The sequence below is a fragment of the Podarcis melisellensis genome (genome assembly GCF_964234715.1).
Source record: "Podarcis melisellensis genome assembly, chromosome: 6".
Taxonomy (NCBI): Eukaryota; Metazoa; Chordata; class Lepidosauria; order Squamata; family Lacertidae; genus Podarcis; species Podarcis melisellensis.
The window spans coordinates 42900077-43043697 of record NC_138538.1 but is presented as its reverse complement, the minus strand read 5'-3'; the positions used below and the strand labels follow the sequence as shown (position 1 = coordinate 43043697).

The window sequence follows — 143621 nt, the reverse complement described above, 5'->3', positions numbered from 1 at the left end:
TCCGAGTTGAATGGCTGATGGCAGAAGACTAAAACACAAAAAGTCCACATGAAGACAGACCCAGCTCTGTGCATATGCAACAGGTACAGAGTGTTCCTAACACCTCCACATTCTGGAGTCCTTCTCTGCACCAAGACAGTCAGATACTTGCATTAACAAAGGAGTGAAATTTTAAGACTCCTGCAAGACAGTATTGCTTCTGAAAGAAGCCAGTACACACTGGGTTGCCACACTGCCCATGAAAGAGAGAGATTACTCATATCTTCTCTAGAAGGAATAAGGAGGAAGAGAGCAGGGATCACTGAAGACAATTTGGGAAGACGTTCAGGCCACATGGTTTTAACCAAGCACCACTCACTCAGATTGTGATTGTCCTTCTTCTGGCGTTCCTTCGCCAATGCACGGTTCTCTGCATCTAGAGACAAAAGACCAAGCTGTCAAGCAAAGCAGTGGGTCAAGAGAAACAAGAGTGCTGTTGCACATGTGCATATATGCTCACGTGCACACATGAAAACAGACTTCCCAGTGACCTACACCCTGAGTCAAAACTGGGGCTGGATACAGCCCCCAACAAATCAACTCAAGCATGGATCCAAGGATCGTAAGCCCTGTCAAGTTACCCGTGAGCTCTCTCTTCTGCGTCAGATCTGCCGGGCAGGAACTGCTGGTCATGCCCACCACAGAGGGTGTCATCTGAAGATCGCTGCTATACACATTCATGTGGCTGCTGGACAATGGCAGCTGGAAAACAAAGGAAAGGAACAAAAAAAAATTGCATAGGAATAACATACAACAGAATGGAAGGGGCAAAGAAATAGGATTCCAGCCAGATACAAAGTATCATAGTAAAATCACAGTACTGTAGAGTTGGGAAAAACCACGAGGGTCATCTAGTCCAACCCCCTGCAGTGAAGGAATCATCTGCCCAACGTGGGGCTCAAACCCATGACCTTGAGATCAAGAGTTTCATGCTCTACTGACTGAGCTCCTGGTTACAAAGTGGGGGGTGCCCTCCAGATGTTGTCGGACCACAGCTATCATCACCATCCATGACTACTTTGGGATTTCTTGAAATATAAAGTGGTATACAGGTTAAATAAATAAATTGGCCACGCTGGCTGGGACCTGGGAGTCCAACAACTTCTAGAGGGCATTGTTCTGGGGGCTTCTGATTTAGAGACAGCCAGCTTCATCCCAGTGAGGTGAATGCAAGAAAACTATATTGACTGCCAGGGTTTAAAGAACATTAGAGACTCTACAGCCACTAATGTTGTAGCAGGGTATGTTGCTGTCCAAACTGGCATCCCAATAGGCCCACAGCATGGACACAGTGCAGCTTATTCCCACCCCCATTAGGATAGTTTTCATAGTTTGACCACTATTCATCCAGGAGATGATGATCTTGTAGCTTTCCTTCCTCCATCATTCCCTCCCTTTCTGACAACAAGAAGCAAAAAACCAGAGATACTCACAGTATTTGGCATATGAATTTCTGGATTAATGCACCCCACAGTAGTTGTCAGCTGCATTATGTCTTCAATGACGTCATCTATCTGGAAGGAAAAGTAGCCTTTGAGATATAAGAACCATTTCCTCTATCCTGTCAATACTGACTTTTTCACTAAAAATAAATAAATGCATCAATGTACTTGCTTCTTTCATGTGTTCCTACAGCACCTCCTACCAAAAAAAGAATGGAGATGAAAGTTCCCCAACAGTCACCATGTTCCTTTATTACAGTCCCTACAGTGATACAAAAACTTCCGTTTTGTCCCTTGTCTAAAACTTGAAGCTGCAAAACGTTTCTAAAACTTGAAGCTGCAAAACTAGGAGAAAACAACTATATAGGGCAACTATATAGTGGAACCTTCTCAATTCAGTTTGCAGAAAGGGGAGGTGGTTGCAGGCTTGAATTCTCCCCCACAACAAATGCCCCTACTTCCCATAATACTTCCTACTGTACAGTCCCAGGAAAAGTGCAACTGGATTCAGAATTATCTCCCAACCCTCCCAAAAGATCTGCCGTTCCCCAGGAATAGAAGCCACTCACTCACCTCCCTTTCTGGGTTGGAGCCAATGTTGAGCATTGCCATTGGGCTGTTGGGGGTACTGTTGCCGGCAGAGGAGGGCATGACATGGCTCGGCCTCACGCCAGGCGAGACAGAAGGAGGCGGCTTAGGAGACGGAGCGCTGAGCAGCGGAGCAAACTTGTTCCCATAGGTTTCAGACAGGAATTCTTGGACCTTCTTGTCTCGTGACCGTTGCAGGTGGTATGTGGTAGGGTTCTCCAGGAAGGACTGAACCTGAAAGCATCCAGGAAAAAGGAGAGGAAAGATGTAGAAGCAGAAGGCTGTCATATAAAAAGTAGCAGGAGATTTCAACTGAGCAGCTCTTCAGGAACAAATATGCTTTATTTTCTTATATAGTATTGACTCCACACAACTATGGCTTGCCCGAACCCCTCCGCCCTCATTTTGAATCGTAACCATACTCAAAACTGTGTGTAATTGCAATTGTTCACATTTTCCTCTACCTCTGTCTATCCTTTGTTGAACCCCTCACAATCTCTCTCTTTTTTTAACCACACTAAACAATTTGGCATCATCAGCAAACTTTATCTCACTGCTGAGCCCTAACTCTCTAGATCATCAGTGAACAAGTTCAACAGCACAGGTCCCAAAATACTGATTCTTTGGGACTCACTTTCTACAACTCTCCATTGGGAGATGTATTTCCACAGGCTGTGGCTCAACCAGGAGAAGCTCATCCTAAGATTTAAGCAGACAGGCTGGTCTGCATAGATTCAGGTCTTCTTGAATTGTTCAGGGCTTTATACATAACAGAATCTTAAAACTGGCCCAGTAGCAAATGGGCAGCCAGTGTTGATCTTTCAGCAGAGATTTTGCAGGACTGCAATAGGCTGCTCCCATTAGCAACCTAACAACCGCATTTTGTACAAGCTGCCCAACATAGAGCACACTACAATAGCCAAGTTACCTGCACGTGGATCACTATGGCCGAGCTATCCCTGTCCATTACTTGTTGATTTGCAAACACAAAACATCCATCTATGCAATTTCCATAACATAAATAGTGCCTCCATTTGGCTTCCCCGCTAGGCATTGTGTAATATACTCAGAGTCGCAAAGTGATTTCATGCTCTTTATTCAGCTCATAGTGGTGAGGAGGAATGAATGAATGTCCCCTCAAAGTATCTACTTTATATACATTATTCAAACAATGGGCTGCACATGATTGGCTAATTCCGGAATTCTACGGTAAGCCAATCAGGTTGTGGATTCACTTCTATCTGGAGCATGATTGGGTGGTTTCTGCCAACCAATCATACTTCTGCATTGTTCTAGGACCAATCAGACTGCTGCATTCTGAATCCTATTGTTCTAGGACCAATCAGATTGGATCCTATTCAACTCAGTACATAACACATTGCCAAGACTTTTATTTACTCGAGCTGTACCTTTAAGACTTCTCCCGGCACAGACGGTGGTGACTGGAAATGAACTGGTGTGTTGATGGCAGGGGTTGGAGCCATTGGCATCTGCTGCTGTTGCTGCATGTAATGCATCATTGCCTGCTGCTGCATGCGCTCCCGCTGCTCCTCTTGCTGGACTTGCTCTCGCATGAGCTGCATCCGCAAACCAATTCGCGATGCCATGGCGGGTATTTTGGATCTATCAGCGTTTCCCACGGGACACTTAAAAACCTGAGAAGGAAAGTGGAAGGATTTAGGCACAAGCATTCAGCATCAAAAGAAGGCTATAAAATGTGGCCTTTGCCCTCATAGAAGAAATATGGCTATGGACGAAATATGCATCTGAATTTTACCAAGACTGAAAGTTGCTTAGCATAAGTGATTCTAATAGGTACAGCAGCAGCAAAACTCTTGGCTCAACTGTGTTAATGGACTTGAGCTTAGTGTGGACACTCTATGACCCCACGGCTGCTTTATGTATCTTTTCTAACATCTTTTATTATTTTTGTGAAGCTGACCAGAACAAAATATGTAATTCTTTTTTCACTGAACTTCCCCAAATATCAAGTATAATGGCAATTAAAAGCTAGGCAAGATAAGTGTTGCATGAGCTGAACTGCTATGTCAATTCAGAGTTTCTTGCAGGAGCTCAGATCATGCCAAGATGTTTTTCTAGATCCTAGTTGCACATGAACTACAATCAGGAACTACAAAACGAGAGCAGAACAATAACATATTTTAAGTATAACAACATGAAGCACATTACTGTTTGTTTTGGGTTGTTTTTTTGTTTTGCTTTTTACATGCACATTTGAATGAATGCTTGTATTCTATAAGTATTCTAATTTTATGGATTTTAGATGTTGGGGGGGGATACATTCATAGACGCTTGGTCTAATTTCACAAGGGTAGGAAAGCTCATATGGACAGAAAAACACATTTAGGCCCTATATCAAACATAATTGCAAACAGTGACTATACAGTGGTACCTCAGGTTACATACGCTTCAGGTTACAGACTCTGCTAACCCATAAATAGTACCTCGGGTTAAGAACTTTGCTTCAGGATGAGAAGAGAAATCGGCATGGCAGCAGCAGGAGGTCCCATTAGCTAAAGTGGTGCTTCAGGTTAAGAACAGTTTCAGGTTAAGAACGGACCTCCAGAACGAATTAAGTACTTAAGCCGAGGTACCACTGTAATGTGTTTGTTCCATTAGATGAAGTGAACTTGCAAAGAGGAGCAGGTGGTCATGTTTCCTTGGCTGTACTGGTCTCTCTCCTCCCCTCAGTTTATATGATTCTTGGTGCCCCCCCTCCAAAAAACCCCCAAATATTTCTTATTTTCACAATAGTTCCTTTTGTTACAGTTGCATTTTTATGGATCTTCTCAGTAGGCACCCACGGCATGTCTACTCAGGAGGCTTGTCCACACTTCCACTTGTCCTAACCCCTTCCTCCTGGGGAAATCCACTCTTTATGCTGAATCAGAGCAAGCTGTGGGGCAAACAGAAAACTGCTTGGACCTGTGCTTTCTAGGCATGGGACAAGTGAAGTGTGTCGAGCCCAGAGTTAAGTCCAGTTGATTTCAATGGGACCTTCACCTAGCAAAAAGAATACAGCTTTGCAGTGCCGGTTCAATAACAGCCACATAATTGCTCTTTCAAGATGTGTGTTAACAACCTAAACAAGAAATCACAGGCACTCCTGAAGTCGGGAACAAACCAGTGCTTTTCAAAGACTGGACTTGGTTCTTTGATGGCAAGTTAAATGGTTTACTTTAACTACTTCTTCTTCTTCTTAAATTTATATAGCCATCTAACAATAAATAGCTTAAAAGCAAAACAATGCTAAAAACGAAACATCATATCATAATTAAAATCAACAACAAGAAAAACAGCACCAAAAAACTTTCATTAAAGCAGAGACAACGTAACATAGCCCTCATTTAAAATGTCTGAATGAGCTATAGCTATCGTTCATGAATTCTTGCTCTCCTTTCAAAAAACACAACCACAAAAACTGCTAACAAAATGGTGTTCCCAGGGTTGGCCTCCTCATTCACTCACTTAAAAAATAATAAGTTTAACATCAAAGTGAGTTAATGATCCCCTTTCCTTCTACATTAATCTTTGCCCTGTAATGACCCGGAAAATGGAAACCCACTGCCCTCATTCAGATTTCTTATCATCGCCGGTCAGGTGACAAGAAGTGTATATTAAACTTTGCTGAATGAAGGCAGAGGTGGTTCCCCGAGTCCCTGGACTCCAAACATGAGAGACAGATGGAATTCAAGAGAGATAAGGGCCTTGTTTGCTCTGGCATGAGGATGAAATATGGTTCAGAGTATTGCTACTTAGAGAACTGCAGTCCTGCCACTTCTTCCCATGTTAGGGATAATAGCCCAGCCTATGCCAGGATCACGAAAAGATGCTCAGGCTGCAAATAAAGAAAACACCATAGATAAAACTGTACTGATTAGATGCAACCAATTTGCTGGAATATTTTGCTAGAGAAGTAAGGGATTAAGCACATTTTGATCAGCTAATAAGAATAATAATACAAGCACTTAGGAGAGGGCAAACACTTGTTTGCTACTACCCAGAAGGCAGGACTAGATCTAAGAGGCTTAAGTTTATTGAGGATAGAGTTCAATTGAGCAGCAAGGGAATTTCAACAATGGAACCAATTACCTAGAGGGGTGGTAGCCTCCCTGTTGTCCACTGCCCCCCACCTGCCAAAAATTTCATCAATTTCCCATCCAGCAAACTTGTCTCCTATTCCAGTGGTCTCCAATATAGGTAGTAATTTTGACTGTCAAACCAGGACCATTTCAGGGGCAAATCAATTCTATCAAACAAAGCCCAGTGCGATGAAGTCCATAGTACAGGTAGGAAGCAGAGACGGGGAATCCATGGCTTGGCCAAGGTCCACAGCAAATTGATGACTGGGGTGACATTTGAATATCATTCTTAAATTGTGGCATCTAGAATTGGACACTATATTCCAGGTGTGGTCTGACCAATACTACACTGGAAAAAAATGTATCTTTGAGATTATTTCCTGGAATAAGCAGCTGGTTTATCAGGCATGCAGGGCGCTTTTGATGGGTAAAAAATAGCAACCATATGTAAGCTCTTATAGCGAATATGCTTTCAGAGCAATTTTGCATGGCCTCCTCAGCACTTCAGAGGAAGAATCCAGCTGCTTTTTCAGATTCCTAAATATGTAAGCAGGAGTTTACACCCTGCTGGTTAAGCTTTTGTCCTCAAAGCGCCTCAGCTCTTTTACTAGCTGCCTTCTTCAGTCAGGGAGTGTGAAGAGCTTACAGGTCCTATCTGGGCATAGATAAAGTGATCATATTCCTTCTTGCTGTCATAACACAGGCAGTACATAACAACTGGCACACGATGGTTAGCTTATTCATAGACTACAGGCACTCTGGCTCAGAAATCAACTTAACCTCAAACAAACTGAAACAAGAACATTCCTTACACCGTAGGAATATATGTTCCAACTTGTGCGATAAGTCTCCCAAATTCGTACTTGGGAAACTCTCCCAGGATCCTCCTTATGACCTCTCTAGCTTTTTCATTCTCTTCAGTATAGCACCCAGTATCTCTCGAAATACAGTGGACGCTCGGGTTGCGAACGTGATCAGTGTGGGATGCACATTTGCAACCCGCATCTGCGCATGCACGGGTTGTGATTCTGCACATGCTGAAACCCGGAAGTAACCCGTTCCTGTACTTCTGGGTTTCGGCAGTCCGCAACCCAAAAAAACGCAACCTGAAGCAGCTGTAACCCAAGGTATGACTGTAATTGGGACAGACAAATGAGCCGAACACCATCTGAAAGAGAACATCTCAACACATCTCAGCCTTAAAATTAATACAGAATGCACTGATTAACTTAGGTTGAACCTATCCTATGTTCTAGGCTTGGGGAAGATAACAACCATTTGCGTGTGTAAGATCTCAAGGTAAATATGCTTTCATCTCCAGCTTCAAGTCAATGCACAATGCATACGATTTTCTATGGTGCCACTTTTATGCATAAAACATGTAGATGACACATTATGCACATTCTGGTGCATAACCCCTGATCCCTCATACCCCTGCTTAACCACCAAGGCCATTGGGAGAGTCACTGTTTGTGGTCCTCCATGGCTTGAGCTCATATCCACAAGCAGCTGTGTGTTCAGTATTGTGGGCACAATGTTGTGCAACTCCTTTCCAGTTGAAGTACAAGAGGCACTTACTGAAGACTTAGTCTCCTGTACACTGCATAGAGACAGCTATGATGAAGCAGTATACAATTGCTAAAATGAATTGCTTTCAATAAATTAATAAACGCAAAACAAAGTGTTATTTCTCCTAAGTACTCCATGAGCGAATTCTAAGCACACAAGAGCTGCGGTCAGAGAAATGCAACCCCGTTCCACACTCCCTGTCAGAATTATGTGAGGTTGGTGTGTTGTGATAGGATGCTGAAATTATGGTATAGATTGCTGTTCTTCATGCGCTCTCCTGGTGAAGTGGCCTGAGAGATTATTGCTACAGGGGGAGGTGCCAGGTACTGACAGGTCTTCGAGGAGTGTGTGGCAAAGGCAGGGCAGTGATGATACAGGCAAAGGGGGCAGTGATTTATGGGGTTCTGTGCCACCCATGAGGCAGCAGCCAGGGCTGAAGGAAGGGAGAGAGTTTTAGTAGCTGGAGATGGGGGAGGAGGGGCAGGAAGTGTCAGAAGAAGAGGAAGAGACTGATCTTGAGAGAGGCGGGCTGGTAGAATCCCCTCTATCCCCTTCATCGCTGTCTCTAAGGTCCAGGAGAAAACCCCCTTTCTAACACTCAAGGCCTACCCAGAAAATAAAAAATAAGCATGCTTCTTGCTTCAAAATAATTGCTTTCATCCATATGCAAATCAACCAAAAGTCATATGACTGGTTGACTAAGATTTCTTCAAGCAGGTGACACGGGGCATTCTTTTGTTTTGAATATGATGCATCAGAACCGGCACTATCTTATAAGTGAAATTCCCTTATGTGTAGGAAGTGAATGAAGAATGAATTCCTGTTCTCAGTTGCTATTGCCTATGGTCATTTTAAGTGCTCGTATAAAAAGTAAATATTCCTTTTATTAAATCACTATCCATTGAATTGGGGGGAGCTTTTTAAATGCATCAAAAGATTATTAAAAATGATAAGTTTAATGGTTCATTAAATGTTAGAGCCCTAAGTGTTTCTTTCAGTTTTGAAATTCTTAACAATGTACAGCCTTCTAATTTGTTATTTGTTTTTTTATGTGTGTGTTTTAATGAGTGTATTTTTATTTGTTTCAAGAAGTTCTAACCTGGTATTCTTTATAGAGCACTTTCAAAGCAACTTGCAAAAAAGGACATGTGTGCATCACATTTTACGGGCACTGCATGCAATTTCTATACAGGGCTAGTGCTCTATTGCAGGTGCATCAATACAGTTCTATTGATGCTGTAGTAGTGCATTAGTGGTGGATTTATTCTGCTTTAGAACCTTCTGCAAAGATTCCTCCATGCCACCACATTATTGCTATCTGGATGGGCTGTAGCACAATGAAAGTGGGACATGAAAGGCCCAGAACACGTGTGGCATAAAAACCTACGGGATGTCAGCAGAAACCTATGGGATATGAAGAATCTGGTCCTCTGTCGTCCCTTTCTCCTTGTCCCCCTCCTCCTTATGCCTACTCTTTCAATAAAGAGTACTGAAAGCAGGATCACATGTGAAGGCTCCAGTAGCATCATGACCACAAATCATCATGTGTGCAATAAGAAGGACTGGTAAGTGAATTCCATTCAGCTTTGATGGACTTATTAACATTTAGTTTGCCAATTAATCTAAAACTGCATTCTTTGTGATCTCCATTTAGGACATTCCTGCTTTTCTGACTTGTTTGTAAGAGAGAGATGGGGGGGGGAGAGGCAGGCTTACCTGGTAATGGCAGCAGGAACGATAATTTGAGCACTGCTGTGCAGCTTAGTCTACCCACCATTTTAATTTCTCACAGCATCCTGGAGAAATGCCTAGCCTAGCACTGCTCAGATTACCAGGGGTTTTTTTACTCTTGTGTTAAACAGGTGTCAGCAACCTTTTTCAGCTGTGGGCCAGTCCACCATCCCTCAGACCATGTGGTGGGCCAGACTATATTTTGAAGGGAAAAAATGAATGAATTCCTATGCCCCACAAATAACCCAGAGATGCATTTTAAATAAAAGGACACATTCTACTCAAGTAAAAACATGCTGATTCCCAGACTGTCTGCAGGCCGGATTGAGAAGGCGATTGGGCCGCATCCGGCCCCCGGGCCTTAGGTTGCCTACCTCTGTGTTAAAGAGTAGCCCACACCAAGTGTCAGTGGGTTCTGCTGGAGTACTGGGCCCCTAGCAGTTGCCCAAAGGTGTTGTAGGACACAGCCTAAAAGGCTTCCAGAATTTGAACCCATTCTTTACTCTGATGTAGCTATACTGTGCATTCCAAACAAAATGACGATTGCATGGAGAAAGGGTTACAAAATAGTAGACAGACATAGTTACAAACTTCTATATGCAACTATGACATGTGCTAGTAATATACCACTATGCAGATCCAATTCTTAAATCTGCCCTCAATAATTGACCAGCAAACACCTCAATGACATGGAGTATGAATCAATCTGTTGCCTAGGTAAACTTTTCCCTTTACCCAGGATGCTTACCATGTCAGACCACTGGTCCATCTACATCAATACATCAATATAGTCTACACTAACTACATTGCAGCTGTCCGGGTTTTTAAGTGTTTACCAGCCCTACGACAAGGATTGAACTTGGAATCTCTGCAAATAATATCTACATTAGGGATCACTACAGCCCTTCCTCCCCACAACCACACATCCAGCTGGGCTTGAGTGCAGATGGAAGGAAGCTTCAACTGTGTCCATCACTGTTTGCTTAGGGCAGTGGTGGCCATACTTGGCCCTCCAGCTGTTTTGGGACTACAATACCCATCATCCCTGGCCACTGGTCCTGTTAGCTAGGGATGATGGGAGTTGTAGTCCAAAAACAGCTGGAAGGCCAAGTTTAGCCACCACCACCACTGGCTTAGGGAAATACCTTAATTTGCTTTATTTTTGAGGTAGCACATAAGGTTTCACGTACTACAGCTCAATTCATTAGGTACAAGAAGTATTATTCTCACCTGGGGGATTATATATCTGGGGTGAGGAGGAGAAATGCATGCGCACACAAAGTTTAGAGGGGAAAGTAAATGCAAACAGAGCAGCCGAAAGGCCACGGAATGCAGAGATACAGTCTGAGATTTCTATGCAAAACAACAGTGTATACAAGATAAGGACAGGATATCTTGTGTACATTTCAGTTTTGCATGGAGATGTTAGAGACTGTACATCTCAGTCTTTTGACCTTGACCTCTCTCTCAGTGTGTGTGTGTGTGTGTGTGTGTGTGTGTGTGTGTGCCAACTCAGTATAACACTTCATGTACTGGATGATAAAGTGGACTCTAGCTGGCCCATGGAAGTTTATGGCACAATCTTTCAGCCACCACAAGCCCTTTTGTGCATACAACTTGTATGTTTATTCTTCTGGAATTAAATTATTGTTATATTCTCATGGACCACCTGAAAGCATATCAGAAATTACACATGTAATAACCAGGTACAAGTAGAAAGGCAAGTCCCATGAGCATTGCCTCCCTCAAATCCCTAAATCCAGAGATCACCTGAAACCCTGTTACCTTCTCCAAATTTGGATGAATTAGCAATTTAGAATATACAGTATTCTTGGCTTCCTCAACCTTTCACTGGTTCTCAGCAATTTCTCTGCTTCCACTACTATGGGTCTCTTCCCCACTCTTTTTATCATAAACGAAGACTCACCAAGGTCACAAAGCAGAGAATTCTATGCAGGTTTTCCCCGAAGGAAATTCCAGCACTCATCACCTCAGAATGAGAACTTCATCTAGAGCAACAGGGCAAGGCGAGCCTAAGCCCTGCATAAAAGACAGGGAGAATTGGAAACCAATAGAGTTTTAAAATAGCCCTGGCTGGCTCTGCTTGGCTTCACCCTATGTAACGTTCATCAGCTTCTGCTTTCACTCTGACTCATTCACAGGATGGGCGGGGAAAGAGAACAGGACGTCTGAAGGAAGGAGAATGTAAACCAGCGGTGGAGCCACATGGAACACTAACAGAAACACCTTATGCATGTCTGCTTGGAAGAAAGTCTCGCTCACACTTCAGTGCTAGTAGGCATGTTTAGACTTTTAGCCTAAGGCTGCAGTCTTACGCTCTTAATGAATTGAGGAGGGATTACTTTCTGTACTGCACAAGCATTGGGGGTCGCAGTGCACAACAGTTCACAGGGTTAGCCTCTAGCCGAAGGGACATTTTGTAATGTATTCCACTTATAGAAGCAGGGCACAGGATTCTCAGAAATACCACTGGAGGAAATGTGCAGTCAGAATTATCCTACCCTTGAATTTAGATGGGCATAGAAGGGCAATCTTTCATTTAAGAAATTAAATAATAAAATGATTTTTTCCCCTCCACTGCCTTTAGATCGTTGGGGGGGGGGTGCAATTTCATACCATCAAAGCAAATTTACACAGTCCACCTAGAGTTACCTGTACATCATACAGAAACTTAGAGGGAAGGACAATTACAGTGGTACCTCCGGTTACAAACTTAATTTGTTCCGGAGGTCCGTTCTTAAGCCGAAACAGTTCTTAACATGAGGCGCGCTTTCGCTAATGGTGCCTCCTCCTGCTGCTGCGCCACCAATGCATGACTTCTGCTCGCATCCCAGGGCAAAGTTCGCAACCAGGAGCATCTACTTCCAGGATAGTGGAGCTGGATACCAGAAGCATTCGTAAGGAGGATGGTACGTAACATGAGGTTCCACTGTATTGTCAAAGCGTTACTTCAATAATTGTATGTATTTGTGCAACATTTCTCCAATGAAAATAGGGACATCCTACCATACCCTCCAACATTTCTCCATTGAAAGTAGGGACATCCTAAGCAAAACCAGGACATTCCAGGATCAAATCAGAAACCAGGACAGCTTCTCTAAATCAGGGATGTCCCTGGAAAATAGGGAAATTGGAGGGTCTGCAGTGGGTTCTCCCGGAGAAAACAATGGAACAAAAGAAAAACCTATCAGACCCATGCCTGAAAACCAAGAGACAAACAGAAGTGAGGATGAGCCCTCAGAGTTTGCTCTCCAAACCACATCTGGGCCTTGTGATTACTCACACAATTTACCAGGCCACAACAGCGTGCCATGAAAGAGCCTAAAGTGTGCCTTGAAAAATTAAGCTGCACAAGAAGAAAGGAATGGGTTAAAGTGACACCTGAACATACACCCACACACAAGGGAAGAAGGAGTGGGCATTTGCTAACAGAATGACAAACCTTCACATCCTGATGTGAATCACCACAGAAACAGCTAGTGAAATGCCAGAGTACCAAGTCATAAGCACAAGGCCAGGTTAAAGCATGGGCTATGTGGCCTGTGGCCGTGCGCCCGCAGTCTCGGGGGACCCACTAGAAATCTAGACCAACTTCCAAAATGTTGTGTCCATGGCTGTTCTTACAGCATAGTATTTGTTTCTGCTGTACAGTGGTACCTCAGGTTAAGAACTTAATTCGTTCTGGAGACCCGTTCTTAACCTGAAACTGTTCTTAACCTGAGACACCACTTTAGCTAATGGGGTCTCCCGCTGCCGCCGCGCGATTTCTGTTCTCATCCTGAAGCAAAGTTCTTAACCTGAGGTACTATTTCTGGGTTTAGTGGAGTCTGTAACCTGAAGCGTCTTTAAGGTGCCACTGTACCTTAATACATGCTCTCCTTTCTCATCCCTGAGTGTCCAAATGCATAAAACGTTTGAGAGAGAGAAAATGTCAGCATTTTCCACTCAGAGCCCACTGAGTAGCTGAGTAGCATTCAAGACTCTTTAAAATAAATTATTTTATATTTGGTTTATAAAAAAATTTGGGTTACGCGCACACACACATGTAGGCCTCCCCTATGCAGATGTCCCAAGTTCAATGTATGGACACCTGAGGGACCAGGTAAATTGTGTGACAATGGGTGGGTCCAGCAGTGTGACTCCATAGCCTCATGTACTATCCTGAGGAGACCCCTCCATGCAATAAACAGGTGAAGGGGGATTAAGAGTCATTTGCTTAAAGTGCAGAATATGATGATCCACTAATACTTGTAGTATTTCCCCACATTTGTGTATAACATAATTTGCTTTACTGGGCATATGTGCACATATCATGTGTTTTTGAGTTCAGAATAGGCCCAGCTTTCATGTTACGGTAATCCATGGTAAGCAATAAACCATGGTTTACTGTGAACAAGCAGCATGTTAGTGCATAGTGCTCAATTGCTCCTGCTTTGAATGACCCTGCCTGGGCCTGGAACTAGAAGAAACAAACCATGAGGTTTGGGCTTATTGTTACTTGCATGTGAACCAATGCTAGTGATTTGTTTGTTCCAAGCAAAATACGAGCAGTAAGGCAACAGCAAACCTTAGCTTCTCACTCATGGTTTGTTGGGAAGCAGCAAACCACAAGCACTGATTTGCGTGTAATGCCAAGCTTCATAGTTTGTTTCTTCCAGCTCCAGGAACAGTGGAGCAAAGTGGGAGCGATTGGGCAGCATGCACTAGTAAGTACTGCAGCTCATCATGTTAAGATACAAACCATGGTTTCCTCTAGAATGAAAACTAAGCCAAATGCTAAATGTATTTTTTCGCTCTGTAAGACGCACTTTTTCCCTCCTAAAAAGTAAGGGGAAATGTGTGTTCATCTTATGAAGCGAATGCAGGCTGCGCAGCTATCGCTGAAGCCAGAACAGCAAGAGGGAGAGCTGCGCAGCAATCCCTCTTGCTGTTCTGGCTTCAGAGATAGCCGTGCAAAGGCTCTTCCACAACATTTGATTTAGAATATTTTTTTTCTTGTTTTCCTCCTCTAAAAACTAGTTGCATCTTATGGTTGGGTGAGTCTTATAGAGCGAAAAATACGGTAACTAGTGTGTTGTTGAAATTGATCTTGTACTACTATTTACATCTCAGGAAGTGGAGCAGACTGACGATGCAAGTTCAAAACAAATAAATACTGTTTTTAGATTATCATTGATTTAAATTGCTTTTTGAATGTTTTAAATAGCAGTTTTGATTGCTAACTTTATCCGTGTATTCTTTTGTAAACTACTTTGTAGTTTGTTTGTTACAAATAAGTGGTACATAATTTTTATGAAATGAAATCAAAGGTTTGCATTCAAAAGAGGATGTGAAGTTTGCAAACTCCGATATTCTTCGGTAGACTCTAGCTTTTCCAGTTGGTGAGAGCCTCTTTAGTATCATGCAGAATTCAGTGCCTCAGCGCAATGCCTTGGAAAGTTTCAAAACAATTAGAAATGCCTGATGGGATGCCAGTCAACTATCCTGTTTAACATACCATTATTCATGAGCACGTAAAAATCAATACGACACCACAGAAGGTGCTTTGACGAAGCAGCATAATAATCCTTAAATCGCTCACTGGCTTCCTTAGAATACTTATACAGGCATAACAGAAGTATGTGACTTAACTGTGACATTTAATTGACTATTTATTTAGTGATTTGCATTCGAATATGAAGCTTTAAGCAATTACGACATTTTACTAGCAACTGCTCGCTCTTTCCCCCCTCATATATATCAAAAAACTAAACTGCTGGTAGTGGACTTGCCAGGATATTAAAAGGGTTTTACAGCCTATATTCCCACGCTTTCCCTGCTGGTTGCTTTTGTGACTTTTAAATTCTGCTGGGTGGGTCTCTCTTGCTGGAGAGTGTGTTTAGCCCTGAACTTTGGATCTAGGGATGCAGCCAATTATTTTGTTAATTTTGTTTATTTTTGCTAATTTCCTCCCACAAGTGATCTACAGTTGTACCTTGAAAGTCAAACGGAATCCATCCGAAAGTCTGTTCGACTTCCAGAACATTCGGAAACCAAAGTGTGGCTTCTGATTGGTTGCAGGAAGCTCTTGCAGCCAATTGGAAGCCGTGGAAGCCCTGTTGGATGTTCTGCTTCCCAAGAACGTTTGCAAACCAGAACACTCACTTCCGGGCTTGCAGTGTTCGGGAGCCAAAATGTCGAAGTACCAAGGCATTCGGGATCCAAGGTACGACTGTATATCTTTATCTATATCATCTATAGATATAGACATAGACATAGACATATTTATAGCTATATATATTTTCTCCCTGCAACTGCATGGATGGATGGACCATTCTATGACTACTGGAGCTGGAAGAACCTATGCAGTACTAATCTCCGCCTCAATTTCTGTGCCAATATCTGGCCACTGGCATCATATAGGGAGGCAGTAAGGATGTACTGTCCTGGGTCCTGTGCACGTCTGAGAAATACACATCATCTGAATGGCCTGAACTTCCCCACTGATAGCCACTTCAAAGTCCAATTCAATCAACAACAACAGAATTGGCATTGACTGGGATAACCACACTAATCATGGGTAAAGCTCTACTCATTTCCTAGATCTAACTAAGTTTGTGAATAGGTTGCCTGAATCTCATTGCAATCTGTGTTGGGGTCACAGAGGACTAGACAACAGAATCTAATACGCCTGTCCTTGCCCATTCAGTCTCAGACCCTCTTGTGCTGAGCAGAAAACGACAAAAGGAGGCTTTTACCCACACTGAACACACTAGAAGCCACTGCAGAATCAGGAGTCCTGGCAGAAGCCACCTTCAGACCTTCCTTTGCTCAATACAAGAAGGTCTGGAATACAGAAAGCAGTGCTGAGGTAGATGAGGACATGCACAGCCCTGTGTCCCCAACAGAGGTGGATATTTCCTGTTCGGACATAACACCTGAGCAGTGGTGCACAAAACATTCAGTTTGTGGTAAATGAAACAGAGCAGCCAAGTAGATATCAGTAAATGTGAAGATACCCAACCAATAGCTGGGCTGGGAACCAGAGGTGAATTTGCCCCAGGGACTTCAAGGTGAGAGAAACATGCCTTGCTTGTTCTGAACCCTTTGGGCTCCAAACTGCCTCATGTGATCCACATGCCTCATAGAATATTTACCATATTTAAAATACCAGTAGCAAAGGGGACAAAATGATTGCTGTCTGTTTTACTACAGGCACAAGCCACCTCACAAAAGGATGCTAACAATTTGCCAAAGGCAACATCAGAAAGGCATAGAGAATACCATGGATGGTGGAGGAGGAACTGTTGGTCATTGACCAACCTTCCTTCTTCCAGAGCTGCTGCTCTTTTTGTATGCTTTTCAGGTGCCTGATGCTACCCCACTAAGATAGCATTGCACTGTAATGGGCTCAATTAAGGAACTTAATGATTCAGGCTCCAGTCCTTTTCAGCAAAAACTACTGAGAAGGAAGAAAAAGAGGAGGAGGTATGATATACTTGGGATGCTGTCCTTGGAGTCTGACTCAGATGTTTGAAATTCAAATGTTGAATGGAGGCCCAAATACTTTTCTGGGTGAAAATCCTCCTATCTATAAAGTGGTCAGTATGCAACCATGCAGCAGGAGCAGAATTCTGCCCTCTTCCACTTTCTCATATTTCTTACTGAGCAGGAAGGAAACTTCTACTCACAATCACGACTAGCAATTACCCACTCCCTACATGTCCACAGTTATAAGTTACTGCTTGACAAATGGTCACCAAATATTCACCCAGTATGTCTTGACTTCATAACCCCTTTCTTGCCATTCCGTAATACAGGCTAATATCTACACACACACACACACACACACACACACCTCCCATCCCAAATAGAAAGGTATGGCTTATTGAATGATGATCACAGAAAGACTTGTGGCAAAAGCAGAGGCTAAAGCACAGCTGCCCCAAATGCCAACCCACTACCCAAATCACTCTCTCCTCTTTCCTTCCTTCCTGAGAACCTCATGCCCCAGAGCTATAGAAACTTTTGCAAACTCTTCTTGCTGTGGCTTAGACAGCACACCTGTTTTGGAGGAAACTGAGGCTGGGCCTCAACCCTCCTCCTAGCAAGAAAGGTTGTGATTACAATCAGGGCTTTATGACACCATGACCTCCAATGTTTGCCAGGAAAAAACTGGGTACACTTTATTTTACGCTGGCTAAAAAAGTGGCTCATTTAAAAAAAAAGAACTATCTACACCAGAACCCTCTTCTGTTGTAATTAAAGTCTTTAAAAGTAATAATAATAAAAGCTTAGTTTTTATTTGTCCCCCATGCTGCCCAATCAAGTCAGAAAAGAAGATAGCAGGAAGTTGGTACCATTGGCACTCCTTGAGGACGGCACAGAATACAAAACACAGATCTGCCCTTGATGAGTTGCTGAGCATCCTAGCCTTAGTAACTGGTGCTTCTGGCTAACAAAGAACTAGTGTGTGCCACACTGAGCTGCATACAAAAGGCAGCTTTGCAGAACTAGGCAAGGGTTAAGGCCAGGAATTTTGACAGCAGGGAAACCATTGCCCCTCCTCAGCTTTTAGCCAGTGTCAGCTATGCCAGAATGGGGATAAGCCAATTTGCATTGCCTTGGCCACTCGGACTAGTGTTGTAGTACAAGCCTCTGGCTTATTAGGCTTGTTTCATACCAAATGCCAAACTAGTCAAGAGTTACAATCCAGGCTCTCTTCTTTCCTAAATGCTGAGGATTTGGATCAGTTACATCAAATGCAGGAAAACTGTAGCACAACCCACATTTCCATTCTCCTTTTGAGCACCTGTTACCAGCCTTCAGACATTCATTTTCCACACACATCCTTCCACAGGAATCATTCCGAAAGTATTTCTGTGGAGGCAGACAGTATACGAAAACCAGCCCTAAAGTTATGGACACCTGATATTTTGCTTTTGATCCTCCATAGGCCGGAGAGATGATACTAAAAAGGGACCCGCCCACCCTGCTTTGTGTTTTCTGAAGGAACTATACCTCTGGCTGCCTAGTCTGGTTTTTTGAGGCGCTTTTGATTGCAAACACTTCTAGTTCCCGCTCCGGCGGGAAGGTAAATGGCGTTTCCGTGTGCTGCTCTGGTTTGCCAGAAGCGACTTAGTCATGCTGGCCACATGACCCAGAAGCTGTACGCCGGCTCCCTTGGCCAGTAAAGTGAGATGAGCGCCGCAACTCCAGAGTCGGTCATGACTGGACCTAATGGTCAGGGGTCCCTTTACCTTCTTCTTAAAGGAGCCCAGGACAGTACACAATGTGTTGAAAATATTACAACAATAAGAAAACATATAAAAAGATTCAAAACAGAAACAATACAAACACAGCAGCACAAACCTAGCACTGCTATATTGGAATTATTGAATTTATAGGCTTTGGACAAAATATGATGCCACAGTTAATCAAAAACAGAAGCAAACCCTTCTCAACACCTCATGGGTGTGTCGATGGAAGAGAGGGGAGCACATGAGCCTGGGGAGATGCTGGTTTCATTTTAAGCACACTAAACCATGACCTATCATGACATCTTAATATAAACAGCATTGGTCTAAAAAAAAAAGAGGCTTTCAATAAAAGGACGTTCTTGTCCCTTGCCTCAAAGAACCTGGAAGACAAAACGCACTCATTGGGAATGCCACAAAATATAAAGCTGGTTGTTACTCACCCAACTGTTAGATGGATGGGGCACCCACAATAGGGCCTCTTCCAATGACCTCAAGGATTGGGAAGGCACATATGGGATGGGAGGAAGCGTTTGTTCAGATGTCCCTTTGGTATGACTTTCTAGAATTCAAAAAATGGAGAAAAGCATGGGGAAAACCAAGATCAGTAACTGGCAGGAAATTGTATCATGTCTTCTTCTTTTTTTAAAAAAAAAAAGCATCTATCCCAGTCATGAAAGCCTAGGTAATGTAGAAGAGAAGCTATAGCATTGCAAATTCATCCCAGCACATTCATTCCTAATTCCACCTATTATCCAAATATTGTAATTTTTCAGGATTCATATCACCGGTCTTAGATGCAAGGTTTTAAAAAGTCAAGATCAATTGTTATAACATAATGCCAGGCAAAAAGCTGCTGGTCCCCATAGGGCACTTAGCTTTGCAACCATCACTGAGAATGAATTTGTTGGATAGGTAGTAAACACAAGCATGGTATGCTAGAGGAGATTTTGTGGTTAGGGGAAATCCAGCAAGAGCAAGCCATGTATTAAAAACCCACAAATGCCACCATAACAGTCTGCAATTCAAGAAGTCATGAGTTTGTGACACCTGACTTGAAAGTTCACTTCCCACACCGTCACCAGAGGGACTGGCTTCAGATGGCCAAATAAGGGAGCTGGCCTTTGATAAAACTGTCAAAAACATAGGAATTTGAGGTACATCAAGTCAGACCATTGGGTCCATCTGGCTCAGATCTGTCCATGCTAACTGGCAGCAAATCTCCAGGGTTCTAGAAAGGAGTCTTTCCCAGCCCTAGCTAGAGACACCAGGGACATTCTGAACGTAAAGAAAATGTTCTGCCCCTGACCTATTGCCCCTTCCCCTATCAGCTGTTTACCCATCTGCAGTTTCTCCTTTCTCTAAATTTCAGATGAGGGCATTTTAAAGCTGAACAAAAAGCTGCAATCATAGCCCAAGGAGAAACAGGATTGTTTCACAGTGCCACCCACAAGGAGGCTGAAACACCCAAACAGTTTTTGCACACTGAAGAGTCCTTCACAGCTGTTCAAAGAGGGCACAAAGCGCAGGCGGGTGAACATCACTGTAGGTGTAAGCAGAGAATTCATGCTGGGCAGCATGTTGCACCAGAGCAGATGACACCGCCAGTTGCAAAGTGAGGAAGATTCAACCTGGCAGTCCAGGCAGTGCCTTAGATATGAGGAGTCGTTTTCATTCACAGTTCATAAATCTAGCAGCAGACTGTATCTCCCATTACTTTAGCTCAGTTGTACGCTCAAGTTAACTGTTGTGCTTGCTCAGAGGAGTTAATGATTAATGCAGTCAAGAGCCATCCCTCCTCAATATTTAGTAAAAAGAAAAGGGGGGTCCTTTAGTCATTTATACAGGATAACAAGTACAGTACACATGTTCCTTTTTCCTATAGAGCATAGACTCCTAATTCCATCAGTTACTCCTATTTTGAACCTTTGGTGGGGGTGGGGGAAGGGGTGTCTGATGGCTGCAAAAAATATATTTACCAAGAGGGATAAAAACAAACTTCCAAGAGGCCAGCTACTATATATAGCACAGGCAAAACATCCAGGGGTAGGTTGGGTTACAGATCCCTCACCCTACTCAAGAAGGAGGTGTTGCCAGTCTCCTAAAATCATTCTTCCTTGGGAGGTGATAGGAGACGGATTCTATTTCTAGTTATTGGCTTGCCAGAAAATATATATATAATAAAAAACACAACATAACATCTACCTAAAATAAGGATTTGTACTTTAACTCTTCAAGAGACCTCAAAGAAATCCCCTCACCTCACATTATATACATTATGCCTATAAACACGCACAGAGAGACATCTTCAGGCCCAGCACTTTTTGTGTTATGACACAGGGCACCATAATATCTCGGATTATGCTGCCCATGACACCCATTTTATGCTGCTGCCTGCAACACTTTTACCAAAATGTGAATGTCAGCACCTCCTCATGTTTTTTTAAAAAACAAAAACCCACCACTGCTCAGGATTAGTGTGCAGACACTGTGGGAGCCCTGCAAGGCGGAGAACTTCTCTGTGCATATTATAGCCCTAACCCTGCAGAACGTAGACCCCGCAGAATGATCTTCACCGCTCACAAAACTCTACAAGCCATGGCCCTGAGCACGTGGCAGGCCTGCACTTCCCACCAGCTGCTGGGGGGGTTAGTAGTATGGGGCAACAGGCAACGTTAATTTAAGATTGTCAATCTCTTCCACAACCGCAAGGTCCTACCAGCTGAGCCAAGTAAAGGGGAATGCAGCTGTGCATTCTGCCCTACCTTCAAGCTGGCAACACTGCTTGGCTCAAAGTCGGTATTTAGCTCAGTGCTCAGCCAAGCTCCAAGTCAATCTGCAGAAGACAAACCCGCCTAGGATGCCGTTGGGGGACACTGCCACAGTGTCCCAAACAAGTGCTGTCCGTATAAGCTGCACTCCCCACTGGGACCAATGGATGCTCCCTGGTCACCATTGACCCATGACAGTGCCTTCCCAGTGGCAGTTCCCCCATTACTTGAATGCCCTCCCTGGTGAGGTACACCTGTCTTCCCCATTAGCAATATCCAGGAGGAATTGAAAAACATCATTCACCCAGGCATATGATGGCTGAAAAATACTTTTACAGAAAACCATGAAATTAGATGTGGTGGTGTGTGTATGTTTTTAATTTCCTGTTAAATGCTCTTAATTGCTTTCCATTTTTTAAATAGGTCTTTGTTTCTAACTGTATCACTTTACTACTGTGTTTGCTGCCCTGGGCTCCTTTGGGAAGAAGGACACGGCAGAAATTTAATAAATAAGAATAAGCAGCAGCAGCAACTGCAGGAAAACAAAACTCTGGGAAGGATTGCCCCAGGATGAAATACTAACCTGCCCCGAGTTCTCTTGTTCCCTAGTTCCATGGGAGCACCAGGAAAAGGGAAGTAGTACAGTGGGATATGCAGTATGAGCAGAGAGCCCATGTGTGTGGTTCCCTCTACCAGCCTCTTTCTGCCCTTACATTTCTAGGGAAAATAAATTGTCATCCACAGAGCTTCCAGACAGGGACGGGTCAATTCCCAGGAAGGAAGGAGCATTACTAGCCTTATTAATCCTAAGTGTTTCACAATGGCAAAATGAGGGCTTGTGGGGGTTTTCAGCAGTGCAATAGGCATTTTGATTTTTAAAAGAATGATAAAGTAATTTAAGGCCTTGAGCAAGAGTGGTAAAAGAAGTCTAGTGCAAAGTTTCTGTATTAACTTAAAACAACTCCATGATGTGATTTCTGTCCTAGGATACACTCAGCATTTACTGTGTGGATATCTTGAGAGAATGGGGTGCTCTCATTGGTCAGAAAGAGCCAAGAGCCACCCCCTCAAAACTGAGGTGCTATTGTCTCCTCCCACCACCATCACGGGATCCATACCCATCTTCCAGACCACTGGGAAGCTGACCATCCCCAGCGCCTGCTCCCAGGTAGACTGCTTTGGTTTTCACCCTGTTGGAGGTCTAGGATCAAAGTTGGTCAAAGTCAGGAATTCGCTATATTGGGGGGTGGGGCAGCAGATTGCAAGGGATTGGCTGGGGGTGCAAGGAGCACTGACTGGTCTGGGATCCCCAAGTCTAACAGTTAATTGGTCACCCCAGTTTCCCCCTTTTCTGAGGCTGTAAGTGACCTATAAAAAGAGGGTGGTGGCAAGAACTACCAGATAGGAAAGCAGTGCTGTGGGGCCAGGAAAGGGACAAGAGAGACTCTCTTGAGCATCCCAGCTTTTCTGTACCCATCTCCTCCAAAGTCTGCTGCAATAAATGGAAATAGGTTCCTTTCCTTTGGTCTTTTGGGCCACTAGAAACAAAAATGGGCAAGCTGTGCCCAGGTGAGGAGCCACTGGAAGTAGAGGTATGACAATAAGAAGCCACGCACTGAAATACAACAACATGCATGACAGACCACACACACACACACACACAATGTGGCTACAGATGCATAATAGGTTTTGGTTTTTTTTACTTATCAGATTTTAGGTGGTATGGGAAAATACAGATTAAATGTAAAAAAATAAAAAAGGGAGTGAATTCTGAGGAGGACATTGTGTGGAAAAACAGCAACTTGTGGCCGTGAGCAGCATTAACTCAGCAATGAACTCCTGTCTGGAAGAACCCGTGGGTCAATAAGAAAGTCAAACTTTTGCACCTCCACCCAAGCCCCAAAACAAAAGAAACTCTGCAGAGCAATTGCTTCATCTCAGAGCCATGTCCCTGCTCCCTCCAGTTCCTGTGCTTAACATTTGACAGTGATGTTTTATGAATGGAAAAATCAATTTCACCGTCGAGTCCATTTCAAAAAGAAAAAGAAAAAAATTGCCAGCACAAATGTCCGAGGAGGGACCCGGTAATTATTGAATGCTCCAGGAGAAAGGAGGTGGAGGGGAAAGTTTCACCTTTGCCCTTTGTTTTGTGAAACATCTTCAACACATACACAAGTCTTCAGAAAAGGAAATAGAGGACAAAGAAGTATAAACAATGGAGTGTAGCTCCCCCCGCAGCCCTCTCAGCAAGTCTTTCTTCTTGGGTTTTCTTTTCTAAGTGCCACTAAGAAGCAAGTGGAGAGCACTGCATCCTGGAGGGCAGCGTTCCCAAACTTTGGCCAAGACCAACACACAGAGAGAGAGGCTAGCTGTGGTACTTTCAAAGGCAGCCTGCACAAGCCCCACCAGTCCTGCTGCACAGACTCAATTTAAAAGTGTAAATATTCCAGCTTTCCAAAGCAAGAAGGATGCCCAGGCAGAGGCTTGTGTGAAAAAATACTAGGCATGCCAGCTAGGTTCACGAGTGCCTTTGGCAAAAGGATGGTCTTTTTTTCCTCTCCGGGCTTCCTCTGAAGGTGGCTTGGGATGCAGAAGTATATATTACTGCGAAAGTTTGCACTTTCTTGCAATAATGGCTTCCAGGCAATGAGGTATATGCACTCAGTTGTAGGATTACTTGTGCAGAACAAAAGTTTATATATTACGTATAAAGAGGCAGGTTTATTTTTTTTAAAAAAATGGAACAGTTCTCTTTTCTTTTACATGTGAAACTGTGGGCAGTCAAATGTTCAACTGTGACCTTGACTAAACTCAGTTGGGCTGCTAGACAACACCCTAATACTTGATATGCTGTGGACTTTATGGGTTACAGTTAAGAGTGAGGGGAAACTCTGATACAGTTGGGAGAACTGTGAGGCAAGGTCTTTTGACCAATCCCTCTCACTTTTATAACACCAGCCATTAACATCTGTTTAATAGTTTACGCTCAGCAGGTTCTTAGTCATTCTGAGGCATGTAGCTGGCAAACAGGAGTAAGTAGAGAGGATATTTTAGCAGTGGATTTTTAATATTTTTTGTTTTTATGACACAGTAAAAATAAACCCTGAAGCTTTGTAACAGTGCACGGCATAAAGTTTAAGTGACAACAATACTGCTTGATGAATGGTTATTCCATTCTCTAGCAGCAGTACTTCAGGGTAAAATGGAGCTATAAACACCATGGGAAACACAGCTAGCATATAAGCCAAGTCTGTGCCTCTCACATCTGGCCTGGCCAGGATACAGTTCCAAATCAATGGCTTTCCCAACTGTTGACTATCACAATCCAAGGCTCTTCTTACAGTTGCAAGTTTGAAGTAGGTACTCTTTTTCTTATTTGCACAAACACTCATGGGCATGTGAATTCAGCACTGGGCAATTCATGTGTAGAAGCTCATTGGACAACTCTAATGTGGCATAGTTTGTGGAAACAAAGAGCTTGCTTTGATCAGTTTGAAGAGCCAGACAAAACTACTCAAGCTTGCAATTTGAATTTAAGAATTTATTGAATTAAAATTAACACTCAAAATTTGAAATATAGCTTAGGTAAGGCATGCCTATCGTGCTGGCAAGCATGCCTGAAGTGCACGTGACTGACTTGTTTTCAACTGTGGCAGGGTCTCAACTCTCATGTTCTACTGTTCTCCTGAGTACATCGGACTAAACTAATTTAGGGCATTTTTAATTGGCACACATTCTCAACTTTCAAAAACAAGAGATTTAGCATCTTCCACACAGTCCAGAAAACAATACACGCACTCCCATCTCTTTTGCAAAGAAGAAGAGACCTTCATGGGAGCTCCTTGAGAGCAATCACACAACTAACTCATGCACCACCATCAAGCTTATCGACAGCAAATATGGAAGGGTGCCGCACTCCAAGCTGACCTCTAATTCCAAATGCAGATGCACAACACATTTGTGAATCCCAAAAGTTTTTACCTTAGTGATCAGTGCGCCAGGAAGAAGAGGGAAAGGAGGAGAGAATTTCACAGTTCCCAAAGAAAGAAGGTGACCGGCCACATCGCCTTGTAACCAAACAAGCTCTTTCTCTCCAGTTCTCACACAGCACCCGGCATTTCCTCATTTTTCAGGGTCTCGCTTTTAATTTAGTGCTCAGCAGCCGTGGGGAGAGGAAGTTGCAAAACTGCAAGGCTGCTTAGCTCATTCTTTTAAATGTGACCAAGACATCACTGGTGGGGCTAAACAAACAACCCAAACACCACGAGTTGGGAGCTGCCAGTGCCAGCAAGTCTACGCTGCACCTCCCACAGAGTCTCAACTCGGGGCACTCAATGAAAAGAGCCACATTTTCTCCTTCCCGTACTTGCGCCTACAACTTCAGCTGGGTTTGACATGCCTCCAGGAATAAGTAGAAGAACTTAAAAACTTTGCCATCACTCCCAAATGCTGCCAGTACAGAGATGTGTGGGTGATGCTACAGCAAACAGGAAGAGGAGGAGTAGGAAGAGGTCTTCCTGTTCCACTTCAATCACTCAAAGCACCTGGGGCAGTGGAAACTAATTGCCTGGTTTCTTTGCCCCAGATCTGAGGCACCTCCCATACCTTCAAACCTTGTACTGATTTGTCCAGGTGTTAGTATCAGCAGGGGAGGTTTTGCTGGCAGTGCCACCACTTTCTGTGGTTTAAGGGTTGGCAGCATGTGGGAAGGTCTTTGTCGTGGCCCCCACATTATGGAATGACTTCCCCTCTGAGGTGTACTTTGTATAGTGGTGCCTCGCAAGACGAAAATAATTCGTTCCGCGAGTCTCTTCGTCTAGCGGTTTTTCCGTCTTGCGAAGCAAGCCCATAGGGAAATTCGTCTTGCGAAGCACCTCAAAAAAAGGAAAACTCTTTCGTCTAGCGAGTTTTTCGTATTGCGAGGCATTCGTCTTGTGGGGCACCACTGTACCGTGTTTTGGGTTATTGATCTAGACTAGGGGTGTACTTTGCTGTTCCCTACCTGTTCATCTTTTGATCACATTATCATTACTCAAGCTTGGTCCACTGCAGTTCGTGGTTTGTTAAATAAACTCAGTATTGCGATTTGTGAAAATAATGTCATTGTTATAGAGGCATAACCACCTCTTATATAACGGATATCATGACGGCAGGCCTGCCACCTTATTTACTTAAGGTGGGAAATAAAACAAAAGATTTTAAATTCAGGTAGGTAGAAGTGTGAAGAAGTGTGCATGCACAAGAAAGCTTATACCAAGAACAAACTTAGTTTCTAAGTCTAAGCCTCTTATTCTCTAAGTCTGGTCTCTAAGGTGCTACTGGACAATTTTTTAATTTATTTCAAAAGATTTGAAGTCATTATCTTTGTGTGAATGACACAGATCATAAGCAAGACATCCCCAACGGAGAAACAACCATTGTAATTTCACAACAAATCCAATCATCTCCCTCACTTTCCCTTCCTACTTCCAAAGCTGTGAACAGCCACATGCAGAAGAAAACGTGGTAATCTGCAAAATGCAGAGAGAGCAACAGTATTTTTTAAAAAATGGGCCAATATTTTGGATTATGGCAGAGAGACTGGAGGATACCACACACACACACACACACACACACACAGAGAGAGAGAGAGAGAGAGAGAGAGAGAGAGAGAGAGAGAGAGAGAGAGTTTGCAAAGCTTGCTTTATTTACTTTTCCCTGGGGGAAATAATTTACTTTGGCTATTACTGTATAAAAAGGTAAAGGACCCCTGACAGTTAAGTCCAGTTGCAAACGACTCTGGGGTTGTGGCGCTCATCTCACTTTACTGGCCGAGGGAGCCGGCGTTCAGCTTCCGGGTCATGTGGCCAGCATGACTAAGCCGCTTCTGGTGAACCAGAGTAGCACACAGAAACCATTTACCTTCCTGCCGGAGTGGTACCTATTTATCTACTTGCACTTGACAAGCTTTCGAACTGCTAGGTTGGCAGGAGCTAGGACCGAACAACGGGAGCTCACCCCATCGCAGGGATTCGAACCACAGACCTTCTGATCAGCAAGCCCTAGGCTCTGTGGTTTAACCCACAGCACCACCCGCTAACAAGTTCAATTATTGCAAAGTTCTCCAACATCCCTAGTCAAGTCACACTCTTTATGCCCAGGCCTTTTGCTGAGTGGATGTCTTCCTTCCTCCTGCATTTCTGTACATTGCTGTTTTGTGCTGCTGCTTCCTTATTCTGATATCGGTTGTTTTTTGTGTGGTTTCATTTTATTATTTTACACAGTATTTCTTTTAATTGTGGCATTTTTTGTAACCCGCCCTGGGTCCATTTGGTGAAGGGACAGCTGTTAGTACAAAAAATAAACCAGCTGTGACTGAGAAACAGTCAGGATACATATGGAAATAACATTTTAAATCCACCACTACACATACAACTTTCCATTTTAGGATGTAAGCTGAGATTCTCATAGTTCAGTCAAAATTTCCCCTCACAACACCCCCCCCCCAGAGATGGTAGATCCAGAGGTTTGAGCCAGGTATGCAGCTACACTCAAACTAACCCCCTCTCACACAAGAAACTCCAACTTTTCTGCGTTAACAATTACAGCACTATACTCCCAGAGTTCCTAATGAGTTTGCATATAGCAAAGGCACTGCCATCTATGAACACATCCCTTGGAATGGAAATAGAACTTGGATTTTTTAAAAAAGAACCTCTGGTCTTTGGTACCTGCAAAGTTCATTTGTACAAATGAGGGCTACTTCATAGGATATTTTTGTGCGCACTCCTAAGACAAACTACAAAATGCACGTGTTGCGTATCAGTTCAAAGTAGTGGGCACAAAAATTATTAAAATAGGAGTATTGTCACCCCTTAAAATACACAGGAACCAGAATCTGACAGTTTCCCTTTCACAGTTCATGTGCATAATAAATGAAACAAGCAGTTTAATATGAATGAATGAATGAATGAGGGGACTCAGGGGTACGCATACCCCTAAACCTTTTGTGAATCTAAGTTTGGCCTCGTTGAGGGGCAGTATTTCAATATGAGTAGGAAAATGAGAGTACCCTAAACATTTTTTGGGGGGGGGCGGAAGCACCAAACGAAAAAATGAATATCACAAAAGGAAATCTTGTATGGACTGAAACTAAGACGCTTCCTTTGTGATAGCAGCAAGACTCGCTGTGGGATCTTCCACTGGGGGGAAATGGTTAAGCACCCTTCTCTTGCCTGTTGCTTCTTTCCTACAAATCACACTTGCCTGCTGCACTTTGCTTGAAGAAACAGCAACCAGGCTTCTCAGACACACAATGGCTGCCAAACAAGTATTTTTTTGTTTCCAAACAATTGAAATTCATGCACCTCTGGATTGAATTCTCATCCTCTAAGGTTTTCAAAGAAAACTGGACTGGCACCTGTCAGTGAAACTTTATTTATAGGACAAACTGAATTCCTTTTAACTCAGGGATGCTATGAACTACATAGGGAAGCTACTAACAATTGGTGGACATTTGCTCCCTTTCCCTCTGGAGCCAATCAAAATGTCACATTATTTTGCAACATTTTGCCCTAATAGGGAATTTAGGGGGTTTCTTATGGGCCATGGTGACTGATGAACAACACTAATAGTACAATCCTAAACATGTATACAGTACGCAGAAAAAACTCAATTTCTCTTTAATTTTGCACTGTTATATATTGTTATAAAAGCCCAGTGCCCACCCCTCTCTCTGCTAAGCAGTGGCAGGAGCGCGTAGGGCCACAGGCACACACACAGGGTCTATGTCCCTTTGGAGAATGGAAGACATGGCGGAGACTGTCAAGCTTTAAGAAATATGGGTTTATTCACATAATTACACCTTCAGTCTGCATGGAGGGGGTCCAGATCTTACAGCATGGCCCAAAGCACTGCAGACAGTCATTCTTTCTCCCCCTTTCTTCTTCCCAGAATCCCCTTGCCCTTCCCCAAAGCAGTTACCCTGGCAACCTTCCAAATCTGCAGTCTCTACTAGTCACACCTGGGGCTAGAAGTGCCATTGTCTTGTTCAGGACTCACAATGGCTCTCTTAAATTTTGGCTACCCAGAAATTAATTTGCATCTTACATTCTCCCTTCATATCACAAATAAACCCAAATCCTAGCATTTATTAATTTTAGTATTTAGGAGGATTCCCCCCAGAAGTTCTATAACAATATTTTACTGCTAGTTGGGCTCCCAGTGGTTTTGAGGCAAATATTGCCCCAGACACTCACATTTGCAAAATCACCACTGTCTGCTACAGTGCTCATAAACATACTGACTCACTTATACCCAGAAGTCTCACATTCGGGCATGGTGTGGGAGGGAGGCGACATTCTGGGGAGGCAAGAGACAGGGGGCTCCTGGCACTAACAGCTTATAAGTGCCAGGAGCCTTCGTGCTCACAACCAGAAATTCTAGGAAGCCCTGCTGCAAGAAGATAAGGCTCTTGTGTGAGAAGGCTTGCCCAGCTGGCTTCTAATGCCAGGGAGAAGCTCAGCACACACCCTCTCTTGTAAGCTATGAGCCACATCTTCCTCTTTGTGTTTGGGATTCAGAGAGAACCCCCAAGGCAGGCCTCCCTCTGTGACATGTTCCTAGGGCCAGCTGAGGAGCCTATCTTTAGCTCCTCACTTATCAGAGGCTTTAAATAACCATGAAAAACATAGAAGGCTTCAGTTACTAAACACAGAACACAGTTCTGTGCAAGGAGGCTTCCCTGAAACCACTGGATTTGAACAGACTGGAGTAGGCCACAGCTCCCATTGGTTTTTACCAGTGCAAGACAGACCATAGGTATCTTGCACAGCCAATTATTTGCTTATTTTAAAGAAAGGGTTTTTTATGTTGAAAGTGCAAGAGATACTGGCTATAAATCTACCAAGCCACACCTATACAGTGAGCCCTGGCTTTGCATATAATCTGCTCAATCAAGTTCTGCAAGATCCTCCAGGATCTGCCAGCCTGTGGTCAGGGTGCTGGCATTTCTTCAACCTGCTTTGACCCGAATGCATCCAAGAAGTGAGAAGTCCTCAGGCTAATACTGTACTAGCTCTAATGAAAGGCCAGGCAAGCACTCTCTTTCCATTCTCAAGTATGGCTATGACCCAAAGGCCCGGAACACCCAATTTTTGCATGGTGGTCCCTAAGGAAACAAACACAAAACAATACCCCCCAAGCCCTTGCTGAAAGGCAAAGCACCAAGTGGATTGCTAGTGACACTCAGGCTTTTCTCAGCCCTTGACAGGACTTGCTGAAAACTTCATCACAAGAAAGGAATTCCTCCATTTAGGATTTAGTCACAGCAGGCTGGTGCTCTCCTACGTGCTTAGCCAGACTAAATAGGCAGGGCAAGGAAAGAGGTGGGGACCAGCCTATTCCCTCCGTTCCAATTGTGACAGGTGCACACTTATGCAAAGAGCTATATTAGGTAAGGACTCTATGAGGCCAGGAAAGCTCTTGCAGAGAACATCGGGAAGAAAAACTGTGCAAATTGTACAGCACAAGTGTGAGACGTTGTACGCCTACAGACTCGTTACCAAGGAACTGTCAAAAGTAAGGTCACCATGAAACTCCATTAATTTCATTTTTAAAATTGCTCTGTCAGTGCACACAAACACCCCGCGAACAAATGGTACTTACCACAACACTATGCTACCTGACATGGTAAATGTCAACTCTCACCAAGCAGGATCACTTTCATAAGAAATATTATTTATTTACTTATTACAGTATTTCTTACCTGCCCACCATTCACCATTAAGTCCCAGGGCAAGTTGCATATAAAATGGTGGACATATATATGGCTTCGTTCATCTAAAAATATATGCGTGTGTGAGCGCAATGTCTTTTGCTTGGATGGTGGGACTTGTCCCCGCTCTCCTCACCCCTGCACACTCCGCACCACCCCCAAATCCAGGGGGGCGGGACTCCAGAACAGATTTAGGGTGCACAGAGGGGGAGAAGAGGGAAAGTCACATTGCACAGCAGAAGTCACCCACTCCACTGACAGTCCATTATCACCTCAAAAAATAATGTGCTCTGTGAAAGATGCACCTGGGGAAAAATCAGGTCTCAGTTAAGTTATCTATGGAAGAAATACTCCCAAGTCTGCCTATGGAGTGTCCAACTATAGAATGCCCTCCCTTCAGAGACACAGCTTGTGCTGACTCTTTTGTGTTTCCATTGACTGCTAAAGACCTGCTTGGGTGTGTGTAGCTTTTCAGTGCTTGTTTTTGTTTGTTGCTGTACTGGCTTGTTTCTTTTTCCATATTTATATTGTTTTATCTGCCCTTGTTTCATGGTTTCATATTGTGGCTTTAACCCCACACTATGCAACCTCAACTGGAACAGGTTACACATCTAATTCCTGAGCACAATAATCTCCTAACTAAAGGACCTCAATTGGGATTCAGCCTCAGCTGGTTGGCCCTCATCCATCCCACCATTGCATCCAGGCACTGGTCCAGAACCTGCACAGCTCGCTCAGCTTGAATAACATGGATCAATGGCTCTAAATCCCCTGATCACTATGTGCAAGTGTGTACACACATACTTTTTAGTATATAAAAAGGAATCAACCCTTGCAAATGGAAAAGATGCAGGAACTGTCCTTCATGGAGCCACAATCCTGACCCTACACATCTCCATGTTCCATGTAACATGCAAGCACTAAAGCTATAATCCTAAAACACATTTACTAGGGAGTAAGACCCATTGGAAAATGCCAAGTCTTATTCTTGAGTAAGCATATGTAAGTGTATGCTGGAAAATGGCCTGTGGTAGTCCTGCACAAACAAAAAGGGGATAATTAGGGGAAATTCACACTCCAAGGGGTGGTTGTGGTGAAATGCTTTATTGTCTTCACACTACTTTACCACTTAAGGCAGCAGGTGGGTGGGTGGAGAGGGAACTGCATGCCTGAATACTCCTCCCACGTTAAAAATGTCCTGCCTGTGAAAAGCTAGCACATCAGGAAGGAGACTAGTCTATTCTAGGCTACGGCCCTTCCCCAATGTGCTAGCATCCCCTAAGCAGAAAGTTCATTACCTAGGGCTGATGAGTATTCAGCTGTGGCCTGACATTCACCAGCATTCAGAACAGTGGTGGTGCTGGGGGGGGGGGAGAGATTGAGACGACCTAGGAAAGGGCAAAGAGCATCCGTGGGGATGGGGGCCTTTGCCCCACATTACATTTCTAAAATAGAAATAATGAAATATACACTTTAATTATCCCATCTTAAACATAATTCTATGGAGCAAGTCCTATTTATTGTGTGACAAAGTTAACTTTCAAGTAAGCATGCTTGAGGGGACACAGGTGGCGCTGTGGGTTAAAGCCTCAGCGCCTAGGACTTGCTGATCGAAAGGTCGGCGGTTCAAATCCCTGCTGCGGGGTGCGCTCCCGCTGCTCGGTCCCAGCGCCTGCCAACCTAGCAGTTCGAAAGCACCTCCGGGTGCAAGTAGATAAATAGGGACCGCTTACCAGCGGGAAGGTAAACGGCGTTTCCGTGTGCAGCTCTGGCTCGCCAGAGCAGCGATGTCACACTGGCCATGTGACCCGGAAGTGTCTCCGGACAGCGCTGGCCCCTGGCCTCTTAAGTGAGATGGGCGCACAACCCCAGAGTCTGGCAAGACTGGCCCGTACGGGCAGGGGTACCTTTACCTTTACCTTTACCTAAGCATGCTTAAGACTTCAGCCTTATTTTAATTTCTAAATGTATGGCTCTGCTAAAATTTCCTATAGGATATGCAGGGCTACTTGTCAGCAAGGGCACTGCCCCCCTCCCCCAGCACCACTTATCAGGTCTAGAGTTTGGTACCACTGGGTACCTGTTGAAGTCCACACCTGAACAAGGGGCCTGTTGCCAACCACCGTCCTTGTTGTTGTTGCCTGTTCAATTTCCCCCTCTAAGTGAACAGTCAGTGTCAGAAGCAAGGAGGAGGAGAAACATCCCCTGCTTTCTTAACCCCCTCCCTCTGAGTGGCTGGACAGTGTATGGATAGTGTCATGATGTAGTTCTGTCACCAGGTGGCACTGGACTTAGTTGTATCTGGGTTTAGTTAGGCACCTTCTGTTGCTCTTCTGCCTTAGAGCCGAAAGAGAGACAATTAAATTGTCTCAGTTCCCGGTTGGGGTGTCTTCTTAAGCTTTCATTGATATGGCATCAGAAGTCAACTTTTAAACTCACAAACTTCTAACAACACAACGAAAACGGCACAGTTCCCTGCACTAGTGTGAACTTCAGCTTAATAATCCTGAAGGGAAAGAAAGATCCGCTTGCTTTTGCCTAAACACAAAGCACCACATGGAGGAAGTTAAAGCTTACATTAATGCTTTGCACACTTCTCTTCACTTCAGAGGCTTCTTCAAACGCAGCTGCTCATGGAAATCCAGAACATCAAAAAGTCTTAAATTAAATCAGATCAGGATGGCCTAAGCATCTCAGCAATGCTTCTAAGTCGACTAGAAAGTACGTTGCTGCCTGTGCACAACTGAGTGAATTGGAAGGCCTCATAACAAAACAGAACTGTAACACTGAACCGCAATCTAGGAGGAAATAAATCTTCTTTATCACCGGGGAAATCAATATCTAACCAAATGCGACAAGCAAATCAAGCACACAGTATTGTGGTTGGTATTGGAAATCATAGAAAAAACAAAACCTTATCTTGTTAGTACTCCAGAAGAAATAAATCAAAACAATGGGAGGAACTTTTATCACACCCTTATCCGAAAGGCCTTGGAAAAAGCTAGCAGTCAACCTGTGTGAACGGGAAGGTTGACACTACAGTGGTACCTCGGGCTAAGTACTTAATTTGTTCCAGAGGTCCATTCTTAACCTGAAACTGTTCTTAACCTGAAGCACCACTTTAGCTAATGGGGCATCCCGCTACCACCGGAGCACAATTTCTGTTCTCATCCTGAAGCAAAGTTCTTGACCCAAGGTACTATTTCTGGGTTAGCAGAGTCTGTAACCTGAAGCGTATGTAACCTGAAGTGTATGTAACCTGAGGTACCACTGTATTTGGTTGTTGTAGACTACTATTCAAGGTGCATTGAGGTATGCTCTTTGCCTTGCAGTAACTGCCACAGCATTAGTGCACAACGGAAGAAAGACTTTTGTTCATTTTGGCCTTCCAGATGAACTTGCATTTGAAACTCCAGTTTGTAGTAGCAGAATTCCAGTCATTCCGGACGCCTTACAGCTTTTGCAGCGTTGCCACTAGCCATCACTATCCTCAAGGAAACAGTGAGCAGAGACAGCAGTACAGATGGCAAAGAATATCTTGAGACAGAATGACCTACATGTTGCTCTTTTAAGCTGCAGGTCAACACCACCACCAACAGCTTCTGGATGTAGCCCAGCAGAGCTGCTAATAGGAAGGCAGGACACCTATTCGAACCCTAGATCTTATTCCCAAGTGACCTGACCTGGAAAAAGTTGCTTCTTCATATTACAAAGCTATGAGAGGTTATGAGCCTTTATATAACCAGAGCAACTCATTATGAGAGCTACTTCATTTGGAGCCAGGAGAGAAAGTTTATATACAAACTGATGGAGAAGAGACCCGCCAAATGCCAGCTCCTATACAAGGGAGGTGGGATGAAACACCCAAATTATATTCTGCTGAGACTGAGCATGAATTACTTAACAGAAACAAACACCTTCTTCCTAACTCTGAGAAGTACAGTCACCAAATGCAGGGGCAGTCTGCCCCATTTCGCCACCTGAGGTGAAATGGGAAGTTGATGGACCCCAGCCAAAGGTGACACCCCCCCCCCCCACCGCTGAAGCCTCACTTCCTGGGTTCATGCGGCAGTGGCTTCCAGCAAGATGTTGCCGGAACTCAAGAGAAGAAACTGCTGCCGCTGCCATTGCTACACAACCCCAGCAGCTGCTTCAGACTGCCTTGTGTGTGGGCAAGTGCTGACCAAATGCCACAAGCAGCACCTCAAAACCCAAGTTCACCTCCTGAGATTCTCCATCAGCCACCTTGTACAACAGATAACAATACTGTGACTTGGAGCATCACTCGCTCTACTTGTGTCATTCAGAATGCTTCTCAAGATTTAGAAATGAGCGGCTGAATATTTCAACTAACCGAAGTTTCAGGCTCTTTAATTGTTTCTTTAAACAAAAGTCAGCGTTGTTGCATAGTTATATCACTAGGTAGCACTGAACTTAGTTGCATCTGGACAAAGTCAGGACTTTGGGGTGGTTGTTTCCCTCCCTGTTTTGCATCATTTAAGAGAGGGAATAAAGTTCTTGTCTAGCTTTCTGGTGGAGTATCCTCCCAGCTTTCCATGACTTAGCTGATTGGACTCAAAGGAAGACAGCATGCAGACAGATAGCAGCAACAGCACTAAGGAAGTTCACTGAAAGCATCTTGCCGAAAACGAGGAGCCAATACTATTTTAGGTCTGACTAATGTAGTTTAAAATACAGAATAAAAACCACCTTTATTCAACTTCAGAAACTCTTCTCCACGTTTACTTGCCTGCTGAGGATAAGGGGGAGTGTTTCAGGATGGGTGCTAAATTCATGTAAGAGACTGGTTGAGTCTCATAGTTGTATCACATGAACTGTGATCTGTGTGAAAGTGTGCCCTAGACCCACACTCAGTGTTCTCTTGTGACTACACATTGCACAAGAAGATTGGCAGCAACAGGCAAACTGTCTATCACGGACATTTGTCTGATGCTGCTGATCTTCTCACTGAAGTTTCCTCCCAGTGCAACAGAGTCAGGTAGCTCCTAATTTTTAAACATTTGTGAGCACAACAGCAAGCTGTGAAGTTCTGCCCTTTATGTTTTGACCAAGCTAATGGAGAGAAGATAGAGGCGACATCGAGGCCCTTAGTCTCTGTGACAAGGACACACAGGCTCAAAAAGGAGAAGCGGCCCATTAATAGGCACTGCAGCAGCTCCACAGCCTCTGCAGATTGGAGAAGCGTTGCAAATAAGGGCAGGAGTCTGAATGGTAAGGCCAATGAGCAACTGAATCACCAGGACTGTTTTAGCTGCGGCATTTCAGCAACGTAGGCTGCTGTGTTGTTAACAAGCAGTTGGGTCAGAGGCCAAATGTTTTCCTTTCCATGCTTGAAATACCATAGTCAGAAGCAGCTCAGATATTCAATACAGTGAAAACATTACCGCTCTGGGTGGGCGGCAGATCCTGAAAGATAAAGCCCCCAAAATGAAGTAGGAAGACCTACATGAGCAGCAGACCTCATTTTCCACCGTTGCATCTCCTAATGCCATGAAGTCAATAAAATCCCTGGCTACCTGAGACACAGACTCCTTGAAGCTTCTTCACCCCTTCCACACACAAACCTGTGATGTTTCAGGAGAATAAATGGTAAAAAAATACAATACACCAAGTACATTGAGCATGGCTTTTGTCTAGAAAACTGCTGTGCAGGTACCATCTAAGCCAGGGGGTTTCAGTTCTTCATGGAATCTGTTCCACATTGCCTTGTGCACTGAAGAACCTTGGCACATTATAGAGAACTCTAGTGCCTGTTTTTGGCTTAGGATTGCTGACAGACAGGATTGCCTACCTGGTCCAGCTGAGCCACTTGCCAGATCTGTGTGCAAAAAAAGTCAACCCTGTTTCCACTTAGCAGTCATGCTAAAAACTAATGCACATTAACATCTGTTCCACAGTCCCCAATTTGCACAAGGCATCCAAGATTGCCCAAGTCCTGTCACATATTAATCACTCACTGTCCCCTCCCCCAAAAGCCCAAATTTATGATCATGCTTAAAAACCAACAACAATTATAAGCATGCACTGCCAAGCCAAAATCTAAGTAAACAAACTATTTCTCCTCTGCCCTCCTGCTGCAATCAAATCCCTGTGACACAAGGATGCACACGTGAAGGGGTGCATCACTTATAACCCAAGAAGGGGGAGTTGCTCAGTGCTGCCACCAGCCAGGGAGAATTGGAGCAGTTGTCTGAGAGCAAGTGGTTTTCATTTTATTTTTTGCTGCAAGCAGATGAGCATGGCTCAGCTAGACATCTTTCCTGTTTTTCCTGCAGCCATGCCTTCTCCTCTGTGCAGGAAGAGGCTGTTGACTGCTGGAAAAGGTAAGCCAAGAAACGCAGACTAAGGCTGAAAGCCCCTGAATGGAGGTAACACAGCATGAGTGAGTGACAAGGCAGAGGTGGATTTGGGGACTCATAACCGGTTTGGTCACACTGAGTGCAGATCCTCGAGGGCACTGCAGGAGAAGCCACAACAATGATGTAGAATGGAAGGCGAGAGGTAAGAGTGCCACCGACATTTGAGACCCCAAGGTTCACCGCTGGACAAGGTTGCTGCTTCTAGTTCCGTTTGATATAGGATGCCCATAGGCAGTCTCCAAGTAATTATTTCAGTCAGCACAAGAATTTCTGCTTGTACGGTGGAATTCCCCACTCCACCCACCTGCCCCACTAAATTTGGGGTTATTCCCAACCCTCCAGAGCAGATTTAGGGAGGAGAGAGAGTAAAAAGAGAGGGTAAAAAGAAGTTCCATTGCACATGTAGAAATCCTTATGCTGATGGAACAAGTTAGTTGGATATGTCCTGCTTTACAGAGGCAAAGGGCTGTCCAAGCCTAGTTTCAAGATAAAGAACCATGAGAAGAAAGTTCAGGGGCCATCAACAGTTAGTACCTGGACAGAAGACTGAGCAGGCACACTATGATGAGATTCACAGTATTTCTATTTAAATTATACCAATTATTTCTAAATTTGCATCTATTCATCTAAAATTAGCATATGTAAATTCTGTGCAAATCTATGTCCTCTTGAGCAAACTCAGCAAATTCTATCCTGTATCTGTATCCCATTCCCTTAGATTGGGAGATGCCGGCTACTGGAATACAAAGATGTGGTTGGCTGCTTGCCTTCTGCATTAGCAGTTTCATCTGAAATTGCCATTCCTTGCTCACTCACTGTTTATAAGCAACAACAAAAACACAAACTGCATAATTATCGAGCAGTGGGATTCCATTGTTTTCTGTGGTATTGTTGTCCTGTCCCCCTGGTGATTTCCCCCCTATTATTCACAGCACAATTGTAGTGCAAGCCTTTTCAGTATGAGAGGGCAAAACACTATACAGGGCTTTCAGGGTTCTTGTGCCTTTAAGTAGTAGCTTCCTCTTTGCAGCTTCTGACTCTTTCATGGCTTCCTGTTCATCATGGCAGCATGTACAGATCCAGTTGTATCCCTCCATGACAGAAGGCTCTTGGACCCAGCAGAGACTTCTGTTGCCTGAAGCTAGGTTGGGGAGATGTTTATAAATTCTCCTATGGTGTCTCATACCACCTTCCACACTGTTTCTAGGTGTCCCCTCCACAGATAGTCTGGAGCAGATGGCAGCAAGGGCATCAGTGAAAAATTACCTCACACACGCCTTTCTGCTGACAGAAGCTTCTCCTGGATTAAAGAGTCTTTTGTCAATGACAGAAATAATCGGACAACTCAATATTTTTTTTAAGAAATCACTGTTAGCTGTCTGAGCAAAGTCAAACATCAGTTTTTTCAAACTACCATGCAAATGCCGTTGGAAGGCCTAACATCCCTTTGGTTTGCACTATCAACAGTTGAAAATACTGCTAGAACTATCAAACATCTAGGGTACTGTGGCATACCAGCACAAACTCTAATTCAGGCGATTCTGATTCAAACAACAGCCATGGCAGGTGGGCAACGCACAACAGAATGGCACTTTGGAAATTGTTAACCATCTTTCTAGAGATAGGAGCAAATGAATTTAATTATCCTATTTGTACAAATTAACACACCCTATAGAACTTTGGGTGCAGAAGTATCTATGTTAACAGCCGCCTCAGCAAATTGTTCAACAGCATCCTCAGCAAATGCTTATCTGGTACCGAACAAAGCACACAATGGTGAAAACTGTATTACGAAGTTCCTCTCTGGCAGAGAGATGGGCATAGGTAGCAAAAAGCCTCCCAATTCACACCCTTGCAGCCAGATAAATAAACTGAAGATGTGAAATGAGCTCTAGGCACAGTTATTTGTTTATCTTCATTTATCTGCTGAAGCAACTTGCAGGCCACAAAAGCTTATGTCATCACAAATTTGTTAAGTCTTTAAGGTGCTGCAATACTCTCCTTTTTTCTTTACTTGGAAATTCCATTGAATCACACAAGATGGACACATACTCCAAGCCCTGCCTCCTATAACAGTGCCCCAATGCCCTTTCTGTCTTTGTGGAACACTAAGAACTAAAGAATTTCTATATGTAGATGCAGTAGGCCAAAAAAAAAAACCAAAGCCCAAGCCAGTCTCAGTTTGGTTTCTGGTTTTAACAGCAACCACCCATGTGGCTGCTACCTACACCATAGTGTTCGCACCAGCAGCATGTGCCATTTAACATATACTAGTTTGCCAATACACATATTGTACCAGTACATTTTGGGCTTCCAAAATATTTTTGCAGATGTCAGGATCCGTTCTGCTTTCATGATTGCTAACCATAGGACAGCCACTTCAAAAAAAGCTTATGGTGTATGGCAGTTCTAATTGCCTAGTTGCTAATTGCAATGATCATAGCCTCCATTTAGGTAGTTATTCAGCCTTACTATGCATCTGGTCCAGATTTTCAAGTGGCTGCTGGATTTTTGTCTTGCAGCTAGGGATGGTAGAAGCCATAATTTTCAAATTCTCTGATTTTCTCATTTTTCTTAAGTTTGGCTCTCCACATTTCCAGGTCAGTCTCCAACTATTATTTTTTGAAGTCTTCAAAAGATGCACCAGAATTTTAGTGTAGACAATTTCCCCTAATATACACCTTTTTGCAAAGAATTTTTTCCTAATATAACGTATTTTTGCATGTTATTTTCACTAATGTGTGCAGTTTAAGCACAAATATATGTATATATTTGATATCAGTTTTTTATTTTAAAGTTATTGTGACTTTAATATTGGATCAGATTGTTACTATTAATGTTTCATGTTTTATTATGTTTTTGTGTTGGAAGCTGCCCAGAGTGGCTGGGACAACCCAGCCAGATGCGCGAGGTATAAATAAATAAAAATGTTGTTGTTGTTGCTGCTCCTGTTATACATTACTTGTTATACATTACTTGACTGGGGAACAGAATTTCCAAATTCAGAGAAGTGCAAATTTTGCAGGAGCGTTGTTTCAATTCATGTATTGTTTTGGAAAACTCAGCTTAGATAGATTTGCCTTTAAATGTGAACTGAATCAAATTTCTCTACTTGCAACTACAGACCACCAAGTTTCCAAGAAATTAGAACACTGGGCCTTTCCCTGAGCCCAGATTTCAAAACCCAATCAGCTTTTGGAAGGAAGAGCGGGGATAAACTCAGGGCAGAAAGATAAATGATCATCTAGGCTTCAAAGTAGCTCATTATCAGGCACTGGAGAAGGTTGCAGCATGTAGTGGAGTGGGGAAATTGTTGATTTTATCCCATCCCCGATCTTGGCTTCCTTGACCTTGATGGCACTGGAAAAAACAGATACTGTTGGAGTGTTAATGCTGTGTGAGGCCCTCCATCTTATGCTCAGGTTGCATATATGTGTAAATAAAACCGTATATCATAGAGACATCACTGTCTCCACTGACCTTCATTCCAAGGAAACAGAATCTGGGTAAATGTGTGGAATCCCTGGATATTCTCACCACTCTGAAATTGGGTTGGCATGTAACAATATTTTTCACTGTGGGAGGCGAAAGAAATTTTCCTTTCTTCCCACTACTGAATTCTCATCCCAGCTACCCTAAAATTAATCATCAGAATTATATCACCACTGAAATTGACAGGACGACAGTAAAAATAAGGATACAAAGGCAATTCAAAGTCAGAAAGATTGGAGGAACTGGATTTTGCACTTCTCCATTTTCCTTTTGCACTATCTTGGGACTGCTTCAAATGCAATCAATCCCTTCAAAGAGAGCATTTATGTAAAAGCTGAAGGATTTTATATAATTTGAAGGAAAACCAGAGTTTCAGAGTTTCACTATTTATCGGAATGATAAAGGGCAAGACTTGATCAATCTATATGTATCATTAGAGATATATGATACATACAGTAGCTGATTGCCTGGATATAAAGAAAATAAATTATATTGAAAGAAGGGAAATGAGGTAGGGAGGGACAAATGATGATATATTCATATATAAAATATTTTCAATAGTATTTTAAATTTCACATTTATTCTTTATCATCTATATCAGTGTTTTTGAACCACTGTTCCGCGGCACACTAGTGTGCCGCGAGATGTTGCCTGGTGTGCCGTGGGAAAAATTGAAAAATTCAAAAGATTTAAAAATAAAGTATTTTATAATTTTTCATATTTCTGTTTACTTACTATTTCATAATAAAGTAATTATAAAATACTTTCTTTGTGTTTATTTGATTCCTATTCAAGAGAATTACTTTATATATAGTCAATATAGGCACAGAGTTAAATTTTTTAACATTTTCTAATGGTGGTGTGCCTCGTGATTTTTTTCATGAAACAAGTGTGCCTTTGCCCAAAAAAGGTTGAAAAACACTGATCTATATGATATTTTGTATACAAGTACATAGTATCTGTAATATTCTATATTAATAAAAACAGTTCTGTAAAAGGAAACAATATGCACAAGTCACACTTGTGCATTTTGTTGCATGTACAGTACACACACTAGGGTGCTGCAACAGAAAATAGCTTATTCACACATGTGCATACCATGAAAGGCTTGTGAATGTACATCTGATATGATAGAGTGAATGCTATTTTGTACAAAGAACATAAGGAGCCATGATCCCAACTGGACATGAAATTTAAGACTAAGGACCGCAAACTTCAAGTTCATCTCAAGCCAGAAAGACAAACAAAAGAAATCAGCTTCTAAAATAATCTAGGTTAACCAATATACAGTGGTACCTCAGGTTAAGTACTTAATTCGTTCCGGAGGTCTGTACTTAACCTGAAACTGTTCTTAACCTGAAGCACCGCCAGAGCCCGATTTCTGTTCTCGTCCTGAAGCAAAGTTCTTAACCTGAAGCACTATTTCTGGGTTAGTGGAGTCTGTAACCTGAGGTACCACTGTATTAAATTGGGCTAATACAATGGCAAAATGAAAGTGCAGCTTAACCTTCATTAGCAGACAAAAAACTGATGTATGCAACCTCTTCAAAACACATCCATGGTGGCTTCTGGAGCAAAACTGTGATGGTTAGCTATATGAACACTCTGTGTATGTGTGTGTGTGTATACCTCACTTAGGTAAAACCAGTCCTCCTGAAATTATAGCCTGCCTCTTTGCTTTCCCTTGGTTATTTAGAAAGCAAACCACAGTCTTAGGCAGCAGAATATTTATAAATGCGCAGTTCCCAGCTGGGAGGGCTACCAACATGTAATTATATAATGGCTGTATTACCCTCTCTTGTGTACAGGGGCTGCAGCTGTCCTTCATTCCCAATAATAAACAAGTGAAAAGGACAGACTGTGACTTCTTGAAAGACCTCAACTGTTGCTCTAATCCAGGGGTCAGCAAACTTTTTCAGCAGGGGCCGGTCCACTGTCCCTCAGACCTTGTGGGGGGCCGGACTAGATTTTTTTTGGGGGGGGTGGACAAATTCCTATGCCCCACAAATAACCCAGAGATGCATTTTAAATAAAATCACACATTCTACTCATGTAAAAACATCAGGCAGGCCCCACAAATAACCCAGAGATCCATTTTAAATAAAAGGACACATTCTACTCATGTAAAAACACGCTGATTCCCAGACCATCCTTGGGCCGGATTTAGAAGGCAATTGGGCCGGATCCGGCCCCTTGTTTGCCTACCCATTCTCTAATCAAACTCACCTTAAGCCCGACACCCTCTTCTCACAGCTATACATTTACAAATGTCAGTTAGGCACGGGTTGCCAAAAAACAAGGTACCAAGAACTCTGTAGAATGTTTTGGTACCATTAGCTCTTCTGGGACAATCTTTTACATTCTAGGAATACCTCACCATCATGCCGGACAGCATCCAAAGTTCCCCCACCATCGCCTCCTTCTCAGGTTTCATTTCAGATATATTTACACCCAAATTCTTGTTAGGGAACAGGGACAGGAAGTGGGTCAAACATTGCGATAGGGGCTTGTTCATCTTGCCAAATCAATTCAGGTCAATAACCCCATTACTTCACATAGCAGTTTGGGTGAAAGGCACAGGGAGCTTCCAGACAGGATGTTTGTTGATCATTCAGATGGATATGTTTACACAAAACTCTCACAGAGGTTATATGACATCACCTGCTAATTGAGCATTCGTCCCAACATGTTTGCATGAAGGTTGCATGACATCGCCTGCTATTATTATTAGTATTATTAGCAGTGCTTTTTTTCCTTAAAAAAATGTTTAGGGGTACTCTCATTATCACATTGAAATACTGCCCCTCAGTGAGGTCAAACTTAAGATTCACAAAATGTTTAGGGGTATGTGTACCCCTGCGTACCCCCAGAAAAAAGCACTGATTATTAGTATTAGCATTAATTACACACCCTTCACCCTAAAGTCCCATGGCAGGTTACAACATTAAAACACCATGTTAAAAACAGTTTCAAACAACTTACAATCACAAAAATAAGGTTGGTCCTAAAAATATACAGCTCTTGTGAAAATCCAGGATAAAGAGGTATGTCTTTAGCATTCACCAGAAGCTATATTATGAAACTACTAGGCGTACTTCTGAGGGCAGGGAGTCCCACAACTTAGGGGCTGCCACAGCAAATGCCCTGTTCTGGGCAACAACCTCTAAAGACAGAAGAATAACTAAGAGGGCCCCCTTTGCCAAGCCTAGCACCCAAGGAGGTCTGTAGCGAAGGAAGAAGCCTTTCAGGTATTGGGTACTTTGTAAGTCATTTCAGGCTTAACTTTGCCCTGATGCCCTCTTCTTGTGGCTAGTAGTTACCCAGCCCTTTCCAGTGCAATTTTCCATCAATTTTCCTATTGGACTTTCTGCAGTTAAAAAAAAGAATTGGGATACTGTAATTGCACTAGAAAGTGTGGAACAGTTTTGTGCAAACAAGTATCCTATCTGCAACACTAGCCCTGGAGCTAGTTAGGCACAATTTGTGTCCATTATGGTGGCAGACCTGACCTCAGTTGTATCTTTTTAGCAGGGCCAAACAACATTTTACCATGGTAGTTTCAATTAGGCTGCAACCCACAAAAGTCTTCAGGCATTAAGAATCAAGCTGTCTGCTTTTGTTCCTGCATTTTCCTAAATAATACCCACACAGAAAGAGAAAGACCCACAAAAAGAAAGGGGAATCTCTTTCTTGTGACGTAAGAGCTCAGTGCCACACAAAAAGGTGTTTTGTACCAAGTTCAGGACGGACAGAAGTACTCATTGACAAAAATGGAAAAGCTACCTTGTGGAATTCCCTGCCACAGCATGTGGCAATGCCTTTGTAAGCTAGAGCCCTTTTAAAAATGGTTATAAAAATGAGCTTCTGCCTAAAGGCATCAGGTTGGAACTCAGAACAGAAAGCAGGACAAGAGGGAACTGGGTCTGATCCCACAAGGCAATTTTAAATGTGGACTCGTGTTAAAACACTGTCAGCTCATGAACAGAAAAACCAGGGCCTGCCAGAGGTTCTGTAATATGCTTCAAAAAAAGAAGTAGGAAAGCTCTATTTTAAGCATTGGCAATTCATAACAGTAACAGCAAAAAATGCCTCAGAAAAAAGCTGTCCCAAAGGGAGCTCATACTACCCCCAAACAACACTTAACTTCTTCCTTCATGTACAAAAAAACATAGATTTTTTTTCATAACCCCACTGTTCATAGGAGACAGTATTTAAACAGCCATTCTTATTTGCATTGGAAAACTAGCATCAGCTATGGGGAACAACAGGGATGGGCTTCCTTTCAGCACCCACAATGCCAAAAAAACAGTTTCACCCATCCTGTGTCATATGGCTTCCTGAAGCAAACATTTAAGCCACTAAGGTTTTTGTCATGGGAGGAAAGCCTAACGCTGGCGAGATTTGTGTTGATTTAGGAAGCTGGACAATTTTCTCACCCAATAAAATGAACTTGATCACTAAATCTATTTTCCCCCAATGGCCCGGCTGTGCTAGTCCCAGAAAATCAAACAAACCACAGTAGATTGAGAGTGACCTTTGACTGCATGCTTATCACGCTTTTGCTGATAAGAGTAACAAGCTTTTGATCATCACAAAACCCACCTTTAGGCAGGAAGACTATGGATGTGCCTTGAAGACCCATCTGTGGACCTCAAGCATCTAAATCTCACTACTATTCGCTGGTACAGTACAACTCCGAGCCTAGATTTAGTTACAGGAGGGGTAAAGAACCACAGGTCCAGAGGGGCAAATACAGCCCTACATGCCTCTGTTTGGCCCTTGAGGCTCTGTCCTGGCCACACCTCTTATTGGGCCCCTCCTCTACACCCTTGTGTGATTTTACCTGGCTGGAATGTGTCCTTGAACTGTGATAAATCATCTTGCTTATCTGAATGGAAAGTTTTGAGGATGGAGAGGAGGGTCTGCATGGAATCTCTCACTTTTGTGTGATTGAAATGTAACCTACTGTATGAAGGTAAGATTCATATCCCCCTTCCCACTTTTGCTTCTGACTCCGCCCACCACTGGAATGCGGCCCCCATAAAACTGCCCATGAGAAATGTGGCCCTTAGCCTTTAAAAATGTCCCCAGTCCTGAGTTACAGCACCTCCTTGCCCTTGGACCCTAAAAGCATCCATTGAGGCCACCAGGGCCACCCAGAGGCACAAACCCATGACTGGGCCTTTATAGTGGTGGCTCCCCAGTTATAGAATGCCCTCCCTAGTGAGGTGTGCCTGTCTCAATCATTATTAACATTCAAGAGGAATTTGATTTGAAAACATTCCTGTTTACTGAGGCATCTGCTGACGGAAGACTTTCAACCCCAATTATCATTGGATGACTAACATTTTAACTCAAAAGTATTTTGATCTGCAATATGTACTTAAGCAGTTTCTCATTGCACTATTATTAAAATGTGTATTTTCCCCTATGCATTCCTTTTAGAATATTTTATAAGTTTTTAATTGTAATTATTTTTAGAATGCTTTGACTGTTTTACAATGTTCTGCTTTGTTTTTGTTTTTAAATTGTGTGGATGTTTGCTACCCCAGTCTCTTCAGGTGGAATGGATGGGTATAAATTCAACAAATTAATTATAATGATTAAGGTTTTGATGAATGCATGATGCACACAATTGTATTCTTATTTCTACCCTAGGCCGTACGGTTTCTGCATCAATAAATTAGCTTGTTGTCACAAAGGTACACATTTTTACTTCTCTCTCAGGATATCATGAGAATATTCAATAGTATATATTCAATAAAATGAAAAATAAATAAAACATTATTAGAAAGATGTTCTCTGGGCTGGCATTTATTTCACAATATTAGCAATGGCAATTAGCTAGTTGAGATCCCCTGCATTCTGCAGAATAGTGGAGGAAACGCACACGAAATAATGATTCTGCAATTCTAACTACCATGAGATACTGCAATTGCAACTTAATGTTGAGTCTCAATTTTATTTTTAAAATAAGGAAATAAAACTAGTTTTATTCACAGTTCTTTAAAAAACAACAGCCCTTTCCTTTTTGAGCTATTTGCAACCGTTCAAATATGGAAGTTCTACTCTTGTGAAATTCTACTCTTTGTAAACCAGAACCACTCCCATGGTCTTTCTACTGCAGGAGATAATGGAGGAATAAATTTTAAAGCAGCATTCAATGAAAACCTTTCAAATGTTTTGGATTTCTATGACCCACTACTGTGAAATCCGGGCCAGTAACCTCAAATTTCACAAGGAATGAGGGAATGGGCTTGCCTCAGTACTCTGCAGGTTATGTTTCTAGTTTCTGTCTCTGGTAGGGCTTAGCCTCATAGCAAAGAGGTACAGTTAAAACACCATTCAGTGCCAAGGGGAATATAGATGGTGTGATTAATACGGATGGATGAATATGTCAGTTTCAGATGTCTCATTTATCCAACGCTAAATTCAGTTCAGCACGTTTCCACATCAGTTTGCAATGAAAATAACAATAAAATATTCTCTTGAAAATTCATCAGCATTTTAGTTCACATTTGTCTCAATATATGTATTTTTGCAAGAATTTCCCTGTAATATTTTTTGGTATGTTGTTTCCACTAACATACACATTTATGCGCAAATTATTCGCTCTGAGAATTGCACTGCAAAATTTCAAAAATTGCAGATTTCGAAGTATAGATGCATTTTAGTCCAAATATAGTTTCAGGGAGCGATAGGTAGTTCACAATAAAAAGTAAAGTGAACTGAGTATCTCCCTCATCCCTAGTGGTCAATTCTATATATTCCATCTTCAAAACTGTTTCTCTTTCTAAACGTTCTAAGGGAAGTTCCTGGTTCAGAGGTCAAAAGAGTGAAGCACCCAGAGCAGTCAGGAAGAGCTAGGAATGTCCTAGCAGTCAATATTATTCATTTCCCTTAAGTTGTGGAATCTTTTGATCAAGAACACTCAGTTCTTTGAAGTAACTTATTAATGACCTGTGCATTGTTCCCCAATTAAGAACAGAAGTCACTATGTCCTAGCAAGGAGGGTGTTTTGGTGCTATTACAAACAGGGCCAGATTTTGGTTTGATGAGGACCTAAGCTACTGAAGGTAATAGGGCCCTTTATACATCCAGCTGTCCTTTGTCAACAACAAATTTTCACCTTTTTTTGTATTGAATATATGCTATATGGTAATTTATGGACCTAATGGGTCCATACACAACACAAAACACTGTTGCTGTATGTAGCTGTTATTTTATTTGTTTTTATCTTATATTTTGAAAATATACATCCAGGTTTTTTCCTCTTTAAATTTTTTGGGGGGCCCCAAGAGATTGGGGCCCTAAGCTATAGCTTGTTTAGCTTATACATAAATCCGGCACTGATTACATACATTACACACAAGGGTGCAGTGGGCAATTGTTCTGTGACCCCACAAAGCTGTACCCCCAGCATATTGGTTCAGCCATTTTATACAAAGAAGTCATTGTGATCCCTTCTGGGTTATTCAGTGGAACATAGCCAACAGATGGACACCATGGAGCAATGTGTGAAGAGATGTGGCTTTTCAATACAAATATTTTTAAAAAGCTCAGGATTGTAAGAAAGCCCTATCAAAAACTCTACACTGATTGCCTGAAAGCCTATTCTGTCAGGGAGGCTGCTGAGCAACAGAATGGATGGTACACCAGCAGCGGTCACAATCTACCTCTTGGGCTGGATATCAGATTCAGGCCCTTAGAGAACGGAGAGGTCTCCTGGCAATGGAATCTTTACAGACCACAGAAAGCCCGCCCCAACCCTCCAGCCTATGTTGATACTCCATCAAGCACACAGGTTTAGGTCTACCCCAACCAGCACACCCACCCAGGTCTCGGTAACACATTCCAGGTTTTCCTCCTCTCATTCATTATCAAGTTGTAGGTAAGCACAATCTTATTACAAGCCAACCTGATTTTCAGTAACAACACGAGAAATGGAGGTCTAGAAAAAGTGATGACCTCCAAACATCTATAGCCTCTTCTTCTCACATACATTTATTCTATTGCTATTCTATGTGCTTAAACACGCTATGTATAGCCCCAAGACTCTGCAATGGACACTGCTGTTCTGTTAACATCAATATCTTCCATGAGTGCAACAGAACTTCCTATTCTGTCCACTCCAGTTCCACCCCCGCCCCCCCCCAAAAAAACACTGTCAAAATCATTGAAGGAGGAGAGGAAACGGAAGTCCTGTTGCACAAGCGCAACTCAGCTCACACCATGTTGGATGCAACCAACATGGTGTGAGCCCTGGATTTCATGTCTCCTTTCTGTGGCCTTGATTACATAGAAGCAAAACTAATTTTGCAGTCAAATATGCACAATAAGGGAATACAGCCTATTCTCAGGAGTGCACCTCTGATAATAAATGTTTTCAAACACCTCTTTATCACATTCACACTTGGGGGGAAATTCTGTATGCCTAAAATATAAAGTGCACACCTTTAGAAGAAAACAAAGGGAAAGGGGGCGGGGACCCTAGTATACTGTACATGATCATGAAACTTCTATGAATGGAACAAACTAATACACTTAGCCGTGGATCTGTTGCATTCTTTTCCATGTTGCTGTGCAAATTTTATATTAATTGGATGGAAGTATTTCCGAAGAAGGCATATAAGCCTATATGGAGCATGACCTTTTCATTATGCATGCAGTTGCCATAGTACAATTCTGGGGTCCTTTGCTCAGATACAGAGCCCACAAGCGTCCTCTTTTCATGCATCCAACTCAAATAACTGAAGGGAAAACAGATGCACCAAAAGGGGAAATCCCTTGTATGCCAGGTCAGCAGGTAACAAGAGTCGGGAATAAATTGCCCACCCTTTTGAGTTTACTTTGATGTCACGTCCATGATTCTCTGGTGTCTTGTTTACAGAATGGTCCCTTGGAAAAGTAGGTATTTCATCATTAAGTATGGGGGGAAATGAGGCCCAGGAAAGCTACAACATATGAGGGTACCTGAGTAAACCTGATTCTGAACAGCTGACAAAGGTGAAATGAAACAAGATCACAGAACTGGACACAGCTTTAAAGGCTTTCAAAACACTGGGGGAAGGTGCACTACACAGTATGTTAAAACACAGATAAAATATTTTCCATCATTGTTTTATTGATAATCATTGTGTACATTGCATAGAGATTTTTCTGCTTAAGCAGTCTATCATTTTTCCTAGATAAATTACTGGAAGCTAGGAAGGGTCTAACAGAAAGAACACAAAAAAATTATTAGGAGTAATGCTAACTGCTGTCCAAATGATGAAAGCAGACAAATGGCATCCTCTGACAACTCCAACAGAAAATGGTTTAATAAAATTTGGTCTTTTGCCACAATGATAAAAATTGACGGAAATGGTCTAGTCAAGGGAAGTTAGACAAAGAAATTAACGCTTTGAGACTCTATTGTCTTCTACATATGTGAAACATCAACTAGAATTATTTAAAGCCTTTTCACTGCAGTTATACTCAACCACTTATAGAAATTGTAAACAATTTTTAATATAAATCCTTAGAAATTAGTATATTTCCTATTACATTTAAAGTGTATTTTAGAAAGTAACATGGTAATAAAAGACACAAGCATGTGATCTCCCCAGAGCATGTGGCATGGCTCACTTGCTAGCTACCTGAGTTTTGCCACTGCTTTCCTTGAATTCTAGTGGCACCACAGGCATGTGGATTGATATAATGTGGATAACATGAGCCAATGTCTTGCAACAGCCAAGGATTAGCTGAGTGGCTAGGGCAACTCCATGGACAGTTTTCCTCTTTAAAGAATCAAGCTGCCTGCTTAAACACTCTCCATCCCTTCCCCCCTTCCCAGTTGTACTATTAATTAATATTATTATTATTACTACTATTAGTAATAATTATTACTTATTATTAATTATTACTATTAGTTATAATAGCAGTAATTACCAGGGCAGCGGTTCTACAGCAGTTCAGCTTCTCCTGCTGGATTTCCTCACCCTACCCTTAAAACCCTGTAGTGCTGTCTCATTGTGAATCCTGCAGCTTTTGCTGCTGTAAAGTTCCCCGCAAATTTCCCAGCGCAAAACAAAGTACATTTGGAACTTGTATATAAGCGGCCATCATAACCAAATATATGACTCATCCTCAGAAAAGCACCACTCAACCACTTCTGTTGCACTTTCTGTGTTTGGGATTCTTACAAAACCAGAAAAACCCATTGCTGGCCTTGTGCAATGCCAGTATGCGAGGCCAAGAAAATAGTGGGGTGTAGCAAGGCACAAGACATCACACTGGTGCACACACAGGAAGTTTGTGTTTTCATCCAAGGTCTGTCACTGAGCTGCGGCAGACCTTCAGGCAATCCCCTTAATTTCCTTTATTCTAATTTTAGTTCAAATATTTTGGTGATGTTCCAATATAAAAAAACAGCTAATATTGCACTTACTGAAAACAACTCCCGCCAAATGATGTATTCTTTTCCCCCAGTGTTCATCAAATAAGCCTGAATTTTAATAAGTTATCTATGGAAAGGATCAGTTTAAATCAAGGGCTTATCTATCATTTAACTGACATGCCTGGTACTCCCCTTGGTGTTATACTGTCAGCATTCTGTTCTTACAGAATGGAATGGGTAGCCTTCCCTGTCCCTCAGCATCTGCTACCTGAGGCAGTGCCTCACTTTGCTTAATGGTAGGGCTAGCGCAGGTCTCTGCTATTTGAGAAAAGAATGGTATTTCCCAAAGTCACAGTAGATTGTGGCTTTGAATGCTGAGTATCTCAGAAAGATAATCACATTCTTGAGGAGAAGACATCAAAATATTGTGCAACAGCCATGCTTTTGTGGCTCATGAAACTCATTGCCTGGCAGGCACTAAACTGTAGAAGAGGACACAACTTGAACTTCACAATCTTACAGTAATAATAATATATAAAAATAATAATAAATTGTCCAGTAGCACCTAGAGACCGACTAAGTTTGTTCTTGGTATAAGCTTGGTATAAGTGTTCATGCACACTTCTTCCATCATTTCCCCTTCAGCTGTCCCTTCAAATTACACTATTATAATGATGTACATAAACACACATTTTCAACCTTCTGCTATTTTTCAGTTTTGCTTTTTCAAGCCAATCATGTGTGTGTTGGGGGGAGGGGTGTTGGGAGAGTCGCTTTGACTGTCACAAAAGCTAACCAATCAGAATTCACACAACCAACTTCTACTGGAAGTAGGAAGCACCTGCTGCTCCTCAGAATGAACCTTTTAGCAAGGTTGTATATTTGATTGAAAAGAGATGAATGTGAATCATGTTGTATGCATCTGTATGTACCCTTTTTACACATGAGAGGGGTCAATCGGTTTTCAGTCTCACTCCTGCTATTTATGTTAGCAGCTTACCCTTATTCATATGGAGGAGAATCTGGGGACAATTTATTTCTAATGTGAATTAGTCTTTCAGGCAATGAAGGTCACACATTACAAAACTAATTGAAGCGTGAGCCATATTAAGCCTTGTGTGTCAAAACTGAATCCTGATTGTGTGAGCAAGCTCTTCGGTAGTTTATCTGAGGTAAAGACTGGTGTATCAGATAGCGATTAACAAAGACCACTACAATAATCACACACGGCATTGATAACACGTTTCCTGTGGAACCTCAGCCATCATGTTCATGAACAATTAAATGTCTCTAAGGGAAAGCCTGTCCTGTGACAAATTCTTGAGTTTCTGGTGCCTCTGCTGCAGCTCCTTGCAGTGAGGCTTAGCATGACTTACTCCAAAATGCCATGTTCATGTCTAAGTCAGCAGTTCATAGGCTTCTTGCCAAAAACATACTCTATACAGCGGTAGCTGCTAAGCAACTCTGGAAAACTCAGCTAATGCCATTAAAGCAATGAACAAAAGCTGGGGAAGGCTGCACCAAAGCCCACACAGAATTAGTGATGTAAGTTCCATGCAAACCATGCAACTGAAGGAGATCTTCATGCCACACTGCTCATATACTTGCGAAGGGTTCCATGTTGGAATCACTGCAACAGCGTTTGCTGCAACCTTAGCACTGCTCCAGCCAGTGGATGAACACAGTTTTGCGTCTCTCAGTTGTGTGTCACACATTAAAGGCAATTAAGTTAGGCTTTTTTGGCAAAATTGTAAAAAGAAATTGACATTTTTGAGCTATTTTTAAGGGAAAACAACACTGGGTTGCCAGGACATTTTTTTTTGTCAATTTCCTCCTGGACACTTCTTATGACTGCAGTATTCCAGGTTTGTCTGGGAAATTCTGGGCGTACGGCAGCCTTACACAACAGCATTCCCAGGGCCTTTCTAGATTATTAGTGTGTGTGCACAACTGTCATTCATTTGCTGTCTCTACCTAGACTTCTTCTGTCAAGGTGAAATCCATAATATCCCAGAATTCCAAAGCACTTTATAAGCCAGGCCACAACCATACCAGGCCAGATGTCTGAAGAGACTTGCTGGTTATTCTAAACCTTAACAACTACCCCTCATTTCAGAAGTGAGCCCTAAACTGCATAGGATCCTGCAGTCCTGAAATTTTAATAAAGAATGGCCACCACCAGAGAACAGCAGCAGTAATAACTATGACAGAAGATAGACTTCCTGCAATATGGTTCTTCCCTAGTTTTAAAAAAAAATACAATGGTGAGAAAAACCGGGGTGTGTGTGTGTGTGTGTGTGTGTGTTTAACCAAGCTCTTTTTGTCCGTTGCATAAATCTTAGGTAAGGAAGGGAAAACCAAGTCCAAATTTCAAGCACGTCACCATGTGCAATGCTGCTATAGAATGAAAACAAAGGCACATGGAAGGGGGGAAAAGAAACTAGATTCACACCCTCCTGCAGCTTCCTGCTGATAAGAAGAATCCCTGGACTTTAGCCACCCAATGTCACTTGGAAAGCATCACTAATACATACTATGGAAATTATATCTATATGCTTACAAAGAATGAATATCACATTCTCTTTAGTACCTCTTAAATAAGTTACCGTATTTTTCACCCTATAGGACGCACCTAGTTTTTTTGGGGGGAAATAAAGGGGGGAAATTATTATTTTTTCCCCAGCCGCGGATATCTGCCCGAAGCGCAGGGCGCCCTGCTTCAGGGTGCCCCACGCTCCATGCAGCAGGCTGCTATCCGCAGCCTAGGGAGCCCTGCGGCAACTCCCGCAGGGCTCCCTAGGCTGCGGATGTTTGCCCGAAGCGCGGAGCGCTCTGCTTCAGCGCTCCCCGCGCTCCAGGCAAGCAGGCTGTGGATGTCTGCCCGAAGCGGGTGGCACTCTGCTTCAGCATGCCCCGTGCTCCGGGCAAGCAGGCTGCTATCCGCAGCCTAGGGAGCCCAGCGGGAACTCCCGCCGGGCTCCCCAGGCTTGCGGATAGCTTCCTGAAGCGTGGAGAGGGAGAGGGGTCGGTGCGCACCGACCCCTCTCCCTCTCCACACTTCAGCGAAAGCCTGCATTCGTCCCATAGGACGCACACAGATTTCCCCTTCATTTTTGGAGGGGAAAAAGTGCATCCTATAGGGCGAAAAATACGGTATATAGTGAAACCACAGCATCTGTTTCATAGATCACAAAACAGGGATATCCTGATACCACAGAATAACCAAAGTAACAAAATGTTGCAGCATGGAATGATCCTCTTTAGTGTTCCAGCAAACCATGGCCCTTTCCAGGATATGCCATTCCATATGCTCCCCTCTGTTTTCTGATCTCTCTCTCTCTCACACACACACACACCAGTCAGCCAGCATTCCATGTCCATCCAAGTATGTTCAGTCCTCATTTGGCTGTTTTAAAACTTGAGGAGGGCAAGGAAGGCCCCTCTTAGTGATATTTTTTTTTGTTCTTTTACAAATCTTGAGGCTCCTCCCAAACTGCTGATACTTTATGTGGATGGTGCCATTTTGAATTTCTGACTGTATCCACACTCAGCTCCGAACTTTGGAAATAGAGGGAATGATTACTTTAATGTACCGTAAATACATCCCTATGACCATTGCTGGAAAATGATGGCCTCATCCACAATCTGAGGCCATGGTGGAGAACAGTCCAGGAACACTGCAATCCCAAGAAACACAAAGTAATATGGGGAAGGTGGTAGTGAGAATCTCCCTGGATTGACACACACTTTTAACTTATTGTAGCCAGAAAGAAAGGCATATTTTCAGACACTCACAAGCTGCACTTACAAACATTGAATAAATGACTGTAGTTCAGATATGGTTCAAACATAATGCTTATCCGCGATTTGGCTTTGTTTGAGGGAGCCAGACTGGACCCTTCAACTCAATTGTTTCTTCATCGCCCATTGCTTCTTTGTGCTTGGCCTGCAAACCAGTATCCCATCCCCGTTTATAATCCTTTGTGGCAAAACAAGGGCAAGCCATTGCTTGCCAGTTCAGCAAAGTATGGTTTGCCTCAAACCAAGAAAGAAGGGAGGGAATCGCCAGGCACAAGGGGATAAGAAAGTGCATGAGCTAATACCAACCTTTGGCCCCTCCATGTGAAATGAGGGGTGGGGAACCTCTTGTTCTATAGATGTGGCTGGATTCAAACTCCCATCATCCCTGACCATTGGCCATATGGCTGGGGATGATGGGAGCCAGAATCCAACAACATCAAGAGGACCACAGGTTCCCCAGCCTATTATCATATGTGCCTACATGTGTAGAGGCAACATATTTATGTGTGTGTTTGTGTATGAGCATGTGCACACATACTTTTTGTTATTATTTCCTTTTTTTAATGAAGTAATAGAAAGTAGCAGAACAGTGCAGAGGATAAGGATACAGAGAAGAATAGAGGAGTGGGCAACATAAACTTTCCCCTGTAGTTTACATGAACCTGGACATCTGCTGAAAACTTTAGTTTCTCTCTTGAGAGAAATTGCCTTGCATAGCGATTACTTCTGGGGTTGAAAATATACTACTAGGTTTCCTATGCACTTGAGCTGAAAAGCAACTGCAAATTTTTATGTTATGGTATCAAATCAGGCTCTGCCAACTACGTATCACTGAATGACTCAACATTTACAGTCACCGCTCCTTTTCCCTTGTAGTAGTTTGGAATTTCGCCTTTGATACTGACAGGGAATAAATGGTTGCCTCAGTCACGTGTTTTCTGGCTAATTAATCACCTAGTGCACATGGTGTGCTTTTCCTAGCTCCTGCCGACAAGAACGAGTGGTGCACCAACTCAGTAAGATGCATTGGCACAGCTGTTTGGAGAGCTTATTATGGGTTCAGGATCTAGCTATCTTTAAAGTGGCACTGGCAGTCTGAGACAAGGGCTCCTTTACCCGTAGTTACACATGTCACTAAATGGATCTTTGAGCCTCTCTCGCCTGATTTTGTGTGCATGTGAGAATGCTGTTCATGCCAGAATTTTAAAAAAGTGGAAGAGAGGCACTTTTAAAAGGCATAGACAGGCTTTTTTTTTCTTATTATGTTTTTATTGTAATTTTACTGGTGTTAGCCGCCCTGAGCCCGGCTCTGGCCAGGGAGGGCGGGGTATAAATAAAAATTTTTATTATTATTATTACTACTACCAATGTAGGTTTTCTGTTCTCACTAAAGATGCCAAAAATTCAAAAAAGCATGTCTGAAAGTGGACTGAGAGACTGTTCATAACAGCAGCATTTCATCACTATCTGCCTCAAGCCTTTATGCAAGGAATGTGACATTTTGGGGACAATCTCAGCCTGTGGCTTTTTCTGGCCATTTTGGTAGGACAGTTGGGTCATCTTTTATTTTGAAATCAAATGCAGTTTCTCCTACTGTTGTAGCAAGATGATAGCAAAAACCTTTCCTCTTCTAGCCAACGCTTGAAAAGATAAAGGTGCCCCATTAAGAGTTGCCAAATCCAGGCCCTGTCTATAAAACACCCCAGGTATGAACATTCAGTCACCTAAAATCCCCCATCTCACTTTTAAGATGAGGCAGAGGCCCCAGAGCCTTCCATTTACTTAGAATCCACAGTCTGGACTAGTTTTTAACTCAAGAGACAAAACTCAGCTCGAGTTTACATCCAAGGAATAAGAGCTCTGAAGGACGCTCTCATTATTTGCCAGATCTGCTTGTCTGATACAGAGTCACCTGTATATCTAGCATCTGTAAACAGAAAGAAAACCAAGGGGCCCGAGAAAAAGCAGGCAAAGACCTGTCAACGCAGCCCCACTCAAACCCCCATGCTGGAGATGGAGGGCAGCCATGCATGAAGGCAAACAAATATGATAGAGGAAATTAACAGCACAGAGGGGGGAGGGAATATCCACACATTGGCCATCTGTTCAGTTTTCTACCACGTGTGTTAAGGGAAAAAAGTCACCAGGTCTCAGAGCAGTTGCCCTGAAAGTGTTCAGAAAGTCACTACAAAACTATTCAGGAAAAGAAGCAGTTTTCAGAATTCTGAAGTTTTCATGACACAAAGAAATGTGCCGAGAGTACCATATCCCATTCTATATAATACCTATATACTAAACACACACTTTTGCTGGTCATCAGATTTGCTGTAGTTTAGATGGCCGAACTAAATTTTGAACTAAGCTTTCTTCCACTTTTTAAACTGGGCCTTCTCCACTGCCAGTGAAGAGCAGCCCTATGACTATAAATTAAGCAGGTGAAGCCTATCCTGAGCATAGAAGCCAACTCCTAGGTGCCTAGGTCCTTTCAGCCCCCCTAAAATATCTGAGGGGGCTGGACCCCCAAAGTTGATGGGCATTGCCATTCAAGTGGCGGGTGTGAACCAAGTCTTGTGATCAGTTATGTGGGCCTACATGTCCGTCCTTCCAATATTTTATTCAATTTGGCATCCCTGCTCCTGAGATTTTATTTCTCTGGGTTGGGCCACAGCTGGAAGCACTGGAGCAGAGGCAGTAAAGGAAAGTTGGCAACCCTACTCCGGAGGAAGCCACAGGCCTTGATGTCCTCTTGCCTCGGACCAAGACCTGCAAGGTGAGACACGTGAAGGCACCTCTTCCCAATACGGAAACAGCCTGGCTACAAAACAGCGCCGCGGGCGGGCTGGGTGGCTGCTCGCTGGCAGGACGCGCCCGGTATCCCTTTGCGCCACCGTCTCCTGACAGCGCACGTGGGAGCTTCCCGGGACATGGAAATTAACAACAATGAGCGCTCATTAAACTAATGAGAAGCCTTGCAGCGCTTGTCATCGGGAACTTCCGTCTCGCGCCAAGAACGAGGCAAGCCCGGCTCTCGGAGATCGCGCCCATGCCGAGCGCGCCGACGGAGCGCAGCCACCAGCGCAGCCCGACTCCGCCCCCGCGCCGGACTTTGCAAACTCCGCCGCTGCCCCGCTCGGAGCAGCCGGCACTTTCCCGGCTCGGCAGTTACGCAAGAGGCCCCCACGGCTCCCCTCTAAGCTGCTGGCGGCGCTGCTGCTGAGAAGGCAGAGAGAGGAGGGCAGAAGCGAGCAGCCCTTCGCCAACCCCTCTCCGCCTTGGAGCGGGTGGAGTTGAGCGGCTCTCCTCCCTTCTCTCTCTCCCCCCCCCCCCATTGTTTTGCTGCTTGACTTCTCCGGTTCCGCCATCGGCTCTCCCCTCCCCCGCGCTCCCCCCCCCACACACATTGACAGTTCCCGGCAATGGGTCATCGGCGTCGTCCCCCCTCCCGTCGGGGTGGCGAGAGTCGACTCGGGACCCAAGCACACGGTGATGGCTCCAAAGCCGGCTTGATCTCTTGCAAAGGAGTAGGTGGGAAGAGAGACGGCGGAGAGAGCTGCTTGCCCTCCACGGTCCACCCGCACCTGCCTCCCCTTCTCAGCGACCCAAGTTACGCATACAAACTTCTGGATCCCACGACGCGTCTCTCCCCCCCCCCTCCCCCGCACTTTCCTTCCGGCTAAACACATACTCGCGACCCCCGCTTCGACACCTTCTCCCTCTTCCACCTGCTCCGCTTTAAGGCGACCTCGCGCGCCCCGTCGGTGAAACGGAGCGCTGGGTCCTTTAGGATTATCCCGCCTCGCTCCCACCAACCACCTCTGCCGGGGGATTTCTATTTATTTTTTATTTTATTCCCCCCACCCCCCAACGCGCACACAGCGGGTGTTGCTGCCGCCACCTCGGCGGGCAGTTCACACGCCCGCCTGCCTGCCCGCCCCAGACGGCGCCTCTGGAGATTGTAGCTTTTTTGCCTGGAAGTGGCACGCGCGTCCCGAGTCTGCCCGCTCTCGGCGTACTTACCCTCCCGTGAAGGTCAGAGTCGGCTGCGCAGCCACTGGAGGGGAGGGGGAGAAAAACACGCCACTTCCCCAGCCACTTGGCCAACTCGGCTCAACTTGGGTGCCCTCTGCTTGTCCCGCCGCTCTCCTCTGGCTTTTCTCTTGGCACCAGGTAGTTCCAGCTGTTGCAATCCTCTCCTGTGCGCTGCCAGGGGTGCTTTCACCCCCCCCAGGACCCCTTACGGACAGCTCTCCCTCCCCCTCATTTACTGTCACCTTCTCGCTCTTCAACTTCCTAGATGTACCCAAGAGAGGGCAGCACTCAACCATGGCTGGCCACGCCCCCTTTTGCGTAGCCTGCCGGGAAATGTAGTTCCCGAGAGGTCCTCTCCTAAGCGGAATCGCGCTGGTTCTCAAAACAATTCCTGGGAGCGCCCACGCAGGGTCGGCGGTAGGCAGGCGGCCGCGGTTTTGCGTGTTCTTTACGCGCTCGTTTTCTCTCAATTATCCACCCTGTCGTGAATGAGATGCTGTTAAATGAATGTTACACGACTTGAAAAGGGCAGCTTAAGCAACACTGTAACTGAAATGAGTTAACTTTATAAAAACTAACGCTTTAAAAGATAATATGTTGCCATGCCCAAGCAATTTGGAGATGATTGTCAACACAAAAGCTCCCCAAAGCACAGACTACTCTGCTGATCAGAACAGATGCTCCCTAATCTTAAATATGAGATCTGATTGAAGAGAGAAGGTGCCCTAGGGTTTTTATTTACTTGCTTATTTATTGCATTTATATCCCACATCTTTCTCTTAGGAGCGCAAAGTGACATACAGGGTCATTATTTGAAACACACAACAACCCTGTGAGGTAGGTTACACTGAGACTCAGTGAGCTTCATGGCTGAGTGAGGATTTGAATCCTGGTTTTTCAGGTCGTAGTCCAACGCTCTAATCACTATACACCCATAGGGTAGTGGAAAACTTTCCTTTCGCCAAGAAATATCTACTTATAACCTTGAGGTTGAAATACATGAGTTCAGAATGAGTTGATATAAATTGCACAGGAAAAGGTGAGAATGCAAACTGTTCATATCATATATTTTTATAATATTTTCTCTCAAGAAGTTCTTTCAAGAGTTGGGAAGAGATCAAATGTGCCAATCCTATGAACATTTACAAGCACGCTCTATCTAAAATCATGGCCACAGAATGGCAATTGTTTAGATCAAGGGTGGGGGACTTGATTTGGTTACAGGCCAGATCCTTAACTCTTTCATAGCCCCCAATTTGACAACTGGGCATAGCTACTCACCTGTCATCAGCTGGCCAGCTGGGCCTCACAGCACAGCATAGGTCTCTTGGCATGGCATTTGTACCACTAGAGGAAGTACTGGGAGCAACTAAGAGGGGCAGATTGTTGTGATTTTGCCTTGTTCGTGGGAACCAAAAAAGACAGGAAGATAATTTCCTTAAGACGAGTATCATGAATGAGTAACCACAGCATCAACATTCCAAAATTGTTACTGAGCCGTTGATTATAAGAAGTGGTGCTTCTAATTACAATGATGCACAGTGAATGACAATGTATAACCATTAGGACTGAATTACTCAAATCTTTCAGTTAGAGTAATCTTAAAGCATTTAAACTGCTTTAAAAGTGCCATGTATTAATTGGATGGCAAGTTATTTTAAAACTAGATAGATAGATAGATAAACACACACACACTGTAGGTTAAAGACACCATAGAAGATGCATTCTGTCTTCTCCATCACACTATATGGAACATATATTCGCAGCATCTAAAAATAAGGGAAGTATTCCCCCCTGGAAACACACACCTTCAGAACTACCGTTTTTATTTATATGTGAGATTTAGTCGCCTCAGATTCATTCACAGATTGATTTAGCCCTCATAACAATGGTATACAGCTGTATATAGTCCAGCCACAGCATCTCAGTAAAAAGACAGAATTATCATTGTGTCCCTATAAGCAAGGATCTCAGATCAGCTAGCAATTCAATGCTAGCAATTAGGCGGATGTATGAAAGCATATCTCATCCCTGTGGTAAATTCCTGTGTTATGGAGCATATCCTCTCCTCTCTAACAACAGCCCATTTCAACAAATTCTCCTATCATGAGTTACATATGTGTTGCAATAAAGTTGTGGACATCATTCACATGTATGGATGAAGGAAAGGACTAATAAACAGGAGTGGCAACCTCTATAGGCCTGTGATAAACTTCAAAAGCATCAAAGGTACATGGATGCCTACCTGTGCCAGTAACTGAGACACCTGGAGAAGCTTTGAAACCCTAAAGTGTGACTCAGAGTTGTTTAAATACGTGGCTCTCAAGTGAGGGATGGAGACATTCCAGAGATTTGTGGGAGACCTCACAGTTAAATTGCCAACCAGCTAATAGTAGGAAATAATAATACACCAAAAGTTGGAAGAACAGAGGTGGTGTGTGCTTAACGGGGAATCAGTTGCTTAAATAATAGCAGTTGTTGTTAACTGTGCTTAATCTGAATCAGGGTTCAATCCTGGAGCCTATTTTGACCTCTAAGATTCAATGGTTATGATGCAAAAAGAAAGTGGTCTGGCTCTCAAAATGTGAATGATGCCTTCCTGCTCAACACCTAGTAGTAACACTAGCCAGTTGCTTCCCTCTTCCCCATAATAACATAAGAAGTGTGCTATGTTCTGAGCTGAATCCTAGAACAATAGGATCCAGAATGCAGCAGTCTGATTGGTCCGCAGGAGCCACCCAATCCAGCTCCAGGTGGAAGTGAATCAGCAACCTGCTTGTCCTGCAGTGTGATGGCCTGGGACTCGGGCCTGGACTCGGAACCAGAGGAGACTCAGTCTGCATTGGCTCCTTTGCCTCAGGCATCATCTGAACCAAGTCTGGGGCCTGATCCTGAAGGGTCCCAGTCTGCACAGGTTCCCCTGCAACAAACACCAGCTGGGCCGAGTCAGGGGCCTGAGCCTGCCCTGGCTCCAGATGCGGGGATTACCTCATTGCCTTCAACTGGGCCATCACTTACAGCTGCTCCACTACCGATCGAGCTGCAGAGACTCAGGTCTGAGAGAAGGAGAGACCTGAGTACTCGCAGGAGGAGTGCTCATATAAATAATGTATATATAGCTAGACGTTTGGGGAAAAGATTTATTCATTGCTACTATGAGCTGAATAAAGAGCATTAAATTCACACTCAGCTCCAAGTATATTTCAAAGTGTCTGCTGGATCAGGCCAATGGTCCATTAAGTCTAGCATCCTATTCTCACAGTAGCCTATCCACACACCACCACCACTGAGACAGCTTTCGCAAGAACCTAAATTAGCTGGTTTTGTGGGATACATTTTAAAAAAATGAATGTGTATCAGGTTAGCCTATGGTTTCCAAAGAATCAGGTAGGAAATATTAATAACTGGTTGTTGTAGTATCCACTACACCATATTCAAAATATTTGCCAAAAAGGGGGTGAGAGATGTAAGAGCTTATAGACACTTAACATTTGGCCCTGTGCTTTCTAGACACAGTTCCGCACTTTAAAGCTCAGTGGCTCCTTTTTTTGCCCTGGAGCTTTGCCCACAAAAACCCGCTCTTTAAAGCTACAGCATTTGGGGCTTTTAAGGTTAGGGAAAAGGCATGCAAGATATAACATGATAAAAGTTTATAAAATTATATGTGGTATGAAGAAAATGGTTAGAGAAAAGTTTAGCTCACTCTCTTGTAACACTAGAACTCAGGGACATAAAATGAAGCTGAATGTTGGAAGATTCAGAACAGACAGAATAAAATACTTCTTCATGCAGTGTCTTGTTAAACTATGGAACTCCCTCCCACATGAGGCAGTGATGGCCACCAACATGGATGGCTTTAAAAGAGGATTAGACAAATTCATGGAGGATGGGACTAACAATGACTACTAGGCAGGATGGCTCTGCTTTGCTTCTGAATATCCCTGAAAGGGAGAATCATGTCATGCTCAGGTCCTGTTTGCATCTTCCCATGAGTATCTGGCTGGGCACTGTGAGAACAATACACTGGCTTAGATGAGCCACTGCCCTTATGTTCTGGTCAACTAGATCAATGCCCACTAGGTGGCAATATTGCAGTGCACCGTCACATATCTTTCTGTATGGGCTGAGTGAGTCTGCAAATTGCCAATCCAATCCAACAAGAGGGATCTGCTAAGCTAAATACATTTCTGCACACATATGACTTGCTAGAGACCAGGAAAACAAGCAATGGGTTGCTGTTCATGACTTTTTAAAGGGTGCAAATTCAGACGTGCATATGAATGGGCATCCCCATTTAATGTAGGAATGGGGAAGTGTGTGCATTGAAAGCAATGTGCTGCAGGGTATTGATTCTCACATGTGTATTTACACCTACAGTTCCCAATCCAGCAATTGCTGTGCGTGTTGAACTTTTTATCTGAAGAGGGGAAACTGAAATTCTTTACCTACTTGGGAAGGAGTCCTGTGGATGGAATTTATTTCAGAGTAAAACATGGGAAGAATCAGGCTATAATCATAAGCTTAGTAGGAAATAATCTCCGTTGGGCTCATTAGGAAATATGTGTAGGTAGCATAATTACTACTTAGAAAAACCAGTTATTAAAACATGGCCAGCGCTGGGAGGAAATAGATATTGCTTGAAGCAGGGAACTCACATGTGAGCTATCTGTTAAATAGCTTACAACGATTCATGTTGCTGAAACATAGGGTTCAGTAATGCTGTTCTGGTGGGAAAATGCCCTAGGTAGTAATATCATTGTGAATTGATAAATTGTAATGTCTCACTAGCATGGTGGCATTACACCTGAGCCTGTTTATTTATGAGGCAGTGCCAGGGGGCTTTGTCAATGGGTCCCTGGCCTTCTGCCACTTCCCCTCCCACTCTTGGTTAGAAAACTGCATTATGTTCTCTTGCTTCAGAAACACGTGTGAACTGCACAGAAGTAAGGCAGGGTAGAGTGTACGGGGATTGCACACTATTTCAAATCCCCAGAGAGGTTTTGTGCATGAATAAGGAACAGCTTGGCTCAGGGAAAGGAGTCAATATAGCAGGTCAGGTGTGTTTGTGTGTGTGTACGTTCATGCTTGGGTCCTGTGTATGGGTAATCTGAATGCTTACTGGTCGGTAAGAATCTCCTGCTGTGTATCTGACTTCTTTTTGGGAAGCACTGTGGTCTTGTCTCTCAAGAGCATCTATTTACCTATGGAGGTGGTGTGGATGGATGGCTCTGTTTTTGGTGGGGTGGACTGGATGGCCTTGAGCAATCCCCTGTGTCATTTATCTGTGGGGCCAAGAGCAATGCTGCCATAACAAGAGCAACATTTGGCATTGCTCCCTTCCAAAACATTAACAGTGAGCTGAGGCTGCCAGTGTCATTTAAAGGAGCTACCATTATTTAGCCTAAGATTTATTCCAGGTATACAGATTCCAGCTAAGAGCGCTCCTCTTTAATGCCCTCTGTAAATAGCAGAACAGTAGCTGAGCAGACTTGAGCATGAATATCTCAGGTTTGACCATTTATTATCCAATCTGCCACAAACATCATTACAACAGCAGCCAGTGATTCAAGAAAGAAAAAAACCCAGGGCCCCAGAGTGCAGATAGTTCAAGGAGAATGGTCCAAGACAAGCTTAAAGGTAAAGCAAGAAATTGTAATGGAGATAAGGGCAAGCATTTAAACTACCCCTTTCATCTCAGTAAGAATCTTAAAAGAAAGGCATTGTAATAGATACAACTCGGGTATAATAGCAAAGAAGCTTAGGCAGCAGCTGCAAAGCCAATCCTGTTGTTGCCCATGTCATAGACGGAATAGTACTTCCTGAGGAAGACATCTCCCAGGATCCAGAGAGGCTGTCCGTTTTGGGAAGGCAGATAGGTGGGCTCAATCCCAACTGTGCAGTAGCCATTGTTCTGTAAAGCAATAAATAGAAAGGGGAAAGTGAGTAGGATCCATAAAGATGCTAGCCCAGTTATTATAAAGACAGATGGCACTCAAGAGAAAGCCCTATCTTTCTTCTCTTGCCCCGAACCTTAAGTTCTAATTCTTTCTATTGGTTCTTTTAAGAAAACAAATGAGTTAATGATGTCCAGATCTCTAAAACTTACATTGAGGATGTAGGCACTGGGGGGCAGAGGGAAGGAAACCCCATTGATGTTGAAGGAGATGGTGGGCAAATTCTGAACATTGCTGCAAGCAACCGCATACTGTGAAGGAAGAATGCAATGACTGGTTAATCTCCTATAGGAGGACAGCTAGGACTGCATGGAACTGAGATGTAGTCATTCCGTAGGCATCAATTACTTCTATAATGGCAGGATTCTTGGTGACTTTGAGGCCATCCACACAAACTGCACATATGCCAGCTATATCCCACATCACCCTGCATCCTGTGTTACCCTCCCAGCTCTTCAAAATATGTAATTTCACCTACCTCTCCGTACTGATTTTGCTGAGCACCCACAGCCTGCGCAAAACTCGCTATGTACTGCTGAGGAACGGTGAGGAGGGATGTCCCAGTGTCCACAATAGCTTGGCAACCTTGGCTGCACCATCCAGTAGTTCTTCCCCCAATAGAAAACCTAAGAACAGGGAACACATTGAAAATCCCACCATACCTCTCATGTGCAGTCTTGCCTGTATCCTCTGTAAAAAATGTATGAAGTCCTTGCTGGGCACTAAATTTCTTTAAAAGGATTTATTGCTGTGAAGCTCATGCCTCCCTTTCACTGCCTTCTGTTCTGATGTGGGAGGACCAGAAGGTGCCATGTGCTTCTCTATGCACCAAAAAGAGTGCATTGATTCCTTGCTGATACTGATACAAACCTCATGCTGACTCTTAACAAGCCAGTCTTACCTGCAGTCTTCCTAGTTTGTCATTTGTGTATCATAGCTTTCCTATAGATTAGTACTCAGTCAATGCATAACTATACCATAACATGGTGTGGATTGTCCTGAAATCTAATATGATGGAAGTTGCATAACAATGTTTTACTAGGGGCTGTACCCCTGTTCACTTCACTGACCAACCTCACCTACATTCACCCAACCTCCACCAACCACCCTTTCCAAAGCCATCCACTGCTTCCCTTTCCACTTCGTGGTGCCAACCAGCCACCTTTTCCCTTCCTGTGCTGCTCATTCTGCCACTCTTCATGAGGATCAGCCATGGCAGCAGCAGATTCCAAGGCCAACCATGAAGCAGGATGGTGGGCAGTAACAGTGCCAGCTGGTCTAGGGATCTGGATGCTGGCAGGCAGAGGAGCCTGAGCAGCTGAGGGGCTGCCCTGGCCTGTTTGGGCTGTCCCTCCGTGGCTTGCCTGGGCTGCCCATCCATTGCCTTTCATGATTCTGCAGTTCACAGCACCACCTGCAGCTGAGGGAATTGCAGCGTGATGATAACACTTAGGTTTTTATAATATGGTAAGATATCTTAAATTCTTGCAATCTGCCCTCTTGATATAGAAGGGGAGGATATAAGTTATAAATATAAATTCCCACCCAGTGCTATATGCCGTTCACCTCCTTGGTCCTATTAATCCTCCAGCCAGTTTCTCCATGAGATAAAGAAGCCATGGAACATGCGCTCAGGCTCAGTTCCTAGCCTAAGTTTAAACAATAAGCTTGTGACATGCAAAACATCTAGGCTCGTAGTCCAATTTTACATGTTCAATAAATAATCTTCCCTAGGGACATCAGTGTACTTTAGATTGTAGCTATGTGTAGCCAGTTCATGCAGAACCCAGAGTGGAAATGCTGAATACACAGATGACATAATAATACATAGCTGTAGACTCATGAGCAAAGCCACATCTGACTTCAATTTTAATCCACTGCAGTTTGAATATTATTGAACATAAAGTGACAGTGCAATCATTTACTTTGGTGAAATCTCTATGATGCTTTGAGAAACAATGTGCAAGTTTCAGTTTATATCTGCATTCCTTCTAGAAGAGTCTAGCTCAAATCCAAAAAGGTGTCACCATGAGTTCAAAAGCACAGCACTATACAGATATTTATGGGAATTCTCCAATGCTCTTGAATTATTTTTTTCACAATTTCAACTCACTCTTGAATTCCAATCTGCCAATAAAGTTCTTGGGTGACTGGAGCCCAATAGATCTCTCCAGAGTACAGTCGAGTGTCTACACCTCCAAAGACAACCTCACCGCCATACTGAGAGCTTGGTTGGCTACAAACAAAAAGAAAGGATTAGGCATTCATAATTTGTTCTGGAATGTTTAAAGCAAAGAACATTGTGTAAAGGGGTGGCCCTCATTTGGGTTGTATAAATGCAAAATTCTCTTCAAGGAAAATTAAGGATCTGAGTTATATACGCAGTGAGAGTACAGTACTGTACATATTAATTTCTTGTGCATTGTTGGGTTTTTTAAATGGCTGACTATATACAACATTTTATGCAAAATTACACCCCAAAATACATATATGTGTGAGAGTCAAGTCCCATGCAATATGTTGTTTCTGCCCTATAATTTTATAAGTATTAATATATATGTATTTTTCTACAGCCATGTACATTGTTGTACATATGATTTTTTTGCTGGTTACTTTAAGAAACCTGGAGTGATTGATGCATAATATTAACATGTATAGTAACACATACAATAATGTGTATAAATATGCATATAACATTTGAGAAGTGTTTGCATTTATAGCAGAAGCACACAGGGAGTGAGAAGGAAGTTAGAAAAATTATGTGTGGAGAAGCTTAATACTGAGATTTTCAGAAAATTCCATCCCTTCATGACTAACTGAAATCTCATCTATTTCTGTGGCAGTAAAGCATGATTAATTTATTCTAGATCCAACCCATTTATATTTATGCTATGATGTATGAAAAGCAAAGGAGTGTGGGACATTAAAACTAAAGGGAAAATGGCATCTCTTTCTTACGAGCTCAGATAGAAGCTGAAGATTGGCTGTGAAAGCAAGTTTTGCTGCAACATCCCCTCTAAGGCCGTTGTAGCACCCCCAACTGCAAGAGAAGGATAAGCCATGCCCAGGATGCCATCAAACTGGGCATAAACGAAGTTGGAGCCAGGTTCATTTTCACTCAGGCCGAATTCTTGCTTAGTGACAACAATGTTCTGGAGCTAAAGGAGACAAAGTGAAAGTGTCACCGTAAAATTCATAGATAGGATAGGAATGAAAAGAATTATAAATTGTCAAAAGAAGGTGTCCACCATCTTAGTGCCCTGCTTTAGAGCTTCTAGAACAGAGGTAGCCAACATGGTGCCCTTCAGATATTGTTGGACCACAATTCTCATCATCCCTGAATCATCCCTTAGCTTATGATTGTCAGGAGTACGTGCAGGAGCCAGGCCCTGTGACCAGTAGGGCTTCGCAGGACTGGGGCCTTCCTAAGTTTGTTCTGGAGAGGCAAGGCGCGGCTGCACAGGTGAAGCCACTTGGTAACTCACTGCACCTGGTGGCAAGAGCCGGGAAGGGATATAAGGTCAGCATTTCCCTTGTGCTCTTTGTCACAGCAACACATTTCCTGCCTTGGGCTACTTGCTTCCTGATCCTTGGACACGACTTTGTGACTCCTTGCTCCTCAACCCTCGGACCCTTGACTTTGTGACTCCTTGCTTCTCGACCCTCAGACCCTTGACTTTGTGACTCCTTGCTTCCTGACCCTCAGACCCCTCCTTTTGGACTCTCGTTCCTGCTCCCACCCCGCCATCATGCTCCCGGTCCCGACGTCCTCAGCCAGGACTTCAATCACCCGTAAACCGGACCATGACAATGATGGCTAAGAGGGATGGTTCCCCACCCCTGAATTAGCAGATTCACTCAACGGTGATTCATTGGCAGCATTGGACTAGTTCACCCTCCCCACAAAAGATCAAGTGACACTTACTCTCATGGTGTCAAAGCCAAAAAATCCATCAAGGTTACCACTACCATACTGCAGGGAGAAGGTCTGTCCATTGGTGGAGTAGGTGGAGGACTGGCTGGGATTGAATCTTGAATGACCAGCTGTGGGGAGAAATATAATAAAAGGCTGAAAGCTTCCTTAGGATATACCCTAAATGTTGCACAGCATCAGCAGAAGTAGTACAGTTAGAAAAGCTTTTGCTTGGTATCATGGATAACAGAAATTCAGTTTCTTGGCAGCGAGGCTCTGTTGAAGCTCTATCTGTATTCCATCACACCACAGCTGGCTTAGCTGTAGCTATGAATAAAGCTGGATGCAGGTGGCGCTGTGGTCTAAACCACAGAGCCTAGGGCTTGCCGATCAGAAGGTCAGCGGTTGTTCGGTCCTTGCTCCTCCCAACCCAGCGGTTCGAAAGCACATCAAAGTGCAAGTAGATAAATAGGTACTGCTCTGGTGGGAAGGTAAACGGTGTTTCTGTACATTGCTCTGGTTTGCCAGAAGCGGCTTAGTCATGCTGGCCACATTACCTGGCAGCTGTCTGCGGACAAACGCCAACTCCTCAGCCTATAGAGCGAGATAAGCACCACAACCCTAAAGTCATCCGCAACTGGACCTAATGGTCAGGGGTACCTTTACCTTTACCTTTTATGAATAAAGCTAGCTTTTGAACAGTTGGGGATTGGTGACTTACTGCACGCCTGGCTGTTGCAGTAGACAGAAGGCACCCACAAGTTTGAAGAGCCAGTGTCAAACAGCACCAGGAAATTCTGAGGTGGTGTTCCAATGCTGATTTCTCCATAGTAAGAAGCCTGGGGATAAAATATTTCACAATGTGAATTCCATATATATATATATATATATATATATATATATATATATATGCAGGTTTTGGTGTCCTCGGGTGTCTTCCCGTGTAAAAGTTGGGGTGTCTAGGCGACGTTTCGACGAGGTCTCACTCGTCATCTTCAGGCTGGTGCTTTCGGCTTCTTGTTACTGGAACAGAGCAGGATCTCAGTGTTTGAGTTCCTATAAATACTGTTGAGGGGGTGTGGTGTATAGCCTCCAATGTTCTGGGCAGAGAGGAAGTTCCCAGGCTAGTGTGCCTTTTCTTCTTTTGTTCCTTAATTACTTGAGGGATATCTTGAGTGATTTCTTGAGTGATATCCTGAGTACCACTTAGGTGGGTCATTAGGTGTGGATTAGTTGCTAAAGTCTTTGTGTCTTGACCTCTTGAACTTTGTGAAGAGTTTTTCTGAGAAGATGGCTGTACTGCACTTAGTTGTGCTCTGGCTTGGCTTCGTGTATAGGGGCGAGCTGTGGTTTTGTGGCCTGTGTCAGCCAGATCTGTGTAGGGATTGCAGGGGGGTGCAGCATCCGGAGGTGCCACCATGGTTTGGCTACTGGATGGTGTCTGTAATTTATCTGTGGAGAGGGTCTGGGTTTGGGTCTGGTGTGGTTGATTGGTGATGGCGTTCTGTGTGCCTCTGGATCTGGTGTCAGTTTTTGTGGGGAGGGCTAATTTCCAGATGTCTGGCAAGCGGGATGTGTCGTCACGCTTGTTCATGTTGTGAGGGTGTTTCTCTATCTCGATGGCTTCCATGATTATTCTCTAATCCACACCTAATGACCCACCTAAGTGGTACTCAGGATATCACTCAAGAAATCACTCAAGATATCCCTCAAGTAATTAAGGAACAAAAGAAGAAAAGGCACACTAGCCTGGGAACTTCCTCTCTGCCCAGAACATTGGAGGCTATACACCACACCCCCTCAACAGTATTTATAGGAACTCAAACACTGAGATCCTGCTCTGTTCCAGTAACAAGAAGCCGAAAGCACCAGCCTGAAGATGACGAGTGAGACCTCGTCGAAACGTCGCCTAGACACCCCAACTTTTACACGGGAAGACACCCGAGGACACCAAAACCTGCATTCCTGTACCCGTGAAAATCTACGAAAGCATATATATATATATATATATATATATATATATATATATATATATATATAATTTTATTCAATTTCCAATATGCATTCCATCCATGTTTAACATCCACTTCTAACATATACATTTTTAGACTTCCCTCAGCCTGTCTGACAATTTTCTATATTATCACAATTACTCACATTTCTTAAATTTATATTGCACTTTAACAATCTTAATCTCATCATATCTTTTAAGCAACATTTCTATCAATCATTTTCACAGAGCTTCTTGAAAGCCAACAAGCGTTAATTGCTCTTCACATACATTTTTGATATACTCTGTAAATTTATTCCAGTCCTCGGTGAATCTCTGATCGCGTTGGTTCCGAATTTTCCCCGTTAACTTATCCAAAATATTTCACAATGTGAATTCCATAAGAATTCTGGCATGAACTTAGCTCTGTGATTTGCATGGAATGAGTGATTCTGTGAATTTTCGAAGCTCCCAACCTGATCAATTTCCCAAGGCTTAGGATTTCTCAAAAGACACACACACATTGGCATTACACATTGGGATGTTGTGATCACTCAAATAGGGGGGTTTGAATGCCCTCATACAGGGCTGAGGCAAGAAAGACACTGCTCATAGCCTACTACATGCAGGGTGAATGGAGCCTCACCACCACCTCAGCCATTTCCCCCTTCTCTAAAGGATTGAGCTTTTGACCATGGATGGAAGAAGATAATCAGCAACGGCAGCAACCAGTGGTTTCTCCATCATGCAGTGGGGATTCTTCCCAGCAGAAATTGTGCAAATAGCATCTTTTCTATACTTAGGTAGTTCTCCAGCCTTATATCATTGTGGAATCTGATGCTGTTGGGTCTCCACAGGGCCCACTGTCAACTCTTCTCCTTCTGCCTTCTTCGCCTGGTCCAAAGGTAAGTTACACACACTGAGGTAGGGGGAGGCAGTGGTGCACATTTCGAGTGCTTATAAGTCTTTTGTAAGCACTCAGGCCCAGCACTCACAAAAAGGCTCGAACTGTTATGAGGGTTGAGCCTAGAAATACTCATGCATCCTTAAACGGAATGCTACATTCCATGTGGTTTCTCAGCCTAACAGCATTCTGCTGTAGTGATGAAAAATATAGGCTTGTTAAAGAGAACATCAAAGATACAAAGACAAGTTAACTCAGAAAGAACGGGAGACTCACATCCATGTACGCCATTGGTTCATAAGCAACATTGTACTCATTGAAGATGTACTTTTTGGCTGGGTCAAGTTTGTGGTTCTTCAGGTAATCTTCCAGCACACCCTTCTCCTTCATCACCTCTCGGATAGACTTGCCCTTCTTCAGAAGGACACTATATGGAATTAAAAAGCAGAGCATAGATATATAATTGATAGAGTGATACTTGCCATTCAAGGACCCCGCACAACTTGGATGACAAAGAACCACCACCATATTTGTTCCTGTTGCTGCGCTGAGACTGCCCCTTGCTCACTTGTTGTTTTTCTATGGCAATTGATGGAAGGATGTACGTTCAACAAACTGAAGAAATTAGGTTTACTGAGTATGTGAGTATTATTGCATGAAACACCTTTTATACATGGCTCCTCCTTACCATGTGGAGAAAAATATTCTCACATCTTCACTCATCCCTGTACTCTTATCTAATTCTCTGTGCTATATAATTTTACCTTACTCCTGACTTACACCATGAAAGTTCAAAAATTCTAATGCTACCTGATTAGCAAGTGAACAATTTTTGCATCTTATTGGTCTCTGTGCTGTTCTGTTTAATATATAGTATTAAACTGAGTAAGAACACTCACTTGACTAGTCCATCTGACAGCTGGAAGCAAGCCAGAACCAGGAGCACCCACTTCATGATGCTTGGTTTCTCCCACGACAACACCTGATGAGCTTAGTAGACCCCAGAAGAAAGTGGTCTGAAGTCTCACTTTTCAGCCCTTGCTTTTATACCATGGATGAGCCCCCCCCCCACCCAAAAAAATGAAATCACCTTATTGGCTTGCATTGCCATTCCTTGTAGCCTAGTACCCAACCACTATCAACACAATCAGGTATGCTAAGAATTTTTTTTTATCCTTTCGTTGACTTTCCATTAAAAGTAATAATTGTGTATATAAAGCAATTAAGATTAGATAAGAAACAATACATGTGCTGATACAGCAAGGGAAAAATTGGGGTTATCAAGAATGAGAAAGGAACAATCACTGTTCTTCACCCCATTTCACTTCATCTCAATCCCATTGTTTCTTCTAAAAATCAAGGGATTCAGTGTTTGTGCATGTGGGGGTATATATGTATACTTGCATATACCGATAATAGATAGAAGATAGATAGATAGATGATAGATAGATAGATGATAGATAGATAGAGAGAGAGATAGATAGATAGATAGATAGATAGATAGATAGATAGATAGATAGATAGATAGATAGATAGATGATAGATAGATAGATGATAGATAGATGATAGAAAGATAGATAGATAGATATATAGATAGATAGATGATAGATAGATGATGATATAGATAGATAGATGATAGATGATAGATAGATAGATGATAGATGATAGATAGATAGATAGATAGATAGATAGATAGATAGATGATAGATAGATAGATAGATAGATAGATAGATAGATAGATAGATGATAGATAGATAGATAGATAGATAGATAGATAGATGATAGATAGATAGATAGATAGATGATAGATATAGATAGATATAGATAGATAGATAGATAGATAGATAGATAGATAGATAGATAGATGATAGATAGATATAGATAGATGATGGATAGATATAGATAGATGATAGACAGATAGACAGACAGATCCACTGCAATATTTAATAGTTCATCAAATGGGTTATTTCTGCCACAGATTTTTCGTGATATTCCTGTTTCCTAGTAACAATTAAAATAATAAACATTTGAATGATTAATCAATGTAGGGATTTATCCAGCCTGACTTTTGAGATCAAGGATTCTAGAAAAATATATATTCAAGATTCAGTTCCTCTTCTGGACTGGTAACCGGTTAAAGGCCAGGAAATGTTGCATTCAAATAAATACCATGGACCGTCTCCACAAATGAAGTAAGTAAGAAGTAGGGTCCACCAAGGACTTACATTGAGGCTGATACTATTTAATGTCTTCATAAATGATCTAGAGTCAAGGGTGAATTGTGGAGTAGCCAAGCTTGTGGATAAACCCAAGTATTCAGAATGCTGACATTCTAAGCAAGTTATGGGGAGCTTCAGAAGGATATTCTAAAAATGACTCAATGCCCAACAAATGAGAATCAGTGTAAAGTGGGACAACTGATCTATGTGGAAAAAAATACAGCAATATATATATATATATATATATATATATATATATATATATATATATGAGATGAGCAAGAGGGGACATGATAGAGGTATATAAGATTTTGTGTGGTGTAGAGGAAGTAGACAGAGTGATGTTTGCTTCTTCCATTTTCCTAATACTAGAACCCTAGGCCCCCCAATGAAGCGCAATGTTGGAAGATTCAGGAGGGACCAAAGAAAGTACTTCACAAAGTGCTCCCATAAGAACTAGTGATGGCCACCAACCAGGATGGCTTTAAAAGAGAATTAGGCAAATTCATAAAAGATAAGGCTATCAAATGACTGTGCACTATCTTTAATGTCAGAGGCGTTATAATAATAATAAAAAATAATAATAAACCTTTATTGTCACTACACCATCTGTGAGCAGTGAAATTAAATGAGACCCCCTCCCCCCCCCCCGACATACACTCAGTTATGCTTCTGTCTATTAGTTGCAGGTAGGGACAGCCCTGTTGCACACAGGCCCTGCTTACAGGCTGCTCACTGGCATCTGGTTGGCTGCTGTGAAAACAGGATGCTGTACTAGATGGGCCTTTGGTCTGACCCAGCATGGCTCTCTCCATGTTCTTTTAATTCTGTTGTCCTTTCTTCCCACTGATGGAACCATACAGTGCAGGAATCACTGCTAAAGACCTTCATGGACATTAGATTAACAGGCACCATTTATACCACTCTATCGTATCAGCATGGAAAACTATCCTTATCAATCCCAAAGCCAGCACAGGGTAAAGTGACATAAAATTTGTCCATCAGAGTGAGCAATGAAAGCTATCGGTCATCAGCTGAATAAACAGCTGAAAGGGCTCGTTGTGGTTTTTCGAAGAAGTAAAGCGGACTCTTAAGGGCAAATGAAGAGACAAACCCTCCAATTCAGTGGAGTTTTTACCAAGTAGTCAGTCCAAAGCATTGAGACTACACGTCTTTTGGCACAGGAATGAGGCAATGTTTCACTTGTGTATTTTCTGTTCAGTTTCCTTCAAGGTCATCCACTGGCTCCACAGTTGGGGAGGGAGTGGAAAAAAACAAAGATACTGAATGGGTATTCAGTATGCTTGTTTATTTCACTCCCTCCCCAACTGTGGAGCCAGTGGATTGTGCTAGTTTTAAATGTGGGAAGCCAAGGTTCGAACCCTTGTGTATAAGGGCAATCACTTTGTGCTTTGGACAAGTCACCCATGCAGTTAATATTAATTTGCCTCAATTTCCCAGACTTCTGCATCTTAGTATCTTAGTCTATGTCCTCCAATGATAAACATGTGCCACTTGTTCTAGGCATCTCCTCCAGGAAAGCCCATTTTTAGCCATATAGCTATACTTAATTGATAAACACATTTAAAAAGAAAGAAAGAAAGAAAGCATCATTTGTTGTTGTTTAGTCGTTTAATCGTGTCTGACTCTTCGTGACCCCCTGGACCAGAGCACGCCAGGCACTCCTGTCTTCCACTGCCTCCCGCAGTTTGGTCAAACTCATGCTGGTAGCTTCGAGAACACTGTCCAACCATCTCGTTCTCTATCGTCCCCTTCTCCTTGTGCCCTCCATCTTTCCCAACATCAGGGCCTTTTCCAGGGAGTCTTCTCTTCTCATGAGGTGGCCAAAGTATTGGAGCCTCAGCTTCAGGATCTGTCCTTCCAGTGAGCACTCAGGGCTGATTTCCTTCAGAATGGATAGGTTTGATCTTCTTGCAGTACATGGGATTCTCAAGAGTCTCCTCCAGCATGTAAAGGATCATTTACATTTACACAAAGTGATCTGTGCAGGAAAGGCCCATTCTGTTTCACCACCGGGGGTGGAACAGAAATTGTTTCCACCTCACCACTTCTACCGTTGCTGCACCTTGGCTCTCAACAAACTTGGCAGGAGCTGGAGCACTTCTCCAAGCATTCCCAGTCAGCTTCTCCCTTGCGGGCAGGGAGAACGAACAGCAATGCCACACACCAAAATGCTTCCCTCTTGACAATGGCAGAAGTGTTGGGGTGGGCAAAGTGCCACCTCTTGCACTTCCATCACCTGAGGCGGGCACTTTATCCCACCTCATGGATGTGCCAGCTCTGCTGTATCATCTTCAATCTCCTTCTGCAATTCCTTTTCATATATAATTTCCCCCCATTTGTTTATAGAAGTTGTTTACGAGATCATTCCTCTGTAGACTGAGTTCACCACATTCATATCAACTTACTGGCCTAGTAACTTGTTACCTTTGTAAGTCCTTTTTCTGCACAAGACTTTGAATTGCAAGTATGGCAATCAAGTTAATGGAATTTCTGTTGAAGATTGTTGTAGCCTTTCTGCTTTATGCTGATGTTTGTTATTTGAATATTCAGAAAACCAGGGAATAAAAATATTTGTTGGTTCTTCTGTATTTTTTTTTAAGATTGTCATAATCTGTGCAAACAAAGTAAATTAGGATAATGGTTTAGGTCTATAAAGTTTTTTAAATCCTCCTTAGCCTAGGATGAGGATTGGTTGAAAAAAAATATTCTGATGAACATCTGAACGCAATAAGAAATAATTTAGCAGTGATGTCCCTGAAGAAAGATGCATACATCATGTGTCCCATAGCTTACTGGCTGTAACCAGGTTTTTATTAAGAATTACTCTTCTACTTTGCTTTGTAGATCCTGCAGTAGCTTCCAGAGAATAAGAAATGGCCACATGTTGCTCAGCTTGACATCAAAAAAGCCCTTCCCCATTTTACCATTTGTGCCAATTGTAAAGCAATATAATAGTAGAAGAAATACAGACGGTCTTTTACCCTCACCAGATTTAACGTTCTTCCTTCTGCCTTACTTCAGGGCAGATTTGAGGGTAAACCATACACAGGACGGGTCTGTCCTTGTGGCTCATTGGAAGTTGAAACTGCTTCACATGTACTATTACGTTGTCGTCTTTATGAGGGTATACGTTTGACTTTTATTACACCTGTTTTGCAAAAGTCCAGGAAAGAATCGGAATACCATAGTTTAAAACTACTGCTAGAGGACAAGAATCCCAAGACTACATTAAATGTAGCTAAATTCTGTGCGTCTGCAATCAATCGCAGGAAGCAAGTGGTATCCCATAATGTTCAAACCCCTAAATGTTAATTACAGGGGACACGCAAATAATTAATTTTAATTTTTATATTTAAAGCCTTGTTTTATTCATATTGTCCCTTGTATTTCTGATATTTTTTATGATCTGTGATATTGTGTGTGTTGACGCTGGTCTGTGACCGTATTAATAAATTCATTCATTCATTCAATAGTAGAAGAGATTTGGCACTGCTGCTCCCCCACTTTTTGGTTTTCCTTATAATGTTTGAATTTCTTAAATAGTGCCTTTTCCCATGCCAGATAAAGCCTAAAAAATAATTCTGCCATATTCTCAATTGTTCTTCCAGGATGTAAGCTTGGAGTGTTTGAAACAAACACAGAAAATGTGGTGTGGTGTATCATTTGGGCTGGGTGCTCTACCTCTCCTTCAAATCTGAACCAGTGAAGGCAGTGAATGTCCTTTGTGAGTGTCTGGAGGTGGTTGGAGGATGGATGGCGGCTAACAGATTGAGGTTGAATCCTGACAAGACAGAAGTACTCTTTTGGGGGGACAGGGGCGAGCAGGTGTGGGGGACTCCCTGGTCCTGAATGTGGTAACCAGATGTGCAGCCTGGGAGTCATTTTGGACTCACAGCTGGGCAGCTGTCTACCAGCTCCATCTGGTATGCAGGTTGAGACCCTACCTGCCCGCAGACTGTCTCACCAGAGTGGTGCAGGCTCTGGTTATCTCCCACTTGGACTGCTACGTAGGGCTACCTTTGAAGGTTACTAATCCAGAATGCGGCAGCTAGACTGGTGACTGGGAGTGACCGCCAAGACCACATGACAGTCTAGGGTTACCACATGTCCGGATTTTTCTGGACATATTCAAGAATGTTGCAAAGATGGTTTGATACAACTGTGAAAACTGAATAGAAATATTTAATCCTAAGTATTTAGTGAGGAGGTGACCCATTTAAAGGGAAATAATTTCTGCAGGTATTCCACATTTTTGAAAATTTAATTAGACAAAATGACAATGTGGAAGGAATCACCATTGGACAAGAGCCGACCAAGATAGGATTAATTGCTGATGACCTCCTATTTTTGGCAGATCCACCTCTTTTAATACCATGATGCTGCAGGAGTTTGAACCCTCTGGTTTGGTTGCAGGATTTAAAATAAACTTTGCCAGACCAAACTATATTTAAAGGCTTCACAGAAAACTGCAGACTTGTAATTCCTCAGCACATTAATTGAATCTAGTACCTCTGAGCAGGTAATTTCCTTTTCAATGAATTGTGCATGTTCCCCCATTAAGACCTCACATATATATACATACAAGTTCACAAGTGCACATACTTTATCAGGGGCTGGGCTTTCTGAGGTCTATAACTCCAAATATAAACTGGCAGTCACAGGCATCCCAGTTTCTGTGATATATGTGTTTCCTGTATTCTCATGTTCCGATACTAGTTTTCTGAGCAAATTTGCTGGCCAAGAGCTTACTTGCCTTCCACCCACCTTGTTTAGTTTCAAAGCACTATTTCTGGGTTAGCGGAGTGTGTAACCTGAAGCGTATGTAACCCGAGGTACCACTGTACAGCTTCAGGCAGTATCACCATCACCATGCTTGCATATTTCCACACCCACACATGAGCTGAGTAGTGCTTTCAAGTATTAGCTGATTACTTCCAATGCTCAGCATTGGAACTTGTGCAATTGGAAGCACAGATAGCAGTGGTTTAGTATATGCATGCCCTCTCAACTACTTCTGCACAAAAGGGGACCGGATGGTAGCTGGGAGGTAAGTAAAACCCAAGAAAGCCTCATGACAATCCATTGGGAGAAGTATCAGTGCATCAAAAATATCCTAACAAAAACACACCATGGACTTAGGTCTCGGAGTATGTCATCTTTATTAATGATTCTTTTCTGCATTGTGTCAGAAAATAATAGCCTAATATGAAATAGAATTTCCTTAACAGGTTTCTTCTTTTTTAATAGGCAGACAAATACATGTCTTCTTGGGTCAGACCAAAGGTACGTCTAGTATAGCATACTATCATCTGTAATGGGGCCATGAGTGGGGGCATGATGAAGATATTCATCTCCTGTTTGTCCCCCAAATCTGGCAATCAGTGAAATATGTTTCTGAAAAGAGAAGCTCCATTTAAGCTATCATTGCTAATAACCATTGGCAGATTATCCTTCATTAATATGTCTGTTCCTCTTTAAAATCCATCTAGGGCTAACGGCTATCAGCACTTTTGTGATACTGAATTCCAAAAGTCAATTGCACATTGTGTGCAGAAGTGCTTCTGTTTGGCTGTCCTCAACGTACTGTCAATCAATTTCATTGAATTATATCAATTTCTGGTATTTTGAGATAATAATTAGTAACTCTCTTGACACTGCCCATTATATCATGCCTTCTTTTAGGCTTTTATTTTTCTAGGCTAAATTTATTAGATGATTACCATTATCGACGCTGGCAGTCCTAAAAAGATGAAGCATCATGACTCCCCAAGTAATGAAATTTTGGACTATCAATGTGTTTATGTAGATTTATGACACATGTTGGACTTGTTTTTTATGTTTCTCTTGGTAATCTGCAAAATTTTAAAGCTGATATTTTATTACTGAAGTTGGTTTTACACCTTGGGAGAAATTGATCCCATCCAGTTTTCCAAAACTGAAATCAATGCCATAGAGGGTACAAATTTGAGTTCCTCAAATTTCATTATAGACTCTTAGTTCATGATTCAGAACTCATGATTTTAAGACCTGAGGAGTCACTGAAGAGACAAGACGTAGAAAAAAGGAACAACCTAGATTGTTTCCTAAAATGAACCTCAGATACCCACACATACAGTATTGAAACAGACAGCTAGAAATTTGGCATATTGGTATTTATTTCTCCATAGCAATGGATCTCAAGAGAATTGATAGTATAAAAGCAGTAGCAGATGAATTGTGGAAAGGTAAGAATACTGCAATTTCCTTTACAAACAATGTAGAATGATTCTGTTGAATTCCCAAAGATTAGCACTATTGATCCAGAAAAGAATTGGGCTTTTTTTTCTTTATCTAGGCTGAAGGTGCAAAGCCCACCCTGTTGTTGGCCATATCAAAGACAGAATAATACTCCTTAAGGAAGACATCACCCAAGATCCACAGTGGCTCCCCAGTTGGAGAAGGCAAGTACGTAGCCTCAATCTCAATTGTACAATATCCATTATTCTGTGGAACAAAAGAAAACAAGTTAACCCTGTGCTGGGGAAATAAATAAGACGGCATTTCAAGGAAGTCTGGAATAAGGACTTGTTCGCAAAGACACACTAGAGATCCACATTTGATATGCTACAGTATATCTCTGACCATCTACATGTCCAGTTTCAGGGCTGGCCACAATGCAGAAAGGGCCAATAGTGAGGCCAGCCCAGTGAGCATCATCTCCACTCTGGGGGAAGTGACAAAATGGAGGGATTCTTTTTCACTATTTTATAGGTGCTAGTACTACTCATACTCTTGCTTTTGGCAATTACAGTCCGAGCAAACATCTCTTTAGGAACAATCTGCAACTATAAATCTAGCAAAGAATTCTAACATCAATGATAGATCCATGTCAGGTCCATTATCTCAAAAATTAAAATTAAAATGACCCCACAAAAAGGGTTAGGAGAAAAAAATATAAGGCACCATTACAACAGTTTTCCTGAGTAAATAAAATGCCACCCCTTAGTATAAAAAACCAGGCTCGTAATCTGTTTTTAAAACAGAAATCAGGTGATTATAAGGTTTAATGACAGAATACGATAATGGTGGAATAATAATAATAATAATAATTTTATTATTTATAATTGCGTCTTTCAGCAGGTCTGGGAAGGCTCCCTGACAGAGGGAAGCATTCACTACCCCACAGAGCCCATCGCCCAGCCCTTCCCAGCTCCCTTTAATAAGTCAGGGTGGGCAAGGATCAAGGAGACAGGTATTATAAACATAGCATGGTTCAAAATGCATACTGTTCTGGGGAATTATGTTTAGCAATATGGTATATACGTACATTGGTGACATAGGCAGATGGAGGCAGTGGAAACTGGGATCCATTGATGATAAAGGTGATGGTGGGCATGTTCTGGACATAGTTGCAGTTCACCACAAACTGAAAATGAACAAATAAAGAGGGAAGGTTAACTATTTGAGTAGGCTAGGTTGGTTGAGTCATGTCCCCTGTAGAAAACAGGCTAAAACAAGCAAAATGTTTTCCTTTCTTTTTGGTGCATATAGCAAAGTTATATGAGCACATTGTGTTTCCTACAAGCAGCTCACTGTCTCCTAAGGTGTGTCTTTCTGAAATTACCTCATCTACTCACCTCACCATTGTATTCTTGACCACCTACAGCTTGCAAGAAATTCCCCATGTACTGTTGAGGGACAGCAAGTAGAAATGTTCCAGTGTCCACGATTGCCTGGCAGCCTTGGCTGCACCAGCCAGTAGCCTGGCTGCCAATAGCAAACCTGCAGAGGAAAGAAATGATATTAAGGCCCCAAATGGGTTCTCAGAGACTCACCTCTGTAGCTATGCATTGTACATTGAGACAAAATGCGCCACCTCCTTCCACATATATTATACAGAAAATTCACTGGTTGAGATTCAGTTCTCCCCACCTACACTTCCTCCCGTTCACAGAGTTTCCCCATAGGATTCATCTTGTCATATATTAATTGGAGTAGATTATGCACTGATCCATCCAATCCATTTTCATGCTAAGATATTAACCCTATTGCTTCTCTTGAGGCTGCCACAAAATAGTGATCTTTGGCTACGACAGAGTTGTTAATGGCCTTTCTGGATTTTACATGCATTCAAGTATGTGCACGCAATAAAGATGCAGACATTATATGTCTTCCTCAAAACAACATTTTAGTTCCAGAAAATCTATATTTTCTCAGTAGTCATACTGCAAAATATTGTTACTTGTTTGGATTTTTATTTTTAGGTAAATGCTATACCCAGCTGGAATATCCATTGATGCAATCGTTTCATTCCAGTCCCAAGCCCACAAGACACATATTCTAAAGCAGTAAGCAGGAGGAATAAAAGTACCCCACTCTGCAGAAAGGCGGCCACTCCATAGAGCAGGCAAAGCCTTTTTTGTCATCTGGAAAAGGAACATGTTTAAAGCAGGAAAGCACAGCTAGGTATAGATAAAATGGAAATTATGTGTGTCACTTACTCCTGAATACCAATCTGCCAGTAATATTCACGGGTGACAGGCGTCCAGGTAATTTGTCCAGAGTACAACCGATTGTCTACACCTCCCAAAACCATTTCCCCTCCATACTGAGCAGTTGGTTGGCTGAGAAAACAAAAATGGTTTAAAACAGACAAGGATTAGTTCTAACTACCTATAAATTTGATGGTGCTCTATAAGTCTACAGGTAAATAGAGAAGATTAGAGAAAGCATAAATGGAGAGTAATAAACAGTTGGCAGGTCAAAGGGGGAAAGAACAAATCGGGCACAGATTGCCCCACATTAAGGATCAGAATCTTTCTCCACTGGTGAAAATCCATCCTTTCATCACTCCAGTGATGGTAATAAAAGGTAAGGTTGATTCAGAAGGGTCACACAGTTAACAGAAAGCTTCATTTGCATCAATTGCTCGTACACTCATTCTCAACTGTTTTTTGTTACTGTAAGGATGGAACCATTTAGGAGTACTTTATTTATCCTAGATTGCCGGTAATTTCTCAGTATGGCACATGCCCCTGACAAAAATATCAGGTTTTGGATCTTACCGGGAGAAATAGAAGCTGAAGATGGGTTCAGAAAGCTGCCCTTGTCTTAGCATCTGCTGCATAATGGTGGGACCTGCTACAGCTAAGCCGGGATAACCCATGCCTAAAATCCCATCAAAACTGGCATAGTAGAAAGGACTGGAAGGCTCATTTTGACTCAAGCCAAACTCCTGGTTTTGAACGACAATATTCTGGACCTGGGGAGAAGGAATCAATGGGGTTCACTTGCAACGTAAATCGTGGTAACTGACAGGCAATACTCATCAATTTAGGAATAATGCTACACAGGGAGACAATGAGACCCAGTGGAGTGGATTCTTCAGAATGTGGTCTGGTGTCAATCTCAGCAAAACTGGATCTCAGTGAGTACCACCAGTCACTGCTGTGGCTTAGGAACTTAGTTTTTTGCACTTGTTAAATTCAGATTTCGTTGCTGAGTTCAGAACAGGATGCTTTCTTAAACTGCAAAGGATCCCTGGCATTGTTAACTGGATTCCCAGAATTATTAGCTTTACCTTAGTTTGAATATTCCCAGAATGTGGCACACTTAAGGATAAGTGACTCACAGTGCAAAGTTCACTTACCTGCACTGTATCATAGCCTAGCATGACAGTTAAGCTACCACTCCCATAGGATAGGGTATAGGTCTGTCCATTGTTGGAGTAAGTGGAAGATGCACTGGGGTTGAACCTATGGTGGTTCCCTAGAATAAAAAAGAAACACAGAGTACAAATCTATCTCTATGAGGCAGTGAAGGCTGCCCATTATCATGCAGTGGTCATTCTCCTCAAGATTCAGTTTACAACAGATCTGACTTTGCTACAGACCCAGCCTGCCACCTACGAACTCTTATATGCACACACAGTGAAGAGGCTAAAAAGGAGGCAACAAGAAAGGGGCACTTCTCACAAAAATATACAAGCATTGTGACTGCATTTACCTCAGAAGGTCCCCATTGTTGGTCAAAAGAAGGGCCTGCACCATTTTAACATGGTTTGAGGACAGCTTCATAATGTATCTTCATCGTAAGAACATTTGTACATAAAAATGTATGATATGAGTGAAAATAATATACTAAAATGCATTATGTAAGAACATAAGAAGAGCCGCTGGATCATGGTAATGGCCCATCTAAGTCAGGATTCTGTTGTCATGATGATCAATCAGATGCCTATTGGAAGCCAGTAAGCAGGATGTGAGTGCAAACAGTTTTCTCTTCTCACCTGTGATTCCCAGCAGCCACTATTCTGAGTCATGCTGACTCTGACAGAGAAGGTAGAAAATAACTGTTGTGGCTAGTATACATTAGGGGAAATTGCTTGCAGAAAATGTGTATATTAGACAAAATGGCATACAAAAATGTGTATATTGGGAGAAATGTGCACTAAAATATATGTGCATTTCTGTGAGGCCTTTTTAAAAGAAGATTTGCAAACCAATGCAGTAATATGACAAACTGAACATAAGACTGGAAAAAATGAAAAGCTGAAACTGACAGATTTGTCCATCTTGATTAATGCAATATGCTATTGCTTTCATAAGATCTGCTTGCATTGACTATTCCTCCTGCACTTCTTAGCTGAGTAGCACCATAGTATCTGGCCATCACAACACCATTTGCTGTTTCTAACCCATACTGTGCACACACAATGCTCTAGTATTATATCTCATGATATGTTGAGAAAAAATAAAGAATTTGTACTCAGAGAAAGACGGGTTTGTGCCCAGAATCAGGGGAGGGAGGAGAATCTTAGGGTTGTCAGTCAATATATTATTATGATATTCCAAGTTTGAAAGCTGCAAATAAGGTTTGCAGTAAGATTATTTCTAAACAAAATGAAGTGCTTTCTTGAAGACAAACAGCCACTTTCAGCAACTGTGTAGAGTACTCACCACAGGCTGCAGTATTACAATACACAGAAGGTACCCAGAGATTGGAAGAACCTGTGTCCATGAGAACCAGGAAGTTCTGGGGTGGAGTTCCAATACTGATCTCTCCAAAGTAGAAAGACTGCCAAGGGAGAAAACTTGAGTAAGGTGGAATAAAGACTATTCCCCACACCTTTTAATGCTTTTATCATTTCAACGCCTTGCTAGTACTTTGCTACCAATGATCTCAAAGGGGCTATTTAGATCATGAAGACTTCAGTTTAGCAATGCATCCCACAAAGAAGGTAAACTACACTACTCTCCAGGAGCATACAGCAAAGCAAACAGGAGGGTTATGCAAGATGCTAGAATCATAATCCCTAATCCTCTTCTCTAACTACCAACATCCAGACAAGAGATATATGCATCTTTGCTTGCCATGTTCATCCCAACAAAGGCAGTTTCTTTTTCGTGTTTTGTATCTTCAGTAGAGGAAAGTGCTGTAGTGAAAACATTCACCTTCAAGTCCTTTCGGGATCAGTTACCCAGGCTTATAATCTTTAGTGTGTCTCATGGAATGCTCAGCAGACAAGTCAGCAAGCAAAGAAGATACCATGAAGCCATAACCCCCCAAATTAAAAGTAGAAGCTGAAATCATTTACAGTGTGTTTTGTTAATGCACACTGGACAAACATCTGTGTCTTGCTGTCATAAAACAGAGAGCCCCAATTCACACCTCTGAGCCCATACGGTTGAGTGTTCAGTTCATTCTTCTTGTAGGGGAAATGGGTTGTTTGATGGCATTATCAACTGCTGAGCTCAATGTGCAAGTTCATGTATTTTCTCTACCACTCTGAGAGGAAGGAGGGGAAAGGTACAGATTCATATTGATGCGATACTCACATTCAAGTTGTTGGTTATTGGTTCGTAAGCAATGTTGTATTCATTCCAGTGGTATTTCAATGCAGGATCAGCATGGTGTTTCTTCAGAAATTCCTCCAGCACTCCTTTCTCCTTCATGTTCTCCCGAATGGATTTCCCTTTCTTCAGAATGACTCTGCATAAGACGCAAAGATCTCAAGAGACCAGAAGCAACATGGGTGGCCTTTCTGTCCTTCTGCTATGCACTCTTTCTTCATCTGCTTTCCTATATTTTGTTATTGGGAGCTACTAATAGCCCATTGTGCTACTTTATTATTCATCCATTCGTTCAATAAAAGCACGGGAGTGTGCGAAAGAGAAACTGTCAAAGCCTGAGAAGCGAAGATTTAATTTTGCTATGGAACATTATAAGAACATTGGCTGAAGTTGTATGACTTGATTTAATTTCCAGTCATATATTCAGCTCATGTGTTGCTATTGTTGAGACACTCACCTCTCCAGGCCCTGTGACAGGTGGAGAAAAGCCAATACCAGGATCAGCCACTTCATGGTGCTCACTGTCTTGACCAAAGCAATCTTCTAGAGAATCCACAAATCCTTTCCACAATTACAGCTGCTTTGTCCCTACTTTTATACTCAGAGCAACTGTCCTCTACTGGCTTATCTGTTTACTCTAGATTTCCAATATCATTATGTACACTCAATATCTACACTTTCTGTTTTCTTATGAATGATAGGGAATCAAATTCTTTTGTTTAAAGGGTTTTAAAAAGCAATTTGTGCTTTTGATTGTAAAAAGATTTAGTTATAAGAACTGGATCTGGAGCAAAGCTGTGCTATTGGGACAAATAAAAAAAATGGTGATAAGATATCTACAAGATATCTAAAGAAATATAATCAGTTTCCTTGAAAAGTTGGTCATATTCTTTTCAGAAATTATAAAGGCCAAGTTAATAATCACAGTTATTCTGACAAGTGCTTACATAATGCTGGATAGGCTCAATATTGATTTAAATGATGCCAACCAATATCAAAAGTAACTCCAGGTTTCTCTTCACTAAGGTATTGGTCCATGCTCGACCATATAAAGTTATACTGCCACTACTATCAATGAGGTTTTTGAATCAAAACTCTGATCACATAGTATTTAGCTCCCACCAGCTAGAAGTTGCATGCATATCATTTTTTTGTAAAGTTTTTTATTAATTCATTTTATAATGCATATAAAATGGAGGTAACAATTACAACATGATTTCCTCCATTATAGCTCTTATTCTAGGGTGAGTGGTACCAAGTGTCCAGTGTAAAATTTTGGACTGTTTCTCACTGAGTTGCAATTACAGTTTGTGCTGCTAAGTTCATATATAAGATCCATTCTTTTGACAATATATTGACGATACAATATACATTGGTATCGTCACAAATATTGATGCACATTTTGTCAAATGATCATAATGATCTTGCGTCATCCCATGTGCAGTTCGGTGTATAATGTATGTAGCTTTCCTTTTCTTTTTTTAAAGGATATGCTTGGCAGGAGTCACACAAAACTGATCAGGAGGACTTTAAACTGAATCCTGCACAGCAGAGCAATTAAATGCTAGAAAATGGTATAAAATCATGTACAGGTAACAGGAGTGTGAGTTAAGCCAGAGTGGGTAACCACTAATACATAAGGGGGGACAGTAAGGGAGTGTTTGGGGAGTGTAATCCATGGTTTTTGATGGCTCTGTCCCGGGACTGGGGAGCATATTCCCCCTCAGCAGGCAAGATCTGTTTCTACCTTACCCCTTGTATGTCATATTTTGCAGGTGGGGGCATCACTCATCTGTTGTCACAAGGATTTCAGGTAATGAGCCTCTTTGAAGACGTGTTCACAACGCACCTTCAGAGAGATTTGCTCCAGGATCAAGAAGGTGTTTGTCCTCAAACGTCTTTTAAGACAGGATTTGCACTGAAACCATTTTAGCAGCAGTTGCAATGCAAGCCCCTTCATGAGATATTTAAGGCACAATTGCAATCCACTCAATGGTGAGCAAGGAAACTGGAGACTGCTAAACAAACTAGGGTGGCTACATGGGGAGCTTTCTGGCGAACACATTTAAAAGAAACATGAATGGGAATTGGAAGGATCTAAGGATCTGTCCTACCTTCTTCTGGCTTAACTTTCTAGAGGAGGCCAGGTTGATAGGACTAAGGGCACATCTCAAAGAGCAGGGTCCTGGCAAGGCAGGTCTGGTAGTCCAGTCAGTTATGGTAGGCACTGCCAGATCCCAATCAGGGTAGCAGGGGGCAAGGCAGGGTCAAAAGGCAGCTTGTCAGCACCCTGGAGACCTCACAACAATCTTTGCTTGCTTGGACTCACTCAGGAAGAGCTGTCTTTAAAGGACCATTGCCCTGATCTGTAATCACTGACTCCTACAGCATGGCTGTGCAGTGGTATGAATTGGACAGGTGTTCCCCAGGCTGGAGGACTCTGTTGAAGCCCCATCATCTGGCCTGAGTGGTCTGTAAGAAAGAGGTGATGGTGCTCCAGGTGATACTGCCACTCTCTCTAAGTCTGCCTCTCTGCTGAATGTGACAGCCAAAGAGCATGATAGAGTTTTAGGAGATCACAAGCTAAATATGAGCCAGCAATACAAAGCAGCAGCTAAAAAGTCGAATGTTGTTAGTCTAGGCTAAACCATCTAAAATGCAACCTAGAATTACATTTGCCTTTTTAGCTGCCACATCACACTGCGGACTGAAACATGTCCATAGGAGCACAACAAAAATGGTTGGGGTCCTGGAAATCTTGTCCTGTGATGAGATATGATTAAGAGGTATTGTGGAAGCATCTTCAAATACTTTCTGTGTTCTTCCATAGACGATGGAGCAAATACATTTTGCTCCAGATTCTATCCTTGGTGGCAACAGAAAGCACATGTAGGCCACCATTTTGCCATCTATCAGGTGCCCCTGATTAGCTCATAACTAGGGTACAATGAAGAGAACCATCTATTGTTTGCCCTAGTATCTGGTATTATGTCTCATAACCATTTTAGATATTGATAGACTATCTATAATTGGTTCAGTCATTCTAATTATATTTTTATTGTTAAGATTTTTCATGTATACATGTACATACACATATACATATGTACACACAGACAAAAGAAAGACACAAGGTGATGGATTTCAGTCAACACAGCTTGTGAACATATCACATGACAAAATCTTTCAGTTCTGGACTTCAGTGAAACTTCCAGATGGACAGCAGAACTGACCACAGAAAGCATTTCTGTTGTTATTGACAGCTTTCCTTGGATGGAAATCTTGGATAGAAAAATGTTTCAGTTTGTACTCTTCACAGGACATCTTTTCACTGATGCACAATAATACAAGTGTTTTGAAGAGTGGAAGGAATCAGGACTGGCCCTACCAATAAGCAGAATGAAGCACTTGCCCCAGGCAGTTAATTATGGGGTGCCATGAAAGGGCTGCAAGTGATTAGTTATTTAATTTATTATTGCTGCATTTTTCCTCCCAAGAAGGGAGAAAGGTGCTTGTGGGGTTTTCTGCCTCAAGTACCGAAATTACTTGACCAGCTTTGGGGACGAGTCTGCACCTTAAGTCAGAGGGCACAATTTCCTGCTTCAGCTCAGGCAGCAAAATGTCCTGGACAGAATATGGTATGCACAGACTTAGAACATTTAGCCACATCTCTTGCGGTTCAACTGAAGGTAATAGCATGGGGAAATCAGGCAGATGTCTTATATCATTCAGAGAATGGAATGTCTGGAAAGAGGAAACTCTGAAGATAATTTCATGGAAGGTGAGGAAACATTCAATCTAAATCATTTATGGGTGGTATTCATCATCTTTAAAATGTCACCCACGTATATAAACTAACTTTATTGGAGACATATTCAGTGTTCTGGGTCAGATTATCATATGTGGTGAAGCTGTTCGACAGTGGAATTTGCTGCCAAGGAGTGTGGTGGAGTCTCCTTCTTTGGAGGTCTTCAAGCAGAGGCTTGACAACCATATGTCAGGAGTGCTCTGATGGTGTTTCCTGCTTGGCAGGGGGTTGGACTTGATGGCCCTTGTGGTCTCTTCCAACTCTATGATTCTATGATTCTATGATAATTGAGATTGACTAATCGTTTTTAAAGCCATCTGAGGGCCAAGCTAAATGTTGATCCCATCATTTGTCCTTAAGCCTAGTATTTTTCTTTCACAAATAGCTGACAATTCAGATCAGAGGCTTTTTTTCTCTTCCCACTAATCTGGATTCCACTCCCTCTGAAGTTTTGAGTTTGCAGCTTGAGAGTGCTCCTGGACTTGCCACTGTCAGTAGAGGCATCGGTAGTGGCAGTTCTCTGCAGTGCATTCTGTCTTTTCGGTCTTGAACACCAGCTGCAGCCCACTCTGGAGATACATGACCTGGCCTTGGTCACCATGTGTTAGTTCAGGTTGGGTTACTACTATGCCATTTACATGGGGCTGCTTCTGGAGACGGTTCGGAAATTTCAGCTGGTAAAAAAACCTCTCGGCCTCCAGCATGCTAGCAGGAGCCTGAAGGTGTGAATATGTGACATTGATTATGTGCCAATTACATTGGCTGCCAGTATGTTTCTTGGCCCAATTCAAAGTGCCAAAATAGTCTGGTTAGTTATGTCCCAACCCATAATATAAGATCTGCTGTTTGTGTGCTTGCCTGTGAAAACCAGATAGGTTGATGAACACACAAGACAGGGCCTTTGGGGTGGAATAGTGGAACTCTCTTGCAGTTAACATTCCAGCTTGGCCCCTTCGTTCTGACATTCAATCAAGTATTTAAAATGTATCTTTTTGCTTAAGATTGCTTAGGTGATCTAATTCAGTTTCTCACAAGCACTCAGTGCTTGCAATAGAAAGGAAAGTGCACAGGGAGGGTCGTCCCCATTCAAATCTGGCTCCTTCCAGCCTGCCAGAGGGCTACTACTGTATGCTTCTTCCAGGGCAGAGTGCAGTTGTGTTGGGGAGGAAGAGGCTACAATCTGGCAAATTGGAGCTTATCTTCCCATTTCAATGGCTCCCAAGAGAACTGATGACATACAAACCGGGACAGGCAGCCTACAGAAAATCCAGAAACTGCAATGTTCCTTCAAACATAATTTAATATGCTTCTTTTGAGTCCAAGAGAACAGTAACAGTAGGCTAAAGAGGGAATGGCCTTTGTGCTATCTAAGCCGATGGTGCAAAGCCCACCCTGTTATTAGCCATGTCAAAGACGGAATAATATTCCTTAAGGAAGACATCACCGAGGATCCATAGGGGCTGCCCATTTGAGGAAGCCAAGTATGTGGTCTCAATTCCAGCTATGCAGTATCCATTGCTCTGTGAAATAAAAGAAAACGTGTTATAAGTTCCATCTCTGCTGGAAGAAAATGTGATAAAGCCTTTGAAAAAGGTGTACGAAATCATGTCCAGATTAGATTGCAAGTTAGAAATGTGGCTGCTCATCCACTTGCTATAACTATATAGCTGTGAATATACTTCCTCGAGATTGTTTGCAAGTGCATAGCTCATATGGTAGCTATGAGAGTTAGATCCATAATACACGTGCTCTAATTCTGAGTCTCTGACCACTCACATGTGCAAGCTTAGAACTAACTGTAATACACACATGATCAATAGGGATGCCAAAGCAGCAAGCACCATCCGTACTCTGGCAGAAGTGACAAAATTAAAGGATTCCCCAACACTCATTTGTAGGTACTACAAGTCTTGCTTCTAGAGATAAAATCCAGAGCAGACTAGTCTATGAAAAGATCTTTGCATTTACAAATGTAGGGAAACAAATAAGATGGCAAAGAGAGACCCATGCAAGGTTCCCAAAATAAGGATCAGAAAAAATGATGTGAAATGCCACCAATCCTATCTTTTCATAAAGCAAAGGCTGTGTTATCAAGAGCATTGGTACAATATCTAGATACTCTCTAACGCTTAAGTGCCTTAGTGTAAAATACCGTATTTTTCGCTCTATAGGACGCACTTTTCCCCCTCCAAAAATGAAGGGGAAATGTGTATGCGTCCTATGGGGCAAATGCAGGCTCCTTGACTTCAGCGATAGCAACGCGAGGCCTCTGAAGTGCAGAGGGAGAGCTCCCCCAGTGCTCCGGAGGCTTTGTGTTGCTTTCACTGAAGCCGCCTGAAGCCCCCAGAGTGCAGGGAACTCCCACTGCGCTCCGGGGGCTTCAGGCAGCTATCTGCAAGGTTTTGGAGCGCAGCAGGAGTTCCTGCCGCGCTCCGAAGGCTTGCAGATAGCCGTCTGAAGCCTGGAGAGCAAGAGGGGTCGGTGCACACCGATCACTCTTGCTCTCCAGGCTTTGCTTCGGTGGAGAGGCGCTGCGCAGTTTTCCCTCTCTGCGCAGTGCCCCTTCAGCGAAGCGGGAGGAGAAATGGAAGGGGCTCCGTTTCTCCTACTGCTTCACTGAAGGGGCACTGCTCAGAGAGGGGGAGATTCCCCCCCCCCCCGTTCTCCCCCTCCTATAGTCCGGTGCGTCCTATAGAGTGAAAAATACGGTATGTGTCATTAAGCAATGTTGTACACTTACTTCAGAGATATAGGCAGAGGGAGGCAGTGGGAACTGTACTCCATTAATGACAAAGGTGATGGTGGGCATGTTCTGGACATTGTTGCAGTTCACCACATACTGTGAAAGAAGACAAACAGAAGGTTTACTCAGTGAGCACACCAGGCCATAGATTGGTCAGACTCAATCCACACTAGAAAATAGACTGACAGACGACATAAACTTGATTTACTCCAGTCACATACAGAGAACAGACACCTTTTAGAGTCCCCTTGTTTTTAAGCCTTTTTTGAAAAATTTTATCTGAACTTGACTATTTTTATGTAAGCTGCCGTGAGGGTTTTTGGGTTTTTGTTTTAAGCAAGAACAGTATGGCAACAAATTCTAACATAAATAAAATACAAATGGAAATACGAAATACATAATAAACAAGCAACATCAGAATTATCCTGCTGGATCAGGCTGAGACCTGTCTTCTAATCCAGCATTCTCTTTACCATAGCAGTGAGGACAATGTCTCTGTGTTCATCTAGGAGCACACATCTCTTGTACTTAACCTGGCTGTAGCATCCTAGGTGCAAGATTTCAGATGGAGCCTGTTCCCCTGTGATGAAGAGTGAGCTGCAGGAATTTTCCTGCTCCACCTACCTCTCCATTGTATTGTTCAGCTCCTATAGCCTGCAGGAATGTCCCAATGTACTGCTGAGGGATAGTTAGCTGGCAAGTGCCAGTGTCTACAATTCCTTGGCAGCCTTCACTGCACCAGCCGGTAGCCTCATCACCGATGGCAAACCTATAGAGATAAAAGCAAAGAATGTTGCAACAATAATGTTAGCAACAAAGAACAAAGCAGGCAATAGGAGAAACACAAAGACCTTCTCATATTTAAGATGGAGGAGTCTTCATCTATAGCTACAAAGGGTTGTGGCCAATGCTAGTCCTACTCAGAGCAGACCCATTGAAAATAGCATGACCAATGTAGGTCCATTAATTTAAATGGATTTTCTCTGAGTAGAGTTTAGTTGGATACAACCCAAAGACAGCTATTATGGCCATGGAAACACATACATAGCCACATAAACTATAACCCAAAGAGGTTTACTTACTTCAGATCAATCTTTCCTGGAAAGTAAAATGCAGTTTTCAACGCCATGCTGTTTCCCACTTTCAAATGTGAAAACCAAATCTGAGACATCCCAAAATTTGGGAATCTACTATGCTTTGAGTAAAAGAAGAAGCTTCTGTTGGAAAAACTTGTAATATGGGGGGTGCAGACAAAATGGTAATACCCAGGGATTTGCCACACACGTCCTGTTAAAAAGGTGACGGGAAAGACCTCTGAGATGCTGGAGAGCTGCTACTAATCCATGCAGAACAGCCTTTGCCAACCTAGTGCTCTTCAGATGTATTGGGCTATGAGTCTTATTTGCCCCAGCCACTGTGGCTGATGGAAGTTGTAGACCAAAAGCGTCTGGAGAGCATCAGATTTAGGCAACGCTAGACAAACTGGACCAAAGAAGCTGCCTTAGTGTAAAGCAGCATCATAGGCTTGCCAACCTAAGTTGCTGGAATCCTGTATTTTTGCAGCGTTCAAGGTGCTGGGAAGAGCATGGTTGGTTTCCTTTTATTAGCTGGTCCATCCATTATGACTGAAAGTTCTGCACAAAATATTGTGGTGCGAATCTCACTATTCCCTGGTGACAAGTGATGAGTGACTCATCTCATTTTCCCATGCTGCCTTCATTTGGCAGTCTTTTAGAAACAGAGAGCTTCTCAAGCACACCTGTCAGCAGCTTTAAGGCAGCATTTGTTTGCTAAGAAAACAAACTACTACACTTCAGCAAGGATATCCTCATGCTTGCAGCAATGAACACTGTTTTGTTATCTATTGCTCCTTCTTAGAATTATTTTCTTTGTTTTGCATAACTCTCCCATTGAAATTAATAGAACTTTAAAGTACCTAACTTTGAATGGATTGCTATCCTCCTGGTTTTTGAAGGTTCATTTCCAGTGCTGGAGCACATAAACACACCCACCTCTTGACGTACTAGCATGCAGACACACACACATACATTTTAAAGTAGCAAACAAGAATAAGACTATTCCCCTCTGTAGAAATGCTGCACATTCAAAGAGGCTGGAGACCTTTTGTTATCATCTGGATAGAGACATGGCAATGGGAAATCAAAGCAAAAAACCATGATTAGCTATAGATGAAATGAGAATTATGAATATCACTTACTCCTCAATACCAATCTGCCAGTAAAGCTCACGAGTGACGGGTGCCCAGGCAATTTCTCCTGAGTACAGTTGAGTGTCAACACCTCCTAAGATCAATTCACCTCCATACTGAACAGTTGGTTGGCTGTTGAGTGGGGAAATGGACAAAACCAGTCAAGGCTAGCTTTATGAATGTCTTCAAGGTCTATATTTGCATACATAAAAGCAGGGAACATGGGAACAAACAATTGGGCACACACTACTTCAGTTTGACAAATCCTGAATGACCACAGGGTTCCTCTCACCCCTCCCAATATCAGATTCTCTCTTGATTGATAAGCATACATTCAAAGGAGAGAGAAAACCCATCCTTTCACCACTCCATTTTCTAAGCCAAAAGGATGGCTAAAGTGTGTTAGGGCAAATAGGGGACTTGATAGTCATTTGGGGATCGTATGCATAAACTCTTACTGTAGGCAGAAAGGCTACATCTTATTGGTAGAGCATCTGTCTTTCTAGGGGTCTTTGAGGAAGGATCTGCTAATGGCAAAGGACCATAACTCACTACCAGAGCATCTGCTTTGTGGACAGAAGGTCACTAGTTCAATAGCCAGCATCTTCAGGTAGGGCTGTGAAAGACTCCCTGTCTGAAATCCCGGCTAGCTACCGTCAGGTGGAGTAAAGGCCAGACTCTTATACTAAGACAGCTTCCTATGTGAGGAAATTAAACCTTAGCATGTGTTGCAACCCTCCCCAAATGAAATATTTTTAAATGGCTGGGATATCCATCTCAACTTTGAATGATATTCATGGTTTTAAGGAGCAGTAAGAATACTACAGGGAGTTGTAATTTAGTTATTCCAGATTAACATCTATGAGCTCGATCTTCTGAATGCCTCCTGACAAACTTACAGATTTTTGTATCTCACCGTGAGAAATAGAAGCTGAAGATGGGTTCAGAGAGCTGCCCCTGCCTCATCATTGACTGCATGGCTGTGTATGACCCCCCTACAGCTAAGGCAGGATAAGCCATGCCCAAAATCCCATCAAAATTGGCATAGTAGAAGGGAGTGGCAGGTTCAATCTCACTCAGGCCAAACTCCTGGTTTTGAATGACAATATTCTGGACCTGTGAGGAACAGAAGGAAAAATGGGTTTCATCCGCAATCGGAGGCATAGCAATGATTTTGAGCTTGAATAAATCAAATTATCAATAGTAAGAATAGGTAACACATGCCATTTTTAGGAATAATGCAAAACAAAGAGGCAATGAGACTGTGAGCTAAACAAACATAATTTGCAATGCCTCACTGGGAAAGCTTATGAAGTTCTCCTTACACTAGACCTGGTTAATTTGTAAAGGAATGAATAAAAAGGGTGGGATCATAAAATGACCTTTTGAGTTTTCTGCCTCAGATGTTAAAACAGCTTCGGCAGTCATCAGGTTCAAACTACTTGTCCACCACAGCAAAGTACCCATTATGTAGAAAGTGGTGTGCAAAACAACCAAGCAAACCCTCATTTCTGCCTATTGCAGTAGTGGCACACAGCCAGCAATATCTGGGCCACAAGCTTCCATCTTAAGCTTTGCTTGGTCCCCTTCTTTCTTAGCTTGTGAAGTAAATTCTGGTTGCAATGCTGGGTTCCGAACAGACTGCTTTTTCTTTGATTGACCAATGTTTGATGATTCCTAGAATGCCACAAAGTTTAAGGTGGGTGAATGTGTGATGCAATGGTCACTTACCTGCACAGTATCATAGCCTAGCATGACGGTCAAGTCACCACTCCCATAGTAGAGAGTATAGGTCTGTCCATTGTTGTAGTATGTAGAAGATGCACTGGGGTTAAATCTATTGTGGTTTTCTAGAGTAAAGCAAAACCAAACCAAAAGCACAATATCATGAACACTTCCTAACTGAGTCATGTTCTTTAATACATTGGCACATTCTATTATTATTTTATGTCAGAATGTCAGTGCTGAAAGTTATAAAGATTTTGAACTAAAGGAGGAAACAGAAGGATCAGCCATCTCTAAAATATCACTATAATATACAGTTTTTCCATTCCCATTAAAAATAGTACAAGAGATAAGTTTGGCTTTTAAAAAAATAAAACAAGCCAAATTGGCTAATAAGTTCATAGAAACAAATTTCTCTGCAGCTGGATGTTAGTACTCACCACAGGCTGCTGTACTACAGTACACAGATGGTACCCAGAGATTGGAGGAGCCAGTATCCATCACAACAAGGAAGTCCTGTGGTGGGGTCCCAATGCTGATCTGTCCAAAGTAGAAGGACTGTCCAAGGAGAAAATTTTGGTAAGAAGAAAGATTTTGTCACATTTTTAAATACTGAGCTTCAACATTTCCCCTTCATTTCTACTATTGTTCCCACACAGAAATGGCAGCTCAGGTCATTTTCAAAATGCATCCTAGCCCACAATGGGAGGTAAGCAATAGTACTGTCCGAGATCATACAGTGCATTGGTGGCAAGCTGAGTGCAAGAACACAAAATCAAAATGTCATCATTTAATCATCTTCTGTAATTACAAGGCCCATTGCTGGTTAGACTTCACACCTATTGGCACACCCCATTGCGTCTTGAGACAGACAGATGCCAACCAACAAAACATTGTCAGATTCAAGTAAGGGTTACACACACCCAGCCGTTGCTGTTTTCACCCCAGTAATTCCCCCTTAGTGTATCTTGTAGACAGTAGAGGCTGGTGAAACCTAGACCTGGTGGAGTGCCTTGGAGCTTTTAGTTCTATGCTTGCTCACTGCATAGGGCTGATTTTGGAACCGCACCTAAGTTAAATCTCATCAGTGGTGTATGAAGGCTTAGATTTTTGTTCAGTGGCTCTCTCTCAAGCTTGTAAAATAGTAAAAAGGAAAACCACCAGCTACTGAATGGTTGTCATAGAAAGATAAGCACTCTGCAGCTTATTTTCCTCTTCAGTTAAGAAGAAGAAGAAGAGTTTGGATTTGATATCCTGCTTTATCACTACCCTAAGGAGTCTCAAAGCAGCTAACAATCTCTTTTTCCCATCCTCCCCCACACCAAACACACTGTGAGGTGAGTGAGGCTGAGAGACTTGCCCAAGGTCACCCAGCCCAAGGTCACCCAAGGTCTAGCCCAAGGTCACCCAGCAACTGCATGTGGAGGAGCAGGGAATCGAACCCAGTTCACCAGATTACGAGTCCACTGCTCTGAACCGCTACACCACACTGGTGGTTTTAAGGAAAGAGATTGATGCAACTTATTCTCAGGTAAGTGGACAGTGGGTTTCAGGCAGCATACTTCATTCACCATAATAAAAATAAAGCCATTGTCCCAATGTCATACAGTAAGCTTCATGACTGAGTGGGGATTTGAACCCTGGTCTCCCGAGTCTTAGTCGAACTCTCTAACCATTACGCTACCCTAGCAAGTGACATGATTAGAATTACGCTTTTGTTGTATACTCCATTACCTCTAACCCTCCAGCCAGGTGACAAAGTGGGCAAGCTCACTTATTCCATCATTCCAAAAGTGGAGAAGCATTTTCACTATTCAACCCCAAATTCATCATGGACAGAGACAGTGGTGTGAAAATGGTCTTGACAGGAGCAATTATGCTGCTATTATGAGGCCATATAACCTTTGACAGACTGAAAAGTGAAAGGGCAAGATGGGCAGAAGAAGAGAGAAAGATGCATATTTTATTATTTTAATACTCACATTCAAGTAGTTGGTTATTGGTTCGTAAGCAATGTTGTATTCATTCAAGTGGTATTTTGCTGCAGGATCAACGTAATTTTTCTTCAGAAATTCCTCCAGCACTCCTTTCTCCTTCATGTTCTCCCGAATAGATTTCCCTTTCTTCAGAATGACTCTGCAGAGGACACAAAGATCTCAGGAAGCCAAAAGCAACAGTGCTGGTCCTTCTGTACCTCTCCTATGCCCTCTTTCTTCATCAGCTTCCTCCTCTATTTTGGTACTGGGAACTGCTAACAGTCCATCGTGCTACTTTATCATTTATTTTATTCATCATATTAAATTTTATTAAATAAATAAAAGCAAGGGAGTGCACAAGGCAGAAAGAATAAGTCTTGAAGCCCGAAAAACTAGGATTTAACTTTTCTATGGAAAGATAAGAACATGGGTAGTCACTGGCTGAAAATGTGTGATCTGTTTTAGCTTCCAGTAATATTTCCATGTAGATCATTACTACAGGGCTCATCCAGACTGCCTTTTGTGTCACAGGTCTGGGATTTAAAGCTCTGTCTCCAAGCTTTTGGGTCCCTGCACTTTCCCTAGGAAAACCCAAGTTTTGCAGCTGAATTGGAGCAAATGGCAATTGGGTCTCTATGTATATCCATTTGCCTCAATTCAATGATAAAATATAAGGAAAACACAGGGGCAAAAAGCCGCTGAGGCCTGGAGCTTTAAAGTGCATACCTGTGCAACAGAAAGTCTGAATGAGACCCTAATTGAGACACTCACCTCTCCAGCCCCTCCGACAGGTGGAGACAGACCAGTACCAGGATCAACCACTTCATGATGTTTTGTGTCTTGGCCAGTGTGATATTCTAGAGAATCTAGAAATCCCTTCCGCAGTTACAGCTGTTGTGTCCCTACTTTTATACCCAGGGCTACTCTCCTCTGCTGGCTTATCTGTTTACTCTTGATGTCCTCCAGTACCATGCATTCCCAATATCTACACTTTCCATTGCTTACGAGTGATAGAAAGTCCTTTGTTAGAGTGGTTTTAAATGCAGCTTGTGCCCTTCATTTTTTGTAAAAAAAATAATTGAGTGATTATCTACAAACTTTTGCTAATACGGAAAACAAATCTGTGATAAGATATTAATAAGCCAAATTCCTTATAATCTGTTCCTACCCTTTTCAGAAACAATAAAGGACAATTTGATAATCACAGCTGCTGTGATGGGTATTTAATTGTGGCTAGATACGTTTCATTTTTATACACTGAGTCGAACAAATATTGTAACTCCAGGTTATCTTCACTAAGGTATTGGGCCATGTTGAACCATGCCCTTGGGAAGCTGTGCTTGCTAACATTATATTTAATGTCATGTTTGGGTCTAAGCTGTGATCAGTTCACATTTAATATCTAGGTTTTTCAGTTGATTAGTATGTCAAAGATAATACCGTAATTGTCAACAGCTCGAGTTCCCTAATAGAACTTAATGAGGTTTTGAAATAGCTGTTTTCTGTTGCATGAACACATTTTCACACCTTGCGTATTTATGTGGTTCAATTCAGGCATTTTAAAATTGTTCTATGGAAGATCTGTGCATGCCAGTCCCACCTTCTCCACCACAATGAGTGGGAAGGTCTGAAGGGGAATGTCAGCACATTCAGGGAATTCAGGGAACTCTTCACCCACAGATAAAATTTAAGAATAGCTTGAATAGTATGAGAAACTATTCCAGATTAGCATCAATTACAGATGACCTGCTTATTGAGCATTCATGCTAATTTGTTTGCAAAAGTGGGCAATGTTGGCTGTTGAACACACTTTCTGATTTTTTTTTGGTGGGGTGGCTATGGGACAGTGTGCCAAGCTATCCATATCCCACACTTTCCACTTCAGTTTCCCATCACTTTCTTAACTCCAAAAGATTCAACTTGTGGGGGAAGCAGGTAAGAATAGATGGGCCCATCAAAATCTGGTCCATCCGAGTTTCTTAGGGGGTGGGGCTAATTCTATCTCATTCCATTTCCAGGTGGATTTTAAATGGAAAATCCTTACAAATGTGGAAACACTCTTTCTAAAACAACAACAACAACAACTTATGAAGTTCTCTGGGGGTTGCACACTGCCTTGATTCAGCTATTTATTTGTTTTATTTTTTTAAAAAAGAAATATTATAAACTTTTAAAAATAGGGCATCTGGCCACCCACAGCGTAGAACAGCTAATACAGGGAAGCTCCTTGATGCCTCATGTTTTGAATGCATCTGCAGCTTGTCCTTCAGACAGCAACAGGTCATTATGGCAGCTCCCATTTAAAGAAGCTAGGCAGTAAGCACTACACACCCGAAGCCCCATGTCATCATCTCCACCAGTTAAAACATTTTCCTAAGGGTAATGTCATATGGGAAAGGCAGGAAGTAAACTCTACTTCCACATCATTTTCAATCAGCCAATAGAAGACACCCAAGACTATCTAGTTCATGATATTCTGTAGGAGATACCCTCCAATTGTTCTGACCATAGAGTATAGACTGGTTCATATGGGTTTCACTGGCTGCACACACACACACATACAACACATACACACCATGCAAACCACACACACTTTTTCCCTGAGCCCAGTATCCACTGTACTAAGTACAAAAATGCTTGCATTCATGCTACTAGGATTTATGGGATTGAGGGCACATCCCTGCATGCAGTGTCATTTTGTAAGAAAGATCCAAACCATTGGAGGTTTTTAAGCAGAGGTTGAATGGTCAGCTGTTATTGGTGCTTTAGCTGAGATTCCTGCATTGCAGGGGGTTGGACTAGATGACTAGAGTTGGGGTTCCTTCCAATTCTACAATTCTATGATTCTATTAGGATGGGAGAGAGGTTCCATTCAGTTTGTGAATCTTTAGCTTGTGAATTTAACTTTTCTGCACTTATGGTGGCAATGTGATATCGTGCACACCTTGGGGTATTGGAGTCTTTGCAGAAATAGAATTAATATACAATTAATATACAGTGCCCCCGTTGCTAGCATTGTTAGGGAGAATAAATGATTCTAACCAACAACTCTGTGTTGTGAAGAGCTGTTGATCTCTTTGGAGACTGGCAGGTGCTGGCATTCAGATGATGGACTTATCCTTTACTCTTGATATACCTGAGTTGGACACTTGTCCTAGTGGGAAAACTGACCTGTCAAATATGTGCTGCTTTATCCTTTTATGCAGGTTGGCAACTATTTATTTCATATATGCACAGAGAAGAATATAGGAGACAACTTCCATACACATGGAAGACTATGGAGGGAACTATTGGAGTAAGAGCTTTGGAACCTGGTTTGGTTTGCACTTTTGGTGTTATTTTAGCTGCTTTGTTGTCTTCAACTATGAGACTGCTGTCAGGGAAAAGTTAAGGAGTTCAGAAATTTCGCCTTGAGTTCTTTGGGAACTCTTGAGTGGATACCATCCAGACTTGGCAGTTATTAATTTATCTATTAGGCCTAGGATTTCATCTGTTGTCACCACTATTTACCTCAGTTCCTCCCTTCCTAAGTTCAGGCATAGCTACCTGCCCTACATCTTCCCTGTGGAGACACATGCAAATAATTCATTTGGCCTTTCTGCAGTGTCATTTTCCTCCTTTAGCACACTTTTGTTTCCCTTCTCATCCAAAGGTCTGACATTTCCTTAATTGTATTTCTTGTTCCTAATGTGTTTAAAGAATGCTTGTTGTTGGTCTTTATGTTTTTAGCAATGTGCTCTCTTTTTCCCCATCTCTTATAGGCTCCTATTTCTTTTGCCAAGGTTTGTCTTCCATTTTGTTCCCCTTACAAGACTATCATTTTTCTCAAGAAGCCTTTCTGTCTCTAACAGCTTCATGGACTCTGTCCATTAACCATGTTGGTATCCTCTTGGCCCTGGTGGTACTTTCCCAAATCTGCATAAGCTTTCTAGCTGAGCTTCTGTTACTGTGATTTTGAACCCAGAAGCATTCCAGAAAGGATGTAGGAATAGCTAGGAAGTATTGGAAATGGGGCTGAGAGAGGCAGAAAGACTTAGTGGATCCCTATAAATGTGATGTGAAGCAGGATCTGTTGGAGTGTTACTGCTGTAAACCTTCCCTATTAGGCTCAGCCAGTACTTAGGTGAAAATCTTATATCATAGAAATCTCCGAAATCTCCAATGACTTTTATTTCAAGGAAACCAAATCCAAGGTTGGCATCCCTGACATGTTTCGCTGATCAGAGATTGGGTCATCAGCAAAACAGTATAATATGGAGAACCATACATTTGCCAGAAGAGCTCACTAACTCTCCCTGTGATGCATACCCACCAACATTTCTTTGATGAAAGTAGGAACGTCCTATTCTACAATAATAATAATTTTATTATTTATACCTCACCCATCTGACTGGGTTGCCCCAGCCACTCAAGACAGCTTCCAACATATATAAAAAACATAACAAAACAATAAACATTAAAAAGCTTCCCTCTTCAGAGCTGCCTTGAAATGTCTTCTAAAGGATGTATAGTTACTTATCTCTTTGGCTTGGGGGGGTCACAGAACTCCATACCCCCCCAACATTTATCCGATGAAAATAGGGATATCCTGCCATACCCTCCAATATTTCTCCCATGAAAATAGGGACGTCCTAAGGAAAAGCAGGACATTCCAAGTTCAAATTAGAAACTGGGATGGCTTCTGTAAATCCGGGACTGTCCCTGGAAAATAGGGGCACTTGGAGGGTTTGTGTGATGTGCTTCTGCTTAGCTCAGGAGGTTACCTGCAGGTTACAGATCTGCTCATTGGGGGGAAAATCATACATGGGTAAGCTTTTATTACCACCGACTTTAAAGGAAGTATCTGAAGTTCCATTCTGACTTTAACAATGGAGTTTTCAAAAGTGCTCCTCAGTTTGTTGTTACACTTCCAGTTTTGCTACTCTCTGTGTCCTGGGAGACCCTAGTGGAGGGATAATTCTGGGGTAGTGTGGTGGTGAAATTATTCATTTATTTCATAAAATTTGATTTAAACCCCCTCCCCCCCCCAAAAAAAACCAACCTCTCAAAGCAGTTTACATATGCAAATATAAAGGATTTTTGGTAACCCTCCTCAGGGCCTAGGGGAATGCAAAATTCTGCAGCTTTAGGGAAAACATTGAGATGTCACATTTTTCCCCATCATGCTTCGTCAGCAGTTTCAGAAACCCACTCTCAGGGGCAGACTTTGGTAATCATTTGTAATATGGTGCCCTGTGTGAGGCAATAATTTGGGGGCCCCCAAACAGACCTTCTCAATTTTGGATCTTCATTTTGCACCCCCTCGGCTTAGCACCCTATGTGGGGGAACTTCCCACACTGCCCTAAATCTGATGCTGCCACTCTCCAGCAACGCAGAACAGGGCTTTCAGTGTGGCTGTCCCTGTTCTCTGGAACAACATTCCCACTGAGAAATGATAGGTACCTAGTAGCTATACTTTCCAGAAATAATTAAAGACATTTTTGCTTTACTAGACTTTTCCAGATGGATGAAAAGGTTTCTGCCTTTGGTGTTCATTTTGTATTATGTTTAATACAGTACAATTTTTAAAACCTATTTTCAACTGTTTTACTCCTTTTAAAAGTATCTTACTTATGTTTATGATGTGTCTGTGAATCTCTCTCTCTCACACACACACACATTCAAATATTTAATAATAATAATAACATTTCCCCCCAAGCAAGTCAGGCAAGAACTCATACAACTCAAATTGTTATTTGTATGATTAGATTATATTTTTATTTGCTTGCAGTTACTTTGGAGAGAAGCCCAACAGTCATGTTGCGGATTTTCACAGCAGAGGTTTCAAATTTTTGCAGAGGAAACACCTCCAAGTCCTTAGAAAGGAAGGCTGGTGGATTACAGCATGTATCAGAAGGAATAAGCAGGTGGAATGAAGCAGGAGAAGGCCTGGAGCAGCACAAAAGACTTCTGGGAGTGTTTATGCTACTGGCGCAAATCCAACCTGGTTGTTGCCCAGATCGTACACGGAATAGTAGGACCTAAGGAAGACATCACCAAGGATCCACAGAGGCTGTCCATTCTGGGATGGCAGGTAAGTGGGCATGATGCCAATGCTGCAATAGCCGCTGTTGTTCTGTGAAAGAAAAATCACAGTTAAATCTATTTGGCTTAGGAGTTGTCATCAACTTCATGGCATAAATAAGAAACTGCAGAGTAATGAGAGAACACTACATTTCAGCACACAAACTTTGCACCTTAATGTTGAATTTCAAGATTTTTGCCATTTTCTTGGACAATGTTTGGCTTTTATTAAAAAGGTATCTGTAAGATTGGAGATATACTTCAGAGGTCCAGACTATGGGAAGCCCAGAACAAATTAATGATTAATAATTTGGGTTGTAATTTGGTTGTTTTTTATTTTAGTTTATTGTTTTTAATTGGATTATAATCAGATGATGAATATGTTTTGATGGATATGTTAATTGGCTGTTTTTATTGGAAAATTAATAAAAAATATTTTTTTGGAAAAAAAGGTATCTGTAAGAGTGCAAACTTGCATTAGCAGCTGTGTAAAGTACTGTTGCACACTGACCCTACACAGAGGTGTAAGAGCACTGCTCTGCAGTCAGAAGGGTACAAACAGCATCCCAGTAATTAATGGTCCAGGTACGTTCTCCATCACTAGGGTACAAGCACATTACACCTGCATCCTACTACATTGGCATAGACACTAACTACGTTTCCTAGTGGTTATTTTTAAAGGCTGCTTTACATCACATATTCCCCTAGGTGGATGAAAAACCACATAGGCAGTTTAGCCAGAAGCAAGTCCTTGGATGAGACAACCAGCCCTGAGTCCTAAAACACCCACCAGCAAAGAGATAAAACTTTTTCCAGTGCCTGGTGCCACCAATCAGTATTAACTGATGTCTTTAATTATGTTTCCATTAATGCTTTTCGCTGATTTTATTCTTACATGTTGAATACTACCTTGATATTTGTTTGTGAAGGTGTGGATTAGGACTATTAAATAAATAAACAAATAACACATTTTTTGTGAAGGTGTGGATTATTAAATAAGCAAACAAACAAATAACTAACTAACTAACTAACGGGGAATAGCTTTTCAGTGGTTTCACATACCTGAAGGACGTAGGCTGAGGGACTCAGAGGGAAACTGCTTCCACCGATGACAAAAGTAATGGTGGGCATGCTCTGGATGTTGCTGCAGCTGACCACATACTGTGGGAGAAGAAGTATGGTAAGAGCTATGCAGCAGCATATTTCAATCACTATTGCACTTCAAACATTACCACCACTGACTAAAAAAATGAGGATCCTTAGGTGCCCTTTCCCTGGTGGTTAAAACTGAAATGCAGATCTTCAATGGTTTCTTCAAAGTCAAGGATGGAGTTTGTGGCAGGAAGATGATGGAGGAGTTTTCTGACAGCTGGTAACACTCCCCACTCATGGGCGGAGGAAGTGGGGTGTGGTGGGTGCGGGCCGCCCCGGGTGTCACCACTGAGGGGGGTAACAAAATGCTGGGCAGCACTCACTGTGGGGCCTGTAGCGCACCAGAGCCATGTGTCTCTCCTGGGAAAGATGCGGTGGCTTGGGCATGCACAGACTCTGCGCTGCCCAAACAGTCCACCAGGGCGGCTGAGTAGGAGGAGGCAGGCAGACTCCAGAGGCCCTGTGGTGCTCCCCACCCCTATGGGCAGCTCGCTTCGCCCTCGGCCTGAGTGGCTTTCTCTGCCTCTGTCCCCACTCCCACCCCACCAGCCAAATAAGAGAAATATATTTCCCTGAGTCTACACTCCTTGCATGATCCTTTGAACTGTAACCACTGTGTGGGGTCAAACAAGAACATGCTAAGTTTCATGGGTGCTGATACTGAGCATCTTCAGATTACTGGTGCTAAGTGGTCGTGCCCCCAGTCCACAGCTGCGTCCCCCCCTACCTCGCCATTGCTGTCCTGCTCGGCTCCAATGTATTGCATCAGCTCTCCAAAGACCTGCTGTGGAGCAGTGAGGAGGGACGTTCCAGTATCCACAATCGCCTGGCATCCCTGGCTGCACCAGTTGCTGATCTGGTTGCCAATATAGAAGCTAGAGGGAAAGAGTTTAAAAAGTTGTCAGCAGTTATATTCCTATAAAGATGATGCATCGAGGAGCCGCAAGACCATAGGATGTCATGCTTCCTTGCTTGCTTTTGATGTTTTCATGGCATCATCAAAGCTGCCATGGTTTTGAGCTTTTCATAATAACCAAAAGCAGGATTGCAGTCTTAGGTTTTTGTAATTGGGCTATAATAATCACAGCTCTTCTTTCCACGTCCTGGAAGATGCAGAGAGCCAGAGCCAGAAATAAATGGAATAAGATATGCTTGCAGATTTTGAACTCTAATTTTCAGCATAAGCAAAGGATATTTGTATTTTAGTGTTCTGTTGGAAGCCGCCGAGAGTGGCTGGGGAAATCCAGCCAGATGGGCGGGGTATAAATAAATAAATTATTATTATTATTATTATTATTATTATTATTATTATTATTCTTTGGGTCATGTTTCATGGTATGCAAAATAGGATGGGGGGAAATTACTCAGCTGGTCCAAGGGAAATAGATTTAAAGAGCCCAAAAACTCAAATCAAAGGACTGTTCAGGTTTTCAACCACAAGCCTCCTGATCAGGCTCCCAGTAGACATTATCTATGAGAATAGTCTTACCTTTCGATTGCAATTTGCCAGTAAGCTTCTTGGGTGACTGGAGTCCAGACAATCTGACCAGAGTAGAGGCTGGAATCAACTCCTCCCAAAGCAAGTTCACCACCCTGGTTGCCCTCTTGCCTAGAAGGACAAATGCACAAGAAGGTTAAACACTTCATCATTTACATACATTCACTGAAAAAGACAGAAAGCTTGATCTGGAATAAGCCATAATTAAGAGTAGACCTGTCGCCATTTATGGGACAAGACTAAAGTGGGTCTACTCTAAGCATGGTTAAAGCTGTAATCATAACCCCACTTATAAGGGAGTAAACCCCACAGAATTAAATAGGACTTTTGAATAGGCATGGCCAGGACTGCACTGTAAGCCTGGATTCAACCTAAAATGGAAGGTGTTTTACACAGAGCAGCAAACAACTCCTTTGTTTTATGTTTAAGTTACTTTGAGCTGAATGCTATTATAGATATGTGGCTTTATAACCTTGCAACCAAGGTCCATCATCAGAGGCAATGGCATATATTGGTGAGAATGTTGGACCTTGGGCTAGTAATTCTCCCTCAAGCTAGTTGCTCAGCCCTAGCATTTGTACAAAATAGCAAAGGACTATTATGTATTTGACATGCCTCAAAAATCCCATTACTGTTGTAAATTGTTATTTATTTTTATTTATACTCTACCTTTTTCTCCAAGGAGCTCAAAGTGGCATTTATGGTTCTCCCCTTCATCATTTAACTCCCACAAGAACCCCACAAGGTAGGTCAGGCTGAGAGGAAGTGACTGGCCCAAGGTGATCTAGTAAGTGTCATGGCTGAGTGGGGATTTGAACCCTGGTTTCCCAGCTACAAGTCTGACACTCAAGCCACTACACCATACTAGTTCTCAGTAAACTGTCTGTTGAATCTGAAAGCTGTAGTCAAAGAGAACCAACCATGGCCACTGAGGGGAGATTGTCATTGGATAGTGTTGAACAGGAATGAATGAACTTATGATAGAAGTGAGTCAATAATACCCCAGGAGTTTCTCTTCCTTTGTCTAGTTTGCCCATCACTGATGGGGGAAGGTACACTTCAAGGTTAAAGCAATGGCAACAAAATAGGAGAGTAGCTTGTGGTTTCTATTGACTTTTCCTGAAAGATAAGGATGTCTGAGGAATTTGCGTTGTGAATTCCAATATGACCTGACATGATCTGCCCTTCCCAGACTGGCCTATGGATCAGAATGAAGATATCCTTCAGATTTCACTTTTCTCTGAAGTTTGCAAATAAATGTTTTTGACACAAAAATGCAAATCAGAATGCTTTTTAAAGTGCACATTGTAAAAAACAAATGTGCATATTTTGTGAGAAAATATATGCAGAAAAGCATGTTGGGGAAAATATATTCAAAAATAAGTATTTAAATATGAAGTATTTAAATATGAATCTTCATGCAGATTTTTAAAATTTGTACTTATGAATGAACAAAGCGGGAAAGTGATATGGACTGGAAAAAGACCAAGCCATCCTTCCCTACTGAAAGGTACCCTGAGAAACTTAGAAGAGGGATAGATGGAGGCAAGGCAAATGCAAAAGAAAAGAATGTTTTGCATCCATACCCGCTCAGGTAGAAGCCGAACACAGGAGCATCAAGAAGGTTCTGCTGGAGCATCCCCTGCATGACTGTGGTGGCACCACCAGAAGAAATGGCAGGGTAAGCCAAGCCCAGGATGCCGTCAAACTGGGCATAGACGAAGTTTGTGCCAGGCTCAGTCTCGCTCAGGCCAAATTCCTGGTTGGTGATGGAAATGCCTTGGATCTAGAAGGGAATTGTAGGAAAGAGTCATCATCACAACAAAGCAGAAAAAGCACATTGCAAATGGGAGAAAAAGAAACATGCCAGAAAAGCACAGCATCACATAGCCCAATATGCAATGGGGATATTACAGGACAATTCACTAACCACTTTTTATCCAGAGAAACAAATGATCTAAATGGACTTGGGTCACTCAAAATATCTGGGAAAATGAAACCTCATTATCAAGATGAGGAGATGGTTGAACTTTCAAGTTTTCCACTCTTTATTTTTTGTTCATTGGGACTTCATAACAATACCTAGAAATGCAGTTAGCTCTCGTCTTTTACCACCTTCAAATATATAGTAGACTAATCTAATAAATCCCTTGAGTTAATGAGTATTATGCATGGAGTATAATAGCAGTCACTGCGCTAGTGCAATGTCATTACCAGATGCCTTGTTCCAAAGTAGAAATATCAGTTCTCATACCAGTGTGACAGAGAAAGTGGCACCACTGTAAAGTGGACAAGTGCCATCAAGAAATATAGCAGAATGGCATCACACAAAGCTGTTGTGTGCCATGCAACTGGGGGGAAAGGGGACATGGTGAGGACAAGTGACAACAGGTTTGAGAATGACTGCTCTCTGGTCACACTGACTATGCACAAATCCTCTTGCCTGGTGCATAGTAGCAACTTCATAATAGTATTGAAATGGCTGCACATATTCTTGAACTGGGTTGCCTTGCATAGGTCAGATGCCACAGTGGATGGGCTTTCTTGACACTCTTTCATTAAGTTCACAGAGTGCTATTGAAGAACCCATTGTTGAGGTTGGCTGTAATAGATTTCCAAGTATATTTGTACAAGAGAGTTTCTCCCCACCCTCCACTGCATCTGAAGCTTTGGCTGTGCTCAAGGTCACTATACTTTGTTACCTGTGTGATCGAAGTGCATTGCATTAGAAATGTTAGAATGGACTCCTTCCTGTCTACTGAATCTTTCTGCTTCTGCTGCAAGAAGCAGTTTTTAATATTCTGTTGAGAGCTACCCAGAGTGGCTGGGGCAACACAGTCAGACGGGTGGCATATAGTTGTTGTTGTTGTTGTTGTTGTTGTTGTTGTTGTTACAATTGAAACCAATTTAGGGTGCACTACTGCTTACCGTTACGGTATCATAGCCAAAGAGCCCAGTGAGGCTCCCAGTTCCATACTGCAAAGAGAAGGTCTGGTCGTTGGTGGAATAAGTAGAAGACTGGCTGGGGTTGAACAATGGGTGGTTTGCTAGTGGTAGAAATTGAAGAAAAACAGACTTGTATCACTTTTAGGATCACAACAAAACCAGGTTTTAATACCATGTGTATCACTCTCTCTTCTCATCCACCATTGAACCTGAATCCGCAGCTGCGAGAGAGAAAAGTTCTAGCACCAAAATATAAACCCAAAAATAATTCTTCACCTTTGTTTTGCTTAGAGCAGTGGTGGCCAACTTTGGCCCTCCCGCTGTTTTGGGACTACAATTCCCATCATCCCTGACCACTGGTCCTGTTAGCTAGGGATTATGGGAGTTGTAGTCACTGGCTGAGGAAGAGGAGTGTGGGTGCCCTGGCAGCGCGATCCCAGTGGGGTGCCATCGCGGGTGCCCCCCCTGCGCTGGGTGCCACACCCCTGCAGGCGGTGTGCCACGCCTCCAGGACACATGCCGCCCCCCAGTGCCAGAGCATGAAGCTCCACCACTGGTTGTAGTCCCCAAATGGCTGGAGGGCCATGTTTGGCCACCACTGGTTTAGAGGATACTCACTGCAGGCCTGACTCTGGCAGTAGACTGATGGCACCCAGAGGTTGGATGACCCAGTGTCAAAGAGAACCAAGAAGTTCTGGGGTGGAGTTCCAATGCTGATCTCTCCATAATAGGACATCTAGAGAAAAGAGTACATTGCCATCAACAATAGCTTCCCCCCATTGATATCTGCATAAATTCCCAGCACATTCAATAGAACATTTTGCACAACCGCCCCAAAAGGAAGCAAAAACTACCCATTACTGTAACTACCCGAAAACATTCCTCTTATATGTTTTTCTTCTTTTGATTTTTTTATACTCTCCCATATATTTTAATTTAGAGTGATGCACAAAGAGAACCACAATTCCATTCTCAAAACTTAAAATTCCCATGATTTTTAATAGTCACATATTAGGACTCAAACACTGATATTCAGCTAAATCTGGACTTCTTATTCCATCCAGCACATGTTGAAATCCTAGCCTTTACTCTTTCCTAGTTTTGCTCTTTCTATGATTTTGGTAGCTTCTCTTAGCCAACCGTATACTCACGTCCATGTAGTTAGCAAGGGGTTCGTAACCACTGGCATAGTTGTTGAAGTACTTGCTGGCAGGGTCATAATGATTGTCCTTCAGGAACTTTTCAAGGACACCCTTCTCCTTCATCACCTCCCGCATGGACTTGAACTTTTTCAGGGGAACTCTGTATGGGATGAAGAGTTAGACGCAGAGTCAAAAAGACAGCTGTAAACTTTTTGCATATTAAGTATGCTCAATGGAATATCTTCAGACCATTGATGGAATTCTCTGGTCTGAACCATATAATACCTAAGGCAAGCACACTAACTTCCATCTACTGTAATTCCATCAGGGTTCAAGCTAACCTGCCACCATCCTAACCTTAAAAGGCCACACTAACTCATGCACTGTGTTGTTAACAAGGAATGGAAAGCCAAGAGGGACACTTGTACAGGTTCTTCCACTGGACTTCTTTTCTGCGATATTGCACATTTCTCCTTCCCTCCCTGCCCAAAAGTGCTCTGTCTATCTTTCATCTTACTTGTTATTTAACCAATATCTACAGCTGCTGATTCAATAAAAAGGTATTAGCTAAACTATTTTGGATCCTGTCTTTGCCCTTCTCAGTGATTCTCTTGCCTTCCTGAGCTTTGTCTGTTTAGGTAATGATATCTACTGCAGGGATGGCAAAACATTTTGGGCTCAAAGGCCACATTCATCCTTAGCCATCGTTCTAGGACTGCGTGTCAGCAGTGGGTGCTGCCAAAAGTAGGTGTGCCCATCTCACAGTCTCACATACATACACACAGAGGCACACAGCTCCCTCTTCAGCTGAGCAGCTGAGCAGTGTGTGTGTGTGTGTGTGTGTGTGTGTGTGTGTGTGTGTGTGTTATTGCCCACTAGCTGTTCATCAGTTAATGTTACACCTGACAATCAAGGAAGGATCAATTAACATGCCAATTAAGGCTCTAGTTGGCTCTCTCTGCCCACCCCAATACCTACGGTATATACTGTACTTAAATAATTAAAAAACATTTCTCCTACCACTACCAGAATTAGAGTGATCTTGCGGGACCAATAATTGCTTGTGGAAATACATACATCAGGCCTTCCTAGCTCGAAGGAAAATAAGTTTTTTACCCATATACTGTCCATACTGTGAGTAGTAAGGTCCCATGGCTATTAACTAGCATCACTGAGATTAGAATGTCCATATTCACAATTTCCAGAGAGGTAGTTGTGTTAGCTTCTTGCAGCAAAAACAATGAATAGTGTTTAAGATCCCACAAAACTCTTCTGTTGTTTTTCAGTGTTTACAGCATAACTCTGATTTGCTGAGGAGGACAGATAAACGATGGCTGTCACCATCATACCTCCCATGAGCTTACCAAGGACACCTGCCTGGCTACTTTTGACAAAAATGCTGAGCTAAATGAATAATTTGTCTCATACATTAAAGCAATTGATGTAGGGAGTGAATTGAATAGAGACTGAAAAAGGTCTGCATAGGAAACATACATTCATCATACATGCAATTCTCCCCCACCCCTTTTTTTAATTTAATTTTTATTGCAAATTAAATACTGTCATTTTAATCATTGATATTCTGCCCCATAATGACAGCTTGAATTTACTCCAATTTTCTAAATTTCCTTTAATTTCCTTCCATTTTTTGCATCATAAATGCAGTTCTAATAATGCAATGAAATACAAATGAATGAAAGAAAGAACATTAACAGTATAATCATTCCTATGCACATCTCCTGATAAGTTTGGCCCACTGAGTTCAGCAGCACTTACTTTCAGGTAAGTGTGTACAGGAGTATTTTTTTTTTTAATGTACATTTTGTTCTCACAGATGTTATTGGGAAATGCTATGCATCTTTGCAGGAAATGTCATGTCCATTTGATTCCTATCTCTTGAAATTTTCAAAACACAAAGGTTTTCGGTTTAAAAAAACTGGGTCTCAATTGCTTACTGAGAATCTCTGCCTTCGGATAGAATATTGTGGTTTTAAAGGCTTTTATAAAAATAAAGTTTCAATGATAAAATGCTCTGTCTTGCACTTTACAGCTATATTTCTCACTTAACAACTTGATAAAAGAGCATCGGTGCTATTATCTAAATCAAGAATAGCCAACATTGCGCTTTCCATATTTTGTTGGACTACAAGTCCCATCATCTATGACCATTGGTCATGCTGGCTAGGACTGATGGGAGTTGAAGTCCAACAACATCTGGAGGGCACCCATTATCTAAATTTTATGAGCTAACTGTCACAATTATTACTATACTCAGAACTGCTGAATTCAGTACAGAGTTCTGTAGACATAGGCTTGCTACTGAAATCCAGTAGAAAACAATGGATCTCAGGCTAGTCATTATGACTAACTTGGTCCATAAGTTTTTAAAGATCCTAGGCAGCAGTCCTAGGCATGTTTATCTGGGATTAAGCCTCGCCCCGAATGCTTATTGCTTACTTCCAGATAGGAGTAAGTAATGAACAGCACATTATTACTTTACAGGCACATCATGCTAAACATTCATACTTCATTGCTGCTCTTTTTTTTCCGGCTACCAAGCACAACTGAAGCCAAGAATCACCCGGAGAGGCTGCAACATGCCATTGTTCCATACTCACTTGACAACAGCACCCTCACAGAGGTGAAGGCACACCAGGGCAAGGACCAGCCACTTCATGATGCCTTCTTTCTTCTGAGCAGTTTCTAAAGTGTATTCTTTCACTGCTGCACCTTGGTCTTAAGACACTGGGTAAGTGTTGGCACAGCAGGGTCCCTTCTTATATACCCTGAACGGTGCTGCTTTCACCGCCAACATGCAGCCAAGTCACATATCAGAATCTTAACAATGGGTCAAACAATTTTTCAAAGGCATTGCAGAACTTTTATCTCAATCGCTATTATTTAATCAGAAAAGCAAATGATGTTTTGTGCTAAGCTCATATTTTGGAAGTAGAGGTTGACATTGGTTCTTATCATCATATATTCAGTTCTCTTTAAAACACACACACAAGGTCCTTGCAAACTACATCTCCAGCAAGCACTTGTTTTATCTTTTACTTGTATCAGATATGATAGTTATAGGGGGTGTTTTCATAAGGGGGTGTTAGCATGCAGGGGGTGTTAACATGCAAAACTTTGATTAGAATGGAAAAATACGAAGCCCTAAACAGTCATGTGATCTTCACTGTTTCCATCCAAGGCATTATCAGCATCACTAGAACCGTACTATACCAATCGAGATTGAAAGTCAAATTATTTGACATGGACAGAAAAGGCCCAAAAGGATCCAGTCATATAGAATGAACAGAACAGCTCAGAATAGAACAGGGGTGCCCAAACTTTTTTCTAAGAGGGCCAGATTTGATGAAGTGAACATGCGTGAGGGCCGACCAAAGTTGTTGACCTTTTTCCCTTTTTTTAGGATTGAAGTTGCTGAGCTTTTTTTTATAATTTTACCCCAAAGTTGTTGAGCCTGGGATAGGAAATTGCGTTGTGATATACAGTATATACATCCTTCTTCTGTTCCATGCCTGCTCACTCTGCTCTTCACTCTTCAAGCTGTGTAAGCTCCCAATCTTGTGGATTTTTCCACCATGAGGTACATAGTCATTGTTCCCTGTTAGGTGATAGGGGAACTGCCACTATGTACTGAGCTCGGGATTAGGGACGTGGGTGGTGCTGTAGGTTAAACCACAGAGCCTAGGGCTTGCCGATCAGAAGGTCAACAGTTCGAATATCCGGACAGGGTGAGCTCCTGTTGCTTGGTCCCTGCTCCTGCTAACCTAGCAGTTCAAAAGCACGAAGTGCAAGTAGATAAATAGGTATCACTCTGGCGGGAAGGTAAACGGCGCTTCCATGTGCTGCTCTGGTTCGCCAGAAGTGGCTTTGTCATGCTGGCCACATGACCCGGAAACTGTATGCCGGCTCCCTCGGCCAGTAAAGTGAGATGAGCGCCCCAACCCCAGAGTCGTCTGCGACTGGACCTAACGGTCAGGGGTCCCTTTACCTTTACCTTTACTGAGCTCTGGGGGCACGGAAAGGGTCTTACGTAGAACAGGGAGAAAGATCAGCCCACTTACCGTATTGATCAGGAGATGCCAACCTTTGGGGGCCATGGACACGTGTGCAAACTCGAGAAACTGTTTTGGGCACCACACACACACACAGTCAAGCACATATCACAACCTTCTGCCTATGGCATAACACTTCTAAAAAGCCTAATTTCAGTAGGGAGAGGGGACACAGTAGGCATGAAGGAAGGCCTCTGTGCAGAGCCGGCCCACCCATAAGGCAAGGTAAAGTGTCTGCTTCAGGTGGCAGGATGCCCTGGGGCAGCAGATCTGGCCTCCAAGGAATGCATAGCCCACTGCTGCAGTGGTGGCAGCAGTTGCGCTATGCTCCTTAGAGGCTGAATCTACAATCTCCTCAGCAGCCTTCTTCGTCATGCCACCTCTGCAGCAGCCTCTTGTCAAATAATAGTTGCTGCTGATCTCCCCCTGCTTGTTCCCGATATAGATCTTTATTGTGCTCTTATTCCTGATCTTTTCTCACCCCTTGTTCCCTAGACAGCCCCCCCCCCCATTTTGTGGTTTGCTTCAGGTGCCAAAATGTGCAGCCAATGGTGGGATGTTGGATGGAGACCCCTGATATAGACTAATGGCTACGTTAATATGTAGCCTCAAGAGCAGGGGTAGGCAACCTAAGGCCTGTGAACCGGATCCGGCCCAATCGCCTTCTAAATCCGGCCCACAGACGGTCCGGGAATCAGCTTGTTTTTACATGAGTAGAATGTGTGCTTTTATTTAAATTGCATCTCTGGGTTATTTGTGGGGCATAGGAATTTGTTCATATATTTTTTTCAACATATAGTCTGGCCCACCACATGGTCTGAGGGACAGTGGAGCTGCCCCCTGCTGAAAAAGGTTGCTGACCCCTGCTCAAGAGGATGGATGGAGCAAGTGCTGTGGCTCTGCAGAGACATACCAGATCAAATGTTACATGAACATTTCTTCCTGAAGCAACAATAGTTTGCTGCAACAAAACATCGAGTTTCATGACTTTCATTGAAGATGCATTTTTTAAAATATGGAAATGCTTTTGTTCTCCTTTATTGTGTGTGTTTATACACTTTTAAATAGATTATACACTTTTAAATAGATTGTTTGTGGGTTTTTCCAGAGCGCTCCTTAGGAGGTAGCTTCGACCAACTTGGCTGAACTGAAGTACAGTAAGCCCCAAACTTACATGAATTTAACTTGTGCACATTCAGTGTTATGTGTGTGGCAAAAAAAAAAAAATTTAAAAAATACTAAGGGGGTGGAAAAGAGGTGAGGTTCCAGGAAAAATGGCTTTGGCAAATGCATATCAGGTGTGATAAGGCTCACCTTAAGTGAATGGCTGCTTATCATTGCCCTCTTTATAATTAAATCTGCAGAGGGCACTAAATTTTCCACGTGGTGCAGATCCTGCCAGATCCTGGTTGAGGTGAATGGTACCGGGTGAGCAATTGTTGCCGCTTATCTGGTAACCAGCAAGGCTGCTTCTGGCTGTCCTTACTCAGGCGAAATAGGATTTGCTTTCCATCTTGGATAAGATTGTGATGGGAACAGGGCTCTTTTAATAGGCATTAGAATGATAAAATGAAGTGGCTCCTAACTGCAGTTTGTAATGTACAGGAGCTCTCTAGAAAAGGCATTTTAAAATGTGTGTGCACACTGTATGTAGTCTGATCTGATTCCAGTTGCAAGATTTCCAGTACAACAGTAGGAAAGTTGACCACCCTGCATTGAACAGCATACCACCCTTTTCTACTAAAATGAGCAGAAATGCAGCTGCATGTAGCATCCAGGCAATCGATCCCACCCAACCTCCTACACAGGTATCCCAGCTTTCATCTTTAGACACATCCTGAGATGGAGCAATTCATAATGATCTGACTCTACACAACGGCATTTCTTCCAGAGGCTGAGGAACATTGTGTTTGTGTTCAGGTGTTTGTGTTCAGGTTAAGTCTTCGTCATTCTGTGACATCCTATGGTTGTTCTAGACTCAACCAGCCAAGAATTTAATCTACATTGCAGTTACTGTAGGCCATGTGAGTGAGTTTCATGGCTGAGCAGAGATTTGAATCAGGGTTCCACATGTCCAAACCAAATATTTTAAATCATTCCAGCTTGTACTGCATTGGGCTCATTTGGGAGGAAGGGCAGGAATAAATTTAATAAACAACAAAATTGTCTCGGTTGGATTAAGTCATGTAGGACCATCTCCATAACCCCCCACCCCCATTTTCCAGATAATGCAGTGGGAGAGAATGCATTGTAGAGATCCAGGAAAATTCTTAAAGCCAATGACTGAAACTTCACATGGAGGATGTGGTTTTCCATAGCTCAGAAAAAGTGGAAAATTCAAATCAGGGTGCAGATTGTTTTAGGCTCTTAGAAACTGGTACATTTGTCAGTGAACCTCAACACTTGCAAGTAATTTGGGGACTTTATTGATGATGCCATGAGCCATGCTGATCCAAACATAGTGCAATTCAAGAATGAGACTCTGAATTTGAGAGTGCACCTATTTTCACCCTGATTTTCCTACTGGATGCCAAATTCGGTACCACTTCTGGCATGCTGTCTCTACCTTGGTGTTTAAGGACCAATTCCTTGATTGCCTGCCTGTGACTCAGGTTGAAACCCTCCATCCTTTAAGCATAGCTAAGTACATACAGTACACCCAAAGACACACCCTGAATTCTGACACACAGTATATAGTGCTGCTGTTCGCAGTTGCTGTTTTATCGAATGCACAGTGGATTTCTGCAGTTGCATCACGGTGAAAAAACCATCTGCAGCTTGAGTGAGGCACTATTATTCCGAATGGGGCCAAGCTCTACACAAGAACAGGTTTAACATGAATGTCAACTATAAGATAAAAAAATTTTTAAATCCTTCCAGTATCACCTTAGAGACCAACTAAGTTAGTTATAGGTATGCGCTTTCGTGTGCATGCACGAAAGACTTAGTTAGTCTCTAAGGTGCTACTGGAAGGAATTTAATTTTTTATTTTGTTTCGACTACGGCAGACCAACATGGCTACCTACCTGTAACTAGAACTATAAGTTCTGAGAGTTTTCACGTGATATCATACCCAGAGTAAGGATGGAGATTATGTAGAAGTTCTGTGGAAAGTCGGGGATTGCAGGTAAAGAAATGAGATTTTGTCACAGCCAAAATAATCTTGACTCATGATTTGTTCACAAATCAAAACAAGCCACGCCTTCCAAAAGATAGTAATCAGATTTCATTTATTTTGGATACATTCGTAGTGCACATTAAAATAAGACACGAGCGCTCCTCAATCACATGGCACTGCTAATGCTATTTGCTTTGAAGGATACGATCGGATGAGATACAAAGAGAGAATGAACGGAGGATACACAGCAGGAACCAGTGAAGAAAGAAACCACAGAGCAGCTTTTGTGGCCAGAGCAGCTAGGCATCCCCAAGTGCCTTTGCTTTCCTGCCACATCAGATAATCAGCAAAGACATCAGTATTAGTTAACTATGAAGAAAACTGCACAGGGTAAAAGCTTGAGATCTGCCTAGCTAAAGCTGGGCTTTTCAAAATGAATCACTTGCAGAGGAAATGGTATCCCCTTTACGTACCCAGATTCCTCCCCAATCACTCATCCTAGTCACTGGCTCGCATATGCCAATCTGGTAACTTCCTTAGCTAATGGTTTAGATTCTTTCTCCTAAAGTAGCTGTAGGAATTTAGCATATTTTCACAGAAGTTCAGAGGTTAAAGTTCCTGAGAGGACACCGTGAGGAGGTGGCCACAATCCCTAGGAAACAGAACACCTGTGCCTTTACTGCCTGCACATCAGCGAAAATACTAGCAGAGGCAGGTTGTCTTGCCACTAGAATGAGAGAAAATGGCACCTTGTGTCATTGGCACAGCTGTTAAAAAGACAGTGCCAATCTGCTTTTATGCAATCCAGCAATTAAAGAAAGGGTCAACAAGCCACACGAAAATATAAGCAAAATAGTTGGGGACAAATGTTAAGAAAAGTTACAAGTGCAAATAAAGAATAGCCACCCTTTCTTCCACAAGGGACAAGATGACTCCCCAAGCAGAAGTACAGATACACTCATTATGGAGCAATGACAAGTATATTGGGAATTAAGAGGTATGTGGACAGCCCTTTCACACTGGCTGCAAAACTAAAGTCACAACCAACCAGAGATTACATTTGACATACAAACCAACTTCAGTTGTAATGATTCTTGCTTGGCACTTATGTCACTCAAACCCTTTGTAAACACCAGTTAATCTTCATAATACCTCTATGAAGTGAGTAGGTACCACCATTACTCAGCTTCACAACTTGTAGTTCCTGCTCCTGCCTCATGAGAAATGATGTGGACATTGTAATGGTAAACAAACATACCCACTAAGGCTCCTCTTTTAAATGCTGCTTTTTACCACCCAAGGGATTTGGGGATAAACATATTAAGATGTTCCAGAAGCTTAAAGGCTAAGAAAAGTTTTTAAAACAGCAAGCTGGGAGATCCCCTTAGGATACAGATTATTGTTTCCCTACTATGAGACAAAGTTGATGCAGACTATACAGACTAACATGGGGATTAGATCACAGAAGTCATAAAACCATAGGTAGTCTAAGGTTGCCATTTTACTTTCCCTCCCCGCTCATCCCACCCGACACAGGGAGACTCAGTGCATTTACCAGTTGTGTGGGAGGCAATAAATCATGACAGCTTTCTACATTGGCCATGCAAAGAAAAGCTATGCTATGGGGAGGGAGATTGCCTAACACACTGTTGCTAAAAGCATGGGGTTTCTGCAGGGTGAGGGGAACGTGGTGATCCAAGTTAGGCCAGAACAGGACATTGCCTTGGTAGTTGACCAAAGCATTGTGTTGAACTTAATTGTCTTTCTCATAGCACCAGATAGAGCTTTAAAAGCAGGTAGATATCCACTTGGGATGCTGAGCACCTTATATCGAGAGATGGGGCGGCACAGCAGCTGGTTTACAAAAGAAAAAAAGGCCTTTTTCTTCCATTTGCTTTATTAATTAAGGCTAGCATGGCACATGTAACAAATGAGGGAAAAAAAGCTCCACTTGCACCCTTGAGCCACATTTTGTCAATGGTTGTTTAAAAGCAAGGCAAGTATGTGCAAATCAAAAGGTCAAAGACAACCCACTGCATGAAAACCAACACAAAAATGATTAGGAAACAAAGAAAATATTTTCTTGTCATAAGCTGGACTTGATGAGGCCTACAACTAGAACCAAATGTATCTGGTTTCATACTGTGGAAGTTGATCAAGGGCTGAACTGAAGCACCTTGGAGTTTCATTTTCCTTATTTATATTAAATAGATTATCCATGAATTTTCATTAAAAGCTCTGGGCTTATGAGGAAGAATAGAAAAGTCCCACGTGGCTGGAAAAATTACAATTATTTAAGATCCATTTTTATAATATCAATATTTATAAGATCAATTTTAGACTCTCTTTAGAATTATCATCCTTCCCCCACCCCAGCCTCTTTTTTTCGTGATGGAGGTCTGTCCCAAATAGGTCTGCAGCAGGCAGCTACCCCAGATATGTAGCTTTCTCCATCACTCATCTCTATAATGGGGAAAGCTGCACCTGTTGAATTTGTGCCCATCATGGACCTATTAATGAGCTTTTTTCAAGGGAGAAAGTGGCACCCCATCACTTCTGGTCAAAAAGATTGGAAGAGCACCACGTTCCATTGGGTCAGTGGCTGTGCAAAGAGTGCTTATAGATCTACTAAAAAATTAACAGGCAGACTACGGGAAGAGTTGATGAAAAAGGGACATACACTTCCAAAAGACAACACTAGGTGGCAGCCCTCTGCTTGTTTCACTGCAACTGATTCAGTCTGTGTCTCCATAGGGCAGATCAATGCTAAAAGTTACACCTTCTTTAATGATGCTGGAGGTAATCAGATTCCCCTACAACCTGGTACAAAATAAGGTAAGAAGAAAAACTATTGAAAGGGCATGCAGAGAATGTACCTAGTCTTTCCCCAACAACAATACTTACAGATTTCACTTTGGTTGCTTGTTCACTTTCTCATACTATATTCAATAGTGAAATGGTACAAAATGAGGTAAGAAGAAAGGCTACTGATGGCCCTTTGCCTGAAAAACAAACTTTGCACTGAAATATGTTTTTAGGGAAAAAAAGAAAACTTATTTGCAACTATTCTTCATGCTGTTTTACTCGTCACCAAAAAGAAATCTCGTTTCGGGCTCTAAAATTTAGCACATCCATCTCTACGTTCCATTGATATCTTTAAGATAAATCCAAACACCTTCTTGACTAGACTGTCCACCTTAACTGTGGGATCCCTTTCCCCCTACACCTGTGGCTCTTAAACTGTGGTCCACGAGACAGCAATGGATGCAACAAGGGGGGGGAATCCTGAAGATTTGACATTGCCACTGGGGTCATCTGCCCTGCTGAAGCCATGTGGAGCAGCCGCCCCATGCAAGCCTTCCCAGGTGACCTCTCACGTGGCAGCTGCGATATTACAATCAGTCTCGAATCCCAGTACACTGACTGACAAACATCTTCACTGGCTGTATTCACACAGAAGTGGGAAAGACAAGATGTTTGAAGGGGAGTGAGCAGGGGAACAATAGCTTGTATGATGCAAGAGAGTCCGTACGCAGGAGCAGCTTAAGACACAGCAAGGCTGCTTTCCCCTGCTGCATTTCAAGTTGCCTTTACACTTCCTGTACACACCAGAGCAGTGGCAGGAGTGCCATCACCCAATGCGTGGTGCTTGATTTGTTTTCCCCCATATCTGCAACGCCTCTGGACTCCTATTCCAGGAAGCAGTCATCTGCGCATGTGCTGTCTTCTGCGCATGCACAACGGCTGTCTGAACTGTGCGCATCTCAGCTTAAACCAAATTGAGTGGAAACTGATTTGAGGAGAAACACATCAAACAGAAGCATTTCTTGGGAAAACACAGGATGCATGTGCAATGTGGCTAACTGAGCCTCATGGATGGAGTGCACTGGAGCCAGAGGAAACAGGAGTGTGTGCCCAGGCCTTAGTTTATAAGCTTTTCACACAGCCTCCCACATGGAAGCTGTAGGATATAAGAGCATGGGAAACAGCTGTATACCATCAGACCACTGGTCTATCTGCCTCGGACCTGCCAATATCGGCTCTCAAAACCTTTCTTAGCCCGACCTGAAGATGCCACAGACTGATGCTTTGCAAGGCATGAGCTCTACCACTGAGCTAAGGACCCTTCCCTCTGAATATGAAAATATGGTGACTGACAAAAAAGAAACAATGCAGAATAGTGGTCTGCAATACAGTAGTTAAGAAAAATACCCATGAAGCAGCTTCCAGAAGCTCTAAAATACCTTCTTGTTTGGCTTACTGAACTTTCCCAGTGGCTTCAGACATACTGAGCTTTTCCAATGGCTTCTGGGCCACAAAGTCCATAAAGCTGAACAGCTTCTCAGGACTGTAAGGTGCTGCAGTTATCTCCGGAAAAGCCACCTCTGGGGGAAGAACTGCAGCAGCAAAAAGAAATGGCCACAATCACATCCCTACTGTAGGGTTATTTTTAGTCTAAACCAGCCCTGGCAGTCACAGTGAAACAAAGCCGTGCTTGTCCATAAAGTTATGCAAAAAGCTCTATTTAGACGCCGATTATCCACAAAAGGTGGGCTGGGATCCACCAAAGTATTCAAAGAAGCAGTGTGAGGGGGTCGGTAAGGCTGCTGAAATTGAGAGATGGGCACAATCAGGTGAGGTGGAGAGAGAGATGTTCCAAAGGACACCAGCAAAAGAGTGAGCTGCACCTAAATCCACATCCCTCCCTAGAACGACTATAAGAAGGTTGGCTTCTTGGGAAGTTTCTGCGGAGCTACTAGCAAGGCAGTGTTGAAAAGTTTGTTAGGGGCTTTGTTAGGTAGAGGTAAAGGGACCCCTGACCATTAGGTCCAGTCGTGTCCGACTGTGGGGTTGCGGTGCTCATCTCGCTTTACTGGCCGAGGGAGCCAGCGTACAGCTTCCGGGTCATGTGGCCAGCATGACTAAGCCGCTTCTGGTGAACCAGAACAGCACACAGAAATGCCATTTACCTTCCTGCAGGAGCGGTCCCTATTTATCTACTTGCACTTTGACGTGCTTTCGAACTGCTAGGTTGGCAGGAGCTGGAACCAAACAACGGGAGCTCACCCTTTCGTGGGGATTCGAACCACCGACCTTCTGATCGGCAAGTCCTAGGCTCTGTAATTTAACCCACAGCGCCACCCGCGTCCCAGGGGCTTTGTTAGGGGTTGGCAATTTACAGTCCCATGGTTCTTTTTTGCTGCAACGGTGGAGAGATGTGTATTACACCCAATAAGAAGAAAGGAACTTGAGCTACAAGATCAAATTTGTCGGCATGTGGAGCCAACTTTATAAGTATGTGGTGCTAGGACCATCCTTGCGTTCATTTCCAAACCTCTGCAAAGGAGCCGTGCTAGGCCGCTAAACTAAATCCCTTCCTTCCTTACTGCCACTATCTGGCCTTCAACTGGCACAGAGGGGTGCGATCCTCCTCACACGACCTCCCCCATCCCCACTGTCACAAAAGAGGAATGAACTACAAAGTCATTATACTCTATATTTACTTGGCACTTCAACTCTTGACATACATACATACATAAATAAATAAATAAATAAATAAATAAATAAATAAAGGGAGACCCCACCTCCCCCCAAAATAAATAAATGAATAAATAAAATTAACATGGATTTAAAAAATAAATATATTTCTGCATTCCTTCAAAAATAAAAAGGTATAAACTTTCTAGCCCTCATGCCCTACCTGTACTGTTTCTGGAGGTGTTTCTTCCTCCACAAATATTCCTTTGCTTTACATAAAAACCCCACATTCTGTCAGCAGGATCCTCAAGAGGATCCGATGAAAACGGGAAGGCTTTCCAAACATGATTCCTATATAAAGGGGCAGGGGAGGGGAGAACAAGTAGCACTGAACACTAATGCTCCCCCCTCCCTGCTATCAAACAAGTCAAGTTTTCAAACACTTGGCAAGACTTCAAGAACTACACGGCAGGAGAAATGGGGGGGCTGGGAAGAGGCACAAATAGGCTACATTTCTCAAGTTAGCTTGATGGAGCCATCCCAGTGAGTCGCACTGGGAAACAGGAGGAGCAATGGGAAGATGGCAATGATGCTATGATTAGTTGAAGAGCCGGTGTGAAGCCACAATGCGGTGCTCAGGTCGGCCGTTCCTCCTAGAGAGGCAGGTCAGTGCTGTTATGCCGCGTTTTCCTGGAAGTCCCATCGTCCCGAGGCAGCGCCCTCTGCAGGCTCGACATGGCTGCTGTCTTTTTGAGGTCAATGACCGCATAGGAATCCGTCCTGCGGGCTGGGTGGGCAGCAGAACGTGAGGCACAGGGGACTGGGGTGCTCCGGCACCCTTTGTGGGGGTCGTCCTCCAGTTCCACCTGGATGTAGTTGAGCTGCCTCGTCTGCTCTGAGCAGGGCCGGCGGAAGTCAAAATTGAAGACGTTGGGCGTGCAACTGCGGCGCCGCTGCAAGCAGCCCCCCCTGCGCAGGCCCCCCTGCAGCACAGCGCTTTCCGAGTTCATGTAGTTTTGCAAAGGGTCGTCTTCCTCGAGTTCCGGGTAACCGTTAGGGGAAGGTGTCATTGCGTCGCCAGAGTCCTCCTCCTCCTCCTGGTCCTGCCTTAGCGGCTGGCACTCCCACACGGGCGGCAGCGAAGGCAGGTTCTCGTAGTGCAGCAGGGTGGCCCGGCGGTGAGAGCAGCCGGGGGGGTTCAGATCCTCACGGGCAATTTTCAAGCGCCTGGTGCCCCGGCGAAGCAAGGCACCTCGGGACGGCAGGAGGCCGTTGATGTTCTCGTACACGTACTTGGGGGTGAGGCATTCGTCTTTGCACTCGTTGTTGTTGTTGTTGGGGGTGCACATATGCCCTGCGCACTCCCAGTGGGGCCGGCAGAAGCCGTCGCATTTCATCATGTGCCTGTACCCAGGGGCAGGACCCAACATGAACTTCACCTCCCCTGGCTGTAAGTAAACCTGGGGGTTCCGGTCCTCTAGCGAGCAGCTATGGCTGGGATGGGAAACAGGAGGGTGGACTTCAGGCAAGGAGTGCATGCAGTGGCGGCCCCTCATCTCCTCCTCACCGCTGGTTGTGTTCACGTAGGTGTGGGACTGCAAGGAGAGAAGATGGATGAGCAGGTGGCAAAGAGGAGAACAACAACTGCCAGCAAACCTATACATACACCAGGAGGTGTTGACATGGCTGGAGGAGAGTCTGCTTTCAGAAGAGGAGGGACTTGCAGTAACGGGTCTGAGAGGCAAAGTAAACAAAGCAGAGATGGGGAACCTGTAGCCTCTAGATCAGCAGTTCTCAACCTGTGGGCCCCCAGATGTTCTTGGACTACAACTCTGCATTGCTCTTCCTTAAGCGTGATTACTATATATACATTCTATAAATGTCTACAATTCATTAATAAATTTTGTATTATACTTTAGACATATATTCCTTATTATGTTACAGCATTACATCTTGTAGTCTAACCAAATGTTTACAATAAACATTATGAGTTTTATTTCAGTCCTGTGAGTGTCTATTTATGTACAGTTTTCTCTAAGTATACCATAAATTTGGAATTTCTGGAATTTCTCAGTAAATATGCATAAGATTGTACTAGTTTATACATAAATGACTACAAAGGTTTAGAGTTAGTTCCCACAAAGCAGAAAGGGTTGTTCGTTTTCATCACACAGCTCAACTAATCAAAATTCTCATTATTATTTTTAAAATCCTTGATTTATCTTCTGTTTTTCTCTGCATTTTCCTTCACCTTGCACTGTTCATTGTGAACACAGAATTAATGAATTCACAATTTACAAATGAATCCAGGTAGGACTCATGCATCTTATCATGAAATAGTCAGGCAGGGAGGCAGAAAAAATACAGCCAGTTATAATATAAAGATAAATCACTCTGGTTAAAAGGAACCAAAGTTTGATGCCTGTGATACAAGTACAGTGTCTCCTTTTGCAACCTTCTATATCTTCATAACAGCCATGTGATATAGGTAAGGCTGAGAATAGATGACTGGCTCAAGGCAGGAAGTAAGCAAAAACAATGATGCGTTTAGTGCACTTAAAATGTGAGAGTGCACATGTTCAGAGTATTTTCTTTTTATTTATCAAACCTGGCAAAAAAAATTATTTGGGTTTTGCTGAGAGCTGAGAAACTCCACAAGTATTTTTTTAGTCTGCGAAAGCTTTTGCCGTAATAAATGCATTAGTCTTTAAAATACCACATGACTTATTTTGAGCTACCTTATTCCTTGCATTCCTTTTGCGGGGGCAGGTGGGCCCTATTTTCGGAATTGCACCAGGGCCTCCAACCACCTTAATTTGGCCTTGACCATAAGGAGAACTTACTTGCTCATCAGGGACAATGAGGGCATGTGTGGAGTCCTCGCCAACTGAGGAATGCCTTAGGCTGCTCATGGAGGCATGTCTGGCGGCAGGGCAAGATGGGGCCTCCACAGGGAAGCTGTGGAATCCGTTGGGAAACCCTGGAACTGTATATCCGAGAGCTGGAGAAAGATGAGATCAGCCTTAGAGCATGAGCACATGTAGCAGAGTCTCCAAACTAGCCTTAGAATATCCTGTACGCATTTGCAAAATAAAAACAAGCAAAAACCTAGCAGAAGTAGATTGATCAGTGATGGTCTCCACTGTAAGAATATTGCCTATAAACCAAACCATATGGTTACCTGCGGCAAAATGTAGAGATGTAGAAATTCCTAAGCCAGATCCAAGCACAGAACAAAACTTTATTTCTCGACCCAATACAGACATCAAGAATCTAAAGACTCCAGGCAAGCTTTCTACAGTTGCTTGGACGGATTCTGATAGAAATTACAGTGAAGTTCAAAACACGATCTGACAACTGATGTTTTAAACATCTGCCTTGGAAACAAGGGAGCACAAAACTTAAGACATTACAGTAAGCATACCACACGGGACATATGGGCACAAGTGCTAGGGCTACACTGGAGAAGGAGACTGCAGAAACAGCTTGCCTGGTAGGGCAACGTTGCAGAGCTAGCTTCCTGGCAGGTGTGTTATTGCTGCTGACCAAGAGGAAAAGGGGGAGGGGGAAGCATGTTGGCATCATGCAGGCAAAATAATGAAAGCATTGGATTGGCTCCGCTAGTGCACCTGCACCATGGCATACTCCTCACTGCCTCACCTTCCCAGTATATGGTAGCTAGCATTGCAGCAATGCCCACCAGAAGACTAGGTTCTGGTATACTGGCCTTCTGGCCTCAGCTATAAGCTCTTTACAGTGGAACAGCTGAGCTCCAACCAAACACTGATCATGCCAAATCCCCTGGGGATTGTACAAAAGGCAGGGACACTCTTGGGCCTTTCACAGGGCCTTACTTGAAGGCTTGAAAAGGCCAGTTTGGCCTCATACAAATATTCCACTGCCCTGCTCACTGGAACAAACTGTGGTTGATGCCATAAGGCTAGTACACAACTCTACACCCCCACTCCCCTCTCTGTCTGACAAATTGAGAGATGACCTTACTATTGGGTGTCTGGGGTGTCCGGGGCAGTTCCAGTTCAGCAGCATGACTGTTCCTTGTGATGACAACAGGCTCTTCCACCACATTGATGCTGTTACACTGCATCAGTTCCTGCAGCAAGTTGAAAATCTCCTCTGCTCTTGAGCACTTGAATGCAAAAATTCCTAGGTAAATATCAAGAGTGTTGGAGAAAAGAGGAAGATTTGTTTTAATGCCATGCAGTCTGGGTCTCTACACGGAAGATACTTACATAATGCAATGAAATTTACTGCCTCGTATGCCAGTGCTAAGAGTTAGGCAGGGTTGGTGGGGGGGGCTGATTCAAGGAGGCCAGGTAGATAGTAGTGGACAGCACAGTGGAGCTGCGTCATCTACCTTACCTCCCTCCAGCCAAATTGCTGCTGCATATTGGGACAGAGAAAAGGAGGCGCAAGTTGGCAATGAGGTTGGAGTGGTGCAAACAAGTCAGCAGGAGCACTGGATTTGCACCACACCCACCTTGCAGCCACTTTGCCCCTCCCCATTTCCATTCCAGCAGCGACTCAGCTGGAGGAAGGTTGGGTAAATGGCGTGGTCCCTCTGTGTTGTCCATTACTGCAGACCAATGTCCTTGAGGAGAGAGTTCCAGAGGCATTGAAAAAGTCCTGCTCCTTGTCACCAGCCTGATGTTTGCATGCTGAGGCCACCAGAAAATATGCCTTCTGAAAATATGCAAGCACACTATTTGCAAGAGGAAGAAAGAACACTTCATATAGGAGACAAGGCTGGCTTTTGTCGTTGAAGCTCCTTGAATGTTGTACATTTTTCTCTGCAGGCAGCTATTTAAAGCTACAGAGACAGACAGAAAAAGGTGGGGAGGGGAGGTTATGGTCTGACCAGCTTGTTACACTATTCTGACCGTGAAGAATACATTGAACCTGTTTAAACACATTCCTCTGCCACAGAAAGCGAGAATTCTCTTCGCGATCAGAGCACAATCCAGAACTGTTGGCGGAAATGAGGCATTTTATTATAATGTTAGGGAGGTGGATGTCTTCCAATAAGTTTTAATGAAAAATTGAAATATATTTTTTCTCAACAATTCTATCCCTTCTCTTATCCACTCATCCTGCCCCTTTCTATATCCCAGTTAAAAAGAGGGAGACAAAAGGTGAGAAAGGAAGTAGCAAAATAAGGCTTGTGCTGGGCACGGTAAGCCTGTAATAGCAGAGGTAAGCCATGAACAGCAAAACATGCCATTTTGCATTTCATTTGCCAGCTCAGGTTTGGAGTTATTCCTTTCCACCAGATCATTCTCATTGACTTCTTATTGACCAGCATGAACTGAAATGGGCACACGAATGGGAGGGACCCCCATTTTTATGGTATATCAAACTGCCAACACCTCCCCTTCCCCCATAAATATTTCTATCAATTGTCTGACTATACTGAGTTAACCAATCGGACATCGGCACGCACAAACACGCACAAAAAAACCATAGCAACCAGGACAAGAGCATGGCAACAACAGCTGCTATTCTGAAGGAAAATGTTCTCGGTTTTCAAAAAAACAAAACCCAAATAACTCCTACTCTGTTTCTGCCGTATTGTTCCCAGCATAAAGGCAAGGATCATTCAAAGAAAAGAAAAATTTATTGTTGTTGTTTTTGTTGTTTAAAAAAAAAACTTGAAGGGGAATAAAGAAAAGAAGGGAAATGCAAATGAGTCCAAAAGCACTCACTTGTGTAGAGAAGTCCAAGGAAACAGCAGGGCCTACAGCCTGTGAATATGAAACCTGGCTTTCTAACTACAGCACTTTGAGCATTTTTTGTGATTTATCATTATGTATTGGGTAATGCAGACACAAATTGCTGGCACAAACCGAAGTTGGCACCTGAACAAATCGTGGTTTGCAAGCTGGGAGCAAGGCAGAGTAACCACAGCACGATCCACCCCAGTCCACCATTATCCCTGCCCTTCCTCCGCTTGGCCCATAGTACCATATTGCACAGGGCCGTCTTTACCCAGGGGTGCAAGGGGTGCAGGGCACCGAATTCCGGGGGGTGCCAGATGGCTGGCAGGTGCGCAGCTTCCCTCCCAAGTCTCCGTAGGAAACACTCTCCTCCCACAGTGGCATGGGAGAGGGTTGCGCGCCCGCCAACCAGACGGCTGGCAGTGTGCAACCCTCTCCCCGCACTATCCGTGTATAGGACAACCTCATCTAATACACAGGAAAATACTTTGGTAATTTAGGGACACTGGGCGGATCTTTGCCCCCCGGCACCACATATGCTAAAGACAGCCCTGATATTGCATGTGCATTAATACAAATTGAAAATACATGTTTCCTTAGTTAAAACAGAGGTTTAAACCATGGTTTCAATAGCACTTGCCAATCATGGCTACTCAGGGGAACTTGGTTTGGATTGGTCATTTATCTAAAGCATATCTTAAGAAACCCTTGCATGTAGTTCTCAAGGAATATCAAGGGATATTGCAGCAGGGGTTATGTACTCTGCTAGTGACCATTTTCCCATCTAATTTATATTACTACAAAAATATTGGCTGGGCGCCTATGGAGACTAGAGATGGACCTTTGATATGACCCAGCAGGGCAGAATTGATCTTCTTATGATATGGTGCCAGCTTTCAATTATATTAAAACTTAACTGACTGTCTCACTATTATCCATTTAATAGTAAATTTAAAATTTTAAAATATCCAATAATCAGACATATTTTAAAAGTGGTATAACTGCTATCAGAATGCCAGTAACTGAACGATCTGAGTTACCTCAAAGTTTAGCAAAGCACAGATCCCAAAGTCCCGAGTCTCACTGCATCCACAAATGATCATAATAAACATTTAACCGAAGGTGGTACTGAAAATTTGCCCTGTATATTACAGGAGGAGAGAATGGTTTCTGCACAAGGATCAGATTTACAGCATGCCGTGAGGGGAGAAATTTGCTGTTATCCCAACTGCCTAGCCTTCTGTAGCAAGAACATTTTGAAGCCACTGTCCCTGCTGAGAAAAGCACATACCCTGTCCAGTCAGGCAGCGGCGCCCACTCTCAAAGGAGAAGAGGTTGGAGTCATAGCCATAGCGTCGCAAGCAGAGGTATGGCCACCGAACAGCATCACGTTTGTGTGTGTGCAAAACAAGCTCCCTCTGTGTCAGCTCCATAATCCCTGAGCCCAGCTCGTTGCCCTCATCGTCAACATTTGTCACCTGCAGAAACACCAAAACCTGTTGTCAGGAGCTCCAGGCATTATGCCAAATAGCACCTTAGTGGGCAGAACAAACACCATATAAAACAATATTCAAATGGGTTGTGTTTGCATAGCAAAACACAGTCCCAACAATATCTCCTTGATACAATTACTTTGGCTCTTGTAGAATGGTGAAATTCTTTTGGGATGACTTTGCTGTCAGGGAAATATATCAGTCAGTCCAATGTACCTGGAGGCTGCTAGCCCAGTCCACAACAAGATTTTAGGCACAAGAGTTGTTATTCTATACCCCAAGAGAGTCCTGCCTCTATTAATGGCTATACTTGTACTCAAGCTATATCCCTATTACAAGCTAACCCAAGACTTACTACCCAACCCTGGCCTAATAACTAAAACTACTGAGTGGAATGAGCCATTAAAGTGACTGATCTCATAAGTAATTTCAAGAGCCAGAGTGAGGCTTTCAGATTCTTCATAACTCTTCATCAGGCTAGATAGTAAGCCAAATGTGTGTTGGGGTGTATTTTTCTTACAGACCAAGATAGCTTTCCTTGCTTTTAGGACTTGCTGGTCAGAAGGTCGGCGGTTCAAATCCCTGCAACGGGGTGAGCTCCCGTTGCTCGGTCCCTGCTCCTGCCAACCTAGCAGTTCGAAAGCATGTCAAAGTGCAAGTAGATAAATAGGTACCACTCCGGCGGGAAGGTAAATGGTGTTTCCATGCACTGCTCTGGTTCGCCAGAATCGGCTTAGTCATGCTGGCCACATGACCCAGAAGCTGTACGCCAGCTCCCTCGGCCAATAAAGCGAGATGAGCGCTGCAACCCCAGAGTCGGTCACGACTGGACCTAATGGTCAGGGGTCCCTTTACCTTTTACCTTAAGATGCAACTTAAGTGGGAAGCTGAACAGCATGACCTCTACACTACTACCAAATAAAACACACAGAGAACTCAAGGGGTAGCAATGCAAAACCACAGGAGGATTTCAATTGTGTCCTCTGTAGAAATGGCTTCTCTTAACTACTTTAATACCTTGACAGCATGAAGTTTTGTGTGCCTTAACTAACTTTGAATAATTCTAGTGGTAGAACACTTTGAATAGGATGAATAAGCATGTTACCTTGAACTTGGTGGGGTGGTGATCTGGAACACTGTCTCTGCATGGGCAGCTACAGCAACTCCCCATGATGTCAGCACACTGGGCAAATCCTAGAATGGAAGGAGAAAAAGATTTCCAGCCCTCCAAACACAGCTTGAAGAAAAGCAAAACACAAGCCATCTCCCCTCTGCCAAACCTTGGAAACATTTCAGAATTAATGTCACTCCATGTGAGCAGCATCACGGAGTGGCTGCAAGGGAATTTGTGTTTCGCAAGTGTGATTATTTTCAAATTGAGGAATGTTCGTATTCCATCCACGCTATGGAAAAGACCAAAACAATGGCACAACCATTTGGGGACAATTTAATTGCTTTCTATATTTGGAATTACTCCATCAGGATAGTACTGTCAAACCTTAGGGTAGGATTTCAGAGATGAAACATAAATGAGGAAATAAAGCTCTGGAATCTTAATGCCTTGCTTAATCCTTACCCAGCCATGGCCATTAGTAGCATTTAAGGGGAGGGGAGGAATTCCCACTTTTCCCCCACGGTCCTCTACTGGGTGTCATGGTAACCAGGATGTCAAGACGTTGCCTACAGCTTCAGAGGAACTGTGCCATCCTTCACCTGATACAGAGAACGGAATCAAGAGAAACAGAAAGAATATTTAAAAGAATGCCGCATTCAGAATTTGCATTATTTGTTATCACAATTTTTAAGGGTTGCCTATTATTTACTGTAAAGTAAAATTGTATCAGTAAGGTTTGTCATCACTTTTAAAAGTTCATCTATCAGAATACGATGAATAGCAATTCACCCTAAAATGAACGCTTGGATTGGCAACAGTATCACTTTCACCTTTACTATGTTCTAGCCTTAATTCAGTTTCTTACTATGACCCTTTGCATAAAACCAAGAAAAGAAATTGTCTTTGGAAAATCCAGAGTGAAATGATGTTGTGCTCCATTTTGTTCTATCAGGCAGGGTTTGTTCATACGTTCAGATGCCATTTAGGAACAGACACCTTGTTCTCTGTACAAGTGCATTCGAGGCATCACTTTGGCTTCTAATAGTTACAGACAAAGCAATTCACTGAGGGCAGGTCTGTGCAGAGTTTTACTGGTCTCACACCAGTCGGGGTAGAAGCTGGGTGGTCGGGGGAGAGAGAAATATATATGCCAATGCCAGGGCTGGCATTCTTCCCCACCTCCTCAGGGGTACCAGAAGGGTTTTGGATCCGTCAGCATCCTTTGATTCCCCCCCCCCAAAAGAAAAAAAACTGTTCATGCCTTCTCCACTGTCAGTAGAAGGCATTGGCAGTGGTCCTTTTTGTGAAGGCTGGAAGGGAACTTCCAAGGGCAGACCTCTCTCTGGCCACAGACAGGACTATCCACAAAAACCTACGGCTCTTGGGGTGCTCTTCCAGTGACTAAACCTTTGTGCCCTAAGGATTGTCTATTTTAGTTTTAACTGTCTGGGTTATGACTGGGGGTTGGGGCTAAAAGCTAGTGGTATTTTTCACATGCATTTTTATTTGGATAGCATTCTCAACATAGTTGAGTACAACGATTTACAGCATAATGTCAGCTCGTTTTTTTGCAATTAGTATTTCTCTTCCTCTTCTGACAAATCAGTGTTTTGAATAAAACTACTATTGGACCATATCGGACTGATTAAAGGAGATCTAACTTTAATTTAGAGACTATAAATAATATAAAATACATTTTTCTTGTATCCATTTGGACACGGATACTTGATAAAAGTGAAATTTTCAATTGCTACTTTAAAATGCACTCAACCCTGAAAACATGATTGCCTCATATTTAGGCAATTTAGAATGTAATCCTATACTCACTGACATGGGAGCAAGCCCCACTGAACTCAATGGGACTTCTGAGTAGACATATACAGAATTGTGCTAATAGATCTTAAGTTGTGGCTTCCTTCAATTACATGTCTCAGGCAGCCAAGCTGCAGCTGAACACCTTCCATAGAGGTTGGCCCACACCCATATATCAAGTAGTTATTGCAGAAGTAATCCCCGCGACAGGGTGATCTCCTGTTGTTTGGTCGCTGCTCCTGCCAACCTAGCAGTTCGAAAGCATATCAAAGTGCAAGTAGATAAATAGGTACCGCTCCGGCTGAAAGGTAAACGGCATTTCCGTGCGCTGGTCTGGTCCGCAAGAAGCGGATTAGTCATGCTGGCCACATGACCCGGAAGCTGTACGCCGGCTCCCTTGGCCAGTAAAGCAAGATGAGCGCCACAACCCCAGCGACTGGACCTAACGGTCAGGGGTCCCTTTAACTTTTTAATCCTTATAGGCAATAGCCTTTACTCAGATGGGTTAACACCACCCAGATCATTTGTGTATCGTTCATTTAAAATATGGGGTATACACACATAATTTTGGCCCAGTATTTGTATAAAATAAGTTAGTAGATAGTCTAAAGCTCAGATAACACATACTTTTGAATGACCTTCGCACAAAGCAGTGATTTTTCAAACCTGTTTTGGGGGACAATGGAGGTTCCTAAGAAGTGTATCAGGAGTTCTTGCAATGGAAAAGACCAGTAGTGACAGAAAAACTTCCTTCCCATTACTACTGATTTCCCCTTGTAATGTGCTGCCCCAGGAAAATGTTGGGTGTCTTTAAGGGCACACGCACAGTTCATGGGGCAACCTTGAGGTCTAATAGTCTTTTCCAGTGTCCCTTATGAACTGAGTTTGTCCCTCTCACAAAGCTTCCCAAAATCCTGTTCAGGTGTTCCTTGGCAGAGAAGTTGATGTGGGAAGCATTTCAACCAGGCAGAAAGTTTGAAAGCCATAAGCCAATTAGAACTGAGAAGTAAGAAATACACACAGACTAGTGTGGAATATGGTGGGTAATTTTTAATAAACGAGCAATGGGATTGCAGCAAGGCAAATTAGTAAAAGTGAGAAAATGAAGACAAGCCAACTTAGTCATTCAAGAAATTACAACACACCTGAGGTCTAAAGAGGATCGTAAGATCATTTTTATCAACCAGAGTTTTAGAATTTCCTAATGCTCTGGATTCCAGAAATTCCTTGAGTGATTTGCTCCACTTCCTGACCGTGACTGAAAACTCCTCCTGCTCTCAGTAAAACGATTAATTAAAAAAAATTAAGATGGAAAGCAAACTAAAAAGCCTCTAGTGTCTTGGTTTATCATCAGGAATTGTGCCTGCCTTTTTCCATCCTCTGGAAGCTCACCTGTCTTCCATGTTTTTGTTGGCTGTTTTTCCTGCTCCCTCCGGCTTGGCTGTAAATTATATTTCCTTTGCACAGGCATGAAGTGCCAAACATTCTGTAACCAATTAATATACAACAAACATCACTACTGTATCTCACAGAGAAGTTCTTCAGGTTATACCCTGAACATGACTCAGAATATTTTCATAGCGGCATCATGTCCAAAGCGCACCAGTCTCAACCTAGCATGTAAGGAGGAAAAGTAGGGTTGTGACATGCTAATGAATTTCAAGTGAAACATTATCAACTCTTTTGAAAAAAAATTAGCAGATTCATGGCTAAAAACATCAAGGGATGTGGCGTCACAACTGAAAGCTGATAAAAGGTATCAAAATGTTACTTTTTATTTAAACCTCTAAGTTGCTTCCACACAAAATATTTACAGGTGATTGCTACTTTAAATTTGTTCTGCTGGCAGCTATTTCCCACAGCATCTGAACAGGAAAGAGTTACCATTGCATCCTAACAGAGCTCAACCTATGCAACAGGAAGTGCCTTCATAATGATACATTTCCCTTTTCTCTGTCATCATGTTAATTAATATATGGTAACTTGCCTCAGACATAAAGCCTGCTGTAAAATTATCTTAACACAACAACATACAAAGCATATCGAGTAGGTTTTGAGTGAAAATTTAAATGAAATTTAAAGTATAATAGGCTTTCACAGTGTGTGTGTGTGTGTGTGTGTGTGTGTGTGTTTGTTTGTGTGTGTGTACAGCCAGGATCAAAATGAAAAGCTGGTCTTAACCTAAAGAACATTAATGATCTACCAGTCCTAGAGAATGTAAATCTGTAATGCATATTCCTATAAAAAGTAAATCAAGTTTCTAATATAGAGCAGCATACCTGAAGGCAAACAATGTACAGGAAACAAAACAGACAGTGATCCGCACTAAGCACTCAGGTGTGTAAATGCTGGGCAATCTATTTACAGTGGAACCTTGGCTTTCGAACGTAATCCATTCCAGAAGACCGTTCGACTCCCGAAATGTTAAAAAACCGAGGAATAAAGAGCTGTCGGCAAAGTGAATGAGGAAAAAATGAGAAACATGCCTCAGAAGCCGTTCAACTTCCAAGGCGTGCTTGAAAACGGAAGCATTCACTTCTGGGTTTTTGGCGTTCAACTTCCAAAGCGTTCAGCAGCCAAGATGTTCAAAAACTGAGGTTCCACTGTATTTCAAAGTTCACAATTTATATTTAGGATGAGAGGGGACCTGGTAACAACACAAGCAGGTCTCATCAGTCAAAGTAGTAGTATATTCAAACATAAATTTGTATTACGGAACTTGTATGCATCAGTTATGTGTCTAGCACCCAACAAAGTTCCTTGCTCATTTTAAGACAGTTAAAAGCTGTCTTCAAACACTTCAGTCTTGTAGATAATTAACATTTGTTTCCTGCAAACAATTTCCTTATTTCCTTCCCAGTATTAACCATGGTTCCATGCTACAATGCACTAACAAAAACCAAGTTTACTTAGCCATGGTTTGCAAGATGGGAGGAGCCATCCCACTCTCAAAATGCTCCCCAGGAACTTCTAGGGGGGAAACACCTCCCATCCCCCCAGTGGGAGAAGAATCTGTCCTGAATATATGAGTCCTTTTCAGAAAACAAATGATGTAAAATACATCTTAAAGTCAGTTGATCTATGGTAGTGAAATTAAGTGTTTTATTTGCTACCTATTTCAATTTCATGTTCCTGAATACATCTTTCAATATTCACCTTTCCTACCCTGAGACAACTGCTCCCTCTATCAACTGAAGATCCCAGCAGCCTATACACAAACAAACACTGATGTCAAGACATCACATTTGCTTTTGACACCTGAATAGCTAACTGAACCACTTTTTCTTGTTTCACTGGTTGTATTTGCAAAAAGTGAAAGTAGATAGAGTTCACTAGCACTGAACTAATGATAATTTCAAATAATTATATGGCTCTCAAGCAGACCACAAGCGAAGGATATACTCAGGGTTCTTCCGTATTCTCTGGGTTTGTAAGATTACAGAATTGGTTATCTAACATCTAAATACCGGTATCTAAAGGGCTGTCACATGGAATATGAAGCAAGCTTGTTTTCTCCTGTTCTGGAGCGTAGGACCCAAACCAATGGATTGAAGTTACAAGAAATGAGATTCTGACTAAGCATCAGGAAGAACTTTCTGGTGGTAAGAGCTGTTCGAAAGTAGAATGGAGTCCCTCGGAAGGTGGTGGCTTTCCTTCTTTGGACATTTTTAAAAGGTTGGATGGTCATCTGTTGCAGATGCTTTAGTTGAGATTTCTGCATTGCAGGAGGTTGGACAAGATAACCCTCAGGGTCCCTCCCAACATTACAATTTGATGATTTAACGGTTAGCTACTGCAAAAATTGGAGTTGAGAATCACAGCAGTGGCTTTGTGTAAAACCCCCATGGCTCCAAGGAAAATTTGGAAACTATGTTGGTTGTATCTACACTAAGGGAAGCTTTACATGTACAGTTTCAATTTGCAGATGTTATAAATCAGAACTGCATTCCCATTAAAGCCATGGCTGAAAGATACACAACTCTATTTTTTTAAAACCACCTCACAGAGAACTCCAGTTGGTTCCAAGTCAATGGTTTTCAGCAATGTACAAGTGGCTCATTTTTTATACCGTTCAAATATAGTTTTGCCCATTAAAATAATAATATGTGAAGTTTCTGCTTATCAGAGTAACAGAGTTTCTGGGCCCTGGAAAACTCTCTGGATACTTTACCTGCACCCCAATTCTACTGGCACCCAGTCTTGGTTTCCCTCCCTTCCTGCTTTATGCCACCAAAACCCTTGACAAAAAATAGAAATCATTTGGAAGACTGACCCCTGAAATCTGACTAATTTGCATAAATTATTCTGAGCCTAGGATATGACTGTCAGTCATATTTATTGCTATTAGCCAATTGCCTTTGCACTACTTAGCACCTGTAAGGCACTCATCACAGTTATCAAGGCAAGTTTCCCAAAAGTGCCGATATATTTAGATTTATAAATGGAAAATGGTACCACTTGTATCATTCCAATCCAAAACATGTCTGAAACTGCAATCCACTATAAACCTACCTAGGAGTAAGTCCCATTGAATTCACTAAGAGTATGTAGCTATGCATAGGATTGCACAGTGAGCCATACCTTGTTTGGAAACCCTTTTATTCTTTTCTGCTTCTTCAGAGCTCCTGAACCATCACAGGTTAGCTTCCCTTCCCACTATACATGGAGCAGCTGTATGCAAACTTTGTGATGTCTTAAAAGGACTTGCTTCCTGATAAACATTGAAAAATTAGCATGCTTAACTAGTTCCAAATCCTAGAGAGCAACTGCCAGTCAACGAAAGCACCGCTAACCCAAGGATCTGGCTTAGCATCCAATGTCGGTCCTGACATCCAACCATAAAGCATTTGTGGAAAAGGCAGCAATATACAAGAGATGAGTGAAAAGAAATATAAAAAGCCAAAGCAAGCCAAGGCGAATGACAAGGAAGAAAGATGCAGAACATCCTAAGTGCCACCCTTCTGCTGGGCAGGGCTGGGAAAATGTACTCCTGCTATGCAAAAAAAGGGGCTCCAGCAACTGCCTTCAGTGTTTAGTCCGGGAAAGCAGGAAAAACCCTCCAGACGCGTTCACACAACCAGGGACGCAGTGTCACAGAGAGTTACAGGGTTGCACACCAACTACAGTGATTCATCACTTGCATACGAGGGAACGAGGTGTTTGCTGTTTGCTTGACTGTTATTTGCTTGGCAATAATAGTGCAATGGCTGAGAGGTGAAGAGAAACCATGAAAAAGGATGCAAACCCTGGGAGATAGATGGTGAAGGGAGGAGGGAGATTATTGGGGGGAGGCGACCCCTGAGAGGCTGCAGGGGAGCGCACGAGGAAAACAGGCGTGCGATGTGCCCATGTATGGGGGGGGAGGGGGCCATGACTTGAAAAGGAGGGTAATAATAGTAATGAATAATGGGAATAAATTCTGGGCTGTGGAGGAGATACGGCAGGTGCGGGGGGGGAGGCTTGCTGTCCTGGGGAGGGGAGGGGGTGACCCGGGACCTGGCCGAGAGCCTGGCCTAGGGATACCGCGCAGGCTGGCCGGGGGCAGAGAGGGGAGATTATTCCGTACCTGCGGCGTTGTCCAGGCGCGGAGGGAGCCGTCAGTAACGGGGGGAGCAGAGTGGCCGCCGCCGCCCCTTCTCCCCAAGTCCAGCTCCGGCCGGGGACGCTGGGAGCAGCGAGCGGACGGACGCAGCCTAGAGCGTCACTCGCCGGCAGGAGGACCCGGGCCCAAGGTAAGCCGGGCAGGCGAGGGAAAGCGCCCACCAGCGTAGACTTTGTAAAAAGGGGGGAAAAAGTAGAGTGATGATTTCATGGTCTAATGACGGGACTTCCTGGATGCTTTTGACGCCATTTCCCTCCCTTTCTCTCCCCCCCCCCCTCTCGCGGGGCAAAGCGACAGCTGCCATTAAGAAAGCAAAGAGGGGGGAGGCGGGGGGAGGTGGATCCGCCTGTGACCCCCCCCTCTAAAAAAGGTTTCTGAACCCAGGTCTTGTTTCGTGTGAAATCTATGTGGTCTTTGTTAAAGCAATGCGTTTTTAAGCATTAAAAATGGTCAACCCAAATGCAATATATACGAGCTCCGTTAGCTGCAGATTTAGGGAACAGGGGCTGAGAACTAATGGCCAGCGACGACCCTGCGGGGTAGCCCACTGCTGGAATTGTAAACTGGAGGCGCAGCTGAGGGTGAAAGGGGATTGTCAACAAAAGCTGCAATGACGCGCAACGTCCAACCCTACGATTCTCCATATTCTGTGTTATGGTTCCCACATGGAAAGGAGGCGGAGGAGGAGAAATCTTTGCCCAGGAGAAATCTTTGCCCTTTGTCGTTGTGTGCTTGGAAACATCTAGCCCACCTTGGCTGCTCGGTCCGTAGTCCTGGCAGGGGCTGGGAAGCTGATCTCGGTCACAGTGCTAGGGAGGAGCGGGGCGGATTAACTCTTTCCCGATCGGCCCGTTTTGGGGACTCTAGCAGTTGCTTTTCTGCCGGCGAAAAGCCCTTCTCATCCTCCTCCTCCTCCTCCGCGGGTGACAAAGCATCCGAGGAGGCTGATCTCAGAAATGGCCTCCACTCTGCTCTACTCAGTTGGTAGAGCAAGAGACACTTAATCTTAAGGTCGTAGGTTCGAGACCCAAGTTGAGCAAAAGGCTCCTGGGCTGCAGTGGGTTGGGCTGGATGACCCACGGAACCCCTTTCCAACTATACAATTGTATGAGTCTCCGATTCCCTGAAGCAGCGGCAGCGCGGCGCGGCTGGAGGTGCGGACCTCCTAATGTGGACGGACTCCGACTCCCATCGTGCCTGACCACCGGCCGCGTTGGCTGGGGCCGGCGGGAGCGGGAGTACCGGGATCCCCACGGTTGTCAAGCAAGCAGCGCTTCGAAACGCTGCGACGGGACTTTTGTGTCGCTGCCTCCGCCGCCCCTACGACGTAGCACCTGGGGTTGCAATTCAGCCCCCAGACCGGCGCTTGGCTGCTGGAAATTTAATGCTCTCGCAGCTCTGCTCGCCCGGCGCAAAATGAAAGTTCCAAGTCAAACCGGAAGCCGGTTAGTGTTCGGGATCCCGAGGGTTCTCTCAATGGCCGCCAGGGGGAGCTGCGCGCGCGTGGCTCGGATCGCAGGGTTTAAGCTTGTCGATAGCGGACGCAAACCGAAGCGGTCAAGAATAGCCGTCCTCTCCTGAACGTGGCTTTGCTGCCAGAGCACTGAGCTAGAAAACCAGGGTTCACAACCCCACTCAGCCATGAAACCCACTGGGATAGTTACTGGGTTGTTGTGAGGATAAAAATGAAGAAAAAGAAGGGTATAAATGTAATACGGTAATAGCAATAATATTACATGCGCAGGGCTTCATTTAAGCCAGGGCTCAGTTGTGGAACCTGCCTCTAAATGACAGAAGTTGGCAATGATATTATGTCTGGCTGTGTGGATATAATAATAAAACTGCCTTTGAACATGTGGAGAGCAGTTTCTAGGCAGGCAGGATGGGTCGCTTCCAAAATACTTCCTGCTCCTCCAGGTTTTCAGCTACCATATATTACGAATTTCTATACTATACTGCGTAATTTATTCCTTGGTTCCACAACGATGGTCTTTGCCACTCCTTTACTCTCCCAAACTAGTTTTTCTGGAGTTTTCCCTGCTGTCTTCTCACTACTGCAGAAGGTGTGACACAAGGGTTCTAAATTAGGGCTTGGGAATGAGGCCATTGCATGCATAGTGCTGGGAGCCTTCAGCTGTAAACATCCCATTCACAGGAGTAAACTGCTTTCGGATGTGTGTTGAGTGGCTCTGTGCATCATTATTTGTTTAGTTAATAGATTATTATTTTTTTATCCTACCCTTCCTCTTAGCGTAGCCTAAGGGCAGCAAACAATGGAACCAATTCAAACATTTCAACACAATCAAATATACTCACTGCTAAATAATTTCAAGGCTGGCAGGGAGATTTTCTTACAACCATTAAATGCCTGCATGAATATTAATATATACTCAAATAATGAAGGGGACAGAGGGCATTCCATAAGTGAGGGGCTGCTACTGAGAAGATTCTGTTGGGCAGTACTAAGTGGCGGCAGCACCTTTCTTTATGTTTTAAGAATAAGATATTAATGACTTTTTGAAATGTGGATAAACAAAATGGGATTATGAAACGAGAAAATATGTGAGCAGCTTACTGCTCGCAACTTAGTTTTCATACTCATTTTTCTGCAAACAAAATACTTGGTTTGCAAGCAAGATTGTAACAAGCACCTCTGGGGGGAAAACAAACAAACAGCTGAACAGCAAGATGCTAAAACAGGGGTAGGCAACCTAAGGCAAATCGCCTTCTCAGTCCGGCCCACAGACGGTCTGGGAATCAGCGTGTTTTTACGTGAGTAGAATATGTCCTTTTATTTAAAATGCATCTCTGGGTTATTTGTGGGGCCTGCCTGGTGTTTTTCATGAGTAGAATGTGTGCTTTTATTAAAATGCATCTCTGGGTTATTTATGGGGCATAGGAATCCATTCATTTTTTAAAAAAAATTAAAATATAGTCCGGCCCCCCACAAGGTCTGAGGGACAGTGGACCAGCCCCCTGCTGAAAAAGTTTGCTGACCCCTGCTATAGAAGATGACACCCCTCAGTGATATTTTCTACTCATTGGTATACAGTGGTACCTCGGTTTTCAAACATCTCCATTGACAAACATTTCGGTTTTCGAAAGCCGTAAACCCAGAAGTAAATGGTTTTCGAACACGCCTCGAGAGTCAAACATGCCACACTGCTTCCGTATTGAGTTTTCTGTATTCGGTTTTCGAACGTTTCAGAACTCAAACGGTCTTCCAGAACGGATTGTGTTCGAAAACCGAGGTACCACTGTAGTTTAGCAGGGGGTGATAGAAGGGAGATATGAATCTACTACTGGTATGTTTGGCAGGAGCAGCTGACATGGAAGGGTGGTGAAGCCAAGCCACTCTCTTGACAGGGATGTTGCTGCTGCTTGTCTGAATGGGGCATGGTGGTAGTGAGGTCGGGACTGCACAGGCACAAAAGCAACAGTGCTGGATTGGCTCAGCTGGTGTGCCTTGGTAGCTCTGACCTCGCTGCTGCCTGCCCCATCCAGGTAAGCACCACTGACACTGCTACTGGTTGGATGGCTCCTGCGCACCAGGCCTCCACACCAGCTGCTCCTGATCTCTGTGGAATCTGAAGTACCGTAAATTGACAACGATGTCTGACTCACAATGGTTTGACAATATCAGCAACAAAATGTCCTCACAACACACACAATATTATGCTGCTTAAATGAAGAAACTGGAGTGAGTAGGTAACCAGGAATGGATTTTTGTGTTGAAGGACTGAAAGTGTGTTTGGTTCTAGTGCTCAGAGGGA

The 143621-nt window shown here is 43.0% G+C and overlaps 6 protein-coding genes across 9 annotated transcripts in view; all 6 read right to left on the bottom strand.

Annotated features, from left to right (window-relative positions):
* Positions 1-59609, bottom strand: part of TFEB (transcription factor EB) — a 68929-nt gene extending 9320 nt beyond the window's left edge. The window contains exons 1-7 of one of the 2 annotated variants that reach the window (XM_081915594.1): positions 59323-59609; positions 19173-19291; positions 3479-3724; positions 2055-2303; positions 1473-1553; positions 621-741; positions 359-415 (exon numbers count right to left, since the gene is read on the bottom strand). In XM_081915594.1, coding sequence (XP_081771720.1) covers positions 359-415; positions 621-741; positions 1473-1553; positions 2055-2303; positions 3479-3676 — 706 coding nt within the window. In that variant the 5' untranslated portion in view covers positions 3677-3724; positions 19173-19291; positions 59323-59609. Of the gene's footprint in view, positions 1-358; positions 416-620; positions 742-1472; positions 1554-2054; positions 2304-3478; positions 3725-19172; positions 19292-25481; positions 25631-59322 lie in introns of those variants that run through there. The other variant, XM_081915595.1, reaches the window with a different exon arrangement.
* Positions 59610-64838: 5229 nt separating this feature from the next.
* LOC309373322 (gastricsin-like) lies at positions 64839-73148 on the bottom strand. The gene is made up of 9 exons (XM_081917436.1): positions 72995-73148; positions 72372-72522; positions 69923-70040; positions 69214-69332; positions 68247-68446; positions 67402-67524; positions 65767-65914; positions 65441-65539; positions 64839-65245 (listed from the first exon to the last, which is right to left on the bottom strand). Exons 1-9 carry the CDS (start codon positions 73048-73050, stop codon positions 65093-65095), a joined length of 1167 nt encoding a protein of 388 aa, XP_081773562.1. The 5' UTR covers positions 73051-73148; the 3' UTR covers positions 64839-65092.
* A 7327-nt stretch (positions 73149-80475) lies between these two features.
* On the bottom strand, positions 80476-86752 carry LOC309373324 (pepsin B-like). Its single transcript, XM_081917438.1, has 9 exons — positions 86627-86752; positions 86155-86308; positions 85276-85393; positions 83967-84085; positions 83383-83579; positions 82819-82941; positions 81955-82099; positions 81645-81743; positions 80476-80821 (listed from the first exon to the last, which is right to left on the bottom strand). The coding sequence occupies exons 1-9, from the start codon at positions 86680-86682 to the stop codon at positions 80669-80671; spliced, it is 1164 nt and encodes a 387-aa protein (XP_081773564.1). The 5' UTR covers positions 86683-86752; the 3' UTR covers positions 80476-80668.
* A 4504-nt stretch (positions 86753-91256) lies between these two features.
* LOC309373323 (pepsin B-like) lies at positions 91257-99519 on the bottom strand. The gene is made up of 9 exons (XM_081917437.1): positions 99399-99519; positions 98634-98787; positions 97092-97209; positions 96658-96776; positions 95843-96042; positions 94936-95058; positions 93342-93486; positions 92715-92813; positions 91257-91494 (listed from the first exon to the last, which is right to left on the bottom strand). Exons 1-9 carry the CDS (start codon positions 99452-99454, stop codon positions 91342-91344), a joined length of 1167 nt encoding a protein of 388 aa, XP_081773563.1. The 5' UTR covers positions 99455-99519; the 3' UTR covers positions 91257-91341.
* A 4837-nt stretch (positions 99520-104356) lies between these two features.
* On the bottom strand, positions 104357-114195 carry LOC309373321 (gastricsin-like). Its single transcript, XM_081917435.1, has 9 exons — positions 114048-114195; positions 111439-111589; positions 110906-111023; positions 110270-110388; positions 108928-109127; positions 107333-107452; positions 106571-106718; positions 105754-105852; positions 104357-104743 (listed from the first exon to the last, which is right to left on the bottom strand). The coding sequence occupies exons 1-9, from the start codon at positions 114104-114106 to the stop codon at positions 104588-104590; spliced, it is 1170 nt and encodes a 389-aa protein (XP_081773561.1). The 5' UTR covers positions 114107-114195; the 3' UTR covers positions 104357-104587.
* Positions 114196-123675: 9480 nt separating this feature from the next.
* FRS3 (fibroblast growth factor receptor substrate 3) lies at positions 123676-140154 on the bottom strand. Of its 3 annotated transcripts, XM_081915590.1 has the most exons (8): positions 139813-140152; positions 135639-135732; positions 132897-133033; positions 132426-132514; positions 131119-131305; positions 128098-128259; positions 126939-127096; positions 123681-125690 (listed from the first exon to the last, which is right to left on the bottom strand). In XM_081915590.1, exons 4-8 carry the CDS (start codon positions 132489-132491, stop codon positions 124749-124751), a joined length of 1515 nt encoding a protein of 504 aa, XP_081771716.1. In that variant the 5' UTR covers positions 132492-132514; positions 132897-133033; positions 135639-135732; positions 139813-140152; the 3' UTR covers positions 123681-124748. The 3 variants fall into 3 exon arrangements, with proteins under 3 accessions (XP_081771718.1, XP_081771716.1, XP_081771717.1); XM_081915592.1 differs by lacking the exon at positions 131119-131305 and having other exon boundaries at positions 123676-125690; positions 139813-140154; XM_081915591.1 differs by lacking the exon at positions 135639-135732.
* Positions 140155-143621: the final 3467 nt, after the last annotated feature.

What these genes read in the sequence shown, in the direction of transcription:
- LOC309373323 (XM_081917437.1), bottom strand. Translation starts at nt 99,454, where the DNA reads ATGAAGTGGTTGATCCTGGTACTGGTCTGTCTCCACCTGTCGGAGGGG. An exon ending in TAGGCTATGATACTGTGCAG is followed by an intron (nt 96,043 to 96,657) that starts GTAAGTGACCAT and finishes TGTTCCTCACAG; the next exon opens with GTCCAGAATATTGTCATTCA. An exon ending in TTCAGCTTCTATTTCTCACG is followed by an intron (nt 95,059 to 95,842) that starts GTGAGATACAAA and finishes CCCACTCAACAG; the next exon opens with CCAACCAACTGTTCAGTATG.
- FRS3 (XM_081915590.1), bottom strand. Translation starts at nt 132,491, where the DNA reads ATGGGGAGTTGCTGTAGCTGCCCATGCAGAGACAGTGTTCCAGATCAC. An exon ending in CCGCTGCCTGACTGGACAGG is followed by an intron (nt 128,260 to 131,118) that starts GTATGTGCTTTT and finishes ATATTTACCTAG; the next exon opens with GAATTTTTGCATTCAAGTGC. An exon ending in TCATTGTCCCTGATGAGCAA is followed by an intron (nt 125,691 to 126,938) that starts GTAAGTTCTCCT and finishes CTCTCCTTGCAG; the next exon opens with TCCCACACCTACGTGAACAC.
- LOC309373321 (XM_081917435.1), bottom strand. Translation starts at nt 114,106, where the DNA reads ATGAAGTGGCTGGTCCTTGCCCTGGTGTGCCTTCACCTCTGTGAGGGT. An exon ending in TGTGAGGGTGCTGTTGTCAA is followed by an intron (nt 111,590 to 114,047) that starts GTGAGTATGGAA and finishes CATCCCATACAG; the next exon opens with AGTTCCCCTGAAAAAGTTCA. An exon ending in TTGGCTATGATACCGTAACG is followed by an intron (nt 109,128 to 110,269) that starts GTAAGCAGTAGT and finishes ATTCCCTTCTAG; the next exon opens with ATCCAAGGCATTTCCATCAC.
- LOC309373324 (XM_081917438.1), bottom strand. Translation starts at nt 86,682, where the DNA reads ATGAAGTGGCTGATCCTGGTATTGGCTTTTCTCCACCTGTCACAGGGC. An exon ending in CTGTCACAGGGCCTGGAGAG is followed by an intron (nt 86,309 to 86,626) that starts GTGAGTGTCTCA and finishes CGTCTTATGCAG; the next exon opens with AGTCATTCTGAAGAAAGGGA. An exon ending in CATCTGCCTATGTCACCAAT is followed by an intron (nt 80,822 to 81,644) that starts GTACGTATATAC and finishes TTTGTTCCACAG; the next exon opens with AATAATGGATATTGTACAAT.
- LOC309373322 (XM_081917436.1), bottom strand. Translation starts at nt 73,050, where the DNA reads ATGAAGTGGGTGCTCCTGGTTCTGGCTTGCTTCCAGCTGTCAGATGGA. An exon ending in CTGCAACAGCCAGGCGTGCA is followed by an intron (nt 69,333 to 69,922) that starts GTAAGTCACCAA and finishes TTCTCCCCACAG; the next exon opens with CTGGTCATTCAAGATTCAAT. An exon ending in TGGCAGATTGGAATTCAAGA is followed by an intron (nt 65,915 to 67,401) that starts GTGAGTTGAAAT and finishes CCCTGTTCTTAG; the next exon opens with GTTTTCTATTGGGGGAAGAA.